This window comes from Tasmannia lanceolata, unplaced genomic scaffold, assembly GCF_043159265.1.
Source record: "Tasmannia lanceolata isolate RefF3 unplaced genomic scaffold, GAP_Taslan_0.1 ptg000013l, whole genome shotgun sequence".
Classification (NCBI taxonomy): Eukaryota; Viridiplantae; Streptophyta; class Magnoliopsida; order Canellales; family Winteraceae; genus Tasmannia; species Tasmannia lanceolata.
In genome coordinates, this window is record NW_027518690.1 from 34,254,829 (window position 1) to 34,399,007 (window position 144,179).

Below are 144,179 nucleotides of genomic sequence, written 5' to 3' on the forward strand. Positions count from 1 at the left end.
AATTAATTCAAAACTGAGAGTTCTGTTTGCTGGCGAACTTTATCAGTCAATACGCCGGCATTTTTAATTTGTAACGTTGGCATCTCATTAGAAACGACATCGTTATTTAAAAACGCCGGCGTTTGCAACCCGATAATTTTTTTTATAATTCTGTAAACACTCATTTCTGATGTAATTTACCCACACATTCTCTATAATACTAACCCTTATGGAATTTACCCAGACAATACTAAGACCCAAGGAATAATTTACCCAGACAAACATTTTCTACCATCATACTAACACTCATTTCTAATGTAACAAAAAGTTCATATATTATATTAAAAGTTAAAACAAAACAAAAAGTTATATATACAATCTAAAGTTCCTCTCCCTTGGGACAAGCCTCGGAGCCATCCTCGAGGGTGGTGACCCTGGTTATGGGAGGAGTGGGAGGAGGGGGATTAGAACTCTCCGCCAGGCGTGTCCTCTTGGCTACCGGCTCTCCATAGAACATCCGGAGGTATTTACTGTTCAGCAAAGCTTCCACATCCACGAAAGGGAATCCTGGCGGGAAGGAGAGGTCATATTTAGTTTCGCGCCGTTCCTCAGCCATTGTTGAGAGAAGAGAGTTGTAGATTTACCCAGTAGTTGAGGATGGTTCGAATGGGATGGAAGAGAAGAACCCAAGGCACAAATAAATAGATGTAATTTGGTGACGGTTCGGGTCTACCGCCTCCTAGAATGACGCCTCATAATGATGGTGCCCTTTCCTATCAGGTCATTAATTCTCGATAGGTACGCCACCGGTACAAGGGATATACGCCACCAGTACTCTACGTGGGAGCCATAAATACCACACCACATCCGTTGGCGCACTCCAAAAGGCTTCTTTTTGTTCGTCTGAATGTGTATTTGAATCGACAGAAGCATAGGTTTTTTTGGATCCTGCTCGTCGGAAATAATTCCAGACGGAAGGATGCTTGACACGTCGTAAAAAAACTTTTTCTAACGGTGGCTACTTTCTTGACAGCTGTTTTGGTTTGGCTTTGAAATTTCCCTTTCAACCCAGAGTAACTTCGGTTCGTTTAAATCTTGGCCGTCGCCAATACGCATAGAAGGTCGGATACACGACACGTGGACATCGAACTGGAATGGTGGCATCTTTTACTGATACCGCCATCTCTCAGTATTCACCATTTTCTTCATTCGAACTCTTTCATATCATCTCTACTGTCTGTTCAACCCTGCTTTCAATTTCTGATGCCGTTATGTCCCTAAATACAGAGACATTGTCCCAACTCTTGATGAACAAATCATTTTAGTGAGGTTCTAAGTTCGTACGATATATTCCGATGGCGTACGATATATTCCGGTGACGTACTGTATATTCCGGTGGCGTACCATTTATTAAATTTACCAAGTTAATCAATTTCTTCTAATTTCTATCTACCTGTATCCATGTATTGAATCTGGTTTGGTTTTTTACCCAAAAATTATTCAGTGGAAAATCGTGGACATTTTGCATCAGATACTTCATTTGTGATGTAACCACAAGTTCATATCAAATGGATTGGGCCTTGACGACATGAACAGAACAAAGAAGAATGGTATTGATTAATCAATCATCTATACACGGGTTTGAACAAATAGTCATCTACTACTACACATCTTCTAACAGTCAACTTTCCAAACATTTGTATTGAACAGAAAATAAAAGTAAACAGCGACTGAAACTCTTATACAACTGGCAAAAAGGTGTTTCGGATCCTTAGGGAAGAGTTCCAGAGAAGAACTTCTCGCCTCCTCGATAACGAGATCCAGGTCCAACGAATCCAAGTGAAGAAAATCACTCAGCAAGGTCTGCCTTGGGAGGAACCTCCGCCTGTGAAGGACCAGCACCCACCGACAAGCCTTCCAGCTGGGCCTTCAGAACCGCGTTCTCTTCCTCCAGGAGTGCGACCTTCATCTGGAGGTCACACACCTCATCCCCCAGTTGGAGGAACTCGGTGGCGAACTCCTGACCCCAAGTCTTGGTGCGTCTCACCGATCGTTTGAAGTTTCCAACAAAGGCTCGGAGGCGCTCCTTGCAGTACATCTCGCATGTGTCTGGGGATGGAGCGCGAGATTTCGAGGAACCTTTCTCCGGCTTCTTTCCGGTCACCGGAGGAGGAAGGGCTGGGAGTTCAGGGGTTCCTTCTTTAATCTCTTCTTCCGTAACGGCAGGATCAGCCTCCGGCGAGGAGCCCACGTCCACTACTAAAGCTTCAAAGAGCCCTGGTGTAGAAAGATCGAGATCTTGCGCCATTGTTAAGAGAAGAGAGTTGCAGACTTGCAGTAGTTGGGGACGGTTCGAATGGGATGGGGGAGAAGAACCCAAGGCGCAAATAAATAGACATAATTTGGTGACGGTTCGGGTTTACCGTCTCCTGGAACGGTGCCTCATAATAATGGTGCCATTTCCAACCAGGTCATTATTTCTCGATATGTACGCCACCAGTATGCTATGTGGGTGGTACAATACAGCTAGTTACAACATACGTACGCCAACGGTACAAAAACTGTGTGCCACCGAAAAGGAAAACGGATATGCCACCGGCACAATACTGATACAAGAAGAAGGAATCTGCAAATGAAATGATGCAAGTACCATGGACCAACATACGAGGATGATTGATATCATGTCAGAAGGACCGACATACGAGGACTCCACCTTGATCCTGATGGGGTCATTTTCCCACCCGATTTTGAAGATTAGCCCATGTTTCGTTCTTATTTTAAAAGGTGCCGGCAATCCGTAATTTCTCCAAACATGAGCCCCCATTCCGTACTTTTCTCTGTAGCCACACCAATCTCTTTTTAATTAACCCTGAATTTATCTCGGTATCTGCACTGGGACTAAATTTTACAATATGATCAGAGTACGATGAGGGGGGCATACCAACTTCCCTTCAGAACACAAAACTAAATAAAAAAACATCAACCTTCTACAAATACTTAAAATGTCCGGGATGGGGAGATACCACCTTAACTCAGGATTTGAAAAACCAACAAATACACAAAAGTCATCTACTAACGTCATGATATAATCTAAATTTGTTCAAGCTGGTTTCTCAAGATACACTGCCAATTTCAGGTGAAATTTTGTTTAGTAATAAACTTAATTTTCTTTTTCCTATTTACTGCTGATATATTACCTAAAAATATTTTATTTATAACTGATAAATCAATTTAAACAGTATAAAATGTTGCCAATAAACCTTCTCGTGACTGGTTTTTAGTCGTAATCTAACTTTTTCTTTTTATTATGAGAGCTGCTAGAAAAAACAGAAATCCTTTTTACTTAAAAAAATGGGTTCATAGAGTGGTGACACTTAGCAAGAAGTTGAATATTGTTTCCAATAACATGACCAAATAAACTTTGATTTATGAATAAATTTTCAAAACAAATGGGCGGAAAGTTTATGAATAAATTTTCCAAAATTAACCTCAAAAGTGTTATTTTGGTTAGTTTGACTGTCATCTTTATTTTCAAAACGGTGGTCAATCTTGAAAGCCATTCTTCTTTATAATAGTTATCATTAGAGAATCCCTTAATCGTCTCCTAATCTACATAATGCAAATTAATCTTCTTGTGACAAGTTCATCTCTATCTAGTGGTTACATACGTATAGATGTCCTATACCAGGCACTGTAACGACCCGATTCGAAAGATCGCTACAAGCAAGAACAAACCTGTCCAAACTTATCGTGAATTTTGTTTTTTTTTTTTACATAATCATTCTAACTACATCCATGACCATCTACGAATCTTATTCCATGACTTAAAAGGAAATTCCATTACAATTATTCAAATTCAACATCTAAAATAAAAATATAACTAGAAGTTCATAAACATTTCTCCAAATAAAAGTTTTAAACTGTAGAGATTGACGTTGCTCATCATCTCCAATCTCTATTCAACTCCATTTTCCTGCCCAACGAACTAAATGTCCTCATCCGCAAACGCTCCTCTTACATTCTCTGACCCTGAGATGAAAACTGAGTGAGGACAACATGATCATATAGCTATGCTCAACAAGTATTAGGTAGTAATTAAATGAGACAGGTTCATGAGAAGTATCTATTGAAAAACAAGTACTGGAAAGAAAACTTCATTATCACTTCATTTAAGTATCAATGTTACCCCAAGGTACTCCAGCCCCCATTCGCCTGTTACCTTGGCCTACACGGTCGGTTCCGTACGGACTTATTACGCTAGATCCTACCGCCTAGAGACTCGTGGTCTTCAGAGGATTCCATTATCAATATGAGTTGCACTTGACTCCCATGTTGTCTAGTCGTTTATCAGGGATAGCTCCTGGCTTCCCATCACCCTTATTCATTTACGATTTTCATTTCTTTCCTTTCTTACGTCTGTTCTTAATTACATGTATTCTCATGGTTGAAACCTTTCGTCTCATATCGTAATATCATAAAAGCATTTATTTAATTAAAACATCATGATGGCATAAAGCAATAACTCTTATAGTTTTAGAACAAAATGAACTTAAACTTGCAGTAAAGTAAAACAACAGATACTTATCACATTCCAAATCACATTAATTGATAACTATACAAGCTAAGTCCAGCTATCAACTGCCTTATCAAACCTGGTTGGTGCGAAGCTTGAGACGAGTCTTACGAATGGAGCGGGATTAACCTGAAAACGACTATTCTATCTTAGGAATTGCACTGCGAAATTCAAATTTGATAGTCATATGACTGTCAGGAGTCGAGGCCATCCATAAACTTTTGTTTAACTATACTAACCATGTTACCATTTAAAGCTCTCACTTAATTATTCCTGGTATCAGTCCAAACCATGAAAAGCATTCATATTCTACTAGGATCCAACATGAGCCTTCACTTATGCATGTATGGATCCATATATTATTTGATTTGTATTTGAAGTCTGGCGATATTTTTCTATACAAAATATTCTTTTCAGTGGATGGAATCAAATAAGTCAAAACTACATTTTCTAATTGAAATATTTTCATTTTATAAAAAAAAAATCAGATAGGTCAAAACTCATTTGAATTCTTGTTCTGATCATTCCGGAGATACAACTCCTGGAACAAATTTCCCATCTCCTATCCCCTTAACCTATGTGACTTTTGGATCTAAGGTTTAAAAAATAAAATTCTCATTTTCTAATCATGTCTATACAACTGTTGAATGTATATATTATACAAAAATATTCATTTTCCAACTATGGGGTCATATAACCGTTAGGTCTAAGTACCATTTTCTAACTCATATGAACATACAACTGTTGGGAATAAATTATACAAATTTTTCTTTATAAATACTATACTTATGAACCGATTAGATGAAATATTTATTCAAGTATCTCTATAGAGAATAACTACCTAGTAGTGTAAATTTATTTAATTTAAAAAGGGTGTCTATAAACAAATTTTCGCATATAGGGTTATTGGATCTTAATGTTCTGACGAAAAGATATATCTGTGGGGTACATAGAACAAATAAAATCATTTGATCCAATAGGAGTGCCAAAAATCATAACCGAATGTTAAACCATATGATACTATTGATCTGACCCAATTTTGTATCTAAGGTACATAAAACAATAAATACATAATAAAGTCATTTGATCGAATAGGATTGTCGAAAATCTATGGTCGCAAATAAATTTGTTTGTCCCAAAAGAACAGTCAAAAGTCAAGGATTACACGTACATCAATACATAGGACTGATGAATTTTTGCATAAAATCATGGGATTAAAAGAATTGACAAGAACAAAAATCGTATTAGGAAATCATTTGATTCCAACAACTTAAAATATAAGTGTTGGAGGAATGATCAGAGACTTAGGGTTATATACACTCGAAATTTCATAATAGATATATTAAAAAATTATTCGAAACCTTATGCGTATGTACAGTTATATTAAGAGATCATTCGGCACCTTACTTACTTATATTATTATAACCAAAAATCATTCGAAACTATATGCTCACTGTTTGTGAAAGAAACATACCCCAAAATACATTTATCTCATATGTGCATACCCTGTTTGTGAAAGAAACATTTACTAATGGAAATTATGTGAGACTTAAACATGTACTTAATGCACTGATGAAACCCATAAAAAATGACATTCAACTGATGAAATAAGGACCATTCAAAAATCCATTCGGTTAACATAAAGGCATTTAATTGTTGACATAAAACCCTAAAAAAATTGAATATGATGGTATTCAACAGTTGAAAACAAAAAAACTTATTTGAAACACATTTGATCAATATGACTAAGAACAAAACCACTAAAATCTCAATCAAAGCTAACGATCATAAGATAAGAATGAAAACAAGAAACATAAAAGTACTTACTTGTTTCGATGGAATAGCAAAGATGAAAATTGGATCTACCCTAACCTTCCTTCACATTCTATTAGTTTTCTGTCAAATCTCCAATAAAAACCAGTTTTAACCACACCCAAAGTGGGCGTGAGATAGAGGGAGAGAGAATTGGGCGAGATAGAGAGAGAGGTAGGGAATCTAATATATATTATTTTCCCTTTTTTTTTTAAAAGATCTCGATCTTGCTAACATTCTACTCCTATTAATTCTCCTTCCAAGCATATCTTAGTGATTAGTTAAGTTTCCATAATACCTTTAGAATTTATTTCCTTTAAAATCTTTTATCTAAGAAAGCTTTGTGAGCAAGGCAACTATAATCCTATAAAATCTCCTTCCAAGTATGTCATGTTGACTTTAGTTCTTTCCTTCCATATTTATTAGTATTTTCCCTTAATATATTTTCTACTAATCTTCTAAGATTTTGAAATCCTTTTTTAAGTCATTTAAGCCACACAAGTGGGGCCCACACGATTTTGGGAAACTATGCACACGTTTTCCCATTAAAGGAAAAATGTGGGTCACGCCCAATTAACTATTCACATTATAGATTTTTCTTAATCTTGTTCTTTCCATGAAAATTGGTTTTCAAGGAAAATAAATAGCCATTTACAAGTTTGAATATAAATAAACAAAGGCCCTTGATTCCTAGATCACTTGATCCAAGATAATCAAGGAAGAAATAAAGGAACCAATTCAAGATCGAGAATCGATCTTAGGTGGATCGATGATTTTGATCATTGAATTACGATCGAGCGGTCAAAATTTCAGATTTTAAAGATCAAAGAGGGAAAATAAAAGGGCGGTCTTTACAGGCACGGTTGCCTTTTCTGTAATTTAGCATTTTGGTGTCATTAAAATGAAGAATTAAATATAAAAAAAAAAGTGGAAGGTAATCACTTTTTGATGACATATTTCTCCTCCTTGAAATATAACAAGATCGTGTGCCTTCCTCTGAACCTTTTACATCAAACCCCTCACATGGATTAACTTCTACAACCTTTTCTTGTCTATACAAAATACAATTCCTCTCTGTAATTTCTTATTAACTTGTATCACTAAAGATCTTCCCTGTCACAAAAATGCCAAAGCATGCATACATGAGGCATTTCAAAACACCTCCATTGGGAGGAAATTTAAAGGGACATGTTTTATTGACGGCATTGTTAACGATCATCAAATTCAGTGCTATAAAACAAAGGGCGATGATATTGTCACCCCCCCTGCGTACGCATTCGCCCCCCTTATTAATGCTTTTTGACGTCAAATCAAGCCAAAAGGGGAGCGAATGCGTAATTTAGGGGGGGTGACAATATCATCGCCCTAAAACAAAATGTTTTAATAATGGCAATCTTGTTTTCAATTTACCAGCTGTAAAAGGCTACTACAATTCATTAAAAAAAAGGCTATTACAATTCCAGAAATGGGTTCTTTTTATTGTTGCACCTTTGTAAATCCCCAAATCTTTCCTGCAGTTGGTCATCTAGTTTAAGGAAAACACTTCTATACCTCTCTCTCACTAGGAAAACCCTAGATTAAACTACCTGTTCATCCCCCCCCCCCCCTCTCGCTCTCTCTCTCTCTCTCTCTCTCTCTCTCATATCCTACAAATATAGAAAATACTAGCGGGGAAAATCTTCAACTTTGTAAGTCAATTTCAAACTATTCACTTGAGCTTAGCGAAGAGATATGGGTTCAGAAAGAGTGTGGGTCCCAGCGACCATTGCCAGAAGTCCTGTAGTTTTTGCGGTAATATCGAGGGAACAGCATTTGCCTTATCCTTTTCTCTGCAGCACTTCCGGACATTGCCTGCACATCAATTTCCAGTATCTCAGATGAGAAGGGAAAAGTTGAATATTACAATATTGGATTTAGCGAGAGTTAAAACAAATGACTGTTGGTTCTCTTTCTCCTACAATGAAAGCCAGAGCCATTTTAAAACTACTTTATTCTAGGAATCTGATTTAGAGATTTATCAATCAAAATGACAACCAAATTTGACATCTAAATCCTTTCACAGTACAAGCATGTAGACATTCAATTACAAAAATCTGCTGCCTTGATCGCCCAATAATAGGAGGTGATCAAGAAAGGAGAGAGAAGAGGCGTGGTGGTTCACAGCCATGAATTGAGAGATTCAGGTGGGTAGAGGGAAGAAAGAAACGGGAAAGCATCGCGCTCACTCAACCATGAGCATTAGAGACATCCCGGGGGGGGGGGGGGTGTCGAGAGCTTGGAGGGGAGAGAAGGGGGGAGACAGGGAATAAGAGAAGAGAAAAGGGCAACTCCCAAAACGAGGAGAGTGGGTTGAAATACCCCAAATCGTAAAGTATGAATTTCCTTGAGGCTATTTTTGTCAAAAACCTTAAAATCTAGATTAGGGCTTCCTAACCCTATTATAAATATTAGTTTTCAGCAAATTTTCTCCGCAAGAAATCCTAAACAAATAGAGATGGGCATCCAGGAGAGGGGAGAGAAGGAAGAAGAGAAAGAAGAGAAGGAAGTGAAGAATGGAACTGGAGAGATTCGAGAGTCGCCGAAGCCTTGAAGATTTAATCGAGGTAAGAGAGGTTTTGGATTTAGATTTTTCTATACGATCATCCGTATGTTGTGATTTCGAAGGTTAGGGTTTGAGAAAGTGTGATTTCCCCTTATTTCCTCTATATGGTAAAGTTCTGGCAGGATTCCGGTGACTTGGTCGGCCTCCCTTAGATGTTGTCTGGTCGGAAAAGTTAAAGAGTGGGGATCCTTAGCCACTTCGGCTATTGATAATCTTTATGATCTTTGGCGATGGGCAAAAGAAGTCTGGAACCTCCCCTCCCTCTCATGCCCATGCCTATTATCAATGGATGAAGTTTTATTTATTTTTGAGTCGGAACAAGAAGCCATAGCGATCATGGACAAAGGCAATAAATTGTGGGTAGACAAATTTCATTCCCTTCTCTCTTGGACTACAGATTTCTCCCCAACATTGGAGGAAATCTGGGTTAGATTTTATGGCATCCCCCTTCATGTATGGGCCGTCTCAACTGCTCAAGCCTTAGGTAATCTTTTTGGTCAGGTCTTAGAAGTTAAAATGGAAGGGAGTCATAACCAGTGTATGACATTTGTGTCTACCAAGATCCTGGCTCCGTAGTGGAATTTTTTACCACCCTCCATTCAAATTCAAGTTTCTGGACAAATCTATACGATTGGGGTTGAATCCTTGAGCAGTAGGGGCTCATTATCACTGTCTTTGAATTCAGAACCTGGAAAATATGTGTCGACTACAGAATGTCCATCGACTCTACCACCGGAAAATACTGGCCGGGAAACTTCTGGACCACTGGATTGCCACCTTTTGAATTTGAATTTCAAATCCTTTGCTACGTCAGCATGGATTCCTTCCGATGGTATACATTATCGACCCAGTATGGGAAATGGGTTAAAACTTGTGAAACATCTGGTTAAGAACCATTCCAGGAATGCAAGCCCCTTTCGTAATTGGTCAAAAAAAGGGCGTTTTGCAGGTTTCAGGAAATATTTAGGATTTGACAGACAACGTGCGAAGATCTCCCAGACAAATCAGCCTGGTGCAGTCTGTGGGGGAATGTTGCCCAAGAGAAAAGAAAAAGTTGGTGGGCCCCCATGGATTCAATTGGGAAGCCAGCTGTACTTCGACGTACCCTTGTCTGTTGTGGATGAGGATCCTTTCCTTGGTAGACAGGTCTGATTATTGATAGAAAGGGTTTTTTAGTCATAATTTTAACCTTTTAGGCTTGCGGCTTTATACTGACAAATGGAAAGGTTTGGGTCCTGTGGTTTTTGGTTTAAATGGTAAGGTTATTTTGGCGGTGGCAGCTTTTTGATATTGAAAGGATTTGCCTTGCTCGGGAAGGAACATAACTTATAATATCTAATCCTATCGAGAGGAAGACGTGGGCCCTTGGATGCGCAAATACGGGGTTTAGTATAGTTAGAGTGGAAGAATAGGTCACTTTCTGTTTGTTCTTCCGCAAGAGTAAGGTCTTCCCAACTTGCATGGCTGACCCCTCCTCTTCTTCCTCTGGCCCCCGTACCTATAAGAGAATTCAGAGGGAGTCTTCAGGGTATACGGAATGGTTCCAACATCACCATTGGGTTCGTAGCCTGCGATATAACTCTGCAATAGCTTCGGAGAAAGCTCCGACTATACCGGAGCAAGTCAAAGGGATTATTTAGCGTTAGTGGAAGAACTTTTAGGAGGATTTTAAGCTGGTTGCGGAAGAATTCTTTCCCCTAACAGGTACTCTCAACATCAAGGAGATTTGTACACCGTTGTACAAACTTCTCTTCTTTCGTCAATGGTTGGAGTATACTGATAACCTAGCAGAGCTTATAGCTATCACGAAGAACCCGGTGCAAGAGGTTCCTTCTCCACAGTTTGCCTTGAAGTTCTGGCCAGAAGACATGGAATTGGAATTGGATATTAGGATTTTAATGGTGGACCTAACTGACTGCGCACAATAGCCTCGAGTTAAGGACCAGTTGGCCAATTTTGGTATCTTGATAGAGGTTCTCTGTGCTTCGGAACCGAATATAAGAATGGACGAGGAAAAAGTAATAGGTAAAAAATATAATTTTCTTAAGTAACCTTCTGAGTGAGACATTTTAGGGAGAAAGGTAGACAGGCTGGAATGCCCTGGAGGATGCTCAAGGAGTAGAGGAGATACATGATTGTTTTTTGGATTGTCTCGAATGTGTAGTATCGCTGGCCCCTATGTTTCTTAGTAATTCAGGGTCTATCCTGAATTACCTATACAGATACTATGTAATGTCTCTAGGGACTTCTTATCCCCACTGTACTCTTCATAGTATGAATATATATGTCGCTTTTAAAAAAAAATAAAAAATAGATGTAATAGAAAAAGAATATATAATTCTATTACTTAGAAATTATTTCCTTTTTGAAAGAGTGCAGCAACTCATGTAAGTAGAAAGTAGGAAAAAAAGGCAAGGTTGGAGGGTAGCAAGTGGTGTAAAATAAGTAGTAAGTGCAACACGTGTAAAGGGGGAGAGCTTTTGGTTGTCTTCATTGGAGTGTTTTTCTTTAATGGAAGAATAGGGAATGTCCACCCCTTTTGCGCAAATATCTCTATCTCTACTTCTCTTTATCTTTTCCATGTTTCTCTATGGCTTTATTTTGTTCAAAGCATTCAAAGGATATTCATGTCATACGTGGAAATGAGCAACAAGTTGCTCCATTATTTCTCTATGTACCGGTCAATCGTGTGTCGGCTTTTCTCTCCTAAGATCAGGTTGTGCATTCACGAGTAACAAGAACCGTTTGTTTGCAATTGGATCGGCATCCGGTGTAGGTTCGTTTGGAGGGAAAAATCTTCTCCACTCGATACCGGATCACGAAAAATAAAAATCCATCATGAACGAGATAAGATATGACAATTCAATACCTGCCAACTAATAAAGACTCAGATAGGACCAAAATATGAATTTGTACGCACTGGCCCTTAAGTTAGTCAAAAGAAATGACCATTGCTCTTAGGGTCACAAGCAAGTAGGACCACCTCAAAGCATTTTCCACGCAATTTAGAACCCCAAATTTGTTTCAATGTGCATTCTTGTAAAATTGTGACCCACTTCCCATGACACTTATTCAAGGTGCGCTGGAAATTAATGTAGTGCAATGCTTCATGGTAAGGGTCCAGTACGAACTCTCGCTCAATTAAGTAGTGCATCCAAATTTTTAGAGCTTTAATGGCGACTTCAAATTTGACGTCGCTTAGCTTCTCATATAACTAAAATTTTGAATAAATCGTTGAAATTCTGTGAAACCAACATATATCACTAATGGATTCAGGCCAATGCCAGCTTCTTACGGCCTCAACTCTCCCTGTGTCGACTTTAATTCCATCAGCCGACACAATGTATCCCCCCAAGAAGGTTAAGCAATTTGTCATAAACACACACTGCTTCATATTAGCAGATAATTTGTTTTCCCTCAATACTTAGAATACTTTCCTCACGTTGGAGACATGTCCATCGGGGTTCAAGCTATTGATGAGGGTATCATCAAAGTGTACAACCACAAACTTCCTAATAAGCGGTCGTAGGACTTGGTTGATCACATGCATGAATGTTCTGGGCGGGTTACATACACCAAAAGGCATGACTAGCTATTCATATAGACCCTCTCAAGTCTTGAAGATAGTCTTCCATTCATCTCATGGTCATATTCTAATCTAGTGATATCCACTTCTAAGATGGATCTTGGAGAAAAGATAAGCATCATTCAACATATCCAACGTTTCAAGCCTGGTATTGGAAATCTACACATGACAGTAATCTTGTAAATGGAACATTCTCCACATCCCATATTTCTTTGGAGTCAAAAGGACAGGCACAACACATGGGCTCTTGGTTTCTTGAATAAGCCCATTTTCCAACAAGTCTAGGACTTGCCGATGTAACTCCTCATGCTCGACAGGGCTCATATGATAATGAGCGAGCTGGGTTAAATTAGAGCCTAAGACTAGATCAATACAATGTTGTATATCACGAAAAGGAGGCAGCGCATCATGAAACGTCTTTGGGATCAGATCAATAATTCGGGAGCTGTCAGACTCTTCTTTTCCAATGGGACTAATATATTTGTTTCTTTGCATGCATCCTCAAATTTAGGCAAACTCAAAAATAATGCCAACTCCTTTCCTTTAGGTTTGGCACCCTCATTCGTCGTCACTTGAGGTGTTGGCATATCCTTCGACATCCTAAGGGTATCTCTTACTGGGTTCAACTTTATCTTCCTGCTATCTCTGACGAAGGAGTATGTGCTTCTCTTTGTCATGGGTGATCTTGCGATCATATTGTCATGGAAGGCCTTATAAAATATGGCATGCCTCTAAGGGAGTGACGGCATACCAAACAGTGTCTTTGTAAACATTTTCAATGGAAAAGTTCACAAGACAACGGGTATAAATTGGGACCTCAACTCCACCTTTGAACCATGCAATGTTTTATAGTTGATTCAATTTTTCAGTCTTCAACTCCAACCTATCGACCATTAACTTTGAGACCAGGTTTTCAGTACTTCAACTGTCATGCTAATGATGCAAAGCTTTCTACCTACTGGTCAAGTGGTGTGGAAGATATTGCTTCTCTCAACCATCTGTGTGTCTTTGAAACCTCAAGGGACGCATAACGTGATGGAAAATCACTTCAAAAAAAAAACAATAACGTGATGGAAAACACAAACTGGTCTATCACGATCCCCATCAAGGGTGGTCTGCCACAAGAGTTGCCTCATCTGTCTCCTCCATGGTTTCAAATTTCGGTTTCGGAATGCGTTTCAGTCCTCACTGAAACCGATATTTCTGCCGAGATTTCGAAATTTCGGCCGAAATCAAATTAATGGCTATTTTTTCTCGTATAGAATTTACCAAAATTTCGTATAGAAATTACCAAAATTTCGGCTGAAATTACAGAAATTTAGATAATTCCGGCTGAAATTTCGGAACAACATTAAATAATTATAAAAAATCGAGATTTTTGGGTGAAATCGCTAAAATTTCGGACGAAATTTGGGATAAATGAATTTTCAACCGAAATTTCAAAATTTCGGCTGAAATAAATGGCCCTTTCGGGTATTACCGATTTCAGTTTCGGTCTCGATCAAAACCCAAAATTTTGGATTTCGGTCGAAATTTAAAACCATGGTCTCCTCATGAGGAGCACTCCCATTGAAGGTGTTGTTGTCCACTTCGAGGACATTTTCATACATATCGTCTACAAGTTATGCAAAGTTGGTCTAAGGATTAAATTTCCTATGTGGACAATCACACGATCTGTGACTCAGTTCACAACACTTGAAATATTTGAATGTGGTTCTCTGTGGTTTGGGTTGCTCCGACTTCTTCTCACCTACATGTAGTCTTGTGGCAGTGCTCTTAGGAGTGGAGTTTGGGCGACTAGCCACGAGGCCTCTGTTGGTTGAGTTGGAGGAGCCTCTGTTCGTATCCCTTCGCAAAGAACGTTGGACCATCTTCTCGTGTTTCGGTGTCAATCTAACAAAATCAAATGTCAAGAGACTGATTCTTGGGGCTGGAAGCATAAGCTGTTAATGTATCGAGCAGTAGTTTGCTCCTCATCTTCAACTGCAGCATTACAGTCGATTAGGAGATGAAATTCTTCCGCATATTCTTTAACAGATTTAACTCCTTGTTTAAGGAACAATAGTCTCTGACAGAGAGTTTCCCTAAAGTTAGATGGCAAGTGCCTACTTTTCATTTCTTTCCTTCATGTTAGCCCAGTCATCAATGTTGGCCATGCTTCTTTGAGCTCTCCTACTTTGGGTTTATTTCCACCAAACAAGGACACCACCTTTTACTTTTGTTAACGACTTTAATTTTATTGCCCTCATGGAGCACTTTCCACTCAAAAAAGTGATCTACGATAACCACTTACTCAAGGAATTCATCAGGGTCGAGATGGTATTTAACATCCCTAACATCTAGTCTAACTCCGTAGTCTCTGGACCTCTCTAAAGCTCGTACTAGTGTATCCTCAAATGATGTATGTGCCCATCATCTAAATACCTTGGCCCCTCTCTTAAGGCTCAAATTTCTCATTGTGTATTGACCCACCTTAAGAGGATTCGTGTAGGCCTAAACCTCAACTACTCGCCTCGCCTTACACTGTTAGACAGGTTGGGTGTGTGTTCATTAAGGGATGGTGTTTCCAAGGGCCAAAAGCCCAATATGCTCACTGGTGCTGTTTAGGGAGAAATCTCAGCCAACATGTATGATTATTTGTAGCTTGAATGCTTTGCTGCCAGCACGGATGAAAATTTCGGTTTCAGTTTCGAACATAGCCGAACCCTAACTTTCAGCCAAAATTCGGTAAAAAGAAGAAAAAAAACAAATTTCAAACTTGTGTCAATTTCGACTGAAATTTGGGACTCTTGGCCAAAATTTCGGGTTCAGTCTTGACCGAAAACCGAAATTTCGGATTTCACTCAAAATTTAAAACCATGGCTGCCAGACGGTTAGCCTTGACCTTGCCCTTGATGTTGAACATTGACCATATTAGCCATGGGTTATAAGTGAGTAATCAATAAGCAGGATAACCGTACAGACTTTGGGAACTTAAACAAAAATGGAAGGACTCTACGCAAGGCAACTGATACCTAGCCACTCCAAGGTAGACTCTAAGACTTAGCAAAATGCTAAGAAACACAAATCCTATCCAAAGATCCCCTAACAGACAAGAAACGACTAACCGAGACACTTTTGGAAATTTTATCGAACATCTCGAGGGCACTAAATAGATTCTGTAAGGAATGCAACTAAGGGAGACTATTGGGACTCTTACTGAACACCTAGGGGACTTAAATTGAAAGTATTCTATAAGAAATCCGAGTTCTAATACCAATTTGATGCAAGCCTAGGGTTCGCAAGTCAGATATGGGCATGGTTTGAAATTTCAACCGAAATTTCGGATTTCGGTCAACACCGACACCGAAATCCGAAATTTACGAAATGTACAAAATTTCGGTCGAAATTTCGGAAATTTCTGTAATTTCGGCGAAATATCACATAAAATATTAATTTTTTATTCCTTTACAAAATTTCAGCTTCAATTTCGGCCCAAAAAAACAACATTTCGAGCATCTTTACTCAATTTCGACCGAAATTTCGGTTTCGGCTAGGTCCGAAATATATGCTGAAACCAAAATTTCAAACCATGGATATGGGAACTTTGAAGCGATAATAAGGTTTCAAATTCAATTAGGGAAGCAACATATATTCCCAAACAAATTAAATGTAACATAGTAATTATTTGCAATGAGAGTTTTCATAAAAGTTCAAAGCTATTGAGTTCATTCATCACTAAAGAACATAATCAATCCTAGTACTGTCCGTAAATCAGATATATGAAAGAAAATAAAACTAACTAAGAAAGAAACTAAATCCAATGGTATGTATCATAAGTAACAGATCCAATAAAAAATAAGTCTAAAAGGCTCAGATAAATATTTTTTTGGGTAGGTAAGCTGGGATTAAACCTCAGACCTCCTGGTTGAAGAACAAAGCCTCAACCATTGAGCTATAGGTTCAATCCCGCTCAGATCAATACTTAAATGGAGGTAAAAGGGGGATGATGATAAGGTAACTAGAGCGGGTATGTTGGTGATGTTAGCAACATGGGATATGGTAATTGTCGTGAGAAAGGGCATAAAGGAGATGGGAAAAAAAATAGAGAAATAAGGGTAGAGAAGAAAGGAAAAAGGGATTGCGCGAGTGAAGACAATAGAAAAGGGAAAGAGAAGGGGAAAAGATAATGAAAACATACTTGAGAGGGCCTTGTGCCTTGGTCATCCAACAATAGGTGGTGATCAAGAGAGGAGAGAGAGAGATATAGCCATAGAGAGAATAGGAGTGGAAGCTCACAGCGGTGAGTAGAAAGAGACGAAAGAGAGAGGGAAGAGGGGATATAGAAGGGGAAAAGCGGTGACTCACTCAGCTGTGCCATGAGCATGTAAGGGAGGAAGAGAGAAGGAAGTAAAGGGGGAGAGAGGGGTAACAAAATACCAAAAATAGTGTCTAAATTAAATAAGCAAACATGTCCTAAACTGCTAACCAAAAAAACTAATCACAGGCTAAATCACATCACCAGAGATGGTGGACCAGTGAGTCAGCTGAGTTCGTCTTTTCGAGATTTTAAAAGAAATGCACCCTGTAATAAGAATAAGATCCTAAAGAAAGTGATGCTATTTGAGAGATATCATTTATTATAAACGATGGCCATGGGTAGAGCCAATAGGGCTTTAATACATAAGGGCTTTTAGCTGGGTTTTGGGCTTGAGCTATGGGCTACGTGGGCCATAGGGCTGTAAGAGGGTTTAAGGATGGGTTTAGGGTAGTAGAGGGAGGGACCATTCGTAGAGGGGTATGGTTATTGGGCCACAGGTAGTGATATGAACATCTCCCACATGTAGGTCCAGTCAAATAAAACAAAAAACAAAAAATAGTGTCTAAATTAAATAAGCCAGCATGTCCTAACTAAAAAAAACAAATCCCAGGCTCACATCACCAGAGATGGTGGACCAGTGAGTCAGCTGAGTTCGTCCTTTTGATATTTTAAAAGAAATGCACCCTGTAATAAGAATAAGATCCTAAAGAAAGTGAAGATATTTGAGAGATATCATTTATTATAAACGAGGATGAGAACAAGGAATCGATGAAGAAAATCTCTACAAAGAGTACAATCTTTAAGCCTAGTGAACTTTCATGACTAAAGAATTGTAAAAGAGAATGTGAGCACTTACAGATTACACATGTCACAACAGACATAAATGCTTAACAATATGAAATTCTACAAAACCAACATAACAGTAGTAGTCTAAATCAGATTAAAAACCAAAGTCGAGGATTTAAACTGCTTTGAAGATTCTTACCCGGTCTTTGAAAGAAAAGCGTATAGTTTGGGCTTCTACACCAGAGAAAACTCTTACATCCATGCCAAGACTGTCAACGCCAATCAGATTTGCACCCTAAATAGAAGAGAAAGGCCAGTATTTAGCAAATCATTTAGTGGTCTTAACAAGTAGTTACCTCTACTACTGCAGAAGTCTTAAAACATAAGCATTAAGTATAAATTTTATGTTCTGTTAACAACTTAATATAGTCCTGAAAAAAATGTGTTAATGTGGCACCAAAACAAAGAGCAATTGTCAGAAAAACAAAGTGCAATTATCAGAAATAAAAAAAATACTTTTTCTTTCTTTTAATGATAGAAAGGGTAGTACTTTTGATATCTAAATGAAATTAAAGATAATAATACTAATGGTCATGGAACCATTAAAAATAAATAAATACTAATGGTCATGGATTTGAACAAAGTCAGTAGATGCACATTGTGATTTCAGTGGCTGGGGTATGTGCCTGCTTGTTTGAAAGCTTAAGGGTTTGATTTGTTATGTAGCCTGGTTAGGGGTTCAAGGAGACATGCTTAATACCATTCTCCGGCACCTAACCTCAATACCAACAACCTCAATACCCAAAAAATGCCAATAAGTAATGAATAAAGTACCAAAGTTAAAAAATAATTATACCAGCTCCTATCACGCCGATGTACATATCTAGCCCTAAGCTTCAATTAACAATATAAATCTAAATATAATTTGTCATTTAATGATAATATTTATAAGAAAACACAAAAGAAAATATATCTAGTACAGTCTTGCATAGATCTAGCTTAATAGCAGACCATGAACATAGATCTACAGTTGTTTAAGCATCAGAAAGAAACTAGGTTAAAGAAACAACGGATAAATATCCGGTGTCAGCACTTTTTGGCGGTCTAGTGACTCCTAATTAGGTGCACATGACATATGTAAATGTGATCCAACCATTCATTCGGTGAGCTGCAACATGGATTGGTCGTAACCCTAAAACCACTCCAATCAGGTGATCTTAAGAATCCGTTAAGAGGGCATTTATCCATTGGAAGTGAATCATTGGTTAGATATATTTTCTTTGTTTTTCCAAATTGTCTGTTTTGATTCTTCAATAGTCTTACGATCAGATGGTTAGGATCACCCGACTGGTGTGGTTTTGGGCTATGCCCATCCATGATGGAAGTAAGTGTAAGAATACTGTGGATTACACATGTAACACATGTTCCAGATGAGCTTGCTAGAGGGAATCCTGAGTCCATCTTTGGTCAATTTGGATGGTCAGTTGTTGAATTTAGCAGCACCTCATCAGCCCACACTCTATGTGCCCCCTCTCTTAAAATATATCTATTTCCAATATTAAAAAAATGATTAGAGACATTAACACCGAAAACAAAAACAAAAAAGGTTACAAAAAAAGGTAAAGAATTGCACCCTCTTTCATCATATTCCCAGGAGCGCAAATGACATACCAGATATAAGGGTAAGAGCAGATATAAGGGTAAGAGAAGGATATCAAATAAAATACTATTTATTATTGAATATAGTGTTTACCATCTCTTCTATCATTGACTCTTATTTTATCATTAACTCTTTTTTAACAATTATTTGTTGTTATCCCTCCTCCCTAAACCTAAAACACTAAACTTCTTCCAATTTTATATTCATTGTACCCTATTGGCCTCTCTTTCTCGATGCGTAGTGAAGACTAAATATAACTAGATTAGATTGAAGAATGCACTGTTAATTATCTCATATTTCTTTGAGACTTACAATTGCTTAATCATAAGATTTATTAGTTTGTTAAATGAATACCATATTTATTTTGTCACGAAATATGATTAGCAATCAGTAATTTTATATGTAAGCATGTGTATGGGTGTGTTCGCTTCAAGATTTTTAGGGGCTGCAGGGTCGAACACCCTGTATCTTTTTCAACACTCGGAATTGTCCATAGATCACAAAAAAACTCAAGTCCTTTAAAATTGAATTGAATGTTATCCAAATCCGATTATCCCCTGTTCTGATTTGCGCCTTCAAGTTTATTGTCAATTTGGAGTTGCATCTTGCAAGACCTCATCAGCCCATGCTCTATGTGCCCCTTTTTTTAATATATCTATTTCCGTTAATAAAAATGATTGGAGACACTAACACTTGTTACAAATGGAGATAGGGTAAGAGAGAGGAAAGAAAAGAAGAAGGGAGGGATGCAGAGTTCTCCACTCAGGAGACCTCCCATGTAAATGATGTATATATAGGCCCAAAATAGGGCAACATAGTACAAAGACTACAATACCCTCAAGTCTTCAACATATATGTAATGCCTAAACTACCCTCTAACACACTCTTCAACACTCCCCCTCAAGATGGAGTGTATATACTATGGAACTCTAGCTTGGTACAAAGAAAACTAAAATACCTATACAAGCAACTATAAAAGCCATACAAAAGAAAAGATAATCATCCCATACACACAGCCAGCTTGGTACAACACCCCCCCTCAAGCTGGTGTGGTGAATACATAATAAAAAGCAAGGTTGCCAGAGCGGGAATCGATAGCGGGAATCGAAGGCTCCCAGGGAAGAATCCTTGCCAGAGCGGGAATCGAAAGCTGGAATCGAAACGGGAATTGAAGCGGGAATCGAAGGCTCCCGGGGAAGAATCCTGCTTCCTTGATAAAAAGCATAACAAAAAATAGCAATGGCCACAAGAGTACAACAGCGAGATAAACAGCCACCAAAACAACGAGCTCCCCATGAATCAACACTACGGTCAAAGCGATCACTACAGAGCCTCCCCCTGAATCAGAGCACGGCTATCAAATCTGCATACCAATAACGATCGAATGGATGCGCCTCTATAGGGAAATAACAACGAAGCACGAACAAAATACGCACACCAAAGGCGTGCACAACGAACAACGGCGAAGCACCACGAGTAGACATCAGCGGAACATCACATCGCCAATACAAGAACTCCAACCACCAAAAAGGTGAGAAGAGCCAACAACTAACCAACAAACAGGGCGATAGAAAATCAGCCCATCACAACAACGATCAACAACTAGCGCTCAACAAAGGGGGCGCACGACAACCAACCAACGACGGCCAAACAACACGTCGCCTTGACAACAATAAGTCCGAAAGCAGCACCAACGACCAGGCATATAGCCACCAACAACGACAAGGTCGAAAGCAACGGTCACGACCAGTCATATAGCCACCAACAATGGCAAGGCCAAATGCAACGCAAACGACCGGACATATAGCCACCAACAACAACAACAAGGACAAAAGCAACACTAACGACCGGGCATATAGCCACACCATCACCAACAAAGGCGTAAAATTATGCCAAGGAAACTACACATATGTGTAGAAGCACCAACAAGGTGGATTGCAAAACAAACCACTACAACAACAACAACAAAAGCATAAAACCACGCCAAGCAACTACACTCACTATGTAGAAGCATTTAACAACACAACTCGCAAAGAGAGTCCACCAACAACAACGATCAACAGATCAAAAGGGCGATATAAAATCAGTCCATCTCCACAACGATCAACAACCAACCAAGCCAACGGGGTGAGATAAAACTAGCCCACCAAGCTTCCGCTGTGCGGACAACCAATCAACAACTAACCAACCGAAAAACCAACTGCCAACCAACAAACCCAACAAACCAACAACCAACCAACAACCAATAGATCACCAACATAGAAGGGTGAACAACATAAAAAAGGAATAAAACCAACAACACACCACTAAATAGCAAGAGGAAGGAAACAACCAATAACACGAAGAACTAATCAACCAACCAACCAACAAAAGACTACCAAAAAGGAACTCCATGTGGAACAACCGGCAACAACAAGACCAACGAAGAGGAATAAGACAACAAGATAACCACCAACAATAGGGGTGCAACTCGGGTCGAGCTGAGGCAAACCCGACCCGACCCAAGGAACCCTTTTCTCCAACCCGACGAGGTTCAACCCGACCAGACCGGATGAACCCTTTTTTCCAATGCGAACATGACCCGACCCGAGTTCAACCCGACCCAACATGAGTTTTTAAGCTTACAAAAAAAATCATAAAAAATGTAAGGTTTCACTCAGGTCGGGTTGCCCAAACCCTCAACCCGAACCCGACCCGAACTTGACTCAGGTTGAGAAAACTCAACCCAAACCAGAACTCAACCCAACCTGGTGATCACGCAACAGAAGAGCATAGCGACACTCCTGAAGGTCAAAGCAAAGATTGCAAGATGTCACCGTGACTCTATATCTGCAGCAATCAGAATCAGCAAGCCTAAGAGGTGGTCTAAAACATAGGACCTAACATCCCCTTCTAGGCTCATTCCTTATCCTTCAATATCGTGCTTTTCTCCTGTCTATGGAAGCAAATACACTAGGGCATTTGCATGTCTAGCAACTAGAAACAGTGACTAGAAATGCAAATGCGCAAACAAACATAAATAAAAGCAAACAAGAGCATGCAAGGAAGGAAACGACAATCATCCGAATCCTTTCATCTTTCGCCGTTGAGGCACTTCATTTCCACCTCAGTGGCAGTTTCTGTCATCCCAAGCTGAAGCACTCTTTCCTACTTCCGAGCGCCACCCCCCCCTTCCAAGCTCGTTCCTTATCCCTCAATATCGTGCTTTTCTCCTGTCTATGGAAGCAAATACACTAGGGGCATTTGCATGACTAGCAACTAGAAACAGTGACTAGAAATGAAAATGCGCAAACAAACATAAATAAAAGCAAACAAGAGCATGCAAGGAAGGAAACGACAATCATCCGAATCCTTTCATCTTTTGCCGCTGAGGCACTTCATTTCCGCCTCTGTGGCAGTTTCTATCTTCCCAAGCTGAAGCACTCTTTCCTACTTCCAAGCGCCCCCCCCCCCCCCCCCCCCCCCCCCCCATATCGCTCCTGAGGAATTCCATCGCCGCCTAGAGGACGTTGTAAGGACCTCCTTCCTGTTACATCTCACCGTAAGGTCTCTATGGACACATTGCCATGGTCCCTCGATCTCCTTGGAAATTCTCAAACGACCTCTTGGCCCCAATCAATTACCCTCTGGCACATTGGCCAACCTTGGACGAACCACTCGAATCAATTTCTCTCTACTTCGGTCCGTCCCGGCCAATCTTTCGCAATCAATTCAAACCTCGGCCAAACTAGGCCAAGCCATCACAAAATCTGAACCAATTAGCCAATCCCAGCCAAAACTCAATCAAATCAAACATTTCAATACATCGGTCACCGAGACCAATCTCCCAGTAAATCATTCAACTCGGTCTCTCGGCATAACCCTAAGCCCATTAGGACACAACGCCCTCCTTTTTGCAACTCCATTCAAATTTTGGATCGAATCCCAACGACCGAATCCCCTCAAATTCAAATTCTAGATCGGATCCCAATGAATGGATCCCCTCCATTCAAGTTTATGGATCGGATCCCAATGGACGGATCCACTTCACTTCAAAAAATCTGGATCGGATACCAACGAATGGATACACTCCCATTCAAGCTTGATTCCAGATTGAATCCCAACGAACAGATCCCTTCCTTTCATATTCTGGATCATATCCTAACGAACGGACCCCCACCCATTCAAACTTAATTCCATATCAGATCCCAACGAACGGATCCTTCCAATTCAAAATTTGGATCATATTCGAACGAACGGATCCCCTTCATTCAAGCTTCTGGATCGGATCCCAACGAATGGATCCCCTCCACTTCAAAAATCTGGATCGAATCCCAACGAACGGACCCCCTCCCATTCAAGCTCTTAGATCAAATCCCAATGAACGGATCCCTTCATTCAGATCTTAGATCAGATTACCAAATCAATCCCTTAAAAGCAGATTTCGCAACCCCTCATTTTGTCCCTCCTCAAGCAATTAGTCTGTGGATCAAGTGCTCACATAAGCAGCACTACCATGGCTCGAACCAACTTCAGGCAACAGCCTGGCCCCCATTGGTCCCTCCCAGCTGTTAACGCGACGTCCGCCCAAGACTCGCTTAACAGTCGTACGTTTTCAAAAACTTAAAAACCGTCAGTGAGAGATTTTTCCGCTCAAGAACCAGACAGTAAGACCTCTCGGTGAAGGCCATTGCGCCTAAGGACCCGATGAAGGCTTGCACCCTTACCATTAGTTCTTATTGATAAAATGATGTTGTGTCTCTCGCTTTGGTATTCACATGCTAAAGCACTCTCTACCAAAGAGGGGCATCAGTAGACACCCCATTTTGTCAAGACAAGACTAATGATAGGTTGTTGCGATGATGGATCCTATGATGAGTCCCGAAGCTTCTCTTGTCCTTCTCTCGATATCTCTCTCAGTATTTCCCTAGGTTTTCGACGACACAAAATTACAAACCACCAAGACAACCTAACAACCAAGCCTACATTCAGAACCATCCAAGTTCACCAAAACCTTCCAAAAGAGCCCTGAATTGGTCAAGGAAAGGGCCCAAGGATAGCCCGATAGCTCAGCACATGCTTTTTACAGCAAACACGACATCCTAAAGATCCAATCACCAAAACTAAGCAAAAGCTCTAACATAAGCCATTTCTAGGAACCGAAAACCACTTTGGCTACCAGAAACAACCTTCCTAAAGCTAGAAACCACTTGTCAAGCAACCCACAACTAAAACCAAAAACCGGGGGAACCTGGGACCAACTTCCAGGGATCCGAAACCCATTTCTAGGACCCGGAAACCACTTTAGGTCTCGGAAATCACTTTCGGGAAACTAGAAACCACCCTCGGTTACCAAGAAATACTACTCAGGAACTAAGATCACATTTGGCTACCAAAGATATTTCATTAGAAACCAGAATTCACTTACCAGCAACCCACAGCAATGGACCGTGTTTCGGTCACCAAAAAACCATAAACTAACTACCAAAAGTTACTTTTTCACTACTGAGGACCATTTTCCGAAACTTGCAGATCAGTTTGGAACATCGACACATTTTTTTCGCCAACAAGCATTTCCATAGCCAGAAAACCACTCCTGAAAACCCAAAATTCATTCTGGGTGCCCCGAAACCCAAACCGGAGCCCTGAAACCACTTTTCGGTGGTGGGACCCACCTCCCCTGCGACTTTCCATACAAAGTATATAAAAGGTGAACCCCCCCCCCCCCCCTCCCCCCCCCAACCTCATTTCTCATCCCTTTCCCCTCTCTCTTCGGCTCTTCGCCCATTTTCCACTTTTGCTCTAGGTTTTGCCCCTCCTTTTGATAACCACACGCCTTTAGCATATTAGAACCCACCTTTGATAACCACATCCCTTTAGCCTTTAGCACCCCTCCCTCTTTGGTATTCACACCCCTTTCCCCTTTGGTTTTAGAAAACGAAAGAGAGAGAAAGTTAGAGAAGCTTTGGGAGATTTCTAGAAACTAATCCTAACCAGTTTCTGCCGAATTCTCTTCTGAAATATCACCGGACGTCGAAGGTCTGCTGAAATCTCCTATGATATACCATCGGACGTCGGAGTTCTGTCGAATTTCTGAGGATTTGGAGCCATGGTTTGAAATTTCGACCGAAATCCGAAATTTCGGACCAGGTCAGATTTCGGTCAACACCGACACCTAAACGACTGAAATCCGAAATATCCGAAACGTACAAAATTTCGGTCGAAATTTAAATTTCGGCGAAATTTGTTAAAAAGTATTAATTTTTTATTCTTTTACAAAGTTTCGATCGAAATCACCAAAATTTTGGCCGAAATTTCAGTAATTTCGATCGAAATTTTGACCCAAAAAAAATGGTGTTTCGAGCGCGTGTACCAAATTTCGACCGAAATTTCGGCTGAAATTTCAGTTTCGGATAAGTCCGAAATTTTAGCCGAAATCGAAATTTAAAACCATGTTCTTTGTATTCAACAATCAATCAGATTAGAGATTGACCATGCTTCTAGGTGCCTAGAGCAAAGTGTTGTATGGTCTATCTCAATCTTTTGAGTATTGTTGTTTATGAATAACTAGATTAAAGATATTCCTTTATTGTCTATAAAGTCTAATCAAAGGTTTTTTCCTTAATTTTGGTTCTTTGTATTCAACAATCAATCTGATTAAAGGTTGACCATGCTTCTTGGTGCCTAGAGCGAAGTGTTGTATGGTCTATCTCAATCTTTTGAGTATTGTTTGCTAAGTTGGATGTCTTGAATTTAAATCCGATTGGGGTACAATATATCGTGTGACCCGGATAAGGCCCGTTTTATGTGTTTTTTGGCCAGATAAGACTAACTTATGGCCCACTTTATATAAAGGGGCTTTTCGGGCTTATTTTGCATGCTAGTCTTAAAAAGAGGGTTGAGAGCTCAAAAAAAGGGGAAAAGGGTGTGCTAGGGTTTGTAGTGGGTTTGGTGAGAGAGACATTGATCTTCTCTTATAATCTCTTGATCTTAGAGTGGATTTTTCTCACTGCCTCTGTGGTGGAGTAGGCTTTACCGAACCACGTAAATCTGTGTCTTTAGTGCGTTTGCTTGTGTTGTGTTGTTTCATTTTACTTTGTCATTGAAATAGCAGATTGTGTAAGAAGAGGGGGTTTTTCTCAACAAACTGGTATGAGAGCCTTGGGTGTTTCGTTCTTTGCCTTAGCTGTATCGATTAACCTCTAGTTTGCAATTTGGGTTTCTGCCGTGGCGGGTAGTGCGAAGCTTGACGTCAAGAAGTTTGATGGAAAGGGCAGCTTTCGTATCTGGAGGATGAAGATTCGTGCCTTATTGTAACACAAGGGCTGTTAAAGGCACTAAAGGGTAAAGGGGCGTTGTCGGAGAAATTATCTGATGAGGAGAAATATGATTTGATGGAGCAGGCTTTTGGGTATGTCCATCTGTGCTTATCAAATGAGGTCTTGAGAGAAGCTGTAGAAGAGACTGAGGCTGTTGGATTGTGGAAAAAATTGGAGAAACTCTATAAGCGTAAGTCTCTCACCAATCGGCTATATCTGAAGCAGAAACTCTACACATTGCGTATGAGGGAAGGTACGCCTATGGTCGAACCCCTTGATGAGTTAAATAAAATCATCATAGACCTGAAAAATATAGATGTTAAAATTGAAAATGAGGATCAAGCTCTTATTCTACTAGGTTCTTTACCTCCCTCGTATGAGCATCTTGTTGATACCTTGTTGTATGGAAATGATACGATCTCCATGGACGATATTAAGGCAGCCTTGAACTCTAAGGATTTGCAGAGAAATGTGTCTAGTAATGGAGAGGAGAGTTAGTAATGGAGAGGAGAGCTAAGGTGAGGGGCTGGTTGTGAGAGGTAGAAGTGAGAAAAAGGGTTCTAGTAAAAGAGACAAGTCTAGATTGAAATCTAAGGGTAGAAAATTGAAGTGTTTCCAGTGTCATACGGAGGGGCACTTTAGAAAGGATTGTCCAGAGAGAAAAGTTAAAGGGAAAAAGAAGGAAGAAGGAGAATAGCTCTTCTGGTGCTGTAGATGCAGTTGTTGCAGAGGAGAGTTCTGATGATGGTGAAAATGTTCTTTCAGTCACAGTTGGCCCTTCGGGGAATGAATGGCTTCTTGACTTGGCTTGCTCCTTCCACATATGTCCAAGGAGGGATTGGTATTCTACTTACCGATCAGTGGATGGTGGTAATGTGTTCATGGGGAACAACATTTCTTCTAAAATTGTGGGGATTGGAACAATTCGAATTAAGATGCATGATGGTGTGGAGAGGAATTTGACTGATGTTAGGCATGCTCCTGACTTGAAGAAGAACCTTATCTCTTGGGTACCTTAAACTCCAATGGGTACAAGTTCTTAGCTAAAGGTGGTTTTGAAAGTTTTTAATGGTGTCTTGATTTTGATGTGATTTTGATGAAGGGAAAGCTGCTACATGGTCTCTATCATCTTCACGGAAGCATAGTTACAGGTGCAGCTTCAGTAACATCAGGAGGGGATACAGACAGAGATACTACTCAGTTGTGGCACAAGCGTTTAGGCCATATGAGTGAGAGGGATATGACAGTTTTGAGCAAACAGGAGTTGCTACGTGGGCAGAATGCTGGGAAGCTAGACTTTTATGAGCACTGTGTGTTTGGAAAAAGAGCGTAGGGTGAAGTTCAGTAAAGCTATTCATAGAACCAACGGTACAGTGGATTACATTCATTCAGATCTTTGGAGTCATTCTCCTGTGCAGTCAAAGGGTGGTTATCGATATCTTCTCAGGTTTATTTATAACTATTCTAGGAAGGTCTGGGTATATTTTATGAAGCACAAGAATGATGTATTTGTCATTTTCAAACAGTGGAAAGCTTTGATTGAAAACAGGCAAGAAGATAAAGAGGTTCAGAACTGATAATGGCCTGGAGTGTTGTGAGTTTTGCCAGAATGAGGGCATAGGAGGCACCACACAGTTGTAAAAACACGTCAGCAAAATGGGGTTGCAGAACGGAAGAATAGAATTCTCTTGGAAAGGGCTTGTTGCATGTTGTCTTATGCTGAGATGTCTAAAGACTTTTGGGCACAGCCTGCTACTTGGTGAATAGATCTCCTTCCACTGCGATTGACTGCAAAACTCCACAAGATGTATGGTCCGGTACTCCTGCATATTATTCAGATTTAAAAATATTTGGTTGTCCTGCATATGCTCATGTTAATGATGGTAAGCTTGAACTTAGGGCAAAGAAATATTTATTTCTTGGTTATAGATCTGGGGTAAGGGGATACAGATTATGGTGTATTGATTCGTCTAAGTTCATGCATAGTAGATATGTTAAATTTGATGAGTCTGCTATGTTGAAGGCAAGAAAGGAGGTTGCTAGTGCAAGAAGAGATCAGGAAGGAAGTCAGGAAGCAGATGGAGCAAATGGAGTTTGAGGTTGAACCTTCACGGTTAGTACTAAAAGAAACCTCAATCCCACCTATTCATGATGAGATGGAGGATCCTACAGAGGATGAGGGTGCAGTAAGGATGTTGCAGATGAGCAATAATATAGCATTGCTACTGGGAGGGCGAGGAGGCGGATTAGGCTGCCTCAGAAATTTGGCTATGCAGAGTTAGTGTCCTTTGCATTGACTATGGCAGAGACTATAGAAGTTCAAGAACCTGTTACTTACCATGAGGCTGTCACAGGGAGCCATTCAGCTCAATGGAGTATTGCTATGAGTGAGGAGATTGAATCTCATCATAAAAACCAGACTTGGAAGCTTGTGAAATTACCAAAAGGTAAAAGGGTTGTTGGTTGCAAGTGGGTCTTCAAGAAAAAGGAAAGAAACCCAGGGATTGATGATGAGAAGTTTCAAGCTCGTTTAGTGGCAAAGGGCTATCGTCAGAAAGAAGTATAGACTTCAATGAAGTGTTCTCACCTGTTGTGAAACGTAGCTCTATCCGTGTGTTGCTTGCTATGGTTGCTCTGTTTGACTTGGAGTTAGAGTAACTTGATGTCAAGATAGCCTTCCTGCATGGTGAGCTTGAGGAGCAGATTTACATGCATCAACCAAAGGGGTTTGTTATCTAGAGAAAGGAGGACCATGTTTGCAGCTTGAAGAAATCCTTGTATGGCCTGAAGCAGTCGCCTACATAGTGATACAAGCAATTTGACACTTTCATGCTTAGTAACGGTGAGCATGACAGTTGTGTATATTTGAGGAGGCTCTCAAATGAGACATTTATATACTCATTGTTGTAAGTTGATGACATGCTCATTGCTGCTAGAGAATATCAGAAATCAACAAGTTGAAAGACAAACTTAGTGATGAGTTTGAGATGAAAGACTTGGGTGCAACAAAGAAGATTTTGGGGATGGAAATCTTGAGAGAAAGGAAAGCAGGCAAGTGGTATTTGTCATAGAAGAAATACATAGAAAAAGTCCTAGAGCGTTTTGCTATGCAAAAGTGTAAGCCTGTGAGTACGCCACTTGCTGCCCATTTTAGACTTCATTGGCTTTGTCACCGCAGACCGCGGAGGAGGTGGAGCACATGTCACGTGTTTCATATGCAAGTGCAGTTGGTAGTATCACGTATGCTATGGTTTGCACTCGCTTGGACATTTCGCATGCAGTTAGTGTTGTTAGCAGGTTCATGGGGAACCCGGGAAAAGAGCATAGGCAGTGAAGTGGACTTCCGTACTTATGTGGAACTTCAGATATTGGTTTGGTGTTTGAGTAGTAGTATTGGGAGAAATGTTTGTGGATATTCGGATTCAGATTATGCTGGTGATCTTGATCAGAGGTCTTTGACGAGGTATGTGTTTACTCTTTGTGGTAGTGTTGTTAGTTGGAAGGCAATATTGCAGTCTACAGTTGTGTTGTCTACCGCAGAGGCTGAGTACATTGCACTGACTTAGGCAGTGAAGGAAGCCATTTGGATGAGAGGGCTACTTGGTGACCTGGGATTGCCATTGGAGTCTACAGTTGTGTATTGTGACGACCAAAGTGCTTTCCATCTATCTAGAGATCAGATGTATCACGAGACGACGAAGCATATAGATGTCAAGTACCACTTTGTTCGAAGAATTGTGTCTAAGGAAGATATTGCTGTGAAGAAGATTGGTACCGCAAAGAATCCAGCAGACATGATGACCAAGCCTATTCCTGTGGCCAAGTTCAAGCATTGCTTAGGGTTGGTGTTAACAGCTTGTGAGTGCCCAGAGGGGGCTGTTGCAAGAGGTGATTGGAGAGAATTCAAGCTAAGGTGGAGATTTGTTGAGTTGGATGTCTTGCATTCAAGCCCGATTGGGGTCCGAAATATTGTGTGACCTGGATAAGGCCCGTTTATTCAGCAATGTGTTGGCTTTGCCCACCATTGCCTGGGGTCTAGAGGCGTAGCTCCGGCGCTTGGCCTGGCCCGTTTTATGTGTTTTTCGGCCCGATAAGACTAACTTATGGACCACTTTATATAAAGGGCTTTTAGGGCTTATTTTGCATGCTAGTCTTAAAAAGAAGGTTGAGAGCTCAAAAGAAAGGGGGAAAGGGTGTGCTAGGGTTTCTAGTAGGTTTGGTGAGAGAGACACTGATCTTCTCTTGTAATCTCTTGATCTAATAGTGGATTTTTCTCATTGCCTCTGCCGTGGAGTAGGCTTTGCAGAACCACATAAATCTTCGTCTTTTGTGCGTTTGCTTGTGTTGTGTTGTTTCGTTTTGCTTTGCCATTGAAATCGCAGATCGCGTAAGAAGAGGGGTTTTTCTCAACATTGTTGTCTGTGAACAACTAGATTAAAGAGATTCCTTTAGTGTCTATAAGTCTTAATCAAATGATGTTTTCTCAATTATGGTCCTTTGTACTTAACAATCAATCAGATTAGAGATTCACCATGCTTCTAAATGCTTCGAGCGAGGTGTTGAATGGTCTATCTCAATCTTTTGAGTATTGTTGTCTATGAACAACTAGATTAAAGAGATTCCTTTACTGTCTAAAAGTCTAATCAAAGAAAGTTTACTTAATTTCTGTTCTTTGTATTCAACAATCAATCATATTGAGATTGACCCTGCTTCTAGGTGCCTAGAGCGAAGTTTTGCATGGCCTATCTCAATCTTTTGGGTATTGTTGTCTATGGATACCTGAATTAAAGAAATTCAAAGAACCTACTTTCCATACCTTATTCTCTTTCCTTCTGTTTAAAATCCAACTCAGGAATAAGCTTTAACCATAAAAAGAGTCTAAAATCAATTTTGTTAAAGTTTTCCCACATCCACCAATTCCAGTCAAGAGACCGGGTTTTCCCGGGCATGAGGGGTTCCTAACACCTTCCCCTCATGTAACCATATCCCTTACCCAGATTTATAATAAGGCCATGCTGAAAACAGAGTTAATTAGGGGCCTAGGCCCCAAACTACACAACAACTTTGATTATCGTCGTCCCTCTCGTGAAATTCGGATTCTTATCCCAAATTCACTAGAAACACAGTTCATGAGTCCTAGGCCCTAACCTAGGTGGCGACTCTGAGAACCTCTCATTTCCCGTGAAATTCGGATCTTTATCCCAAGTTCACAAGAAACGCAGACACAAACACACCCCCAACCAAAAGGAAACAAGAGAACAATTAACGAAGCACACACCCCAAGTGTGGGGAGATAGGGAGAGTCGAGCCCCCCAAATAAGGGTGGCGCGCTCCCTCCGCTATCCGGGATCCACAGTTTGGTTGCACAAAAGCATGGTAGCCATCAGAATTTGGTCCAATACTCCCCGATCATCACCTAGCCTCGGAGAACAAGGTTGCGAGGGAGCCATTTGTTCGAAACTGTGTAGAAGGTCTTAGAAGAAGTTTTGGATTACAGGGGGAGTGGCGCCCTAGGTCGGGTACCTCTCACCAGTCGGATTGGAAATGCCCTGGCTGCGAGTATAGAAACTTTGGAAATCGCAGCCTTTGTCGGAGGTGTCTGAGAAGGCAGAAGGAAGTAGCTCGAGGAAGGGGTCCCTTTGGAGATCCGTGTGATTTTACCCATTCGATCGAATTCTACAAAGGTCCACCAGAAATCAGAATCCCGATGAAGCAGATTGAAGATCGAACCTCGGCTCTAAGATGCTTGGTGGGATCATTGACTAATAGCAATTGGAACCTGGAAGAGGTATGGCTGAGTGCCAAAAGACTTTGGAATATGCCCCAACTATTAAAACCTTTCCACATTGGTCCATTTCTAGTCCTCTTCAGCTTTAAGTTGGAACTCCAAGCAAATTGGATTCTTGATAGAGGAAGCAGTGCCCTATGTGATTTCTTCTCCTCGTTGAAATCCTGGAACCCAATGCTCACCTCGACTACGAAAGCCAGATGGATTAGATTCTATGATATCCCGCTACATGCTTGGACCCCTCAACAATTGAGGCTCTAGGGAAGCAATTTGGGCAGGTAATCGAAGTTCAATTGACGGGTAACCATGATCATTGCATGAATTATGCCTCTGCAAAAGTATTATCATCGGAATGGAAATATCAGATTCCTTTCATCCGCCTTAAGATAGACTCAAGAAGCTTTTTAATAAGTACTGAGGAGGTAGAAGAAGGAATAACAACTAATGATAACCAGTGCCCAGTTATCAAGGAAGACATTTCTAGTTTTTCTAAAGTGGAGGAGGATAAGCTCAATTCCCGCAGGCAATTGCCACAGGAAAAATCATTCCGTGGGAGTAAAGGAAAAGCTTTTCCAGAAAATGGAGGAAGGAAGGAAAAAGAATCGTTGGTGCAATCTTTTAAATTTGAACCAAGTAGGATGTCAAGGATCGAACCGCAGAAATTAGGGTCTAGTATCTCGAGCCAAAAAAGAAAATCAAGTAAATCTAAACAAATGGACTTTCAGAGCGTACTAATACCTGGAATAAATGTTTTGCAATCGAAGGCTATCAGAATCGTACAGGGGAAAGAAAAGAAAATGAAATCAGGACCTTTGATGGGCTCAAGGAAATCCAACGTAAGCCCTAAAAAGATAATAAATAAAATTAAAAGGGCCAAGGAGGGTACGAGTCAATATCGAAGGAAACGTGTCTCTTTGCTGTAGCTGTCGTAATAGAGAATTTTATGTATTGAGAGGTGGCATTCAATCCCAAAAATATAATCATTGCCACAAGCCTCCGTCGCTTCGGGCCACTAAAGGAGGTCTTTCACTCTTTAAAAGGAAGCTCCTGGGTCGCCAAAAATCAAGAAAGAAGAAGAAAACAAAATTTCTTTTAGTAGCTTTAAGTCCAATGGAAAACCCAATCTCATCAGGAAAAGGCAATGAAGATGACAGAAAGAGAAAAGGAAGATAGAGTGGGACGAACCAGCAGAAGAGAGTAAAAAATCACCCAACGTTAAAGAGAGAAGACCTTATGAAGGGCCCCCAACTCCTAGGGAGTTAGAGATGGAAATCCTAAAGAAGAACTGGAAGCAGTTCAAGGCAGACACCATAAATAATATAGGAGAATTCTTTCTTTTAACTGGAACGCTGTGTCCCAAAATACAAGCTACCGTTTTTTCAGAAAGCCCTAGCAGAAGAGAGAGAGGAAAGGAGGCTGCGATGGGAAGCCCAACAAAGGGCGAGAGAGAGGGTCGACGTAGTTTCTTCTCAGAATTTTGCGACCTGTTGAACTAAGGAGGAGGTCAGTTCATGGGATGAGGCGGCTGACTTCCTGGCTTTAGGGGACGTTTTTGGGACAAGGTTGGAAAACCAACTAGCAAAGGAAAAGGACAAGGAAAAGAAGGACGTCAAAAGTCAGGGTCAGGTAAAGGATGGGTCTCCTGACCCCAGTTCTTAGAAAATTTCCCCCTCCCTTTTACTTGTAGATATCTTTTGGGTTTGGTCTTTTGTGTTTTCTTTTTTCTACTTTATGGCTTTTCGATTTTTTGGTGTGAAATCCTTCGTAGATTCTTTTCTAAGTTTTTGATGGTTTTTGGATCTGGAAGGTTCAGATTTATGGCCTTATAAGGTGAAGGAGTTTCAGGGGATTAGAGAGGGTTTTTTAAAGGGGATTGCTGTCTTTAGTGAAGTTCAATCTGATAGATTTTAGCATTTCTTTATGTGGTTAGGGGGATAGATGAAGTCGAATTTAGAAGGTTTGATGTTCTTGGTAAGATTCCTCATCACATGCTTGAAAGATGTTTTAAAGTTCCCCAAGTGATACCGAACGTTTTAATCCTTAGTAGGCTTGAGAGACGTCGGTATTTCGCTCGCAGAGGTGCTTTAGCCTGGTGGTGTGTTTTTTCCTGATGGGCTGTGATGGAATTATGTTTCTATGTTCTACTGTTTCACTGATTTAGAAGATGGACCTTTGTGGCCTCCAGATGGGATGAATTGTAGAGTTCTCTATAGGCTTGAGAGACCTTGATCTTTCGCCTACTGGGGTTTTTTGCCAGAAAGCCATTAAGTGGCTGTCTAAGCGGGAGCCATAGATCTTTTATGAATGGATGCTCAGGATGTTGTTAGAATCATGGCAGTGACTATAGTGAAGAAAGGGAAGTTGAAGCGGGTCAGAAGCAGTCTGACATTATCTAGACCTTTTAGTTTTTCATCTCTTCATGATTTAGAAACACTTCTAACCATGCTTTATTGATGCTTTGTAATACTAGCTGGACTTCTGGTCCCCAATGTATCTCTCATAGTATCAATGAAAATTTATGTCGCTTTTCAAAACAAAAAAAAAGGTTTTATAAGACAGTTGTGAGGCCAACCATGCTATACGGCTCAGAATGTTGGGCCACCAAGAAGCAGCATGTGCACAGGATGAGTGCAGCGGAGATGTGAATGCTTAGATGGATGTGCGGCAACACAAGGTTAGAAATAATTAAAAATGAAGACATCGGTAAAAAGGTGGGGGTGGAACCAGTTGAGGAGAAGATGAGAGAACATCGCTTAAGATCGTTTGGGCATATCCAACGAAGGACATTGGATGCTCCAGTGAGAAGAAGTGACTCATGCCAAGTTGATGGAGTAAAAAGTGGTAGGGGCAGACTGAAAACAACTTGCGTAGAAACAGTGAGGAAAGACTTGATGGCTAGGAACATAACAGAGAACATGACCTTGGATAGGAGAGAATGGAAGAAAATGATCCATGTAGACAAACCCAACTAGTGTTAGGATTAGACTTAGTCAATTTGAGCAGGGTAGATTCTTTCACCTTCTACATGAAAATTTTCTAAAGGATTCATTTGCTGACCCCAACTAGTTTGGGATAAAGGCTTAGTTGAGTTGAGTTGAGACAATATCAAAACAATATTAAAAGAAGAGGTAAAGGGAGATTAAATTGAGTAATTATGATATTAAGAAAATATGCAATGGTTGTAAGCTTCGTGTGATGCTCTTTACGAGAAGATGATTCAATATCGGCTTAAATTTCAGACTTAAAGGAAATGTGCAACCAGATTAAAATAGATGAAATCTCAAACATAGAACAACAAGAAAATCAAATGGCACTTTAAAATTAGTAAAACTCCAGGCCTTACCTCAACATTAAGACCCTTCTTCTTTCTACAGAGAGCTTTAAGAGCAATATTAGACTTCATCCCATATTCAGTAAAGTGTTTTATGATTGTTGAAGCGGAATGTACAAGAATATCAGGCTCGGCATCTTGAAAAGCTTGCAAACTTATCATGGGCTGCAGAAGTTTAGAAAATGAGCGATGATACACTCAATGCCTAAAGTTGAGATGAAACTAGCAAAAAAAAAATTTTCTGGTAAAGCAGTCGTGATAGTTAAATCGATGGTAGTAAGAGCAGTGTGCACAGACTCTGTCACAAATATCTCCGATATTTTCAAAATATCATGTTTTTATCGCGACATTTTGATAAAACGACAAAATCCAGAACTAATCCCGAGATTTTAAAAATATAGCGATATGTTCATTTTTATCATAAAATATCGGGATAACTTTACAATATTTTATTTCATATTTTTTCTTAAATTTAATACCTTTATGTAATTTTTAAATAATTTTAATTTTACCTTTCGTCCCGATATAAACCCGAAAAAAAGAAAAAAAAAATTAATATATCCTTAGATTTAGGTATGCATGCCTATGACATAACCACAGCCTGTTAAGATATATCTATCAGTAATGGATAAAGAGAACAGAAAGAAAAAACAAAACGGGCCAAAATTTGCATTTCAATATCTAACAACAGCGAATGCAAGGTACTTGCCTGATCACCATATACAGAGAACAACTCAACCCTCATAATCTCCAACTTGTATAGTGTTGAGCTTATGTTGCCCCCGTAATCTTTGGAACTAAAGCTCAAAATTTCCCCATCTTCAAAAAATAAAAATTAAGAGCTAAATATACAGGATCATGTCATTAATTTTAATATACCATCTAGCTTAACGGTAGCAATTTGTAAATTATCCATGAAAAAGGAAGACTTAATACTGTAGATCTATTCAAATCACCAATTAAATTGTAAGTTGCAGCCATTTGTTCCTCTTCTTTTTCTGAATCATCTGCAAGTTATAAATACAACATAAGACTTTGACTTAATATTAGTAGAACTACACTGTTTATTATTCTTTTAGTTCACACCGAGTGACATGTGACATAAAGTACCTCTCCAATCTGAGACATATCCATCACCATCTTCGCCGTGAAAGAGTTTTCGTAAGTAAGATTCTTCATCGATGAAAGCAGGTCTAAGACACCCCACAATCGAAAGCCCATTTGATGGATGCTCCATCTTTCTGTAATACTTGGCATCAACTGCCTACAAAAGAAAAGGTGCCCTCAATATTTAATGCAATCAGAAAGAACAAATCATTAAAAATCCATTGTTCAGGTTGTCTGTATGTAGAATTGTGAGAAGTTTTATATTTTGTCACTAAAGATTTATAATGTGACTAGAGCGTCCAACACTATTTTTCAACGTTAGTATTTCAAAGATTTTCATCTTTAGGCCCTCAAAGATTAGGCATATAGAAGTACAATTTCTTTCTGGTAGGTATTCAATACACCATCTTTAAATAGAGATCTTATTGGTATTTAATATACAATCTTTAAATAACGACTTTATTTTCCCTAATGTAACTTTCTTTTAGATCAAGTCAGCCATGATAAAACCCCTAACCTCAAGGTCACACGATGGAGTACCATTCAAACACATTGTGGGCTTGAAGCCTTGAACCAACTGAATACAACTGGTTTGGAACAAAACCCAGATAAAAAATATAAATAATATGAATCACATTTTATAAGAGGAGAGGAGAGAATAAGACCTGATAATGCTTGCCGCAAAGAACTGTATGATCTATGTTAATTTTGGTTCCCATTCCAAAAATTAACCTAGATACATTGAAGGTTGGATGAGTTCATCAAGAAAAAGCATGATATTTTCTATACATCATACAGGCTAAACGATTCTTGCAGTCACTGATCACAGACATTTGCCATATGAACAGACATTTGCCATATGAACAAACATAACAATGGAGTAAGGACAAGCCCATACTTTCTCTGATTTAAATGTATGGAGAGCTATGATTTGTGCACACGGACACGAGTGTAGCGTGTCGACACGGACACGGAGTAACGGACACGGCAAACCCCCAAAATTTAGAAATGGAGACACAGCTAAAATAAAAAAGTATATATAATCATAATTTGTGGATACATATTCGTTTGTCGAGTTTCGACGCGAATACGAGTTGTCTGACTAGACAACATCTAAAAAACTAGAAATGGTGACACGCACACACACACATATAATTACTGTTACTATCATAATTTGTAAGAATATAAATATGCTATTCATTTAACAAACTAACAAATCTTAGAATTAATCAACTATAATCTAAAACAAACATGAGATAAAAATCTTGGAATTAATCAACTATAATCTAAAACAAACATGAGATAATCAAATAAAAATCCATTCATCAATATGATAAAATGAATATAGTATTGCAATAAGAGTTTGTTAATTTGTTTAGGGTTTCAGGTTTATGGGAAGGGATATAACAGTAAATACTAGTTAAAGAAGAGCTAAAAGAAGAGTTAGTGATAAAAGAGGTAAACACAATATTCTATAATAAAATAGAATGTCACACTTGGCACGGTACTAACACTTCTAGCAGTACATTTAAAAATGTCCAAAGGAGAGTCGACATGTGCACACGTGTGTCGTGAGTGTGACACAGTACTAACACTTTTAGCAGTACATTTAAAAATGTCCAAAGGAGTGTCGACACACGTGGAAATGCGTGTCGTGTCGGACACGGCACGACACACGTGTCAACAATAAATTCTAAGTATCGGTTAAATCATAAATGGAGAGTAACAACCATGTCTATAAGTAATCACCTTCGACAAGCGCTTTGCAAAGAACACGGGATGAACCCTTCGCAAGGTATCAGGCATCCCCCAACTGATCAGGGTACTGGCCACTTCGGTATCCCCAGTCTGTTATAATTGGAAAAAGAATGCATATGACCCGCTTAGCGTAGGATTAGTAGGATGACAATTGTTCAAGGAAAAAAGAACTCCAAGAAATAAGCGGTAGCGTACCTCTTTATTATCACTGTCAAAAGAAAAATCATTAACACTACTACTGTCTGAATGCTCAATATAGTTACCACTTGTCCTTTTGTTGCCTCCATAAACTGCAAGGTCCATCCCAATCAAAACATTCTGAAAGAAATGTAACAAACAGCAAATATAACATTTTCTTTAATGTTAAACCATTGCAATTTAAAACAGATTATTCTCATGAAACATAAGCATGGGCATTTCTCACCACAGGGCTGCTTGCTCCAGGGTCTTGCAAAATGTTTTCATCATCAAAAATTTCAAAAAATACATCTGAGGAATCAAGTAAAAAACATCAGGTCTATGCGACTCTCTTTTTTTTTGAATGCTACAAAAAATGATAATGTTATGATACTACAAAAATGGTTTTAAATTTCGGCCAAAATCCGAAATTTCAGCCGAAATGTGTCAGTTTCAGTGTGGACCGACACCAAAAGTACATAAATTCGGTGTCCGCCCAAATTTCAGAAATTTCAACCAAATTAATTTCTTTTACAAAAACTCCATTGTTCGAAATTTCGGCCGAAAATTCCTAAATTCGTTTTTTTACCAAATTTCGGAAGAAAGAGAAAAAATTGAGTTTCAGTTGTGGCCGAAACTGACACTGAAACCGAAATTTCAATCCTTGACTAGAAAGCCGAACTATGCATGTTACAAATGAAATAAATGCACACCTCCATAATCATCAATAACATATTGAAATTCAGTCCATGAAATATGTTGATGTGGTTCACAGTGTACCATCCCCGGAAAGACCAGCATTGCACTGCTGTTTGCCTAAGACAAAAAACAGAAAGTGACCATATTTGTTGTCAAAAATAGATTTTTTTTGTGAATGGTTGTTGTCGAATATAGATAAAATATTAATGATTGATTCCTCAATACACATGGTATATCAATGTTTCTATTTCTACATACAGATCACCTCAAGAGTCGTCCTGGCTATTTCAGCATCTGTGAGCACCTTGTCCCTATTTCTTTCATTCTCTTTCAGTTCTTCGAGAGGATGATAGCCCCGGGATTTTATATAATTAGATGATTCAGGTACTGAATCTGGGTAATCTGCAGCAACCGAAACTTTTGATAGAGAAACCTCATGTCCTGTCGGCAACCATTGAGAATGTACTGTTCCTAAAAATGGGTTCCTGCATCTAAATCTAAGAAAACAAAGTTTAGTTTTTCAGTTGTAGGAAAGGATGATGGTGACATCTAAGTGACGAGTGAAAGATATGCATAATGCAAATGCAAGACAAAATTTTAAAAATAATAAAAACTGCTTTTCAAAATTTCAGCTTACAGGGTATTCAGCAATGTTTCGTAATGAGAATACAAATCAGAAAATCATTTCACTTAAATAATTCCAACATAAGATCAATGACATAAAATTCATTGTATATAACTAAAGTATTAACACTTTGAGGCATTTCATGGAATCCACTTTTACTAATTAATCATTCAACAAGAGTCGACAACAATGTAGTAGGAATATCCTGCAGTAAAAAAACGGAGGCTTCTGAACGGGTGTTATTGTTTTATAAACTATGAGGCCAGCCGCTGATGGAACAAGACTCGAACAATATCCATAATCCCATTAATTGAATGTCCATGGGTGAAAATCTCCCAAACAAATGTATAAATTCCATTGATGTAATCTTAGGTGTGTCATTAGACAATAAAACTGGTAAGACAAATCCAAATTAACCCAGCTTAATCCTCAAATAAGATTTGATATTGAGGACAGTTATAAGAACCATATCATAGTTCAGAAATCAAATTAAATCCAATGCATACAACAAATGAATGAACAGAGCGCTGTCTATTAGGAGTCATCATTCTTTCATGCAATGGAAAAGCTAGAGCTTAATTTTCCTCAAATTAAGGACCGTTAATTTAACACCATGGAAATAATCCGATTAAATCTTATAAATGCATTAACAAGTTTTCTTCCATGCACACTGATGAGAGAGATTTTGGAGAAGAGAAAAGTGAGTTAGGGAAAAACCCCCCTAACTAATGTGTTTATATAAAGAGAAAGATAAGTACAATGGCAACTATGCCCTCAAGCTTATTACATATATCCAACACTCCGCCTCAAGCTGGAATGTAGATATTATACATTCCCAGCTTGCTACAAATATCATTTAACTTCGACTTAGGCAAGGGTTTGGTGAAAATATCTGCTAACTGGTCCACAGATTGAGTAAAGGAAACATGGATCTCGCCCCTATGGATTCTCTGGTAAATAAAATGGCAATCAACCTCGATATGCTTGGTTCTCTCATGGAAGAAGGGATTGGTGACTATGTGAATCACAGCTTTATAATCACAGTAAAGCTGAGCTGGAGAAGAAGAAGGAAAGCCAATCACTGTCATGAGGGAACGTAACCAAAGAAGCTCCTCACTCGTATGGGACATAGCTCGGTATTCTGCCTCGGCGCTAGCCTTCGAAACAACCTCTTGTTTCTTACTTTTCCACGACACTAGATTGCCACCAACAAAGGTGCAGTAACCCGTGGTTCTCCTATCTGCTAGAGATCTTGCCCAATCTGCATCACAATATCCTTCCACCCTGACATGTCCATTTTTCTTGCATAGCAATCTTTTCCCTAGTGCCCCTTTCAAATAGCAGAGAATCTGAACTACTACTGCCCAGTGAGAGGTACGAGGAACACTCATAAACTGGCTAACTACTCCAACTGCATAAGAGATATCTGGGCGAGTAACAGTGAGATATATGAGCTTACCAACCAGTCTTCTATACCTGCCAGGGTCTTTCAACAGATCTCCTTCCTCTGGAATAAGCTTTACATTAGGATCCATAGGCGCAGATATAGGTTTTACTCCAAGATTCCCAGTTTCTTCCAGTAAGTCCAACACATACTTTCTCTGTGATAGAGATATCCCATGAGAGGAATATGCCACCTCTATCCCAACAAAGTATCTGAGTCGGCCCAAATCCTTTGTAGCAAACTCTTTTTGTAAGAAACTCCCCAATCTCTAAATTCCCCCTGGGTTACTACCTGTAATGATGATGTCATCAACATACACAATCAAAAAAATGCTCCCTGCAGAAGATTGATGATTGAACACTGAATGGTCTATTGCACACTGTCTAAGTCCAAAGCGTATGATAATCTCACTGAATCTACCAAACCGTGCTCGTGGAGATTGTTTCAAGCCATACAGTGGTTTCTTAAGGCGAAAAACAGAGGAGGACATCTCCCCCTGAGCAGCATATCCTAGAGGCTGCTCCATATAAACTTCCTCTTGGAGGTCGCCATGTAAAAAAGCATTCTTGACGTCTAACTGATGTAGGGCCCAACCATTATTAACTGCCATGGAGAGTATCACTCGAACTAAAGGAATCTTCACAAGTGGTGAGAATGTCTCATGGTAGTCAACCCCAAAGGTTTGAGTATAACCCTTGGCAACCAGACGGGCCTTCAACCTTTTAACTGTCCCATCAGGTAGATACTTGATTGAGAATACCCAACAACAACCTACTGGTCGAGCCCCATCAGGAAGAGGAAAAAGATCCAATGTCTGGTTTGATCGGAGTGCACCCATTTCTAGATCCATAGTAGCGCGCCAGCCTGGATGTTGAAAAGCCTCCTGTAATGACTGTGGTAACACAACAAAAGACAAGGACGAAACAAAGGCTTGGAAAGAAGAAGTCAGAGACGATCATAAGAAACAAAATGAGATATTGGATATGCAGTAGAATGAGATCAAGTGCGAGATGCGATAGGAGAGTCAGAAGCAATGACAGAGGAGGGTAAAGAAGATACCTAAGTAGGCAAGGCAGGGACCTCGACAGATGAAGGCGATGGTTCGAGTGAAGGAGGTGGAGGTCCATCTTTCTGCAGACGTCGCCGATATTGTTTGGTAACTGGTGTGTTGCCACTGGTATCGATAAAGATGGCGACGGATCTGGTATCGTAGGAGGCTGTGAGGGTACCTGAACCAAGTCAGGAATCCAAGAAAGAGATAATGGAACCTCATTCTCCAAGTGACTTGTAATAGGAGCAGATGAAGGGCTAAAGAATGCTTCAGATTCAAAAAAGGTAACATCAGCTGAGCCAAACCATCGGCGTAGTCGAGGACTATAACAACGGTAGCCTTGTTGAGTTCTAGAGTAATCTAGAAAGACACACTGTTCCGACCGAGGATCGAGTTTTTCCGACCAGGACCAAGAAGGCGGACGAAGCAGACACGCCCAAATACCCGAGCGGTGAGAGGGAACGGATTCTGCTGAGAGTATAAAACCTGAAAGGGAGAAGAGCCACGAAGGACAAAAGAGGGAAGGCGATTCATAAGAAAACAGGATGTTAACGCGGCCTCCCCTCATAAATACTTAGGGACTCGCATTTGAAACATGATGGTTCGAGTAACTTCAAGTAAATACCTTAATTTCCTTTCAGCGACACCCTTCTGCTATGACGTGTAGGCACAAGAGGATTGGTGAAGAATTCCATGAGATGAAAGACAATCCTGAAACCCATGTGTGGAAGAGAAAAATCCGCGAGCATTATCAGTGCGAAGACATTTAATATTGCAATAAACTGATTCTGTATTTCAACATGGAAATTCTGAAAAGCAATGAAGACCTGAGAGCGGTCTTTCAACAAATATACCCATGTCATACGCGCATATTCATCAATAAAAACTACAAAATACCTAAATCCATTATTTGACGCGACCCTAGAGGGCCCCCATATATTAGAATGAACTAAAAGAAAAGGACTGTCAACTCGACTAATGACTAGGGAAGAAAAGGACACCCGGTGGTGCTTCCCGAGTTCACAAGACTCGCACTAGAACGAAGAGACAAAAGAAGGAACAAAGGACGTCTGCTGAAGGCGCTGAAGAGAAGGGTGACCAAGACGGCAGTGCCACTGATAAGCGTCAACAGAGCTATGCAAAGCGGTAGGAGAACGGCTGCAGTCAAGGCGATAAAGTCCATCCACCTCACGACCCAATCCAATCGTCTTCCCAAACGAAAGATCTTGAAAGAAAGAATAAGAGGGATAAAATGATATGGAACACTGAAGATTTTTCGTTAATTGACAGACAGAAAGTAAACTAAATGGAGATTTAAGAACACATAGTACAGATGATAATGAAATAGTAGGCGAGGGACATATTGTACCAATACCAATGATGGGGGAAGTGGACCCATCAGCAAGGGTAATGGTCTGAGAGCCACAGGAAAAAGAGCAAAAAGAGGATAGCTGAGATGAGTTACCAGTCATGTGATTGGAGGCTCCCGAGTCAATAATCCAGGACCCGGAGCTAGAGAGTAAGGTCGTGGGTGAACTACCTGGCCGAGCAAACCCGGCAATGAACTGGAAAGCACTCTGTCGAAAACGCTGCAGCTCCTCATAATCTGCCCTCGTAAAGGTAAATGACCCATCAACAGAAGTAGAACCAGGCGTAGAAGTCACGCTGTCAGATGGGCCAGGAGCAGTGAGATGAGCTGATCGGAGATGGGCGAAGCTCAGGATGAAGCGTATAGCATGTCTCGATCTGGTGGCCATCACGATGGCAATTCGTACAGTAAGGACGGCCACGTCCACCACCAACACAACCACCTCCACGGCAACGACCACGAGCTCGGGGAAAAGAGCCACCTTCTCTGGGTGACCTGGAACCACCAATACCATCAGAAGCCACGAGAGCCAAGCTATCAGATGGGAGGCCGCTGGATGGTGACTCATCAAGGCACTGCTGCGCACAAGAATAGGCCTCTCGTAATGATGGAATAGTGCCGTAGCCAAGAATCTGATGACGAAGGTGCGTAAACTCAGGACCCAGGCTCTCAAGATAGTGCACAACCCGAATTTGTTTTCGCTGGCGACGAAGGACATTGATATCAGAAGTGAGAGGTAAGAAAATGTCAAGATGCTAACATTTTTTTTTAAAAATGGCAGTATATTGAATAAGAGAACCGAGATGGTCCACGAAAAATAAAAAGAGGAAAAACATAAAATTACAATGAAAACAATAGAAAAAACTTCTCACGGAGGAAGAAAGTCGAACCACTCCAACCCCACTTTATGAACTCCGGATCTAGCAAGGGAATCAGCTTCACCGTTAGCTGATCTTCTAACATGTTTAAACACCATATACGAATCTGAAATGAGCTCAGAGATTTCCTCGAAGTAACTAAGGAATCTCCAAGGTGGAACCACTCTCCCTGATAGCCAACTAATTACATTGGAAGAATCACCTTCCACAATCACCCTATCATAAATCTCTCTACTTAGATGCTTTATCCCATGATAAGCAGCTCTAACTTCCGCTTCGGATGAATCACTCCTTCCGATTGGACCTGCAAAATCCCAAGACACCAGCCCTAGAGAGTCCCTACAAAGACCTCCAACCCCTGCTGGACCCGGGTTACCCAAACTGGAGCCATCAAAATTGATCTTAAGAAAACCTTCAGGAGGTGCTTCCCATTTCTGAACTATCTTTTCTCTCCTAACACCTTCATAGCACACAATGCGCCACCCCTCCCAAAGATCAAAAGGCTGAGACAAATTTGAACTGAGGGAGACTCTTCGCCCAAAAAATAACCAAAGCGATATTTTTCATGAATAACCAGTGTGAGGACTTTGCCACTCCTTCAAAAACTCTCGAGTTTCTTTCTCTCCATATAACCCACCACAAAGCTAACAAACACAATCTCCAAAGCAAGGAAGGAGGATTCGTTCCCTGGACTGGAGAATCCCGATTCCCCAGAACGCGGATCGGATTGGGGAATCGAATCGAATCCCTGAAAATTGGGAATCGTGGTTCGGATTCGTCGGAACCCCGATTCCCAATTTTGGGAACCCCGATTCCCAATTTTGTGAACCGTGATTCGCAGGCGAATCCCCGACGAATCCCTGGCGATTCCCAACTCCCCAGCGACTCCCGACGAATCCACGGAGACTCTCGCGAACCCACGATTCCCGCTCCCAACCATCACCGGAGCCTTCGATTCCCGCTTTCGAATCCCGAATCGAATCCCACTTTCGATTCCCGCCCTGGCAACCTTGCTCCAAAGCACCTTCCCTTTCTTTTTCCAAGGCACAAAATCCCAACTCTTCAATAGCTCATCAATAGAATTTGGGAAAACCCAACAAATATCAAACATTTTCAGGATGAACCCCCATATCTCCCTTGCTACCTTACAATGGATAAAAAGATGGTCGATAGATTCCCCATCTTCCAAACAAAGCGAGCAATGATCCACCAGCCACATACCCCTTCTTCTTAGAAATTCAATGGTCTGAATCCTCCCACTGCACACTGCCCAACTGAAAAAAGAAACCGATGGAGGACCATGAAACTTCCAAACGTCAGCTGAGAGAGGGGATCAGGAAGCAGGCACCAACCGAAAATAGAAAGATTCCACTGAGAAAAATCCGGACGGATCCCATAACCAAATTCTTTTGTCAACCTCATTTCTTTTTACATAGCAGCCCTCAATCAATTGAAACAAATGAGGAATACAAAGTAACTCTCTGTCAAAGAAATTCCTTCTGAAACCAGGCTTCCATACCACCTTGCTATCAACCCTCTCGAAACAATCACTCACCAACACTTCTTTGTTCAACGCCACTAGGAACAAATCAGGGAAAAGCAACGCCATAGGATCAGCAGAACACCAAGCATCCAACCAAAATTTTATTCGATCCCCTTTGTAAACTTTAAACCGAACTTCCGCCTCAAAAATTTGCCTAAACCTCAAAATATTGCACCAAATAGTCCCTCCTTTCTTACTATAAATATCATCTGAACACCAATTCCCATGCAAGAACCCGTACTTGCTCCCAATCACTTTTACCCACAAAGATGATTGTTTCACACCAAAACGCCAAAGCCACTTGCCCAAAAGAGCGTGATTAAACTCTTTCAATCTTTGAATCCCCAAACCATTCTTTATCGGAACACAAACCTTATCCCACTTCACTAAGGGGATACCACTTTTATTAGTTAAACCTCCCCACAGAAACCTTCTTTGGATCTGTTTCATTCTCAACACCACGCTAACCGGGCAATTAAACAAAGACAGATAATACACAGGGATGTTAGCCAACACTGCCTTGACCAAAATTAGTCTCCGTCCCTTAGACACAAGGTTTCTTTTCCAAGTTTCCAATCTTCTTTCTATTCTTTCTACAATAGGAGTCCATACATCTTTTCTCGGTCTTCCCACCCCCAAAGGAAGCCCTAGATATGAGGAAGAAAGAGAGTCTAACCTACAACCCATTGCTTTTGCAAAATCAGAAGCTTTTGAAAGGGGTAAATTGATAGTAAACAAACTGGATTTCAGAAAGTTTGATCGTTGACCAATGATCAATTCATAGCATCTTAAGATAGCCTTCAAATTTAAAATCTTATTCATATCAGGAGCACAGAAAAGGATGGTGTCGTCAGCGAATTGCAAAAGCAAAACTTCCACTCTATCTCTACCAATGATAAAACCCTCAAACAGCCCCTTACTACTTCCCTTTAACACCAATCTACTGAGAGTTTCTGCAATAATAACAAAGAGAAATGGAGAGAGAGGATCCCCTTACCTTAAGCCCCTGGAAGACTTGAAAAAGCCTTTTGGAGACCCATTAACCAAAATGGAGAACCACGCCGAGGAAATGCATTTTCTCATCCATCCTCTCCATCGATTTCCAAAACCCATCCTCCCAAGGAGAAAATTTAGACAATCCCAATCCACTCTATCATAGGCTTTCTCCATATCTAGCTTACACAACACACCTCCAACTCCACTTCTCGAATAAGCTTCAATAACTTCATTCGCTATAAGAGAACAGTCCAATATTTGCCTCTTACTAACGAAAGCACTCTGACTGTCAGAAATAATAAAAGGGAGCACCACTTTAATTCGATCAGCTAGTACCTTGGCCAATAACTTGTACAGGCACCCGACCAAACTGATAGGACGGAAATCAGACACCTTAGATGCACCTTTAATTTTAGGAATTAGAGTTATGAATGTAGCCCCTGTGCCCCTATCAAGAGACATACCATCATAGAACTCCTTAAAGAATCTTAGAATATCACTTTTCACCGCCGGCCAACAAGCTTGGAAAAAATCTAAGCAGAAACCATCAGGACCAGGAGCTTTGTCTTTAGGCAACGAGAACAAACCTTTCTCAATTTCCTCTTCCTCAAAAGGAAGTTCCAGAGTCGAACTTGCCTCCACATTCAAACTATTAAACTCCACACCTTCAGGGATAGGATGCAAAATACCTTCTGAAGCATACAGCGAAGCAAAGAAATCAACAATAGCCGAGGAAACATCTTCCTTGGAATTCAACAAGATGCCATTCACTGAGATCGATTCGATTTTATTCGTCCTTCTTCTAGCACTAGCCATCGCATGAAAATCAGCTGTATTCTTATCTCCTTCCTCCAGCCATTTCACCCTTGATTTTTGTCGCCAAGGTATTTCTTCATGCAACAGCAATCCTTTATGTTCTTGTTTTACTTTACCCAACTCCTCCCAATCTTCCTCAGAGCTTAATCCGCACTCCTCCAAAGCTAACAATTCCTTTAACCGATTTTCCAACCAAAACTTCCTGGCATGAGATTGTTGTTTTTGTTCTTTGGACCATTCTCTTAATTTATTCTTAACATTTTCCCAATCACCACATCCGCAGGACCCTCCACACTACACGAAGACCACTAATTGCCCAATCTGTCCTCCATATGGGGATAGCTAAGCCATGCAATTTCGAGAATAAAGGGCGCAGGGCCCCATGACTCTAGACGCGGGTCAAGAAGGGGACAACGATCCGAAACCGAGTGCACCAAAGCTTTCTGGGAACTTTCAGGAACCAAATCCAACCACCCAAAACAAACAAGAAACCTATCAAGCCGACTCAGACTAGGACCTCTAGACCAAGTAAAAGAAGCACCCGCTAAAGGAAGATCAATTAACTCAAACTTGGCAATGAAATCAGAAAATGCCTTGATATTAGAATTAGTTCGCACACAACCCAGTCCCTCCCCCACTTCTTTAACCTCAATGAAGTCACCCCCAATACACCAAGGAAAAGAGCAAGAAACCCTTACCTGCTCCAATTCCTCCCAAACAACCATTTCTCAACCCTAAGGACCAGCCCATAAACCCTAGAAAACAGCCACATCGAATTGTCCTCCTCCTTTTTCAAAGACACCGACAAAGAGAACCTACGTCTCTATTCATTATGCTTTCTCCACACATTTTCATTCCAAATTACTAGAAACCCCCCAGAAGCTCCAGAGGACCCCACAAAAGAAAAGTCCCAATCCGCATGCACCCCCAACCCTCTAATATCAACTCCATTAACAGACTCCATTTTTGTTTCTTGCAAACAAATAAGATCAAGTTTCAACTTTTTTACGAACTCTTTGATTTGATTCTCTTATCCTGATGATTCAGGCCATTGACATTCCAAGAAACAATCTTCATCACAAACCTGATTTTGCAGACGACCTCCCCTTCCTACCACTAGGTTTCCTTCCCTTCTTAACAAGAGAGTCACCTTCCTCTACCACTTCCCCTCCATAATTGAATCCATCCTCAATTTCTGAAGTTCCCTGAATTTCTTCCTTGAAGACTCCACGGATCCCTTGCTCAGAATCTCCTTATCCATCGAGTCCCTTAACTCAGCTGACTTAATTTCAAATATAAAGTCCTCAGGCCCAGCATAAACCAATCCCAGCTCCTTACTAACCCCAGAGTATGATTCGCAAAGGCCTCAATCTCAACTTTGTTAGGAACCTCCCCAGCACTTTCACCAATCGAGACATCAGAAACCTCCAATATAGACTTCAGGGAGTCTATCGAAGAATCAGGAAGATCAAGATCTGTTTCCATCGACAAATCTTCAAATAATTGAGCGTCTTCCAGTTGACAGATTTTCTGCTTCCTGGAATAACTCCGATAAAATTTCTTCGGGGAAAACCCCCCATCCATCCTCATCTTCGCACCTCCAGAGAATAATTTTGACCGGATCTTAGCTTTTGCAAACTCATTAAGGATTTTAAAAGAGCTATCTTCTCCAAATCAATTTTAACTAAATTATCGATTCTGAAATCCAAGTTTGGCTTCCCTACCACCAAATTTACCCAGAAAACATCACACACCATTACCACAACCTTCCTAGCGCCAGAGAAAACACAAAAACGAAAAAAGTCTTGCTTACCCAAAGCACAAACCTCACTAACTACCCCCATAGACATGACAGCTCCCCTTTGAGATCTATTCTCGACATCACTCGGCTCCACCTCCAGAGAATTCTCCGCTTCCTCTTCCGAATCGAAATCTAGATGTGAAACCACATCTAACAACGCTAATCTAGAAGCTCAAGCCTCCGTGCTACAACCTTTGGATAAAGGCTCTAAACGAAGAGACCTATTCTCATGTGAGAAAGAAGGGCAAGAAAAAGAGAATCCCCAATTCCACCCTTTAAACAAAGTCGACTAGAAACGAATGAGATGGAGTTGCACTCCCTCGAAAAGCATTCAGGGGAATCCACATCACGCCAACCACTACTGCTGCCCTCAGGCCCACCACTATTGTGAAGGGGCCCAATACTACCATCCTCTGAGAAATGGGCTAGGGCCCAAAGCTTAGAAACAGCTACAGGCGATAGAAAGCCCATATCCCAGTCCCCACCACCACTAATCTCCTGACCCGAACCCCGATGAAAAATAATTGGAAAAGATGCTTCTTTTTTAAAAGACCTTGGAGCAATAGCGTCGATAATATCATAGAAGCTATTTATCCGACAGATGGGGTCCACCGGTTCTGAGTTATCAGCCCTACCTCCACAAACACTAAGCCATCTGTACTCTATAGGTGACAGGCCATTTTGAATTTCAAACACACCGCCAAGTGTATCTGTTCTATCTTGCGCCCCATGCAGCGCAAGATAGCTGGCGGCACTAACGTGGGCCTCCTCTTCCAACGGGATTGCCTTTGCAACAAGAAGATCCTCACCGATCGAAAAAAAAAACCCCTCCTCCCCTAAATCCGGACCATTAAAAATAGAAACATCCTCCGAACAACTCCCCTCATAATCATCTTCACTAACCGATTCCTCACTATCCAAGAAATCCCCTTCTATAGCCATCTTCCCGTTCTCCTCCTCCTTCCTCACTCTCACCCATCTAACTGCCCCATCTAAGGATACTTGGATGGGCAACTCCTTTCCTAAAACCCCACAGCAGATATTAGCACTTTTGCAAGAGAATACCCCATTCCAACTTGACACAGCTGTCCCACTTCCACCACTTTTCCAATTTTTTCCCCAATTCTTCGAAAATTCTCCTCACACCATGCCTAAGGGGGCACACCTTCGATGCTCCACCAATGAGCGCTGCCGTCCAAACTGAATTTCTTGTCCCATAATAAAAGCTCAATAAAAGGAGAATTTATTGCAGATTTCCAAACATTTATAATATGGTTCCTATCAACCCCCATCTGGGAAGTAATCAAAATCTCCAAGTCTGCAATCCTATACACAATAACTTCACAATTAATACCATTCCTACTTCTCAACCAATTTTCCATAGCCTTTAAATCACCTGACCAGCCTGGTTTAATTCTTCCCCAAATACCCAAATCAGCATTAGATTTCAAAGGGACAACTTCAGGGTTGAAAGCCACTCCTTCCGACGTCTGCGGCTCCACTCTCCCTGATCTCAAACATGGTATAACCTTTTCCTGGATTTCACCCACCTGATTAACCTCTTCCTGGATTTCACCCACCAGATTGACCCTATTCTGAAAAGGGGGAAAGTTATAATCCAAACCTGACTAGATTTTTTTACACTCCCAGCAAACCTTCCTTTTTTGGAAATTTCTGAATCCACATCTGCAACACCTCTAGTCACCATAACCTCCGTCCAGTCGACGTTTCGAAATCCTTTATGTTCTTTTAGATCTCTTATCCTTTACCAAAGACTAGATGTCCTCAGGCAAAAGGTCTTTGAACATGATTTCCTCCTAAAGGAATCAAATTAGCACCAGTAGCCACCCCAAAGGTCTTTGAACATGATTTCCTCCTAAAGGAATCAAATTAGCACCAGTAGCCACCCCAGAGGGATCCCAACCTTCCACTCTGAAACCTCCAGGCAAAAAGCCGGAAACCCTTCCAGCTTCCAGTCTCCTCATTTCAAAACAACCACACAGGCAACCCACACAGCAAGAAACAGAAAAATGTGCAGGCCACTACTTTGGGAAGATCCATCAGGGTCCGATTCCGAAACCAACGAAGACTCGGAGACAGAAAATGACTTAGAAGAAGAAACAGAAGAAGAAACCGAAGAAGAGTACGACAAACCTTATGTGTACGAGGTAAAAGACTCTGCAACAGAAACTTCAGAAACAGATTCGGAATGGGAAGACTATTTCCAAAATGAAAATATGGAGAATGCAAGGCCTGAAGAGATAGGTGAGGAGGCACCAAGGGAAGAAATACGTACAACAACAACCACGACTAGGAATCGCCGGAGGCGAACCCCCTCTCCTCTACCACCCGACTCAGAATCTCTCCGAGCAGCTTACCAACCACCAGCAAGTCGCCAGTGAACAAGTCCACACCGCCAAGAAGGAAGTCCAAGTCCCATGAATCGCCGAAGGCCTCAAGATGCTGACATAATGAGATAAACTACCCATAATGAGTCTAAAGGGGCATGTCACCACATCGCAGACGCATCCACTCAGAGTAAGTGGCAAAGATACGCCTAAGGTTCTCAACCCCAGAGTAGGTGACAGCTGTGTGATCCCAGATATCCTTGGCAGTAGGGAAGAGAATCATGGTGGATTGAATGGCAGGGGTCATGCTCTGCCAGAGGAGACTACGAATCAAGGCATCTTCCTGGTCACACCGAGTATAGGAAGGGTCCTTGAGAGATGGGGGGGTCCTCCTGAAGAAAGCTGACTTTGCCTTGACCTAGGAGGTATGTCTCGACAACAACTTTCCATGGTAAGTAGTTGGTTCCATCAAACTTTGTAATATTCAACTGTGGATAAGATCCATCCACAGGTGCATAGCTAGGAGAAGGTGAGGAAGATGGAGCCGAAGGAGGTGGGGTGGCACGAACTTTAGTAGTCATGCTGAGAGAGGGATCCACAATGACAGGAGGATCCATAAGAAAGAGAAGGAGAATAGAACCTACAAGCAACGGCAAAATAAGAGATGAAAAGAGAAGAACCAACTACTCAAAGGAAGAACAAATAGCGCGGCCTCACGAGAGAACGACACAGGATAGTGAGAGCCATATGAAAGACGGAAAGAGACAGCGAAGAAACAAGATGAAGAGGAGCCCAACTAAATCAGCACATAATGGTGGAGAAGTGGGAAAAAAGGAATAAAAGGAGGAAGAAGAATACGGTTTGGATGAAGAAATCCGAGTGGGAGGACACAGAAAGATGAGACGGCGGAGAGGGGTTAAAGAAGGGTGAGAGAAGGGGGGGTGGAGGGGCTGGAATGGGAGGTGGAGGGGTTGGAAAGGAGCGGGGGCCTGCTGGAGGGAGGGGCGGGGCCTGCAGGAGGGGAGGGGCGGGGCCTGCAGGAGGGGAGGACGGGGGGCTAGTGGGGCGGGGGGTTTGGAGGAGGGGGGTGGGGGGTAGTGGTGCGGGGGGTCTGGAGGAGGGGGGTGGGGGGTCTGGAGAGGGGAGGCCTCTGCTGGAGGGGGGCGGGGCCTGAAGGAGAGTGGACGGGGGGGCTGGTGGGAGGCGGGGGGTATGGAGGAGGAGGGCGAGGGCCTGGAGAGGGGGGAGGGGGCGAGGGTTTTGGAGAGGGGCGAGGGGTATGGAAGAGCGGGGCGAGGGAGGTGGGGCGTGGGTTAGGGTGTGGGATGTGAGGGAGAGAGAGATGAGAGAGATGAGGTGAGGGAGAGACGAGGGTTAGGTTTAGGGTTGTGGGACGGAGAAGATGAAGGCCAAAAGTAATCCCTAGGGATCAGAAACCCCAGGGCTTTGATACCATGTTGAGAGAGATTTTGGAGAACAGAAAAGTGGGTTAGGGAAAACTCCCCCTCACTAATGTATTTATATAAAGAGAAAGATAAGTACAATGACAACTATGCCCTCAGGCTTATTACATATATCCAACACACACTAATTTTTGCATCAAATAGGCGGAAAAGCAAGCTAGAACCTAGATTAAAAATTCAATTTTTGACCATTTTACCATATTCAAAATTCAAGTTAAAAGTACAAATTAATTTTACCTCACGCTAGAAAGATCAGAAGTTCGTCGATTATCGAATGGAGATCTGATCCATACAGTGGCTGTCCCTGTTGACATTGAACAACAGACTCCTTCTGTATTGCAAAATTGGCAGTGTGAAGATCCTGAAAACACCATTATTAGAGCATATAAGTATAACAGATTCTCAACAAATCCATTAAAAAAAAAAACATATCCCAGACAAAAAGAAGAAGAAAAAAAAAAACCAAAACAAAAGGCATCATGCAAGATTTGTTTTTGTAGAACAGGGGTAATTAGATATAGGAATTTCCATATTACATTTTTCTAAAACTGAAATTTGAGTTTTGTAGAACATAAAAGGGTGACCTTATTAAGGAGAGAAAAATAAAGGTGGGATTTCTGTAAAGAGAAATTGGGTATCTCTTTTTACAAAATTTAAACTAAGTCTCTAAGAAGAACATACAAAAAGGGTTTCCTTTGTAAAAAAATGGATTGAGAAAGGGGGATTAGCTTCCCCAGAAAAGCTTTAGAAATGGGTATTTGGCTACATTACAAAAGGAGAAATTGGGTATCTCTTTTTACAAAATTTAAACAAGGTCTCATAGAAGAACATCCAAAAAGTGTTTTCTTTGTAAGAAAAAATGGATTGAGCAAAAGGGGTATTAGCTTTCCTAGAAATGTTTTTGAAATCGGTATTTGGGTACCTAGCAAAAGGGTTTGTTTCTCCTTCCTCTTGTGGTTTTCTTTTACTGTGGTACAAATATGGATTTGGGGTCTAAATAGTGAGAATAATGAGATGGGTATTGCGGGTATTTACCGAAAAAGATAGAAGGAGGAGAAGAAAGGGTCGTTCCGAGGCCGATCGCCATGCGAGAGTACTATTGCAGAATTGTCAGTGGGAACTGGGAAGGACTAAGAAGGATGCGTTTTGGTTTAATACTATTTTCCTTTTTCCTCTAGTGGCATATTTCATTGTCAGAGGACTTGTCTGTCTTTTTGTACAAGTTTAAGGTTTATGAAAGAGAAAGCCGCATCGATTCAGAGGATAATTTCGTCTTTTTCCCAGCAGCCACATTGTGCACAAAAGACGTGATTTGCACGTGTGATGGGTACTTTCAGGCCCAATTATTTTGGGCCTACATATGTTATAAGCCCGTATAGTCCTGTATTTTTCTCAAAAAGTACTGTACGGACCACTCCATAGGATGATCCAAACCGTCCAATTGATGGGCCACAATGTATAAAGGCTGTGCCCCGAAATTATGTCCATAAGATGATTTCAACCCTCCGATCTATAGAAGTTTCCATAATATACTTTTCCTCTGTAGATCGGAGGGCTTGGATTGTCCTATGGAAATGATTTTTGGGGCACAACTTTTCTATCGTTGTGACCTGGTGGCGCAACGGTACGGTTGCTCCATTGCGACCTGGTGGTCATGGGTTCAAGTCACAGAAACAGCCTCTTTGGAAAGTAGGGATAAGGCTGCATACATCTAGCCCCTGCCAGACCCGCAATAGCGGGAGTCTCATGCACTGGGCCACCCTTTTAACTTTTCTATCGTTGTGGCCCATCAAATGAACAGTTTGGATCATCCTATGGGAGTGGTCCGTACTAGTTTACACCATATAAAAACTATAATTTGACATGTGTCTTCTTGGAGCTTAGTCTTAGGCTTGGGCTTCCAAAGCGACCTTAGACTCTCCCATTGCATATAAGTTTAAATTAAATTATCTTATTTACAAATATAAATAAATTTCGGTGAGATCAAACTAAACAGCGATGGGCCTTCCAAAGGCAACCCTAGTGAGTCTAGTGGTGGGCGAGTTGTTAGAAACTATTGTGGTAAAGCAATCTTTGCTATTTCTCATTATTACAATACTAAAACTAAAATGCAGACAAAAGTGATAAGTATGTTGGACGGCCTAAGATATTGCAGATCATTGGGATTTGAAAAGATTTGGATCAAGTCAAATAGCGATGTGTTAGTCGATTTACTTAAAGGACAAAAATGACCCTCTCTGGGGCATACAATATTACCGACATGACCTTATAATGCTTATATCTAAGCAGTAACTGCGGATGTCTGACGCCTGTAGAGAGGTAAATCAATTTGCCGATTCTTTAGCCAATCATGCTTGCGATAATAAATGTAATAATGTCTTTAGATTTTGTAGAGATCTTTCTGATAGGGCAAGATGCGAAGCTGTTAGGGATAAAATTCGTCCAACTAATAAGCGCACGACGCGTAGCATCAAGCCAAACTCGCCACTAATAGAATGAGGGCAAGAAAGTCATTCTGCACACTCTCCAAATCCCCGACCGGCAACCTTCTTGAAAGCTCGATCATATAAATAGAAACTGATTTCCATTAGGAAACTTGAAATCTCCTGTAAACACCCCATTTTAACGAACCCTAAACCATTTTGTTTTAATAAAAATCCCACAAATAAGTGAATTAGAGTACTAAAATTAACCCTATGGTATTTTAGGATCCCAGGAAGATCCCTGCAAAATTTCATGGAAATCCGACAAAATTTACCTAATATGACGACCCGAGTTTGTATTGTAAGGCAGAAGGGGGTGAACTTTCCAGTCAGGGGAGTGCTGATATCAGTTCCCTAGCACAAGCAACTATAAAGAAGATAAAATACAAGCTTTGAGGGTGTGTTTATCAAATATTATTGTGCTATCATCATTTTTCTAAGAAAAAGTAAAACGGGGTGGATCATCGAGCCGAAGGGGTATCAATACCAACCTTGTATACAATTTGCTAAAAAGGGAACAAACTAAGTGGTGTGTAACTACTAAAGCAAGGGTGTGTTGATTTTGTGTGCGGAAATGTGCGGAAATCAGCACACCCCTTATCAATATAATTCATTCGAGTAAGGCATTAGAATGGGTTGTCCAAGGAAAGAAAGAGGGCCTAAATATATCATTTCCAATGGAGGGTGGCTTATCAAAGCAAGAGGGTGCCCTTACCAAAATAAGGGTATGCTGATTTTGGTAAGGGCACACCCCTTCTCTATAAAAATTACAATCGACTATAAAAGGGGGGGTCTTGGCGTGCGTTAGAAAAGGAGGAGAAAACCCAAAGAGAGAGAGAGAGAGAGAGAGAGAGAGAGAGAGAGAGAGAGAGAGAGAGGAAAAAAGAGTTAGGATTTTTTCCAATTCCGATCATCTTCTTCGAGACCTCGCCGGAGCTCTGACCATCACAAGCCGGCATCACGTCCACCTCCATCTCTAATCTGTCATTCCACCATCACAATCACCACAATTTCTTTGAAACATCCTTCAAATCTGAGCAGATCTGACCTAGAACTTTAAGTTTTTGTGATTTCTAAGAAGCTAAAATAGAGAGATCAAGGTAGAAAATAAGAGGAGGAGAGCTCTTCATTTTTTATGGAGAAAATCATAGAGAGCTTGAGAATTTTGGAGAAGTATAGATCTGAAATGGAGAGAAAGATAGAGAGAGAGAGAGAGAGAGAGAGAGTATAGATCTGAAATCAAAGAGAAGAGAGCTCATCTTCTTCAGTTAGTAGATTGGAGCTCCGGCATGGCGATCTTCATTAACATCATCATCTTCTTCTTTACACAAGATCCGGTCTTTCATTTTCAATCTCGATAAGTCTCCATCTAAGATCTGGATGTTCATTTAATCTGAGTACAATTAGAGTTAGGATTTCCTCTATTCAAAGATCTCAGGCTTAGTGAAGGAATTTGAGATCTAAAGTTGTAAGCCCAAGGGTGCACATGGGTTCAATCATTCACCTTAACTTCTTGTTTTGATGCTAGCAAACACAAATTGATTAGCATTGACAGACTAATGTGTTGCTTTGAGATGTTGTGTTGTATACAGAACTTTCATGTCATAATCACCATTACACAACTCTTCACAACACATAACTTGTGGATCAAGGATCAAAGGAACCAAGAGCTTGCACCTACAGTGAAGACATCGTCATTTGAAGATGTTCAAGTGTAGACACCCCCATTTTGCTAGGCTTTAAAAAGCAAAAGATTCGGTAGTATCATCAATTTTTATATCCGTATTCAGCATTAGATTAGGCATCCATGCATTTTAGGGTAGATTTCATTTCATTATGAGAGTTTTGAAGTTGATTCGCAATCCTGAAGGTCTCTAAGGGGTTCCTTTGGCCTCTGAAAGATGAAAGTTCAAGTTTCCAAGCAAATGAAAAAACCTGCTATTTTTAGAATTTTCAGGGTTTCCCTCATTTTTGCCTATTTTGCACTGCAGGGGTATTTTGGTCATTCCCGATGTGTCTCGTTTGACCCCCGAGTTATATTTGAAAAATCTTGAGTGATTTTACAAATTTTGAAAAAGTTGCTATTTTTAGAAACTCATGGGGCTTCCACATTTTCATCATCTTATGGATATTTCAATCATTTCTCATATGTCCAAAACCATCTCGAGGGTACGGCTGATGGATTATGAGTAATTTCGTAAGCTTTGGGAAACCTGCTAAATTTAGATCTCTCAAGATTTTCTCTTAGTTTTGCACTTCGGGGGTATTTTAGACATTTCCAAACATATCATATTTGATTCCTAAGTTGTGTCTAAGAAATCTTGAGTCCGTTCATAAATTTTCAAAAATCTGCTATTTTTAGAATTTCTCAGGGTTTTCCCTAGTCTCGCTAAAATTCTAGCACCTTGGGGTAATTTGGTCTTTTCCTGTGTAATTCTTTTGATCCCCGAAATATGTCTGAGAGATTATGAATGATTTCCTGAATTTTGAAAAACTTGCTAAATTTAGAATTTCTCAGGAATTTCGCTTAATTTGGAAATTTTAAGTGTTGAGGGCATTTTGGGTATTTTCAGGGGATACCAAATGATTCTGTTTTGCTCACCGAAAGGACCAAATTTTAAAAGTTTCTATTTTTGAAGTTTGACCACAAAGACTTTCCATTTTTAATTTTTTCCTTTAGGGGTGAACCAATCTAAGGGTATTTTGGTCGCATTTGGATGTCTAACAGTCAAGTAGGGGCATTTTGGTCCGAAAAGTTATTTCCCAAAAAAGATGGTCCGATCATGTGTGAGGGATGCACCATAAATGTCAAATGGGTTGGGTCCATATATAGAATGTTGAATTTAGAAAAAATTTATTGATTTTTTAAAAACCCGAAACCCGTGTGAAATGGCCCATTAGGCTAAAGCCCGCAAAGATGGAGCTCATGTGGGTTCACCCTTATGGGTCAACCACCATGGTGGGCGGCCCACATGACTTGAGCACCCACCTTGATGATGTCACAATGGTGACATCATATTTGTTAAAAGAAAAATAAAAAGAATAAAAAATGAAAAGAAGGAAAAGAGGAATGATTGCTTAAAAAGGTTTTCTTCCAAAGAAGCAATGTGGAATGAGAATAACATGTCTTGATTGACAAGAAATTAAGATTGGAATCAAATCCAATTTGGAAACGAGAAAGAAAGAAAGCAAGAGGGGAAAATTGGAAACAAGCCAAAAAGGGAGCTCTCACATTGGAAATTGCTATTTCTCTCTTAACCCTAACTTTTTTTTATATAAAAATCAAAGCAAACAATCTAGAAAAGGGGAAAAAATCCAAATTCGTCCATTTTCTCTCTCCTCCCAAGAAAAAAAAAGAAATTCTTGAATTCCTTCTTCTTCTCCAAGGCATCATACAATCAAGAATTATTGGAGTGTTCTTTGGGTCTTCTTCATCATAAAAAAGGGTGCGACAAAGCGTATACCTCGGATCTACGCACCCTAAAGACAAGGAGCGCGATCAAACTGGTGGAAATAAAAAAAAAGCAAAGAAAGAAAGGGAAGAAAGGACGCAGGATCGAGCGTCGGCGAGATTTTTCGGAATTTTCGGCTTTTGGATTCGGCGAGGATCTCCATCACAGGTAGGTGCACTATTCTCAGATTTTTCCAGGATTATTTGGTATTCTTTATATATTTTTGCATGGTTTTTAGCATTTAATTGAATTTAATTCGATATTGTATGTGTGTGCTCAAAATCATGATCTACATGAGTGTTTCAATTCCGATTCGTCCCGAAATTTAATACACTGATCTATTTAAATAGACTAAAATAACCATCGGATCGGATCGGACATTGAATCAAAGGATTTTGAAAATTTGAGTGAAGAGTGGAATTTCATTTAAAATAATGTCTGAGAAATTACAAAAGTTGAAAAAATAGCTATCTCAGGATGATTTGTTTTGTGGAATTTCAAATTTTTCTTTTGTTCATCACATCATAACAAGGTTAAAGGACATTTTTCGGAGTCGTAATTTTCTCGAAAATCGTGTTTTAAAAATAGAAAACTCTTCAAAAACATCTTTTTGACGAAGAAAAATAAAATATATTCTAAATTGATTCCAAAATTAATGAAATTTCGTGAAAAAATAATATGATACTGATACATTCTACCATGAAGTTTTGAGAAATTTTGGATTTTGTTTGATATATTATTTAATGTTTTCTTTGAAAATTATCAGATTTTATGAGAATTGTTACTGACATCAGATCACAATTAAAATTCTCAACATTTTAACAGTAGTCTTATATTTCATATTTCTTGCTGCTGTAAAATTTTCAAGTGATTTGAATTTTTCCTAAGGGTTGTAGTGTAAATCCATAATCTGGTCTTAAAATTGACAAATCCGAAATTGGTAGTAAATGGTTTTTAAAATTCATGAAAATCTCACAGGATGCTATGTTTACCCATATCTTATTTCTATAGAAATTTCAATGAATTTAGACTTCTATTTCTAGTAGTTTATGTGTTATTTTAACAATCTGGTCATATTATTGTTAAATCAAAATTAAATAGGAGCTTAATGTAAAAATCTGCAAAACTTTTCCAGTAAGTTACATACATTCCCATTTTGCTGCTGTAGAAATTTCAATCCATTTAGAATTCTTTTGCAATAAATTCACTTGTAAAATCACTCATGCGGTTTAAAATTGATAAAATCCACTCAAAATTGAAATTAATTAAAAATCATTATCAAAATTTCTAAAGAACCTTAAATTTTTGTTACATATTAATTCTTTAATCCATTTAAACAGAAATCTTAGGATCTTTAGATTTTCCTGGTAAAATGGCCAGTGCATCCATAATCGTATCCCAATTGCAACCGATCTTTGACAATTTGAATATTTAAGCTATAGCATGTTATTGGCTCCGAGGTTACTGTCCACGGAAATCCTGAGATATTCCAGGCAATAAGGTGCTATAACCTAAGTATTAAATTACACAAGGAAAGAGTGCACGATTCCCTTCCTTGAATGCCATTCGAGGCCGAAATTGGAGAACCCTAGAACCTTTGGTATTCCTTAAATGTCTAGAAACCGAAAATCCTTGAAATCTGAAATTAATTAACTTCAAGAACTTGAATCAATTTATCTCATGTCTTTCGGAACCATTGGATTATGGTTTCCGATATAAGAACCATTAGAGCCCAACTTAGGAACACTTATGTCAGGTCGTGTCCTAGGTCTTAGGGAGTCTTAGGTTTTAGGGAGTCATAGAGTTAGGAGTCCAGCCTCATCACGGACGTTTGCTATGGATAGCAACTGTGCCATAGGTCTAGTTACACTAGTCACCCAAATTTTTCCTAGGACAAGCCTAGTTACCTAGGATGTAGGTTAACCTGCATTAGTCTAAGGGACAACTTGCACTTAGATAGGATCATATAGCATCTTAGATGAAATCCTAGGATAATAAAATCTTCAACTTGAATTAAATAACTTCTCTTAAAACTGTTGAAACAGTCAATCCAGTCTAGATCGGTGTCTTAGTTGAGTTAGGCATAAGTAGCTTAGCTTAGGTGCACCGAACTACGTCGACTCTGATCCCAGTGAGGCTTGGGTACGTAGGCAGCTTGGATGTCCGATGGCATACCAACCGCGAGTCGGCTCCACAACAAATTGTGGGGTTTTGTATATTAATTTTCTTGTAAATCTTAATTAAATTACTTAGGATTTTTCCATGAAATTAGAATTTTAGGAGAACTTTCACTTAGATTGAATTCAAACAAATTAAGAAATCAAGATACACATTTAGGATCTACATTGAAATTAGATTTTAGGATGCATGTCACTTAGTTCGCACATTAACAGAGAGTTGAGCGAGCCATTTAAAATAAATTTAAAAGAGTTAACTTTTGAAATTGAAGACCGATTATCGGGCAGGAATGGTGCATGTGGTGGATAACTCCCCATACCTTCCATTCTTGTAACCAGGTAACGAGTCTAGATTTTTGGTTAATTATGGGTCCTAGATTCCACATCTAGGTGGCGACTCTGTCACTCTCTTTTGTGTGGAATTCGGATGGCCTTCGTGATTCCAAGTTCACATAAAAGATGAATTAAAATCAATAATAAAAATGCACACGCCAATCGCGTGGGTACGAGAGACCAAGAGAGAGCGTGGCGGCTCGCGTCCCACCCCTCTCGCGGGATCGGGTCCCACATCAAGTAAAGAAGCTCATCATGAAGAAGATTCCATAAGTTCCCTAAGCAAGTGTCAAGAAGAAGCTTGGTGTTGAACAAGTCATTGGTGACACCTCATGCACCTCACAACATGCAATGAAGATTGGAGGGTGTCACAAGAGCCAAGACAAAGTCAAGATGTTCACCCAAGCTGAAGAAGTCTAAGAAAGTGCAAAGGAGCCAAGACATTCCAAGAAGACTCAAGGTTCTTATTTTTATAATGTATTTGGAGTCATCTTGATTTTATATAAAATGCACATTCAAAAGGTTTTCGAAATGGTATTTATACTTAACATTGTACATGTTTGAAAACCATCAACACACCCAAAAATGTGTTTGAAAATCTTGGACTAAAGCCCAAAGACCATAGCCCAAAAGCTCCTGGATTTTAAAGTTAAAATAGAATTTTACTCAGGGCCGGTCGACCGGGGCAAGCCGGGCGACCATGGATATGTTTCTGTTTCAAACAGAAACAATCCAGTATGGTGTGGGCGGTCGACCTCCATGGGTCCGGTCAACCGCGATAGTGTTTTCAGCAAAAAATTAATTCAAACAGTAAGCTTTCGCCGGGCGACCTCAATTTCATCGGTCGACTGCTCCGGTATGAATTTTGAATTTCAAAAGAAGAGCCCGATAAGGGAGGGCGACCGCCGTGCCTCGGTCGACTGCCGCGACTGGGAAATAGATCCGTTGGGGCTTTCACAGGTTGACTTTTTCAACCCTGTAAATTACAGTTTTACCCCCAAACGGTCATATTTTCTTGTGGGCTATATATACACTATCAAAAACCTTTCTACAAAACCTTTTGCAAGATCAAATCCCATCTTCTTGAACCTAAGCTTTTACATGAAAGGTTAACCCTCTTTGAACTTGTAATTTTACATTCTATCAAGAGGATCTCCATAGGCTTTACATTTGTATATATTCCTTTGAGAGTTTGTGAGCTTTAAATATTGTAATCAGCCTATCAAGAGGCATTGACAGTTTCTTTCTTTTTATTTCTTCATTCTATGTTTGAGGGTCTCCGATTTGGCCCGGAAAGAAAGGTAAATCAATTGTACGAGGAAGGTGTCCTCGGAAAGGCTTCGTGTAGAAAAGGGTGTGATCCCTTTAAAGAAGGATGTTATCCCAAGGGTTCCCCATGGGTTCACTCAATCACCTTGTTTTGATGACTAACAAACGCAAATTGATTAGTCATTTATGGACTAATTATTTACCTTGAGTGTTGTGCTATAGACAGGTAATTCACAGGTCAATCCATGTTAGCACACACACAGATGGCCTAAGCTTGAAGATGAACCAAATAAAGGACAAAGGAGCTAGAGCATACTTGGACAAACCATACCTTGGAGGATCAACCAAGGAGAAGTTCCACACAACCATCTCAAAGCATTGAACAAACAAAGGAAGATCAATGAAGGCCAAAGCTTGTGGATCAACAACTTGCAAAGGAGCTGAAACCAAATAGTGGCATCATCCTTGGAAGGTGTCAACAAAAGAAACTCAACCTTGAAGATCCCAAAGCAAGCCATGCACTCAAAGAGAATATCAAGCAATGGCTACCTCAAGAGTTCATTTAAGAGAGTGGTAAAAATGGTAGATTGTATCACATATCTCTCTTGTGTTTTCTCTAATCAAGGCACATCTTAAAACCCCTAAAAACATATTTTTCCAAAGAGACTACAACACACCCTTAGAGCCTAATTGGATTAGTGAATGACCATGTGGTGTTCCATCATTGTGGAACTCTCATGACATTCCATTTAACATGATAAAATTGAGTTCCAAAAGCCTAAAATAAAACAGCTCTAAAAATATGAATATCTTGTTGTTCATAGGCTTATCGGAACTCCGAGCTCGGAATTCCGAGAAATGATCCAGGGAATGAAATTTTACTTTCTAGCCATTTTCTCGGAACTCCGAGAATTTCTTAGAACTCCGAGAATTTCTCGGAACTCCGAGAGCACTACGAACTCAAAAAATTATAGCCGTTGGAGGACCAACGGCTAGTTGACTGTTTGACCTGAAAATTACTGTTTTGCCCCTAAAACGGTAATATTGAGTTGGGAACTTACATATACCCATTGTATGGGTTCAAAAGACTTGATGAATATGTTCCAACCTTAACAAACCCTAGAAACTTATTTGAAACCATTTTTTGGGTTAATTTTTTCTCACCAATCCATTGTGCTTTGATTTTGGGAAAATCATTTGAGATTGGTTTAGGCTTTCATTTGCAAATTATTCTTAAGAGAAAGTGTGTGAGCTACAGCTTGTAATCAAGCCTAGTAAGAGGCCAATACTTCTTCTTCTTCTTCATTTGATCGGTGGTAAGGGCATCTATTTTTAATTCCCTTGGGAGAAAGCGCTTAGAACTCGGCGGAGAAGGAGAGTCATTGTAAAGGTGGAAGGGCATCCTTATTTAATTCCCTTGGAGTGTAAAAGCCTCGGAACCGGGCGTCGTGGAGGTCTCAATAGTGAAAATCCTCAAGTGCGACCTTGAGTAGAGTGGAGTAGGCCTTTGGCCGAACCATTATAAATCCTTGTGTCGCTTGCGTTGGTATTTCTCGATTTCTCACTCCCTCTCTCACTCTCTTATTTGTGCTTGTCTTATTATTTAGAATTGAGTGAGTTAGAATTGCCATCCAACGTGAATATATTTACATTGCTAATTAGCCCACTAAATCTCCTAATTAAGTTGGTTGTTTAAACAAGGGTTTTTAAGCTTATATACATTTGTGAAAATTGGTTAAGCTTAACTAATTCAACTTAATTAACCAAGGGATAAAACTAGGGTGAAATTAGTAAAAGTTTTCAAAAGGCAAAAGTTTTATAAACATCCTATTCACCCCTCCTCTAGGTTTCCAAATCAAGTCTCTACTTGGATTTCAATTGGTATCAAAGCTTGGGCTCTTGATTAAGACCTTAACCAGTTAAGAGTTAAGCGATCTAATTTTTGACAACTATAAAAGATGGGATCTAGACTACCTATTTTGGATGGTTCAAATTACGGATCATGGTTGATCCATATGAAGACATATTTAAAAGGTCTAGATAAAGATATGGTAAAGATAATTGAAAATGGTTTTGTTTTAAATGTTAAATCTAAAAGATTAAATAATTATGATAAAAAATTATCTTTACTAAATACAAAAGCCCTAATTGCAATATGTTGTTCATTACCACCTAACATTTATGAAAAAGTATCTTCTTGTAAAAATGCTAAAAATATTTTGGAATCTATTGAAAATCTTCAAAATTAAAACATGTACTTAATGGGATTATCTAATAAAGACCCCTTGGATAATGCCGAATTCACATTTGAAGAACTTGTTGAAAATGTCCAAGAATTACATAAGAAACTTGAGGATCAACTAGCTAAGAATTCAAACTTGAAAAATAATTTAGCTAGTATTCACAAGGAGTTTAGGTCACTAGAAATAGATCATGTACATCTTAATGAAGAAAATGAAATTTTTTAAAAAGATTTTATTGAACTAAGTGATACCATCGCTTCACTAAGAGAGGAAAATCAACTCCTTAAAAAAGAAGAAGAGAAAATCAAAATGCTTTCATCTCTTGAATTAATAAATTTTAAAACGGAAATCAATGACTTAAACATCAAGAATGAAACATTAATGTTGAAAAATCATTATTTACAAGAAAGTGCAAAACATAGTTTTCATCATAGTCATTCTTGTAAATCATCTTGTTCATCCTGTCCATCTACCTACTCATATATGTCTTGTGATTTTTGTAGTAGATTTGGACATTACAAATCTAAATGTATGTTAAGATTTGTAAAAAGTAGTAAGTTTGTTTGGGTTAGAAAAGATACATCAACTAGAACAAACTTGCTTGGAACCAACATGGTTTGGGTTCCAAAATCCCCTACTTGAATCACATCATATGATTAGTAAATTTAGGGGTAATGAGCTTAAAATGAAATATCAGTTGAAAATAAATTTTTGATACAATATGCTTATAGTTGGTTAACATTTTTGTATCAATATCCAATGTGCTTAATTTGAAAATCTTTTCAAAATAAAAATAAAAATGAGTGTATGAGACTTTGATGCCTATCTCTGTTTGAATAACATGTATCTATATATCTTCTTGTAATTCAAAGTCTAGATGCTTAAATGTAGTTAATACGAGACTTTGATATATTGAGCTTAATTGAATATCATAATTAGAAACATCTCTCTAAGTGCATACATTATGATTTAGATCTTCTTGTACTTAATGATCATCCACAAAAGAAAGCCACTCTAGAGAACATTAATGTGAAAACCATAAATTGTGCTTACAGGATATTCAACCACACCTTTGTGCCCTTGTGTTCAAATTGTACTCACAAGTATATCATCATATTTGAACATTATTTTGGTAGTTGCTAGAAGCTAGGTTGTACGATCTATCACATCTCTTTAGCAAAACCAAAAAGAGAAGAAACCCATAAGTTTAAGGACTTGAACTTAAATGAAAATTTTTGGCAATCAAATAATACTTACAAAAATTTGAGAAAATGCCAAAGTATCATTCTTTAAACTCTATTTTGGACAAATACGGCACTTGCTAGATAATTATGTACTTGAATTGTTCTAATATATCATTTCTAGCAAAACTAAGGTATTAAATGTCATGTCTAAGAAAACAACTCAAATCCTTTCTTAGACATCTTTTTGTGCCTTAGGTGAACAAACATGTTTATTACTTTGGATCTAGTTGTCCTATCAAAACCCATTATATTACATGCTTAATGATTTTCATCAAATCTAATAAGAATCATAGATGGGTTAAAAATTAGTGTATTTCCAAAGAGCATTAATTGGATAATCTCATGACTAAGATGAACCTTAATATGTATAGATATGTTATATGTATTTTGTTCAAGTAGTCATGAAAGTTCATAAATGGAATACATGTGTCCAAGGTAGTTTGCATAATTTGATACATATATATTATAAAATCCTTGAATCTTTCCCTAAGTTCATAAAAGGATATATATTATATAGGAAAGTTAAATCATGAATCTAGATTCAATGTATGACTTGAAAATAAAAATATCATAGAAATCTAGAATCATATTTGGGCATTTACTCACTTGAGTAAAATTAAAATTCACTAAGGTGGTTGTATACATTAGATTGTGATGGGAACATGTGCCTCCCACACATTTTTGGTTTTCAATGGGCTTATGCACTTTGTGCCTAATGCCTTGTCATTTTACATGTGGTTGTTGATGTAGATGTAATGTTTGGACCATGCACATTTTGTGTCATGTCCTTTGTGTCCAAACATAGTAGATTATCCATGGAAACCTTAATGATCATATCTTTCTCATAAGATATACTCTCACCTTCATGAATCATAGATGTCTCTCTAAGACATGGTATTTTATTGACCATTCTCATTATGTCTTAATCCTATAGAATTGAACTCAAATTGGTATATACATATTCTATAGTTATCACCCCTCGTTTGATTATATTTACACATATGAGATGTTAAACCTTAATCTTAAAAGTCACTCAATTGGTGCCCTTAGCCTTCTTAAATTCTAAGAGGGAGATGGTACATTCACCTTAATTAAAATATCTAACAAATTGGCCTTGTGCAACATCTCAAACATGAATAGGTATACATTTATATGTGATCTCCCTAGCAGTTATGTATGTAACATACTTAGGGAAGTAAAGCTTGAATTTAAAAAATTATTATATCACATTTAGGGGGAGCATCAGCCAAAGATTGAAAATCTTTTGTGCTATGCTTGTTTATCATGATGAGCTAGACTATAGTTATCTTTTATCATGATAAACCAACACTTGGAGAGTAAGTGTCATTGTAGCCCAAGGGTTAAGTTTAACTTGGTATCTTTTGAAAAATATATCCAAAAAAATCTTTGGAGTCTATGCAAGGACATCCCTTTGGATTCATGTATTGCATGATTCATTTTCAAAGGAGGAGCTTAAAGGTAAATTTGTCCTTAGTTACTTATCATATAATTTCTAATGTGGTTATCACCTCACATATGATAAGTACACTCATTTGGAGTATGATTGCTCCACATGGGTTTTCGGGCTTGTCTTGTGCTTTTATGTGTGTTTTAGAGTTTAAGACAAGAAGCCCATAGCCTAGGTCTTAGTGACATATTCTTCTAGGCTTTTTGACTTATCTTGGATGATCTAATATGATGTCATCTATTCCGAGAATAAGTTTTGGTGGCCAAGTATTCCATTGTCATATCTTTGGCCTATTATGTCATGTCATGCCTTAAATCTTAAGTTTATCTAAGGCCAATGACAAATACTAAGGGGGAGAGCTAATCTTTGCTATTTTTATGTTCACATGGATCATTGTGAGATGCTCACATTGTCCATTCAAATATATCCCAACTAATGTGCTAAAAATTACATATCCTTCTAGATATACATTCATAGGAGTAAACTAAAATTGCTAATCTTAGTTTCTATGAATTTGAGTGCTTATCATGTGTATTTCTACTTGGCTATCCTTGTGTCCATGATAGAGCTAGCCGTCATGCCATATATCTTAATAGTTAACCATATTAGGATCAAATGTCCATTTATATGCATGACAATTTAAGAAAATATTTTTAACTTGAAAATATATATTCTTGCTTATCATGATGAGTCTATAACTCCACATCACCTCATGATAAGATTCTAATAGGAATTTTAAAAACAAAAGGGGGCTTATCATGCTAAACTATACACTTGCTTATTTTCTTTCATGATAAGTAAAATATAAGCTTTAACTTGCTAATCTATTATTATATTACGGGTCATATGGTAGATTTATATTGGATTTATATATATATATATATATATATATATATATATATATATATATATATATATACTAAGATACACCCTAAAAATTTGTGCTAAAATTGAAATGTCTCTTTGTTTTGTCAACACAGGCTTGATTTGTTTTGTGATTATTCATTTCCTATGTTGATTGTCTCTTATCATGCCATATATACTTTGGCTTATACTTTGATTTTAATTGGTAACTCATGGTAAGAAGTTAGGGGGATCATCATATTCTCATTGAATATCTTTGATACTTTATGTAATTGTGCTTAAATGCTTAATCCTTCATTTTTGCTAATGCCAAAAGGGGGAGAATTTGTGTAATTGATTAGATCCATCATATGCACTCTTGTATAATAATTTGTTAAATATAACTTATGCATATATTGAGGGGGAGTAGTCGCACTCATCTTACTTATCTAATCCTCATAAGAGGATCCTCCCACCTCTCTAATCAATTTGGTTTGTCATCATAAAAAAGGGCGAGATTGTTAGCCCAAGGGTTCCCCATGGGTTCACTCAATCACCTTGTTTTGATGATTAACAAACGCAAATTGATTAGTCATTTATGGACTAATTATTTACCTTGAGTGTTGTACTATAGACAGGTAATTCACAGGTCAATCCATGCTAGCACACACACAGATGGCCTAAGCTTGAAGATAAACCAAATAAAGGACAAAGGAGCTAGAGCATACTTGGACAAACCATACCTTGGAGGATCAACCAAGGAGAAGTTCCACACAACCATCTCAAAGCATTGAACAAACAAAGGAAGATCAATGAAGGCCAAAGCTTGTGGATCAACAACTTGCAAAGGAGCTGAACCAAATAGTGGCATCATCCTTGGAAGGTGTCAAGCAAAGAAGCTCAACCTTGAAGATCACAAAGCAAGCCATGCACTCAAAGAGAATATCAAGCAATGGCTACCTCAAGAGTTCATTCAAGAGAGTGGTAAAAATGGTAGATTGTATCACCTATCTCTTTTGTGTTTTCTCTTATCAAGGCACATCTTAAAACCCCTAAAAACATGTTTTTCCAAAGAGACTACAACACACCCTTAGAGCCTAATTGGATTAGTGAATGACCATGTGGTGTTCCATCATTTTGGAACCCTCATGACATTCCATTTAACATGATAAAATTGAGTTCCAAAAGCCTAACACAAAACAGCTCTAAAAATAGGAATATCTTACTGTTCATAGGCTTCTTGGAACTCCGAGAGTTTTCTCGAAACTCCGAGAAATGGTCCAGGGAATGAAACTTTACTTTCTGGCCGTTTTCTCGGAACTCCAAGAAATGTTCTCGGAACTCCGAGAACACTACGAACTCAAAAAATTATAGCCGTTGGAGGACCAACGGCTAGTTGACTGTTTGACCTGAAAAATTACTGTTTTGCCCCTAAAACGGTAATATTGAGTTGGGAACTTACATATACCCATTGTATGGGTTCAAAAGACTTGATGAATATGTTCCAACCTTAACAAACCCTAGAAACTTATTTGCAACCATTTTTTGGGTTAATTTTTTCTCACCAATCCATTGTGCTTTGATTTTGGGAAAATCATTTGAGATTGATTTAGGCTTTCATTTGCAAATTATTCTTGAGAGAAACTGTGTGAGCTACAGCTTGTAATCAAGCCTAGTAAGAGGCTAATACTTCTTCTTCTTCTTCATTTGATCGGTGGCAAGGGCATCCGTTTTTAATTCCCTTGGGAGAAAGCGTTTAGAACTCGGCGGAGAAGGAAAGTCATTGTAAAGGTGGAAGGGCATCCTTATTTAATTCTCTTGGAGTGTAAAAGCCTCGGAACCGGGAGTCGTGGAGGTCTAAATAGTGGAAATCCTCAAGTGCGACCTTGAGTAGAGTGGAGTAGGCCTTTGGCCGAACCACTAGAAATCCTTGTGTCGCTTGCGTTGGTATTTCTTGATTTCTCACTCCCTCTCTCACTCTCTTATTTGTGCTTGTCTTATTATTTAGAATTGAGTGAGTTAGCATTGCCATCCAACATGAATATATTTACATTGCTAATTAGCCCACTAAATCTCCTAATTAAGTTGGTTGTTTAAACAAGGGTTTTTAAGCTTATATACATTTGTGAAAATTGGTTAAGCTTAACTAATTCAACTTAATTAACCAAGGGATAAAACTAGGGTGAAATTAGTAAAAGTTTTCAAAAGGCAAAAGTTTTATAAACATCCTATTCACCCCTCCCTCCTCTAGGTTTCCAAACCAAGTTTCTACTTGGATTTCAAAAGAGTTGGTGTAAGGCTTTGAGATTCGCCCTTTGAAGAATCTTATTGGTTAGTGAAGAATCCCAAGGAGAAAAACTTGAAAGAGTGGAGTAGGTCAAGTTGTGACCGAACTACTATAAATCTTATGCTTTGTGGATGCTTTCTCCTTCTCCTTCTCATTTGCACATTGTGGTGATTGGTAATCTCTAACCCAACTTATGTCTATGTTTTAATTGAACAAGGGTTAGTGAATGCATATTTAAAGTAACATCCAAACCCTAGCCCTTAATATCCTTATTGATTGATCAAGGGTTAAATTTATTAAGGCTTAATGTGTAAATTGATTTTAGTAACTCAATTAATTAAGCCCCAAACTTTTAAGTAGCCAATTCACCCCCCCCTCTTGGGTTGTCACCTTGTATTTCACTTGGTATCAAAGCTAAGGCTCTTAAAGAGATTTTTAAATTTAAAATCTACAAGAGATAAAGATTCTTGACAATCAAATGAATTTTGAGCTAGGCCAATCCGCAAAAATTCCTCCAGTTTTTTATGGAACAAATTTTAGAGGTTGGAAAATTAGAATGCTTGCCTTTCTCAAATCCATAGACTTTGACATCTTAGATGTCATTGAAAAGAGATTTTCTATTCCAAGGAAATGCACTAAAAATGATGCAAAATTATATTCGTTAAATTCAAAAGCTATTGTTATAATATCTTGTGGACTATGTACCAATGCTTTTGAGAATATTTCATCATGTTCCAATGAAAAAGATATTTGGACTAATCTTGAAAATTTTTATAAGAAAAATGATACTCTCTTTTTAAATGATAAAAATACTGTTGTTGAACAAAAAGAGAATCAACAAAAATCTTTTGCAAAGGAGAATTCTTTCAAACATTCAATTTCCGATATAGAAAAATAAATTAAAAATTTGAAATCGGAAGTTAATGATTGTTTGAAAAGATATGAAAAATTAAGTCATTTGAGCAAAATTTTGATAAACAAGAATGATGACTTAATTAAACAGTGTAATATCCTTGGAAAAGAAAAGGAAAGCCTTGAAACAACAAACAAGAATTTAAATGAAGAATATAAACTTGTTTGTGAGAATGAAAAAAAATTAAAAAACTAATTTATCTCAACAAACAGATTGCTTTGAAATCAATTGAATGAGATCAAATTAGTTAATAAAGAACTCTCTATGAAGAACCAAAGAATACAAGAAAAAAAGGACAAACATGTTTATCATCATATGTATTCTTGTGGTTCTAGTTGCTCTTCATTTGCCCACACTTATTCATGTTCATATTGTGGTAGATTAGGGCATCACAAATCTAGGTGTAAGCTTAGATTTGTGAAATCAAGCAAGTTTGTGTGGATAAGAAAAGATACACTCCCACACATAAACTAGATTGGAACCAAATAGATTTGGGATCCAAAATCCCCCACTCAACTTATTATTTAAAATTAGGGAAAATTACATTTACACTCCCTCTAGTTTCTACACATCCACTTCCACCCCTATAGTTTAAAACGTGACAAATACACCCCTGGAGTTTCAATTTGTTTAAGGTAGGCCCCCTCAGCTGAAGCTTCGTCCATAGATTGAAGGGTTAGGATGATCCGATGGAGCTGATTTTTTGGGCACACCCTATCTATGTCATGACCCATCAAATGAACGCTTTGGATCATCCAAACAATGTGGGCCCACATTATTTGGATGATTTTTTGGTAGTGTTTGGATTCGGGTATGGGCCCACATTATTTGGATGATCCAAAGTGTTCATTTGATGTGTCCTGACATAGATAGGGTGTGCCCAAAAAATCAGCTCCATCGGATCATCCTAACCCTTCAATCTATGGACGAACCTTCAGCTGAGGGGGCAAACCTTAAACAAATTGAAACTACAGGGGTGTATTTGTCACGTTTTAAACTATAGGGGTGGAAGTGGATATGTCAGAAACTAGAGGGGGTGTAAATGTAATTATCCCTTAAAATTATTAATATATGGGGTTATGCTTCAATTGCTATATCATATGAATTCTATCTAGATACTATTTCAATAGTGCATTCATTGTATTTAGATCATTCGTGCTTTAATGACATATCATTTTATAATCAAGCATTGATACATATCATTAGTTATATATTTAATAGAATGTATCCTTGCTTATTGAGCTTCATGATTATATCATATTTATCTCATAGTCTATGTAGAAAACAAGAAATTTCCTCGGTAGACTATATGTTGTGCTTTATTGAAAATCATTTAGTGAAATCCATCTACGTGCAAAGACACACACATATGCACTTAGCATCCACATTTAGATGAACTAACATGTCAAATATTGCCAGATATTGATCAAATATAATATTTTGATATCTAGTAAAATTCACCTAGATCATCCATAAAGAACTTCATTGAAAATATATGTCCATTCATCCATTTGAACTAAAATGATAGGAAAATAGAAATGAATTTTTTAGGAGGCCTCACATTGTCTTGGGATCGAGTTTACACATTCATTATAATCCCATAAATGCAAGAAAAATAGAAGAAAATCGATTTGTCTACAAAATTCCTTAAAAAATATCAAGAAATTGAAATCAGGGGTGTGGTGGTCGACCGAGCCTCGGAGGGCCACCGCGGAAGGCAATCTGGACAAAAATAAAAAGGAAAACAGATTTGTCTCGGCGGATGACCGCGGTAACCCGGACGACCACGGATGGTCCCGAATGAAAAATAAAAATGGACAGTAGCATCACGGCGGGCGACTGCGATAGCCCGGTTAACCGCGACGATCAAAAACTGCTTTTAAAAGGGCTTCCTTCTTTTCATTTTTCACTCCCGCCATTTGTTTTTCTCTTAGATTTATTGCTCCTTTTCATCTCTAAATCAATTCTCAGTGCCAAAGCTTCAAGATTAAAGGGTTCCAGTGAGTTATCTTCCATTTTCTCCTCTTATTCTCTCACTTTCTCTTTTTCATTTCTCATTCTCTTTCCTTCTTCATTTCTCTCCCTTGAATCTCTACATTGTTCTTGTTCTTTATTTCCCTTACCATATCTCTATTAATCTCTCATCTTCTTTTCATTTTCATCTCTTCATTTCATTCTTTGTCTCTCATCTTTCTCTTACAAAATCCTAACCCTAGAATGGAATCCTCAAGAACTAAGATGCTTGCGCATAAAGATAAGAGGCCAAGATGCAAATCAAAAGAAGATGAATTTCTTAATGAACATTTCTTCAACCAACAAGTACAAGAAAAGTACAAGCTTCTCAAGGATAGACCAATCATCTCAGGAAGGAATGTCGAGATTAATGACCTTATAGAATTCGATCTCTTCAATCTCTTTGCAGCACAAGGACGGGGTAACATTTCTAGAATCTAACTACTTAATCTTCCCCGAGCTTGTAAAGTTCTTTTATGCAAATCTCTCAATATCACATGGAGGTGCAGTAATGAATAGCTACTGCAAACCACAGCTTGTGTTGAACGTGGCAGAAATTTGTAATATTCTGGATGTCCCTAACAGTGGGAAGAGAATCTTCTTTTGGGGAAAAGATGACATTGAGAATCATCTCTTCCCATGGAAGGATGTTTACGAAACTCTAGGAACCTTCCCCCCCACAGGTGAAAATTTTAATGTCATGTCTAATCAAATGAATCATCAGGCCAGAATAATCCATAAAGTTGTGATTCACAATCTCACTCCAAGAGTCGAAAATCTTGATACAGTCAAGCCATTTGAAGCCTTTTTAACTTACTGTATTATTAAGAAGATTCGACTGAACCTTGGTACCATTATCTTAGGATTCATGGATAAGGCAGTCAAGAAAAGAAAAGGAGGTTTACCCTATGGAATGTCCATCACTAAGCTACTAAAGTATAATGGAGTAGATTTGATGAAGGCACACTTCACACTTTCGGATCCTATAATCGATTTCTCTATCCTAATTCAAATAGGAATAAGAAATATCACAGGAGGAGATAGAAGTAGAGTTAGTTCTAGTGAAGTACCAAGGGGTCAGACTGAAGATGAGCAAGGTCAAACTACTCAGCCTCAGAGATCATATGAGCATCTTGTCAGACAAATTGACCAGATGAGCACAGAGATAGGGCGACTTGCTAGGGCTAAGACTGAGGGGGCTACTGAGTATTCTCAACTTATGGATACCGTAGCAACTGACAGGAAAGCAAGAGCTCGAGAGCATGATGAGCTATTAAAGGCTATATCAGGATCCCATCCGCTTCGATATTACTTCTCGACTCCTCCCAGTGATCAACCTCCTTCAAAGACATGATGGACTCTCCAGTGCATTTTGTGTTAGCAGATGAACTGTACTTAGTACACCAGAAATGATATACTATAGTGCTGCTAGGATATCATTCTCCAGTTCCTTCTTCCTGCCCAGTTTAGGCTTTTGGATTATGTTTTATTTTTTTCATAGATGATGGTTATACCCGATGTGGGCTTTTATTTTGGTTCATGATGTGAATGGGGTGTGTCTCTTCCATCATTTTTTTCATGTATAAGGGATCTATTCATGTCTCATCTTTATATATACATAAGTTCTTTTGGTTGCCATGAATATGTTCTCCTGTGATTGTTTATTATTTTGGTATCCATGTGTTTATTAGACTATAGTTGTTTCAACTTTATAATCCTATGTCTAATAATCATCAATTCTAATTCAAAGTGTACTTCTCATTTGAATGGAGCAAAAATTGAAATGGGTAAGGTGATTAAAAATCATGGGCTTATGTGCTAGAGTCAAATACATTTAGATTAATTGCACATAATTAGGGGGAGCTTGTCACTTATAAATGTATAATCATTTAGCGTCAAACAAACTTAAACTCATAAGTTATGTTATAGTTCTGAGCATGTTCATGCTCAGGAAGAGACTTCTCTGCCCTATAACAAGAAATCCCCATCAAAATGCAACTTGTAAACTTAAATGATTAAGTCATAGATCTGAGCATATATTTATTCAGGTAGATACTTATCTGCCTTCAAAAGTTGTAAATAAAGCCCAAGTGTTCAAATCATTCACCTTGCATCATTGTACCTTGTCATGCCCTCCAACACAGGTTTCACCTAGGGCCTATGACAAATTCATAGGGGGAGATCTCAATGGTTATATATTCATGATTATATAGATTAATGTGATGTGCTCACATAGTTTGTTGCCTCTATTATTGTGCTTAACTTCCAAATCATTTGATAAAAAAAAAATAATTTTGGCTTATCATGCATTTCACTTATATTTTTCATTGATAAGCATCCTTTTAGAGCTTAAATGTATTATCCTGTACAAGACACATAGCTTAGCAAAGCTATTATTCATCTTGACACCCCACTTGCACTTTCACTTGCTGATTCCTACCCTTTTGCTGTTGCCAAAAGGGGGAGAATTTTAGGAATTGATTAGGTAGTCCAATTTATATGCACCATATGTTTTACAGTTATTAATTATACTTGTGCATATAGTGAGGGGGAGCTATACTCCATTGTGTATATCATATCATGCTTATTCATCTATTGGTTGATATCTCCTTCCTCCCTAATCAATTTGTTTGCCATCATAAAAAAGGGGGAGAATGTAAGTCCAAGGGTGTACATGAGTTCAATCATTCACCTTACCTTCTTGTTTTGATGCTAGCAAACACAAATTGATTAGTATTGACAGACTAATGTGTTGCTTTGAGATGTTGTGTTGTATACAGAACTTTCATGTCATAATCGTCATTACACAACTCTTCACAACACATGACTTGTGGATCAAGGATCAAAGGAACCAAGAGCTTGCACCTACAGTGAAGACATCCTCATTTGAAGATGTTCAAGTAAAGAAGCTCATCACGAAGAAGATCCCACAAGTTCCCTAAGCAAGTGTCAAGAAGAAGCTTGGTGTTGAACAAGTCATTGGTGACACCTCATGCACCTCACAACATGCAGTGAAGATTGGAGGATGTCACAAGAGCCAAGACAAAGTCAAGATGTTCACCTAAGCCGAAGAAGCCCAAGAAAGTGCAAAGGAGCCAAGATATTCCAAGAAGAGTCAAGGTTCTTATTTTTATAATGTATTTGGAGTCCTCTTGATTTTATATAAAATGCACCTTCAAAAGGTTTTCAAAATGGTTTTTATACTTAACATTTTACATTTTTGAAAACCATCAACACACCCAAAAATGTGTTTGAAAATCTTGGACTAAAGCCCAAAGACCATAGCCCAAAAGCCCCTGGATTTTAAAGTTAAAATGAAATTTTACTCAGGGCCGGTCGACCAGGCTAGGTCGGGCGACCGCGGGATGGAACCTGGAAATCCAGGCCATCTTGAATTCTATCGCGGGGGCAAGCCCGACGACCGCAGATACGTTTATGTTTCAAACAGAAACAATCCAGTATGGTGTGGGCGGTTGACCTCCATGGGTCCGGTCGACTGCGATAGTGTTTTGAGCAAAAATTTAATTCAAACAGTAAGCCCTCTCCAGGCGACCGCAATTTCTTCGGTCGACCGCGCCGGTATGAATTTTGAATTTCAAAAGACGAGCCCGATAAGGGAGGGCGACCGTCGTGCGTTGGTCAACCGCCACGATTGGAAAATAGATCCGTTGGGGCTTTTACAAGTTGACTTTTTCAACCTTGTAAATTACAGTTTTACCCCCAAACGGTCATATTTCCTTGTGGGCTATATATACACTATCAAAAACCTTTCTACAAAACCTTTTACAAGATCAAATTCCATCTTCTTGAACCTAAACTTTTATATGAAAGGTTAAACCTCTTTGAACTTGTAATTTTACATTCTATCAAGAGGATCTCCATAGGCTTTACATTTGTATATATTTCTTGGAGAGTTTGTGAGCTTTAAATGTTGTAATCAACCAATCAAGAGGCACTGAGAGTTTCTTTCTTTTTATTTCTTCATTCTATGTTTGAGGGTCTCCGATTTGGCCCGGAAAGAAAGGTAAATCAATTGTACGAGGAAGGTGTCCTCGGAAAGGCTTCGTGCAGAAAAGGGTGTGATCCCTTTGAAGAAGGAGTTGGCGTAAGGCTTTGAGATTCGTCATTTGAAGAATCTTATTGGTTAGTGAAGAATCCCAAGGAGGAAAACTTAGAAGAGTGGAGTAGGTCAAGTTGTGACCGAACCACTATAAATCTTGTGCCTTGTGGATGCTTTCTTCTTCTCCTTCTCATTTGCACATTATGGTGATTGATAATCTTTAACCCAACTTATGTCTATGTTTTAATTGAACAAGGGTTAGTGAAAGTAACATCCAAACCCTAGCTCTTAATATCCTTATTGATTGATCAAGGGTTAAACTTATTAAGGCTTAATGTGTAAATTGATTTTAGTAACTCAATTAATTAAGCCCCAAATTTTTAAGTAGCCAATTCTCCCCCCCTCTTGGGTTGTCACCTTGTATTTAAAAAGTTTAGTCATCTCTTTTAAAAGGTTCAGGTAATTTTTCTTATCTCATTAAATTTTGTTAGCCCAAGGGTTCCCATGGGTTCAACCATTCACCTTTTCCTTATTGTTTTGATGCTAGCAAACCCAAATTGACTAGTCTTTATGGACTAATGTGTTGGTTTGTAGTGTTATTCCTTAGATAGGAACCTGATGTCATATCGCCATTACATAACTCAATACAACACATGGCTTGAGGATCAACATGCACAATGGACCAAAGAGCTTGTACACACATGGGAGACATCATCCTTGGAAGATGTTCAAGTCAAAGAGCTCAAGTTGAAAATCCCACAAGCATGCCTAGCAAGTGCAAGTAGAAGCTTGGAGTTGAACAAACATTGGTGACACCTCATGTACCACTCAACATGATTTGAAGAATGGAGGATGTCACAAGAGCCAAATCAAGTCGAAGAGTTCACTCGCAAGTTCAAGATGTCCAAGAAAGTGTGGAGGAGCCAAGCAATCCAAGAAGACTCAAGGTTTTATCTTTTTTAGATTGTATTTGGAGTCTTATTTTAAATGTATTTGCACTTTCAAAGGTTTTCAAAATAGTTTCATAAAACAAATTTGATATCCTTAGAAACCATCCACACTTTCCAAAAGGTGTTTGAAAACCATAAACAAAAGCCCAAAGACCATGGCCCAAGTCCCTGAAATTTCTATATGTAAAACTAGATTTCAAAGCAAAGCCGGTCGACCGGGGTTCCCCGGGCGACCGCGGTAAGGTGGCTGGAAGTCCAACACCTATCGAAACATAGCGGGCCAGTTGACCGGGCCATCCCGGGTGACTGCGGATGTGCTTCTGGAAATTCGGAGGCAATCCAGCATGGTCGGGCCGGTCGACCGCCATAGGGCCGAGCGACCGCGGATAGGGATCTGGACAAAAATAAAAATGTCTAGGTCCAAGTTGCTTTCGGCGAGCGACCGCGATATACCCGGTCGACCGCGGCGATAAGAATTTGAAAATAAAAAAGAGAGCGTCCGATAGGGCGGACGATCGCAACACCTCGGTCGACCGCAACGGTCTCGACAAGTAGCCGTTGGGGCTTGCGGGGCTTGACTTTTTCAACCCAGTTTTTTACAGTTTTACGCCCAAACGGCCATATTTTCAAATGGGCTATTTATACCCTATCCAAGACTATATAAACAACCTTTTGCAAGATTATTTCACATCTTTTAGAGCTTAAACTTGAAAATCCAAGGTTGTTTCAAAAATCCTCTTCTATGCTTTGATTTGTGTTTTTAAATTCAACAAGAGGCACTCCTTAGGGCTTTTATTTGTTATCATTTGGAGTGATTGGTGAGCTATTCATTGTGTTATTTGCCTATTTAGAGGCTTGAGAGAGCTTAAACCTCTTCCATTTTTTATTGTACTTACGAAGAGGAGCTTTTCCCTTTGAGGCGGTTTGCGAAGAGGGATCACTACCTTGAAGGTGTTTTACGAAGAGGGATCACTACCTTGGAAGTGGTTTGCGAAGAGGAGTGATTTCTTTTGAGGCGGTTTGCTAAGAAGAGTGATTTCCTTGGAGGCGATTTTGCGAAGAAGGATTGTTCCTTGGAGGCGGTTTGTAAAAAAGAGGGTTTATCTCTTGAAGGACTTGATTGTAAAGCCCGGAGATTCGGCGTACGGAATCTCAAATAGTGAAAGAAAATCCCAAGGAAAGACCAAGTACTTGGGTAGTGGAGTAGGTCCGTTTGTGACCGAACCACTATACATGATCGCATCGTCTCCTATCTTTCTATTGGTGATTGGTAACTACTAACCTTTCTTTATGTTTATAATTATTTGAACAAGGGTTAGATTTAGACTCGTGTTGATATTAAAATCATAATTGAACTTATAATTGCTAATTGTTTAAATTGGTTTTAACATTACACTTAATTAGGGCAAAAATTTTAATAACCCAATTCACCCCCCCTCTTTTGTTGCCTATTGGGATTTCAAATTTTCAGCTAGTATATAAATAATTTTAGATAGAATAAGAGTCTCAGTTATCTGCTTATTGCTTACTAAGATTTGTTTAGATGTTGACTGCTGAGATTATTTTATTTAATTAGGATGTTCGAATGGTGATTTGAAGAACTCGATCCTATAAGAAAACTAAATTCCTAAGCTAAGATTATGATTATTCATTTGATCTAATTTTTCTTGCTGATATTATTAATTTAACCATGTCTGATGGCTGTGTAAATTGCATCTGTTTACTTCAATCGGTTTCTAAAGTTCTTTTTTTCAAAGTATTATAAACCTTGTAACAAGCCTTAGTGATTGATTTTGTACAACCATCAGTAAGGTTTTAGGGAATGGATACTTCGTTGCTCTATTTTGATAATGGCATACAATTCTTGAAATGCAGTATGCATTGTGTAATCCCTGTTCAAATAAAAATACATGATGAGATCATATAATAATCAGAGCATGGTAATGCTACTTGTGCCTTGCAAGATCATGTGAATTTAATGTTCCTTTTCTCTTGTGAATGATTCTGTTACTTTAAGAATTCTTACGGTGCATTTTAATAGATATGCTAGGAACAGTAAGGACAAAAGTAATTTTATATAATCCTTTAATAGAGTAATGTTTACATTAGTATTTATAGTGTTAATATTGCCTAGTTATGGTGTATTCATAGGTCCAATTCGGTTTTAATTACTTTCCAGTTCTTTGAAATCTGTTTTGAAACCAAATTTTGCCTAATTCCTGGTATGGAGAATGTTGGAGATTTTCATTTGAAATCATGTAGTAGCAACGTTGAACAATAGTCTGTGTGAATGTTTTCATTTTTCCTTTCATTGCTCTCATTTGACTATAAATATAGACTAGGTTGATATGATATTCATGTGTTACAGTTTGGATTTCTCCAAGTCATTAGAAATTTCATAAGGCTATGTAAGTACTGTGGGATATGATAACATTTTGTTTTGGTCAAGATTCTTTGTGATAAGTATTTTCATCTTGAAAAGTGTAGAGAAGGTTGTTAAAAGTCTATAAATATGTACTTAATAACCATTTGGGATCATTGTAATTGAATTGAAGATTAGTTGCTTCCGGATGCCCCTTGTTAAAGTTTAAAAAAATCTCAACCCAAATCTTGATGTTTCTAGTTACAAGGTTCAGCTTTCTATTCTGTGTTTTGTCATAAGCCCAGTCTTACAACAAGTACCATGTATAGCTTTGAATGCCAGTCCAAAAGCCAGCCATAAACTTCCTCAAAATCAGTCACTAACCCTATGCTTGGCTTTCAGCCTAATAACAATAAAAATTAGCACTTTTAACCTCCAAACAGCCACCCAAAACAGAGCATAGTCTCTGATTTTATTATTAGTTAGTGGTGTAAATTCTCATGTTTAAATAGTTGCATGAAATCCATCTCATTTGGACAAAGATTTCGATCTTGAAAGTCAAAATGATTTTGATACATGGATTAGAGCCCATAGCAATAAACATTTACTGATATTCATAATGTTACTTTTATTCACTAGTATTCACAATGGTTTCTTCATTTTTTTTAATTTTGAAATGTGAAATTTTTAGTTGAGATGTTTTGTTTGTTGTAAAAAGGGTATAAGTTGAATTATTCTTCTTCCTAGTGTTCTGTAAGAGTTTTCTTGAATTGATGATATCATTATCTTTTGACAAAGCTTCTACCAATTCAAAAATAGGATAAATTGTTATAATTGCAAAGATAAATGTAGAAGAATTTGTTTACATACACGGATTTATATGTGAGTCATTTAAATGGAATTTTAGATTTTCAAATGGTATACTTAAAAAATGATTGGGTAAATGTTGTAGAGATGAGTAAATGAAAGTTGAACATAATTGATTTGATTCGTCATATGTGTTTTATATAGTGTTATCAACTCATAGCAAAGCAATATAATTCTGTGTATTTGTTAAACATCCGTTTATGAATTTGTTCTCTGCCAGTACTCAAATAACAATTGTATGTTTGAATGATACAAAGTCATTGTTTAGTTGATGGTTTTAATTTCATGTAGTTTGTTAATTGGTTATTCATTTTGCATTTACTTAGAGTTATTGGTAACAAGGGATTTAGTTAAGAATTTTTAGCATAAGTTCATAGCTCAATGTTTCGATTTTAGACCCATGCAAGAGGTATTTGTTGTGTTTATGGTTTCTATAAATCCTTGTTTTGCTTTTGCATTAAGTTTGGGGTTTATGATTATGCAAATAAGATGAAATTGTTACCAGTTGTTCTTGAGGCATTTCCTCGGTTTGAGTTGTTTTATTCCTCAATGCTTGAGTTGTGGTTCACTCATGTATCTGGTTAGATGTTCGTTTTGAGTTGATCTTACTAGGGTTGCAACAGGGTCAGGTTGGGTCGGGTTTTTCAAAACCCTGGATCCCATTATCTCGGCCCTGACCCGCCCTGACCCTGAGTCAGGGCCAGAAAACGTCAACCCATTGCCCGCCCTACAAGGCTCAGTGCGACCCTGGCCCGCCCTGATTGGCCCTGATTGGGCCGGGCTGGCCCTGATTGACCCTAGTGCAAATACCAGTTAAGAGTGCCAAAAATAAAGCAACCACATATCATATGGAACAAAATGATCAATAAACAGAGAAAGGGAACAAAATAAGACTATGAATTCAACAACATGATGGGCAGCATAGACAAATAATAATAATAATCCAAAGAAACACCAATCCAAGATAATAGAAAACATTAGCAAAAGAAACATGCACAAATGGTTCAATTCTATAATGGAAAACTTAGGGTCGGGTTGACCCGAGGTATTAACCCTGAACCCGACCTGACCCTGAGTCAGGGCCTAAAAAAGGAACCCTGACCCGCCCTCAGGGTTGGAAAATCCAGCCCAGACCCTGTTCGGGCTTAGGGCGGGTCAGGGCTGACAGGGCCAAACTTGCACCCCTAGATCGTACTCATATATTCTGAGTAGTTATATGATCTAATTGCAAAGAATATTGTTCATTATTCTCTTCTTCATTTTTTGGAATAATGTCAAAACAATGGCATTTCATAGGAACATGAGTTCCGTTTGTTTTTTATAGTCTTGTTAATAGGACTGAAGAAGATGGTATGATAGTTTGTGATTAGCTAAATTGTATGATCATTATGAACTGATTTATGGTTCTACAGGTTATTAATAGTTAGGTCATGATAGAGTGATGATATATAGTACTGAATGCATTAATCCAGTTAGCCATTTGTTGATCTTGATAGAGTAGTCACCCAACAATTCATCATTCGTCTCATCTTGCACGCCGTCAGAAAGATCCTCATCCTGCACGCCATCAGGAAGATCCTCATCCGTTACCATTCGTGCATCAAAATCTCAATTGTTCCAAACAAGCACGACAATGGAGCTTAGATGAAAAACATAATCAGATCGATTTGAAAATTGAGCTTTCTTAGCACTTGATGACTAATCGCAAGACGAAGAGAAGAAAGAGAGCTAGAAGGAAAAGAAAAAGAAGATGGAAGAATTTTGAACGGTTCTGCGCAAATCTTTCACCAACGAGCCAACACTTAATTTTCAACCTTGAGGACAAGGTTGATTCCAAGAGGGGTGGAATGATACGTGACTAGATAGATGGGTCCCACTTAGAGTTGAATAAATTAGGATTTAGCAATATCTAAATTGGCTTTTAATATTAATGTGGCTGCTAGCAATATTTTTAGTACTTATTTATATTTAGTAGGATATGGAGATTTGATATAACTCTTAGTATATTGGCTACTCTTAGAATATAAAGCTATTATCTAATTAGGAAGTAGATTTGGGTAGGATTCTTATTAAGTAGGAAAGTTGAATAGGATCTATGGGTTATAAATAAGTTGTAATCTTCTATTTCATCAATGAAGAAATTATTCTAGAAATTGTGTTTCTGCACAAAGGAGGACCGATCCTTCCCTCGAAGTGGATCAAGAGGCTGATCTTTCCTCTAAGAAGATCGAATCACATTACGAACCGATCCGAGTTCGTAACATTGAGGGTTGTGGGGATAAATGTTATACATATTTTGGCTTTGTCATCTTTAGGGGACTTGCTTAGTCTCAATAGCATCCCCTCCTTCCTTTTCCCCTTGTAGGAGATTTACTTAGTCTTTTTAGATATCTCCCCTGGTCATTTATTCTTTCATCATAGCAGGGGCGATGATATGGACACATGGAGCCCACCCATTTAGGAGACTATCTTAGTCTCATTAGTAAGTCACCCCTAGGAAACTGTCATAGTCTAATAAATAGAACATTCCCCCTTAATAATTAGAAACTGACTAAGTCACTTAGCTATTCTATTTATCATTGCAGGCAATGAGAGGGATACCTGGCGCCCATCCTTCGGAGATTTGCCCAGTCTCTATGTTTCATTAGAACACCCCTATAGATTATACTCCCCTAATTAGAGGCTAGCTTAGCCTTTCTAGATAATTATCCTTATTTATCATTGCATGGGCAATGATAAGGTTACTTGGATTCCTCCTTTATGAGACTTACATAGTCTCATTAACACTTTATCTACCCCCTCTTAGTGTCATTAGCTTAATTCAAGAGCATGTTATACAGTTTATGAGTCTGTCCTATAGTTAGAAGTATGCTATCTAGTTTAGGAGTTTGTCCTCTAGTTTAGGAGTCTGCCTTATAGATTAGGAGTTTGTCCTATAGTTTTAGAGTTTGCCTTAATGACTAAGAGTCTGTCCTTTAGCATAGGCCTTCCAGTGTCTCCCATTTCTTTAGAAACTAGCTCAGTCTATCATATCATTTATTTGGACTCTAATTCACTTGTTTAGGGATTCCCCTTAGGCTTTAGGGATTCTGTCCTTAGTGTTGACACTCCGCCAGGCTGTGGATCACGTGGTGTGGTCTTATAGGTTTCCTTAGGGGTGCAAGTTTGGCCCTGTCAGCCCTGACCCGCCCTAAGCCCGAACAGGGTCAGGGTTGAATTTTCTAACCCTGAGGGCGGGTCAGGGTTCATTTTTTTAGACCCTGACTCAGGTCGGGCGGGTTTTGGGTTAATGCCTCGGGTACCCTGACCTGGCCCGGCCCTGAGTTTTCTATTATAGAATTGAACCATCTGTGCATATTTCTTTTGCTATTGTTTTTTATTATCTTGGATTGATGTTTCTTTAGATTATTATTATTAATTGTCTCTGTTGCCCAGCATGTTGTTGAATTCATATTGCCTTATTTTGTTCCCTTCCTCTGTTTATTGATCATTTTGTTCCATATGATAAGTTGTTGCTTTATTTTTGGCACTCTTAACAGGTATTTGCACTAGGGTCAATTAGGGCCGGCCCGTCCCGGCCCTGCCCAATCAGGGCCAATCAGGGCGGGCCAGGGCCAGCACAATACCCTGTAGGGCGGGTAATGGGTTGAGGTTTTCCGGCCCTGACTCAGGGTCAGGGCCGAGATAATGGGATCCAGGGTTGGGCTAGGGTTTTGAAAAACCCGACCCAACCCTATTGCAGCCCTAGGTTTCCTTTAGCTAAAAGGGTGAAAATACCTTTAAAATACAAAAAAAATCAAAATCTACCACAAAAAAAGTAAAAAACACTAAAAACATATTTTGAAAAGTGGTTTCCCAAGTACGTTGGCTTGATCCCTTTTCACAGGGTACGTAGGTAGCTTGGGTTCTCCCAAGTCTAGTCAAACCATTTTGATGAACTTCACAAACCTTTTACAAAAACATTTTCAAACCCTTTCAATTAACATTTCTCAAAAATCTTTCAAATCCTTTTAAGAATCTCTTAAATAAAACCTTTTCAGAGCCTTGTTTTCAAAGTTAATAAAACGGGTTTTGAAAACCTAAGAAAAAAAAACAGTTTTCAACCAATAATAAGGAAGAAAATGTTGTTGTCGACGGCACTATGAAGTCAACACTCTTATGAGAGTTGATTTCATCGGACACAGGCTGTAGGTAAGGATGATTGCCCTCTCGAGCCTATAAGCCCCTTTTCTCCCGCAAATCCCTTTACATATTCTTTGATTTTCTTGACTTACTTGTTGACATGATTAGCATAGTTTTACTTTGATTATATGCTCACTCATGCTTAGCTATAGCTTACTTGTTTGTTCTTGCTTTGATTATATGCGTTGATCATATGTTTAGTTGTAGCATTATTAGTTTCTTGCTTTGATCACATGCTTAATAATAGCATTACTTGTATATATTGCTCTGATCACATGCTTAGGTATAATGTTGTTTATCTCTTCCTTGCTTTCATCACATGCTTATTTGCATACTTAGCTATAGTATTACTTGCTTAGCAGTAATTCTGTGTCATTACCTAATTATTTTATCCTCTGAAATTCAAGGGTGGTCCCGAGTACGGCAACTTATGAGGAGTGCGAAATTAGGTTGATAACAAATTTTAATTTTTTGAAAACTCAAACCTAAATTGGAAATTAAGAGATCAAAATGAAATTCAATTACACAAGTTAAATCTAGAGGTGCAATGCAAAATAAAGAGCTAGAGTTCAAGAGAGAGTGCACCCGAGATTTAAAGTGGTTCGGTCCTCAAAACGCGAGGCCTACTCCACTCCACCAACAAAGACCCGTTGATGGCTTCACTATGTGATCTTCTTAACTTCGGCAAAGATCGGTGCCGATTACAAATTCCGATCACCTTTAACCTTGGTGGCAATCTTCACCACGGAGAGTGGGCTACGCTTCTCCGAACACTCGCCCGAATACAATTTCTTGAATAAGAAAGAAAGAACAAAAATCCCTCACAAGGGTTTACAACTTTGTAGAAGATGTACAAATATAGCCTAAAGATCCAAATCCTAATCTTAGATGATGAGAGGCATAAACAAGTTTGATTCACTCTAAGGATGTTCAAGTAGGTTTTTAGAGTGTTAGGATTGATAGTCTTGAAGTTTAGAATGCATATATATATAGGAAAACCAAAATATGACGGTTCAATGGCATTGTGGTAATTCCAGCAAAATTCCCAACGGCTCAAAATATGACCGTTACAGTGTTCTCGGAGTTCCGAGAAAAAATCTCGGAGTTCCGGGAATACAAACAGAAGATGAAAAAAAGTCTACTGGACCATTTCTCGGAGTTCCGAGAATTTCTCTCGGAGTTCCGAGAAGCCTATGAAGAGCAGATTTTCACTTCATGTTTTTTGGCTTCCAACTTAACACCAGGTTGGGATTGCTATGAGGGTTCCAAGGTGTTGGAACACCACAAAGACAATCATATATAAATTTTGGGTGTGTGTTTATTTCCTTAGTTATGCCTCTTAAAATCTAAAACTAAGATTGGATTTTATACAATCTAAATTGACTTTGATCTTCAATGCGATTCATCAAGTCTTCATTTGTCTTGGATCTCCGATGTCTTTGGCCTTCATAAGTGGTCCAATGCGAGCTTCTTTGGCCTTAATCCAAGCAATGATGTCTTTAAGCAATTATGATCTACAACTTAGACAATCAAACACATTAGTGATCATAAATCACTTGTGTATTGGAATCATCAAAATAAGATGGGAATTACCAAGGTGGGAACCATTGGGCTTACAATGTCCCCATTTTTGATGATGACAAGCACAAGAGATTTTCCAATAAAAGCATACATAATTTCCTTACACTAGAATTCTCTCCCCCTTTGGCATAAATCAATAAGATTGGGGTAAAAGAGAAACAAAGGGATGAGATATTCAATTTAAAGCTCCCCCTTTTTCAAGGAAAAAGACAAACCTAGAGCTCCCCCTATTGAAAAAACAATTTCAATACAAGAGGGGATAACTATAAAAAGATATTCAATTTTAAGCAAAAACCCCTAATTTAAGCACATATGAAGATGATCATATGGGGGCTTTGGGAACCCAAGATTTCTTAGTTCCACCATAATCCCTAATCTTAGATGCACATTGGAATTGGTAATGACCATTTATTCCACAAAAATGGCATCTAACATGAGGGTTAGATAAGCTAGTCCTATCATAAAATGCATGATTAGGTCTTTGACTAGCTTTCTTTAAGATTATGTCAATAATTTTATTACCATTTAAGAATCCATGGAGACATAATCTTAACCTTTCATTTTCATTATGAAGATGGGTTATTTGATTTAGAAAATCATTAAATTCATCTTCATAAGATTTGGAAGAGCCTGCCACATCTTGGAGTTTTGCAATTTGGCAAGTTTTCTCATCCAAACAACCCTTAAGGGTTTTAATCTCAAGTTTAAAATTTTCAAGTTGTGCTTGAGATTTGGAAGAAAATTCATTTTTCAAAAAATTAAGTTCATTTTCTAATTTTGAAATGGATTTCTTTTGAACTTTATTTTTAGAAATTTGAGAGTGCAAGGTTGAGCACAATTCATCATATGATATTTTTTCACTATCACTACTAGATGAATAACATGAGGGGTTAGAGTCTACCTCATCTTCATGGGTGAGTGCCATGAAGCAAAGATCATCTTTCTTTTCTTCCCCTTCGCTTGAACTCTTTCCCGAGGTGCTAGTAGCATCCCATCCGGCGGCAAGAGCTTTATGTTTCTTCCATTCCTTCTTTCCCTTGTATTTAGAGGAAGATGTCTTGAGAAGAAGACAATCCGGTCTTTTGTGTCCGGTCTTCTTGCAATTGTAGCACCTTATTCCTCCTTCTACTTCATTTTCTTCTTTCTTCTTCGTTTTCTCCTTTTTATGCTTCTTTCTCCATAAGCTTTTAAATTTTCTCAAAGCTTCTTCTTCATCGCTATCCGCCTCGCTAGAGGATGATGAGTTTGCTTTGAAGGCTTTTAGAGCTAGAGATCGACTCTCTTTCTCTTTCGGCTTCTTCTCCTCTTGTCGGCTAGTGAAGAGCATCTCATGGGTGATGAGAGATCCTACAAGCTCCTCCATGGTTAGCGTCTTGAGATTCTTTGATTCTTGTATGGCGGTTACCTTTGGATCCCAATGTGGAGGAAGAGACCTAAGCAACTTACTCACAAGCTCATCAGTAGGATAAGATTTACCAAGATTTGCTAATTCATTAGAAATTTTAGAAAAACGGGTATACATTTCGGAAATGCTTTCGTTTTGATCCATTCTAAACATTTCATATTTGCTCTTTAACAAGTTTATTTTGGAATCTTTGACTTGTGATGTTCCCTCATGGGTAACGGCAAGTGTATCCCAAATAATCTTGGCGGAATAAAAAAGAGCAACTCTATTAAACTCCTCCGTAGATAAGGCGCAAAACAAAGAATTTATAGCTTTGTAATTTAAATTTGCATGCCTTTTTTCTACCGTATTCCATTCTTCAAATGGTGTGGAAGGCAAAATGTATCCATTTTCAACAATATGCCAAAGTTCCACATCTATCGAAAGAAGATAGATGAGCATCCTTGTCTTCCAATGTCCATAGTTGGACCCATTAAAGAAGGGAGGTCTAGTTGTGGAATGGCCCTCCGGAAGTCCGGTTCCATTTCTATCCGCCATTTCACAATTTAGAAAGTTGCCAAAGATCTTATGATCTTTCCCTTGTTGAAATTTTATAAAGAAAATTTTTCCAAAGATTTATAGAAAAGAAAATCTTTTAAGAGCCTTTGCTCTGATACCAAGTGAAATTCAAGGGTGGTCCCGAGTACGGCAACTTATGAGGAGTGCGAAATTAGGTTGATAACAAGTTTTAATTTTTTGAAAACTCAAACCTAAATTGGAAATTAAGAGATCAAAATGAAATTCAATTACACAAGTTAAATCTAGAGGTGCAATGCAAAATAAAGAGCTAGAGTTCAAGAGAGAGTGCACCCGAGATTTAAAGTGGTTCGGTCCTCAAAACGCGAGGCCTACTCCACTCCACCAACAAAGACCCTTGATGGCTTCACTATGTGATCTTCTTAACTTCGGCGAAGATCGGTGCCGATTACAAATTCCGATCACCTTTAACCTTGGTGGCAATCTTCACCACGGAGAGTGGGCTACGCTTCTCCGAACACTCGCCCGAATACAATTTCTTGAATAAGAAAGAAAGAACAAAAATCCCTCACAAGGGTTTACAACTTTGTAGAAGATGTACAAATATAGCCTAAAGATCCAAATCCTAATCTTAGATGATGAGAGGCATAAACAAGTTTGATTCACTCTAAGGATGTTCAAGTAGGTTTTTAGAGTGTTAGGATTGATAGTCTTGAAGTTTAGAATGCCCATATATATAGGAAAACCAAAATATGACGGTTCAATGGCATTGTGGTAATTCCAGCAAAATTCCCAACGGCTCAAAATATGACCGTTACAGTGTTCTCGGAGTTCCGAGAATATTTCTTTGAGTTCCGAGAAGCCTATGAAGAGCTGATTTTCACTTCATGTTTTTGGGCTTCCAACTTAACACCAAGTTGGGATTGCTATGAGGGTTCCAAGGTGTTGGAACACCACAAAGACAATCATATATAAATTTTGGGTGTGTGTTTATTTCCTTAGTTATGCCTCTTAAAATCTAAAACTAAGATTGGATTTTATACAATCTAAATTGACTTCGATCTTCAATACGATTCATCAAGTCTTCATTTGTCTTGGATCTCCGATGTCTTTGGCCTTCATAAGTGGTCCAATGCGAGCTTCTTTGGCCTTAATCCAAGCAATGATGTCTTTAAGCAATTATGATCTACAACTTAGACAATCAAACACATTAGTGATCATAAATCACTTGCGTATTGAAATCATCAAAATAAGATGGGAATTGCCAAGGTGGGAACCATTGGGCTTACATCCTCTGATTACCTACTTATTACTTTTTGTCATTATATCTATTCATTACTTGCTCATCTGCTTAGCTGTAGCATTTATGGGTCATCTAATATTGGATTGGTACTAGTCTTCTCCACCTCCTCATGAGCGATGTGAGGATATTTGATTCATATTCAGTATGTATATGGCCTGTATATTGAGAGGGGAAGACGGTGGACTCTAGTGTTCATTCCAATGTCAACTGATACTGATATCAACTCTCCTCAGGTCATGGATGTTTTTCCCTTTCTCTTGTGGATGCGATTGCCCATCCCCGGGCCATGCATGCTTTAGATAGGTCGTTCTTCTCAGGGATGTCTATTCCCATTATATGTTTTTGCCCAAATTCTTTAAAAATAATAAAAATGGCATTAGAGACAGGGTTTTCTCGGGCGAGTGGGGTGCCTAACAACTTCCCCACTTGTAACCAGGCACGAACCTTTTCCTTTTCTGGTTGTCCATTACACAAAGTACATTTATGGGTTCCAGACCTAATCCTGGATGGCGACTCTTCCTTTTTAGCTTCCCATCAGATCCTTGGATCTGTGTGAGGATGTTATAGTCAGGTACGACTTGGTTTCAAGTTTTCTCCGAATCAAGTGGTATCGAACGCCATAGACTCATGCTGTGAGGGCACTATTTGAGAGAGCCACTGGGGAGCTCTCCAACTCATGCGGAGATCGAGAGGCCACGGGGTCTCATCCCGCCATCCGCCTTAGTATCGCACGCGCCATAAACTCATGCTGTGAGGGCACTATTTTGAGAGAGCCACTGCGGAGCTCTCCAACTCATGTGGAGATCGAGAGGTTGCGGGGTCTCATCCCCCTGTCTCCTTCTAGATCGGGTCCCACATCTCCTAGATGAATATAAAACTGACTCCTTAGGGAAGTCGGCCAATAAGGAAAGCCTCAAAGATAGGCAAGTCTTCTAGACTGCCTAGGATTCTGGCTCCATAACAAGATGCCCAAGCTCAAGGTAATTAGACACACTCTCTGGCATATTGCTACTCTACTCCTTTGCTATTTGAATTCTCCTGTTTATGCCGATTTTGACTTGAGCGTCAGAGGGTCTTCCCGGAGTCCAAACTCTGGGACCTCTACCGTGTGTTCTTTGAGTGCAGGACATGCATGAATCAAAGTACTACCCTCTTTTGCTGAAGCAGATTTTGGCACTAAAAGATTGGCACCGTCCATGGGACACGTCTACTTTTCAGTGAAAGAACCCTCTTTTCCGAATAGCATAATGACTAGGACAACCAAACCCGCAGAGGATCCTCCTCCACGAGGGCCCTCCTTGCAAACTAAAATCAAAATTCTCTAACCGTAGACACTCCACCTTAGGTTCCTCCACCTTCCATTGTACCGACACTCGACCAGCTCTTTGATTTGTCTCAACAAGTAGCAGAATTGTCCACGATGCTACGAACCTCCATTTCTGCCGTGACCCAAGCCACCATATCAACAAAAGTGGCCCGCAATGTGAGTAAACGATGGGCAGGTTATACCATTTGTACCAGAGCAAATTGGTTAGGCCCCTCGTGGAAGAAATCCAAGGATCTTGAGTAAACCGAGGATCCATGCTTCCTCAGCCTCCATATCAAGTCCTGACCCGCCCACTGTGTCAAACCACACCGCGACTGCAAACCCTACCATTGTCGACCTTCAACACCAGATCCAAGAGGTGCGACAAAATATCAATGAAAAGAAAGAAAAACGCCTGTTGGACTAGTGGGAAGCCAAGGGTGATCCACCGTTCACCCAGGAGATAATGGTTGAACCCACTCCATCGACCTTTAAGATGTTACAGCTCGACTCCTATGAACGTACCTCCAATCCATTGGAGCATCTCCGGACCTTCAAGAGGTCCATGGTCTTCCTCGGCATCTCTGATGTCGTGATATGCAAGTCCATCTCGACACTGAAAAAGTTTGTCAGTAACTAGTACTCACCACTCCAGCCGGTCTCTATTTCTTCCTTTAAGGAGCTCGACCGAGAGTTTGTCACGCACTTCGTCAACAACAGCCCCCATCACAAGAACTTTGACGTCCTGAAGACCATCAACCATGGAAAAGGTGAGTCCCTGAGAGAATGCACAATTCGTTTTAATGCCGAGACATCCCAAATTCTAGAGGTCGACCACTCTGTAGCTCTGACGGCTATGATGAGGATGGGCATTTGGAACCGCAACCTTACACTCTCCTTAGCCTTGGATCCCGTCATAACTCTAAGAGACCTAATGGATTAGGCCAAAAAATACATGCAATATGAAGAAGCCCTGACCATGGAGAAAGAAATCGAGCTTGGCCGATCCGAAGCAAAACAGAAGGGTCAAGAGGACTCCAAATCAGGTGCCAGATCGAGCAAGCAAGCTCTTCAAAATAATAAGGGTCCAACAAACAATCGAAGCCCTCCTTGAAGGTTCGAAAGGTACAACCCACTAAACACCTCCATGGCAAATGTTGTGATGGAGGTTGCCGACCAGGGTATCATGAAGTCTCCAAAAAAGATGAAAGTTAGCGGTAAAAGCCGTGATATGAGCAGATACTACAAATTTCATCAAGACCATGACCATAACACCGATGGATGCTAGAACCTCAAGCAAGAGATCGAAATACTAATTGAAAGAGGGTACATCGGAACATTTATTCAAGATCAGAATCAACCTTGGAATTATAAGCGGTTGTAGACACCCCATTTTGACCGAGCCCTATATCTCCCTGTTTGTGCGAGACCCCACCAAATCAATGAATTAAGATCCCAAATTTAATCCTAAGCTAGGTCAAGTTCCCACCGGAGTCCCTGCAAAATTTTGTCGAGATCTGAGCGCGTTTGCCCAGTGAACGAACTGGGGCAAGCGTCGCGTGCAAGTTCAAAAGGGGGTAAATTATCCTGACAAGGTCAAATATGGGGTCGAATAGGACACGATTGTGTCATGCGCCTATTGTTTTTTCGCGGTTCGCGCTCATCTTTCTGGTGGTGCGCCCATCAACATGAGTAGTGCTGATATCAGTGGCCTAAAAAATGGGTATATAAAAAAAATAACGAAAAATCAAGGAGGGGATTCATTTTTCATTTTCTCAGAGAGTGTAGACATCCCCATTTTGCTCCGCTCTAATCAATGAAGATGTTAGTGTTTTTCTATCGGTTTTTTAGTATTTTTCTTTTTCGTGTCCTTCTCTTATGTTTCTTCAATGTTTTCGGTCGTTTCTGTCATGATATGCATTTTCTTCGCTAAGTGTTGAGAAGGATTATTCACAAGAATCTAAACAAGAGAGAATTTGAACTTATTTGGTGGGCCCGCATCGAACGTTTTGATTAGATTTGGATTAAGTCGGTATGCCCCACATTGTTTTAAAATGAAAAAAATGAGTTTTTGAACTTATTCTGATCCAATAAAAGTGATTCAAGGGGTGCGGTCAACTAGTTCACATTGCAACCCGTTATTTGAACGGTCAAGATCATCAAGTTGTCACCCATCAAATGAACGGTTTGGATCATCCAATGAAAATGGTTCTAGGGTGCCATCTACTTGCTCTTTGGATTATCAAATTGATGGTAAAGATCACCTAGTGGGGATTAATTTTTGAGATTCAACTCAATTACACTATGGCCCAACAATCGGATAGCTAGGATCATTCTACAGAAGGGGTTAGGGATGACCAATTCAAATCGCAATGCAACCCATCGTTCGGAAGGTTTGGATCAGCCCATAGAATTGATTAAGGGGGTGCAACCAATTTATGTTGGGGGTTTTCACATGAACGGTTTAGATCATCCTATGGAGTGGGGGCTGCTAGGGCATTTTCAATTTTAGTCCCAAAAGTGATTCGTCCATATAAATGGCACCCATTATATTTTTTTGGAAAGTTTGATTAAATGGGTAGGAATATTTGGCCACATTCAACTGGGTCCACTAAATGTTTGGAATTTGAGGGGAACATAAATTCATTCGATTTCAAGTGGGACCCACTTGGTGTTTATCATGATATAAGAGCAATCGAATCTAATTGGGATTTGTTTTCTAAATCAAGGTCCAACTTCTTAAGGGGTGTTTGGCAAGGACAATGATACGTGCTTGAAGTTTATAATAAAAAAAATAAAAATAAAATAACCGACTTGACCTTGGAAATGGACCTAGCTCTCGTTCTTAAAATTGGATTATTTTATGTGGGTCCTATTACAAGAATGGAGAAAATTATTGGTTTCCTTCTTCAAGTTGAAATAAATACTGTCATGGTGAATTGGATTATAAATAGCATGTTGGCCCAAATTCCATAAAAAAGACAATCGGTCACTTTGGAAAAAGGAGGAGCTTATCTCATGATTTTAAAAGGGCAAGCAGCCAACGTATGGAAATAGGGCTGGCAATTTCACCCGAAAAAGCGGGGATCCGCCCCGCCCCGCCCCGTTTGGGGAGGGGATTCCCCGATTTGAAAGGGGAAGGGGATTATAAAAATTCCCCGGTGCGGGGAGGGGAAGGGGAAGGGGATGGAGTTGTCCCCGCCCCGCCCCGCCCCGCCCCGCTACGCCCCGCTAATCAATGCCATTTTTTTGTAAATTTTTAAGTGTTTTTTTTAAGGAAAACTACTAGAAACTCTGTGGATCGGCTACAAGATTCCCCCAAACATAAACTTAGCTTGTCTTTTCCTTTTAATTAGCTTCTGAGAGCATTTTGGGAACTATAATAACCTTTTCACAAATGTTGAAATAATAAAGACAAGCTGAGAGCCTGAGACGCTGAGTGTATGCAATTATCAAAAAATCGTAGTGCCAACAAAATTTTAGGGTTGGATTGCAGGTTTTAATTTTCAACAAGAAAAATTTAGCTACTAGAAATTTGTTTCATGTCAGCATTAGACTGAATTGCAGTTAAAGAAATAAGTCATTTGTTGATTTTGTTCTCTTCTCCATTCTCATTTCTCATGCTCATCTGGGGGTTAACATGCTATACAGAATGAACTAATGAACATTATTTTGCGTGTGTGAGCGCCCACTTATGGACTTTTAAAGTTCATTGTGACTACTGAAATAGTTACTTTTTGCACATTGGCTGTCTGTTAATGAAGGTAATCCTGGTGCTCATTTCCTATTTATCATTCCATAATTTATGCAGAAAATTGCTGAAAGATGAGGTCCTGTTGTTATTTATGTTTGTTGTCTCATCCATGCATTTCTGATTTTGTCCATCTGTTTGTTGATCACATGAATAGAATCATAGCATTCATCACAATATTGTCTGTAATGGACGTAGAAGAAAGAAGCTCTGTTTGCTGGTTTGATTAGGTTCCAAAGAGGGGGCGGGGCGGGGATTTTGTCCCCGAAGGATGCGGGGAGGGGAAGGGGAAGGGGAAGGGGATTAGATATTCCCCGCGGGGAGGGTAGGGGGATTCCCCACCATCCCCGCAGAGGGGAAGGGGAAGGGGAGGGGGAAAATTCCCCTCAGAGGGGAAGGGGAAGGGGACCCCAACATCCGGCCCCGACCCGCCCCGTTGCCACCCCTATATGGAAAAATTTCCAACCCTCTATTTATTGTCAATAAAGTAAGTACTTTCTCTTTGTCTATCTCTCCTCGATATATTTAGAAAAGAGTCACGTATTGAACTTTCTCTTCTAATATGGGCAGCCCTCTCTCTTGCTAAATGAGCATTCCCTTCCTCTTCTAATATTGGCAGCCCTCTCTCTTGCTAAATGAGCATTCCCTTCCTCTTCTAATATGGGCAGCCCTCTCTCATCCAGAGGGACCTACACGGCCCTTTCTCATAGGCAGGGTGAAGAGAGGGACGTCCAACTTTCTTCCATCACACAATTTTTTGGAGCTCTCTCTCTCTCTCTCTCTCTCTCTCTCATCAAAGGCATATAAAAAAGAGGACTCTCATTAAAAAAGAGGAGGACCTAAGGCATTCGGTTAAGGCGTTGAGGGTTGTTCTCTTTCTCCTATCCAAAATTGATATACTCACTGCCTCTCTTGTCCCATTCCAGAACCCAATAGCCCTCTCTCTTCCATATCCTTGGTTTATCATTCCTCTCTTTACCTAGCCTCTACCTTCATTACCAACAACATCCATATCTCTTCATCCCTTCATTACCAACAACATCCATATCCCTATTCTTCATCCCTTCATTACCACAAAGATTCATTCGGACATCACCCACGCATTGTGGCCGACCCACCATCTCCTAAAACCTTGTGGCCAAATCTTAATTTTGGTTTCTGAATTCCGAGGGGCAGAAATTCCAGTTGGCCGGACGACTGCCGGACGACTTCATTGAACGAACTCCATTGGCCGAGCCCCCCTTCTTGTATCCAATTTCGGCCGGCAGCTAGACACTTTACTGTAGGACTTTTTCCCAGCAGTATTTTATTTAATTAAGCAATTAGAGACAAATTCCTTTTGGATGCAAGCTTGATTGTGGCCGAATCCTATTGAGGAACTCTTTGCAACCTAGTTTCACGCGGAGAACATCTTTGTGGTTGATTCTTTAAAAAAAGGTATGTTTATATTTTCAGGATTGCATGTTTAGGTTTTTTTTAATTTATTATCCATGCATTGTGTAGGTCTTTATAATATGTTCTTTGCATGCTTTAATATTCAAGTTTTGTTTTATATGTCTTAAATCTAATTAGAAACTCGTTAGGAAAACTTGATTAGGATCAATTTAGAATCCGAAGCTCTACAGATTTTCGAGCTCCTTTTGGGCAGAATCAATCTTCACAGATCAAAACCATCTCGTTTCCGCAAAGACGAGCCTATTTCAATATGACCCACTTTGATTCAACAAGCCCCATTGCCCAATTGATATCAACAGCTCCTTCCATTTTGGTAACGACAGCCCCATGTAAATTGATAAATAAAGCCCAATTCCATTTGATATCTGCAGCCCCCTTTTTTGAATTATTAACAAAAACCCACTTTTGAAGCCAACTTAATAATACCATGAAACCCATGTCAATTAACATCCACCGTAACACAACCCCACTTGATATTAAATGCACACAAGCCACTCGAATCACAAAATCTATTACCAAACAGCTCATTAGAATGTAATAATCACAGGCCATTAATTATTAAAAGACAAGAAAATAAAACGTGGGGGTGCCAATATTATTCCGTCATAGTGCTAACTGCTCATCTTTAAACTGATTTTTTCGACCTCTAAACAGCAGAATCGTGGAAAATGGTTAACTACAAAGTCGTAGATATTTTTGTGCCGTTTCCAAGGAGTATTCGTGCTTGATCAGAGGACGAGCGGTTAACAAGTTATGGCCAAAATGGCTGCAGCACACCTTTAGGCATTTCCAGTTTAATGTTGCTGTCATTTTGTTTACTACACAATTTCAAACCACTCAACCACCAATTCACAGAAAATGGTAAACTACAAAGTTGAAGCCCTTTGAAATATCTTTCCAACGCATATTTGTACGTTAAATTTGGCAAAGTGGTTAAAGCGTTATGTCAGTTTTAGTAGGCTGCATTTGCTAAATCTTTAAATGGTTAAGATTTTGTCGAATTTGTGCAATTGTCAAAACATGGTTGTGTTAATGTCATTCTCTAAACCAAAATATAAAAGTCACTGATCCAAAATTTACCCACTTAAAAACCATTGGTCTAAATCCATTAAAAGCCATTAACCAAAAGACCACTAAAAATCTCAAGTGAAACTAAAAACTTCTAACCAAGCAACTTAAAAGACACCGCACACATTAAAGGTCTCAAGATAATTAAAAGCTTTAAGAAAACTCTAAAAGATTCAACAAACCAAGAAAGAACTCAAAATTCCTGAGAGCTTTGGATTCAGAATCCCTTAGTAGCCCTTAGAAACCTTAGGAATCATTGATTTCCTTTGTAAATTAGCTATACTGCGATAGTTTAACGGCCAAGATCGCATTCATAATTGTATACTAATTGTGATCGTTCCTGCATAATTTGAGCATGTAAATTACAGTATGTTGTTGGCTCCGAGGTCCACTGTCCACGGAAATCCTGAGAATCATGCCAGGCAATAATAGACTATAATTTATGTGTTAAATTATACAAGGATTGAGAGCATGATGCCCTTCCATGGATGCAACTTAAGGCTGAAATTTGCCAACCATAGAGCCTTTGGTATTCCTTAGATGTTAGGAATCGAAAATCTTTAAAAAATTGAAAATTATTTACTTAATAAATTAAGATCATTTGATCAGTGCTTTTGGAACCATTGAATAACGGTATCTCTTCGTAAGGACCTTTAGAGTCCCTTAGGAACACTTACGTCACGTCGTGTCCTATGTTTTAGGATGTCCTAGAGTTAGGAGTCCAGCCTCATCACGGCCGTTTGCTATGAATAGCAACCGTGCCATAGATCTAGTTACACTAGTCACCTCACTTTTCTCACAGGACAGGCCTAGTTACCTAGGATGTAGGTTCACCTGCATTAGTCTAAGGGGTGTCTTGCACTTAGATAGGACCATATAGCATCTTAGATGAAGTCCTAGGATAATAAAATCTTCAACTTGAACTAAATAATTTCTCTTAAACTGTTAAAATAATAAATCCAGTAAATCCAGTCTAGATCGGTGTCCTAGATGAGTTAGGCATAAGTAGCTTAGTTCAGGTGCACCGAATTACGATCGACTCTGATTCTAGTGAGGCTGGGATACGTAGGCAACTTGGATACTTGAGTGGCATACCAAGCCCGAGTCGGCTCCACACATAAGTGGTGGGGTTTTGTATATTAATCCTTAAATTAAAACTAATTAAATCACGTAGGACTTTTTATGAAATTAGAATTTTAGGAGAACTTTCACTTAGATTGAATTCAAACAAATTAAGAAAATCAAGATACACATTTAGGAATTACATTCAAATTAGATCTTAGGATGCATGTCACGTAGTTCGCACATTAATATAGAGTTAAATGAGCCATTTAAAAGAAATTCAAAAGAGTTAACTTTTGGAATTGAAGACCGATTATCGGGCAGGAATGGTGCATGTGGTGGTAACTCCCCATACCTTCCATTCTCGTAACCAGGTAACGAGTCTAGATTTCTTATCAATTATGGGTCCTAGATCCCTCATCTAGGTGGCGACTCTGTCATTCTCTTTTGCGTGGAATTCAGATTGCCTTAGTGATCCCAAGTTCATGAAAAAGATGAATTAAATCACACCTTGCTAGGCTCGGTGGCTTACCCCTGCCCTTATGGGTACTGGGTTGCACGTTTGTTTGCACCCTATGGCTTGGTTGGGTAATTAAAATCAATAATAAAAAGCACACGCCATTCGCGTGGGTACGAGAGACCAAGAGAGAGTGTCACGCCTCGCGCGCTCGAGACCCTCTCGCGGGATCGGGTCCCACACACAGAGAGAGAGAGAGAGAGAGAGAGAGAGAGGAGAGAAAAAAAAACCAGAGCTCAAAACCTTACCCTCATTCCTCATTTTCCGATCGTCTTCCCCAAAGCTCCGGTCATATTCCGACCGAAATCCGGTCGTGATATCTTCTTTGTTTCTTCCCTAGATCCAAACCCATTTCATCACCTCCACCATCACTTCTCAGCCACCACAACCTCTCCTTCCTCCGTCCAACCTCCTTCTCCACCACCAATTTCACCACCATTTCTCAGATCCGAACACCCCAACACCGGCAATATCCATCATTTCTGGTCAGATTCCGATCTACTTCCGGTGATATTTCTGTTCTCATGTTCATTGGTAGAAACCCTAAGTCTACTTCTAGATCGTAGATCTAACCTTGCAAATTTAGGATTCAAGCTTTTACTTGCAGTAAACCCTAGATCTAGCCTTGTTTTTATCTTTTCTAGCAAGCTTCTTCATAGATCTAGCCCAAACCCTTATTTCTTTTTACTTTTCACCTTAAATACGGCCAAGCTACTCATCTCCAGCATCAACTCCGGCTAATCATCATTATCTTGCTATATACTGTCTTCTTTACCTAGAAACCCTAGTTCTAAATCTTCGAACCTCAGATTTGAACTTTCTTCATCATTTACATCTCATTCCTCAATCGAAATCCTAGATCCAAGAACTTAATCTCTGAATTTGAAGGTCTTCAGCTTGATTGCTGCAATTTATACTTAGATCAAGGTGTTTTCTCTTGGATCTGGTTGTTGAGAAGTAAAGTGAATCATCTTTGAAAAAATTTTCAATTATCTTTGCCAAAATTCAGGTAAGTCTCATCTCATTAGTGAGTAGTTGTTTTAATTGTCAATTGATTGGGTGCTGATGATGTGATCTTTTAAATGAGAATTCTCTGTGTTATTTTGTTAGGATTGATGAAGATCAATCATTTTGAAGTGTGTGAATGACAGGTTTATGCGTTAATTTTACTTTGATCTGCAAAGACCTGCTGTTTTGAGTATGTGTACAGGGTTTTCATGCATTCTTTTGTTTTGATTGATGAGGATATATCATTATGAGCATGTAAGATGTGCTTTTTTGTTTGCCTTGGTTGATGAAAATTAGTTATTTATAAGTGTGCAAATGAAAGATCCACGAGTAATTTTGCTTTGGATAAATGAGGCTTTATCGATCTGATTCTATTGATGATTTTTCAAATTATTTTCTCTCTTATTTCACTGTTTAAAATGAGATAGTTAATGTTATGTTTTTCATTATTTTATTAAGTATTTGGCTTTAGTCAAGAAAAAAAAATTAATTTGCTTGTATTGCACATTAAACTGAAGCCATTCTATAAGGCCAAAACCAGGATTTGAATCAAATGGATAATTTGTACTTTGTGTCATTTTCTTGGATCTTGCTAGCTTCACAATGCATATAAATTAGTTCATATGGCTTGGGTGCTATGGAGACTCATTATGTGGATTTTAGTTACTTATTAATGGAACAAAAGGTTCCCATCCATAGGGCAGCACATGTGTTGTTCTTTGCTTGTTGGAATTGGATGTGTACTGATACTTTGGGGCTCAGCCGCTATTTGTTGAATAATCTAAGACACTCCACAAATGTATTTGATCTAGTTGGCTTTAGTTGTGATTATTGCATGTAATATGTCTAAGACACTCCACAAACGTATTTGATCTAGTTGGCTTTAGTTGGAACATGGAATGCTAATGTGCATGTTGGCTTTAGTTCCTTACATCAATTGATGCATGTAATATGTCTTTGAAAAGAACAGCTTGTGCATTTTTCAATGAATCCTTGTGTCTTCGAGCATGGGTAAGCTATTGTTTTGTAGGTGTATATGTGCATAAGTGGCTGTGCATGTATGCATGTACGTATATATGTGTAGAGTTGTGATTATTGCATGTGCATGTATGCATGTACGTATATATATGTGTAGAGTTGTGATTACTGCATGTGCATGTCTCTGCTTATATAAGTATGTCTATGTATACAGATGTGCGTTTAAAGTTTATGGTTCAGATCCCCGCTATCATAGCACAACCCATGTTTTAATCTCAATTTTTGGCGCAATTTAGCCTAGGTTACAAATTCCTGTTGGCACAGTACAGGTCCATGATTTAGTCCTAATTTTATACAAGATTTAGCCCATGTTTCAACCCTGGTTTGGCATCATTTGGTTCAGTTGGATACTCATGGTTAGGGAGGGTCGATATATTTGAAGGTTATTTCCATGGAATAAATGAAGGTGAGTTGATTGGAAAGTACCTGATTTGTGAAACATGGTTTTAAATGTTTTCTTCACATCAAGTGATTTTAAATAGAAATAGTGATAATGTTCATATGATGTTATAAATGCATGTTACATTGGTGAAGGTTTAAAATTCAGTCAATACGTTTGTGGCCTGGTAACCATGCTAATATAATATTTTATTTTTATTCTAGTTCTAATCCTGCTTAAGAGATTGCATAGTGTTATTCTACTTGTTTAGCTCTAGTTGTCCCAGTGTAAAATTCATTTGGATTCTTTGTTATTGCAAAGACTTTGTTCTAGCTGAAGAATTTAAAATAGAATTTTGGTATGCACTTCACCCATTGTTCAAGGGGTAATTTCAGTAGAAACAAGGTCACGATAGTGTATATGTCTGTGAATTTGTTAATGTATATATGTGTGTGTATGGGTTTGTAAACATGTATGGCTGTATGTGTTTATGTGATGATGTTTATGTATATACGTTCATATGTGAGCACATATATGTACACATGTCTATATATGTGACTAGATGTGGGTATGGCTGTGCATGTGTATGTGGTTGTGTGTGTGTTATTTATACATAGGTGTATGTGTCAGTCAATGTGTATTTGTGCAACTATGTGTGAATATGAGTAAATATATGAGAGAGTGCTTATAAATACGTGAATGCTAGTATGTGGTGGTACAAGCACAATTCAGCCCATGATTTTTGCTCCATACTTAGCACACTTTAGCCAATGATTTGGCTCATGTTTTGGCATAATTTCAACAAGTAATTCCTGCTCCTTTCAACCCATAATTCTGCCCTGTTTTGACACAGGTTTCACTACGAGCTCAGTTTTTCCTGCACTATTCACTGTGTAAGTGGTCAGATGGGTATGGGTTATGGATGGGTAATCTGAACATGGGATGTATGGTGATTAGATAGATATATGGGTGTTGAGATCTAATATGGGTTCGGGTATGCTGTTGCAATAAGACAGTGTATAGGGGTTGTGATATGGGGTATGGATATGGGCTATGGTGATGGGCATCAAGAGGGTATAACTATGAGGTCTGATGGGGTATGAATGAATTAGGAGGAGGAGAGGTATTGTGGCCGAATGGGTTACACGCTTGGGATGGGAAGCATGGAGAGGTGCAACTAGCTTGGGTTGGGCTTGGGTGCGGCTAGGGATGCGGCTTACATTGGGCTTGGGCGCAGCTTGGGTTGGGCTCAGGGTATTGGGCAAGGCCGAATAGGATGGGGTTAAGGCCAAGGGAGCCATCGGGTTTGGGTCAAAACCAGAAGGGCTTGGGTTTGGGTCAAGGCCAAGTTGGCCATGGGTTCAGGTCTAATCGGATTGAGCCTAATGGGATGGGGGTTTGGATTAAGGTTATGTAGGCTGCGAGTTTGGGTTACAGCCAAGTAGGCCGAGAGGTTTGGGTCAACTTGGGTTCGGGTTAGGTCCGGGGTGGACCGATCGGATTGAGCTGGACCGGGTTGGTCCGGGTTGAACCTGGGTCGACTTGGGTTGGCTTGGGCTGATTCGGGTCGACTCGGATTGAGCTCGGGTTAGCTTGGGCTGGACCCGGGTTGACACGGGTTGGGTCAAGTTGACTCGGCTTTTGGACTGGGCTGACTCGGTTTGACTCGGATCGACTCGGGTTGAACTTGGGTAAGGCGGGTTGGATTTGGGTTAGGGGTCGGTTGGGTTGGGTTTGGTTAGGTTGGGTGGGGTTTGGAATCGGATATGGCTTGGGGTCAGATTAGACTGGAGGTGAGGGTAAGTTTTGGTTGGATTTTATATTCTAGTAGTTGTTTGGGGATGGATCTTAAAATCCAATAGGCTGTTTGGGAGATGGATTCCAAAATCCAGTGGGCTGTTTGGGAGATGGATTCTAAAATCCAGTGGGCTGTTTGGGGATGGATTCCAAAATCCAGAGGGCTGTTTGGGAGATGGATTCTAAAACCCAGTGGGCTGTTTGGGGATGGAATCCAAAATCCAGTGAGCTGTTTGGGCTGATAAAACAAGGGACAAGAGAGGCTGTTTTGGTCGGTAAAACAAGGGAGGGGCTGTTTTGGGTTGGTTTATGGCTGAGTGGTATGGGGTGTGGTCATGATTCGGGTTCGGGTTTAGTTAGGTTGGATCCGGTTTGACTCGGGTTGGACATGGGTTAGGTCCGGGTTGGATCCGGTTTGACTCGGGTTGGACATGGGTAGGCTTGAGTTAGGTTGCCGAATGAGCCGGGGTTTTGGGTCAAGGCCAAGCAGGCCGCAGGTTTTGGGTACGGCTTAGGACATGGGTTGGGGTGCAGCTTAAGGGTGTGGCTTAGGTTAGGTTAGGGGTGCGGCTTAGGGGTGTGACTTAGGGCATGGATTGGAGTGCGGCTTTATGGTGCAGCTTAGGGATATCCGAATGCGGATTTAGAGTAGAGAGGGATCGGGAACAACAAGAGAAAAGAAAAGATATGCAAAGAAAAAGAAAAAATGTAAATTTCAGTATGATAACTTGAAAAATACATGTAAATTGGCCTACCTCTTTCCGGAGGTTGATGTCGAACCTTTGTTGCCTTGGATCCCTTTAATGATATCCCACCAATAATGAGTAGATTCCTTTGTTGATATTGATTTCCAATTTGAGATAATAATCGAAATGGCCAAAACGAAGTATCGAGCAATTGAAGAATGGAGAAGGCTGATGGGTTTCGGCAATGGAGAGGGTGAACGAATGTTTTTCTTTTTTTTTCTCTCCTTTTCTCCTTTTAGATGGAGCAATAAAGGGGGTATTTATAGGTGAAGGTTACCTTGAGTTGCTATGTTGGAGCAATGGTTGAGATTAAAAAGATGGCAATTTAGAAAGGATTAAAGGGATGAGATCAAAGTATCTAGAGAATTCCTTTCCCAAACTTGTGAAACGTATGGGTTAGATGCCCAAAATACATCCCCTTCTATAATAGAAGGAGCTTGTGTGGTGGAGATTGTTTGCATAAATTAGGAAGCAAAGGGAAGTAAATAAGATGAGGCCAAGTGTCCCAACAAAATTTTGCAAATAAAGAATTAAATCAAGAACAATTAGAAACGTCCAAAAGAGGAGTGCATGCTGGAACTTTGTCATGATTCCCTACTCAATTAGAATATGAGACTTGCCTCTTTTAGTTTTAGGCAATCCTTTTGACCAATAAGCTTGAAACACATGCCTCTTTTCCAAAGTTTGTAAAATTAGCCCAAAATCATTTCAAATCTCTAAGCAATAGGGGAGGAGGAAACAAGCCACGTTTTCCCAAGCTTGGGAAAACGTGTGGTGAGAGCAGAGAGAGGGTGAGGAAAGAGAACTCTCTCGAAAACGGAAAAATATCGTTTTCCGGAGATTTTGGCATCCGACTCCGATAATTCTTTCGCCTTTGGAATCCCTGATTTTTTCTCGTTCATTTAAGCCCAATATTGCCATAGAAAACTGTTTTCAGAATTTTCGACCAATGCGAGCCTTCGATCTCCGTCGGTAGATCATTTTTTCAAAGATCGAGCAAATTGGTGGTCCGAACGAACTAACTGATTCGATCAAATTTGGGCCAACGGTTAAAACTATTAAACCATGATATTGACAATAGTTGAGACATTAGAAAGTTTTGATATTGATGATTTAACGGGACAATTTCGACGGATCTCTCTTGTCCCGCCTTGATCCGTGACTTTTCACTGGGTTTTTGCTTAATTAAGTGACACAATGTTTAATCTGAATTTGAGATTAACCTTGATCGATCCTATTTTGACTAAATGATCACAAATTCTTAGTAAGGAAAGACACCCAGGTTAAGATCTGCCCTTGATCTAACGATTTACGGAAATCGGGTCTCGGAATGGAATCAGGTCCCGGGCTGTGAAGTGACCCTAGCTTATTTTGTCCCGATTGATGATCCGTAAAGTCAGATCGAGATATTAATGACCTAAAACAAATAAATTCATGATAGAGGGGCTCTCACATGGATTTAACACAGTAAATTCACCAATCAGGATATTTTTCAATTTTTCGGATCTAATCATCTCACCAGGTACATCTCTTTATCATTTCGGTTTTTAGAAAATTTGAGGATGCATACTTTACCAATGAAATTCCACAGATCAATATATTATGCTATTGTTGGTTAAAGTGTAGCAAAATGAGGGTGTCTACAGGACTCGGGCTAAATCGTTTAGAGTTTAGGATTTGTTGTGTTATCATATTGTACGTTTTGTTTTATTTTCTTACTTTCTTGTACAGACTTTATACCTTTAGCTGTAGCATGCATGTGTTTGTCCACCAGAACTTAGACACCAATTAGGCATGTCACTCATAACCTAGTTGTGACTAGGCGACACTTCTTCCATTTATTTGGTGTGTGCTCATTATTTCATCCCCTGGTCATGCATGATTATGTAGACGTCTTTCGGGGGATATTTTGTTCCCATTTAATATGATTTTGCCCAAAATTCTTTGGAGTTAATGAAAATGGCATAAGAGACCAAGTGCTTGCACTCGGACGAATTGGGGGTGCTCTTCAGACCTTCTCCATTCGTAATCAGGCATGAGCCCATATATATTTCTGATTATCCATTGCACAGAGGATTTGATTTTGGGGTTCCATGGCCTATCCATGGATGGCGACTCTGAGTTATTTTAGGTACGTCCTGGTTTGGGGATTTATCCTTAGATCAAGAGGTATCTAGTTTATATCGCCACTCATACTTTGATATGAGGGTGGCATCTGTTTCGAGAGTTCCTTGGTAGAGCTCTCATTCATGTGGAGATCTAGAGGATGTAGGGAGTCGTTTCCTCATCATCCTCGGATCAGGGTCCACAGCGGCCACTAAGGGATAGAATTGGTTATCCAAAGGAAAATGAAATGGATAATACAAAGAAAGATTTGGGGTCTAGATAGTGTGGAAGGTTCCATGTAGAACAATGAGATGGGTTATGTGGGTATTTAGTGAGGAAGATTGAAGAATGAGAAGAAATGATCATTCCAAGGTTGGTCACCATGCCAGTACTATTACAGAGTGGTTAGCGAGAAGGATGAATTTTGGTTTATTACTACTTTCGTTCTTGTGGCATATTCATTGTTAGAGGACTTGCCTTTCTTTTTCTACAATTTTAAGATTAACAGAAAAGAAAGCCCATCAATTAAAGGAGAAATTCATCTTTTTCCCTATAGCCACAATGTAAGGAATGGGGAAATTGAAAAAGACCGAACTAGGGTCATGCCCGCTTGATGGGTGTTATTAGGCCCAGCTATATTGGGCTGAGAAATCATATGATGGGTTGTCGTATATACCCATATTTTTCAAAATGTACGGTACGGCACCTACAACGGTAGAGTAAGAAAATTAAAGCTCTTCGCTCCGACAATGGTGGAGAGAGTACCTATCAAATGAGTTAGGGAATAAACTAAAGTTCAGTGGAATTGTCTCTCAGTGGACTCCACATGCAACGCCATATTTGAATGGTGTAGCAGAGAGGAGGAATCAGACTTTGTTTGCATTGGTCTGATCTATAATTAGTTTCGCCAATGGACCATTGTTTCTTTAGGGTTTCATTTTAGAAACCAGGCTCTATGTCCTCAACCGAGTCCTGACTAAGTCAGTACCACGGAATCAGTATGAGATATGGATGGGTAGGAAACCCTTATTGAATCATATGAGGGTGTGGGGTTTTCCCGCCCATGTGAAAAGGCTAGGTGCTGATAAGTTAGAGACAAGGACCTCAAGATGTTTCTTCATTGGATATCTCAAGGAAAAAAAGGGCTATTGGTTTTATTACCTTGGAGAGAAAAAAAATTTGTGAGCCAAAATGCCATATTTTAGAGGAACAATTCATCCAAAATGCAGGCAAGAGAGATATACCTGAGACTCTAGTTGAGTGATATTAAGCATTGCGTAGATACCCACTACACATATTCTGAAACTCCGACATAGTACTAGGTAGGATAAGGCTGCATGATAGTCTTGTCTATTTGGGAGAGGCATACAGTATGGTCTCGAACAGGGTTGAGACCAATCCCCTTAACTACAAGGAGGCAAAAAAGTTAGATATCAATGTGGGTAAATGGATGGTTGCGATGAAATCTGAAATGCACTCTATGTATTCTAATGGGCTATGGACTCTAGTCGATCCACTAGAGGGCATTAAGCCCATGGGATGCAAATGGATCTTCAAGACAAAGAAGGGCCCTGACGGAAAGGTGGAGACCTATAAGGTACGACTAGTGGCGAAGGGCTATAGTCTAAAGGCTGGTATTGACTATGAGGAAACCTTCTCACAACTAGCTATGCTGAAGTCCATTAGGATTTTATAGGCCATCTCTGCGCACTACGATTATGAGATCTGACAGATGGACGTCAACACTGAAAACTCACTGATACTTTGCAAGAAGAAAACTCCTTGATGCTAAAGTTGAGCATGGGAGATATATATTTATTAGTGTTTGTGTACAAAGCTAGGCAATATGCCAAGAAAAGGAAGAATGCTAACTGGTAATATTACAAGGTTGGCAACTATCCTAGTTGATAATATTACAATCCTAATTGATATACACAAGATTAGTGATATGCCTAAGGGAGAGATTTTCCATATTGGATTGCCGTATGGGAGTCTCATGTGATGCTGTCTTTCCTTTGTTGGGTATTGCCATCCGTAACATGCTATCTTTAACATCCCCCCGCAAACCGAATGGCATAAAGTGGAGCGTCAGTTTGGTCCGTAAAAAGAGAAATGGCTTAGAACCAAGAGGCTTGGTGAGTATGTCAGTAATCTGCTCAGAGCTTGGCAAAAATGCATATGCAGAAGGCTTTTAGCCACTCGTTCACGAACAAAATGAAAATCAATTTCAATATGTTTGGTTTGTGCATGAAAGATGGGGTTGGCAGTGAGATAAATAGAGCCAATATTGTCACACCAAAGAAAAGGTTCTCGAGGTAATGAAATCCCCAATTCAGACAAAAGAGACTGAAGCCAAGCAAGTTCTGCAGCGATGTTGGCAAGGCCTTTATATTCTGATTCAGTACTGGATCATGCAATCGTAGCTTGCTTTTTAGAACTCCAAGAAATAAGGTTTGGACTGAGAAATACACGGAACCCGCCAGTGGATCTCCTATCATCAGGACAGCCTGCCCAATCGGCATCCGAGTAGGCACTCAGGGTCAGCGAGGAAGGTGCCGAAGGTGAAGACCAAGGTGAGTAGTTCCCTTGAGATACCGTAAGATCCGTTTAACAGCTGCCCAATGATCAGATGTTGACCAATGTAGAAATTGGCAAACTTTGTTGATGGTGAAAGAAATGTCTGGTCTTGTAAGCGATAAGTACTGCAAGGCTCCAACGGTGCTACGGTATTCTCGAGCATCTGAGAGGGCAGTGCCGGTGAAGCGAGAGAGGCTGAGAGATGAGGCCATAGGAGTGGAGCAAGGCTTGGCCCCATCCATCTTTGTGCGAATAAGAAGGTTGATAATATACTTACGCTGGGAAAGTAATAAACCATCGACAGATGGTGTGACCTCAATACCAAGGAAAAATTGGGGCGGTCCAAGGTCCTTGATAGAAAATTCATAGTGAAGCTTTGCGACCAAGTGAGAGATGGCAGTCCCCTTGTTGCCAGTGAGAATAATGTCATTCACGTAGACTAAAAGAAGCATAATTACACCCGGACGACGATAAATAAAGAGTGAGGTGTCGGAACGAGAACCGACAAAGCCATGCTGGTAGAGAAAGTGGCTGAGACGTGTGAACCAGGCACGAGGGCCTGCTTGAGGCCATAGATCACCTTTCGAAGTCGACAAACATGCAGAGGATGATGAGCATCTTGAAACCAGGAGGTTGGGCCATGTACACTTCCTCAGAGAGAAGACCATTGAGTAATGCATTGTGAACATCCAATTGACGAAGGGGCCATCCATAGGTAAGCACAAGTGAAAAGATAATGCGTATAGTTGTTGGTTTGACCACTGGGTTAAACGTCTCATCATAGTCAATCCCTGCTTGTTGATGAAAGCCCTTTGCTACAAGTCGAGCCTTATAGCGTTCAATAGACGAATCAGCCTTCCGTTTGATCCGATACACCCATTTGCACCCAACGATATTTTTCAAAGGATTTCGTGTAACAAGTTCCCAAGTACCATTGTGGAGCAAAGCATTAAACTCATTGGCCATGGCAGCACACCATGATGGGGATTTGGAAGCTTGTGTGAAGCAAGTGGGTTCTGTTTCGAGATCTGAGGTGGCCACGAGTGCAAGAGGGTGCCGAGTAGCACAAAGAACCTTAGGTCGACGAGTGCCATCCATTGATTGAGTGATCATATGGTGAGTGTGTAGCAGTCGGTTGGGAAGGTGGGACACAAGGAAGAGCACCGAGGTCAACAACTGGGTCAAAAGGATTAATTGAAGTCGAAGGTGGAGGATTGACTGCAGGGGCAATAGCGGATGGAGAAGAGGGTGACATATTTGGGACTACAGAAGAGGTTGAGGACAAAGGGAGGGATGACTTAGAAGGAACCTAGGGAACCGAAAGAGGTAAGGAGGTGACCGAAGGTGGGGTGTTAGGTGGCGTATGATTGTTGGCAAAAGGATAGTCATTTTCATCAAAAACAACATGCCATGCAATATAAATGCAACCCGTAGGAAGATGAAGACATCGATACCCATGATGTTTAGTAGTATAGCTGTAGACACTCCCATTTTGCTACGCTTTAAAAAGTGAAAGATTCGGTAGTATCATCGAGTCTTGAGTCCGTATTCAACATTAGATTAGGCATCTATGCATTTTAGGGTAGATTTCACCTCATTATGGGAGTTTTGAAGTTGATTCGCGATCCTGAAGGTCTCTAGGGGGTTCCTTTGGCCTCTGGAAGATGAAAGTTTAAGTTTCCAAGCAAATGAAAAAAACCTGCTATTTTTAGAATTTTCAGGGTTTCCCTCATTTTTGCCTATTTTGAACTGCAGGGGTATGTTGGTCATTCCCGATGTGTCTCATTTGACCCCCGAGTTATATTTGAGAAATCTTGAGTGATTTTACAAATTTTGAAAAAGCTGCTATTTTTAGAAACTTATGGGGCTTCCACATTTTCATCATCTTATGGATATTTCAATCATTTCTCATATGTCTAAAACCATCTCGAGGGTACGGCTGATGGATTAAGAGTAATTTCGTAAGATTTGAGAAACCTGCTAAATTTAGATCTCTCAAGATTTTCTCTTAGTCTTGCACTTCGGGGGTATTTTAGACATTTCCAAACATATCATATTTAGTCCCTAAGTTGTGAGTCCGCTCATAAAATTTTGAAAATCTGCTATTCTTAGAATTTCTCAAGGTTTTCCCTAGTCTCGCCAAATTCTAGCACCTCGGGGTAATTTGGTCTTTTCCTGTGTAATTCTTTTGATCCCCGAAATATGTCTGAGAGATTATGAATGATTTCCTGAATTTTAGAAAACCTGCTAAATTTAGAATTTCTCAGGAGTTTCGCTTAATTTGGAAATTCTAAGTGTTGAGGGCATTTTGGGTATTTTCAGGGGGTACCAAATGATCCTGTTTGATATTGCTCATCAAAAGGACCCAACTTTAAAAGTTTCTATTCTTGAAGTTTGATCACAAAGACTTTCCATTTTTAACATTTTCCTTTAGGGGTGAACCAATTTAAGGTTATTTTGGTCACATTTGGATGTGTAATTGTCAAATAGGGGTATTTTGGTCAGAAAAATTATTTCCCCAAAAAAGATGGTTCGATCATGTATGAGGGATGCACCAAAAATGTCAAATGGGTTGGGTCCATATATAGAATGTTGAATTTAGAAAGACTTTATTGAATTTTTACGGAAAAACCCGAAACCCGTGTGAAATGGCCCATTGGGCTAAAGCCCGTAAAGATGGAGCTCATGTGGGTTCACCCATATGGGTCGACCACCATGGTGGGCGCCCCACATGGCTGACCCACATGAATTGAGCATCTAACCTTGGTGACATGTGACATCATATTTGTTAAAAGAAAAATAAAAAAATAAAAAAAAGAAAAGAAGGAAAGAAGGAAAAGAGGAATGATTGCTTAAAAAAAGTTTTCTTCCAAAGAAGCAATGTGGAATAAAGAATAGCATGTCTTGATTGACAATAAATTAAGATTGGAATCAAATCTAATTTGGAAACAAGAAAGAAAGCAAGCAAGAGGGGAAAATTGGAAACAAGCCAAAAATGAAAGCTCTAACATTGGGAACTACTATTTCTCTCTTAACCATAGCTTTTTTGTATAAAAATCAAAGCAAACAATCCGAAAAAAAGATTGGAAAAAGATCAAAATTCATTTTTTTCTCTCTCCTCCCAAGAAAAAAAAATCTCTTTTCTCTTGAAGTGTGATCTCTCTCTCAAGTGTTCTTGACAAAAAGGAATTCTTGAATTCCTTCTTCTTCTCCAAGGCATCACACAAAGCGTATACCTCTGATCTACGCACCCTAGAGACAAGGAGCGCGATCACGGTAGGATCTTTATCTTTGTAATATCAAAAGTAGAAAAGCATGCTAGGATTTTACTTTTGATAGTCAAATCAATGAATTTTTTCCTGAAATTCCAGTATGTTATAATATAGATTATGAGTTTTTAAAATCCAAAATTTGATCCAAAAATTAAATTTCCTCCATTTAATAATGATTTTCTTTCATTTTTTATTCAATATGGATTTAAATCGGATTATCAAAGCAAGTGTTAGAAAACGTGGGTTTCTTTAAAAACTGATATTTTTTAGGATTTCTGTAAAATAAAATACTACTGGAAACTTAATTTTCAATCACGGTTTGGCCGTTTTAATTTTCATTCTAATTTTCAAACAATAACCCCCGAAAGGGGTTATTTCTTGATGAACGAATCCAAAAGTATATCAAACCATGTCCAAAATTTATAAAATCTTATTTCCAAACTAATGTTTTGATTTCCAGAATACCCAAAAAATTTCGGATTTTTTTGAATTTTTTTAATCCGGTTTTAAATTATTTTAAATCTCGGTCATTTTTAATAAATATCAAAATATTTTAAAAATTAATGAAACTCTCCAGATTTAATTTCCAATAATAAATTGAATTTTTCATGAGATTTTGTTTTTGAAAAAAGGTTTTTTTATTTGTTTTCTAATCATTTTTTCGTTTTACGTGCTGTAATTCTTTTTCGTATTAAATTAGTAATTTTTTGAAATTTTTCTTTACAAACCAGTAACTTAGGTTACTGGAATGTTAGATAAAAATTTTAAATTTGTTTTGCAAAGTTTTAATATGGTTTTGTAATTTATTTTAATAAATGGGTTTCAATTTCTAGGAAACAAATTCCCCTTTTCTATTTAAAAATGGATTTTATGGAGGAGATTTAATTTTTAAGTTTTTGAATTTTGATAGAAAATTTTATAATCTATTATATATCTACTGGAATTTTTTATTTAATTTTAGGATACTATTAGGTTTGCTTTTTAAGTAATTCTTTGGTTTCATTCGATTTGTGTGTGAATTTTAATTGGCATCAAATCGTAATAAAAATTTATGAAAGTCATACAGTAGTCTAATCTCATGATTATCTTTATTCTGTGTAAGTTTAGATTAATTTGAAATTGATATGCTACAAGTTGATGTGTTAATCTATAATCTGATTTAAATTTTAGAAAATCAGAAATTGATATCAAATCTTAATGATAATTCATGAAATTTTTTCAGTAAGCTACAAGTATCTATATCTTATTATTTAATTTTTTTTAACTGATTTGGAGTTCGATTACTTAGGGTTATTGTGTATTCCTAACAATCTGGTCTTAATGATATTAAATCACAATTTAATAGCAAATCAATACAAAAGTCAGTAAAAATCTCCAAAAAACCTTAAATTTTCATCATAAATTCAATCCCTAACTTTTTGAAACAGAAACCTTAGGGTTCATAGATTGCCTTTGTAAATTGTCTATGCTGTGACAATTTAACTGCCGAGATCATAACCATAATCATATACTAATTGCGATCGATCCAGCATAATTGGAGTGCGTAAATTATAGTATGATATTGGCTCCGAGGTCCACTGTCCACGAAAATCCTGAGAAATATGCCAGGCAATAAGATACTATAATTTATGTGCTAAATTATACAAGGGTTGAGAGCACGATTCCCTTCCATGGTTGTGATTCGAGGTCGAAACTTGCGAACCATAGAGCCTTTGGTATTCCTTAGATGTTTAGGAACCGAAAATCCTTGAAATCTGAAAATCATTAACTTCAGCAAATTAAATCAATTTACATCATGTCTTTCAGAACCGTTGGATTGCGGTTTCCATCGTAAGAACCATTAGAGCCCTATTTAGGAACATTTACGTCATGTCGTGTCCTAGGTTTTAGGGAGTCATAGAGTTAGGAGTTCAGCCTCATCACGGGCGTTTGCTATGGATAGCAACCGTGCCATAGATCTAGTTACACTAGTCACCTCACTTTTCTCATAGGACAAGCCTAGTTACCTAGGATGTAGGTTCACCTGCATTAGTCAAAGGGATGTCTTGCACTTAGATATGATCATATAGCATCTTAGATGAAGTCCTAGGATAATAAAATCTTCAACTTGAATTAAATAATTTCTCTTAAAACTGTTGAAACAGTCAATCCAGTCTAGATCGGTGTCCTAGATGAGTTAGGCATAAGTAGCTTAGTTCAGGTGCACCGAACTACGTCGACTCTGATCCCAGTGAGGCTTGGGTACGTAGGCAGCTTGGATGTCTGATGGCATACCAATCGCGAGTCAGCTCCACAACAAATTGTGGGGTTTTGTATATTAATTTTCTTGTAAAATTTAATCACTTAGAACTTTCCATGAAATTAGAATTTTAGGAAAACTTTCACTTAGATGGAATCCAGACAAATTAAGAAATCAAGATACACATTTATGATTCATATTGAAATTAGATTTTAGGATGCATGTCACTTAGTTCGCACATTAACAGAGAGTTGAATGAGCCATTTAAAATAAATTTAAAAGAGTTAACTTTTGAAATTGAAGACCGATTATCGGGCAGGAATGGTGCATGTGGTGGGTAATTCCCCATACCTTCCATTCTTGTAATCAGGTAACGAGTCTAGATTTCTGGTTAATTATGGGTCCTAGATCCCACATCTAGGTGGCGACTCTGTCACTCTCTTTTGTGTAGAATTCGGATTGCCTTAGTGATCCCAAGTTCACATAAAAGATGAATTAAAATCAATAATAAAAGAGCACACGCCAATCGCGTGGGTACGAGAGACCAAGAGAGAGCGTGGCGGCTTGCGCCCCACCCCTCTCGTGGGATTGGGTCCCACAATAGCCAATAAAGACACATTTGGATGTGCGAAATTGAAGCTTGTGTTTATTGTATGGACGAAGGCAAGGGTAACAAGCACACCCAAAAACCTTAAGAAACTTGTAATTAGGTTTACGACCAAATAAGCATTCTAAGGGGCTTTTATTATTAGTAACCGCTGATGGTATGTGATTAATGAGATAGGTGGCTGTTTCAAAGGCATCCGCCCAATAGGAAAGGGGAACATAGGAATGCGCAAGGAACACTAAACCAGTGTCAACGATATGGCGATGCTTGCGTTCAGCCGAGCTATTTTGTTGGTGAGTGTAAGGACAAGAGACTCGATGACCAATTCCCGATGAACGAAGAAGAGGTTCGAGTTTTTGGTACTCACCCCCACCCTCGGTCTGAAGGGACTTAATTTTACAACACAAGAGATTTTCAACATGGGTTTTAAAGTGTGTAAAAGCATGAATAACATCAGATTTACTAACTAAAGGGTAGATCCATGTAAATTTACTAAAGTCATCAACAAAGTGAACATACTAATGAAAACCAGAGTGAGAACTAAGAGGAGCCGGGCCCCAAACATCAGAAAAGACAAGATCCAAAGGTTTAGATGACCGTGTTGGTGAAGACGCAAGAGGTAGCCGATGACTCTTTCCAAGCTGACATGATGGGCAAAAACTAACGGTGCCATGTTGCTGAATTGGAAGCTGAGACCGATGAATGATATTGTGGCCAAGGTGCCTATGCCAGAGAGCCATGGAGACACGTTCGCCAAGTACAGAGTAGCCACTGGCTTTATTCAAAGACTGGAATGGTGGAAGGCAATAGAGACCTCCCTTAGTCATGCCTTGGAGGAGGACAGTTCCCGTTGATCGATCCTTGATAATACACATGTCATGATGGAATTCAAAAAATACATCATTATCACAACATAACTTACGAACAGAAAGAAGATTTTTGGAGATACAAGGAACATGTAAGATATTTGATAACTGAATATTTTTGGTCAGAGTATGTAAGAAAGAAGAACCGACATGAGAGATAGATAAACCTTGGCCATTTCCAACACGGATCTGATCGGAGCCATGATACTCAGGCGAAGAACGAAGGTTGGAAAGTTCAGAGGTTAGGTGATTGGTGGATCCACTGTCAACATACCAAGTGGGGTTGAAGGTAGATGATTGATATGCATACATTGCTACAAATGGGTGTTACGGTTCAGGCGGAGCGCGAGGAGCAACATTTGTGTAGCGATAGCAGGTTGGGGCTTCATGACCAGGACGACCACATAACTGGCATATAACACGATCTGTTGTAGGTGATCTGTTGCAGGTCGTGGAGGGGATCCAACACGATTGTATGATGGACAGCCACGACCCCTACCACGAAATTTGTGTTGTTTATTATTGCGCTTGTATTGTGAGGTAGATGGTGATGAGCCCTTATAGGCAGCGTTAGCTTCGGGTGGAGTAGTGTCGGCAAGAGAGAGGGATTGCATTTCCATCCGGACATCATGACTATACAGGAAGCCTTGAAGATCATCAATAGGGATAGGATCTGAACGACTGAGAACATTGGTGACAAGGTTTTCGTAATCTGGTCCTAGACCGGGGAGAATGCTAATAGCCAAATCAGACTCAAGAATCGGATGGCCAGATGAGGCAAGTTGATCAGCTAGCATCTTAGCATGTTGAAGGTAGTCCGTCATGGACTTTGTTCCTTTCCGCAGCTTCGTCAGTTGATGACGAAGGTTCATCACTCGAGCTTTATACGGAGAAGCAAACATCTTCTCAAGGGCATTCCATACTGCACGAGAAGTGTGAAGACCAACGACATGTGTAAGAGGCCCAGTGGAGAGCGAGGAGATGAGCCAGCTCAGAATGAGCTGATCTTGTCACTGCCATACCTGGAAGGAGGGATTCACGATCAACAGATCCTCAGGCTTCTTACGTAGCAAATACATAGGAGGTGGTACTGCCTCACCCGAGACGAAGCCAAAGAGATCGTGGGCACGGAGTAATGGAAGGAACTGTGATTGCCATAATAAATAATTTGGTCCATCAAGTTTGATGGAAAGAACATGGTGGACATTGCCAAATGATTGAAGAAAAGTGGAAGACGCGAAGTTGTTCACTGCGTCAGGTGTGGGTGAAGTTACCGTGGTAGACGAATAAGCCATTGAGAGCAGTAGCAGCTTGTAGGAGGAGGTCTGCTCCTAGGAGATGAAGTCGACAAGGCAATGCAACGAGGATCGATGGAGGTGCAAAGTTTCAGTAAGAAAAAAAAAAAACTCACACCGTAAGCTCTGATCCCATGAAAAATCACTGATACATTGCAAGAAGAAAACTCCTCGATGCCAAACTTGAGCATGGGAGATATATATTTATAGGTGTCTGTGTACAAAGCTTTTAGGCAATATGCCAAGAAAAGGAAGAATGCTAACTAGTAATATTACAAGGTTGGCAACTATCCTAGTTGATAATATTACAATCCTAATTGATATACACAAGATTAGTGATATGCGTAAGGGAGAGATTTTCCATATTGGATTGCCATATGGGGAGTCTCACGTGATGCTGTCTTTCCTTTGTTGGGTATTTCCATCTGTAACATGCTATCTTTAACAAACACCACCTTCTTGAATGAAAACATTCAGAAAGATATTTACATGATCCAGCATGAAAGTTTTGAGGCTGTTGGAGATGGTAGTCAGAAAGTGTGCAAGTTACAGAGATCCATTTATGGGTTAAAATAGACATCCCGTAGTTGGAATCTCCGTTTTAATGAGACAATCAAAGAGTTTGGGCTTCTCACAAAACGTGGACGAGGCTTGTATTTACAAGAAGATTAGTGAGAGTGTTGTGACATTTCTAGTGTAGTATGTGGACAATCTCCTGCTCATTGGAAATGGAGTAGGGATATTGTCCAATTCAAAGGTATGGATTTCTAATACATTTGCGATGGACTTGTGTGAAGCTTTCTACATTATAGGCCTTAAAGTGTTTAGGGACAGTAAGAATAGTACGCCTGGGCTGTCACATGAGAGTTACATAGATAAGATATTAGTTAAGTATTGAATGGTAGATTCCAAGAAGGGATTAATCCCTTTCGAGTATAGAATCAAGCTCTCCAAGAAGATGTCTCCCAAGACACCTGAGGAGAAGTAATATATGGGTCAAATTCCCTATGCCTAGGTAGTGGGAAGTTTGATGAATGCCATGGTATGTACCAGGCCAGATATTTGCTAATCCATGAGTGTGGTGAGCAGATATCTATCAGATCCAGGTCCTAAGCGGACGGTAGTAAACCATATCTTCAAGTATATCAGGAGGACTAAGCATTATTTCTTGGTCTATGGTGGGGATGAGTTATTCATTTCAGTTTTTATCGAGTGGACTTTCAGTATGACGTTGATGACATGAAGTCCTATTCAAGGTTTGTGTTTATTTTAGGTAATGGGGTTGCATCTTGGAGGAGTTGAAAGTAAGATATCACTGCGAACTCCACAACTAAGGATTAATATATAGCTTCAAGCGATGCGGTGAAGGAGGCCCCATGGCTGTGGAAGTTCTTGGACAGACGTGGAGTTGTGCCCTCTGTTGAGAGGCCTATTACGCTGTATTGTGAGAGTTTGTTAGAATATCTGCCCTAAAAGCAAGTGCATCTTTGTATTTATGTGTTTTCTTATCATTAATAAAAGTTATATTTCATGACATGTAATGGGTACATTTATTGGAATGTGTGTGATGTGCTTATTTTTTGACACATCCATAGGTGGCAAAGTAGGAATACCATGCTCAGGGATTCCAACATCCTAAGGAGCAGTGACATATGGTATTCCAGTTCTTTGTGGTCCTTAAATGTTCTTAGTTAAGGTTGAGATTGGATATCTCTTCCTGTACACAACCAGCACCAGTCTTGCCTCCATGCACGTGTTGTGGGGTGGGTTATCCCAATCACCGGGGTAGTTGACCCTAAGCAACAAGAGTAGGTGTGATGATCAAATCGCGCACTCAATGGGATCATATCATAATAGCCTGTGGACAAGAGATTATAAGGCTATTTTGCCCAAACTAGACCCTTCACATGTCCTTCGACCTATGGGGTCATATTGGTCAGTGGGCCCTCTCTAGGGCTTTGGTCTACCTTATAGTGGTTCTAGTATAGGGTCACATTCGGGTAGTACTGAGGCACAGGGAAAACCCACGAGGTCAATGGGATGCCTGACTGTGGTGCCAGGTTGTGGGCGCCACGCGGGGGTGTGGGGGTGTGTCGTGCTTCTCGTGAGAGTATGTTGTCTGCATTTTTCGTGAACTTGGGACTGAGGTCCGAATTCCATGCAAAGGGCGTAGGACCCGTGTCTGCTCTTCTGATGAGTTAGGGATAAAGATTCAAATCTCATAAGAAGCGTAGTCAGCGTCTAGGTCAGGGCCTAGAACCTGTAATTTTACTCTGTTGTTTACGGCATGGTCATTACAAAAATCTGAGTAAGGGATATGGTTACATTCAGGGAAGGTGTTAGGAACCCCTCATGAGCGGGTACTTGACTTGACTTAGTAGTTTTAAAGAATTTTATCAAAAAACCTTGGTTTTTTATCCTTTATTGCGATTAAGCTTAGTTCGTGTTTCGAAAAGATGTGGACTTAGAAGAAAAATCGATTGATATTATTCGAAATAGGGGTATTTACTGCGTGTTTGGGTCCTGAGGGATTACTCCCGAATCACGTAGCGTATGCCCTAATTGAGATAATTAAAACGAGGAAGGAAAGAAAGAAAAAGGGGGCTATCGGTTCCTTCCATTTTCCCAACACCGTCGGAGTGTTAGGCTCTCGCTTCTATCTCCTTTGTCTATGGTGGCGGGATAAGGAGAGGGAACATAACCTTATTTACAAAGAGAGGTATGAGATTTACATTATAGGATTCGGGGCAAGAGGAACCCCGGACCCAATCACTACCTGTGGTGCAGGGATCGCAGGCGCCACGTTCGTGCACAGGGGTCTGTTGTTCTAGTGTGAAAATGTTGTGTGTGCATTTTCCTTGAACTTGGGACCAAGGTTTGAATTTCATGCAAAAGAGAGTCTCTCGGAGTCACCACCTAGGTTAGAGCCTATGACACGTGTCTGCTTTTCTGATGAATTAGGGATAAAGATCCGAATTTCATAAGAAGAGTAGTCAGTATCTAGGTCAGGGCCTAGAACCCATAATTTTGCTCTGTTGTTTAAGGCATGGTCTTTACAGAAATCTGAGTAAGGGATATGGTTACATTCGTGGAAGGTGTTAGGAACCCCTCATGACCAGGTAAACCTGATCTCTTGACTTGACTTGGCAGTTCTAAAGAATTTTATCAAAAACCTAGACTTTTTATCCTTTATTGCGATTAAACGTGGTCCCTATTTAGAAAAAAGAGGTGGATTTACAAATAGAAAGATCAGTTATTGCTAGAAATAGGGGTGTTTGCTGGGTGATGGGGCCCTAGAGGGATTTCTCCCGAATCACGTAGAGACCCCCTTGATTTTGATAATTAAAATGACAAAAGAAGAAAAAGGGTGGTTTTGGTTCCCTCCATTTGTCTAACACCGTCGGAGCGCTAGGCTCTCGTCTCTATCTCTTTTGTCTATGGTGGGACTGGAGATAGAGTGTGGGTTAGGAGAGGGAACGTAATCTTATTTACAAAGAGAGGTACGGGATTTACGTTATAGGATCCAGGTCAAGAGGAACCCTGGACCCTAGAACTACCATATACCGGGTTTTATAACAGAAATGAGAAAAGCTGGGAAACAAATGTAATTTTACCAATGAAGCGGGAAGCCTTCCGAAAAGTCGGCAGTGTAACCGTGCTAATCGGATGGTTTAGCACCCATTTTCTCTGAAAATTCGGCAAAACAACAACGCTAGTTGAGCAGTGTAGCCTCGAGTTCTTCAAAATTCGGCACAACAACGATGTTAATTGAGTGGTGTAGCCTTGAGTTCTCCGAAATTCGGAAGAACAAAGGTTCTAGTTGAGTGGTGTCGCTTCGAGTCCTCGAAAATTAGGAAGAATGCCGACGCTCAGTGTAAGCTCCCTCAGTATTTCTCTACTTTCTCACTCTCTGGAAAGCCAACTAGGGTTTGCGGACGGTATTTTCTCGAAAATAACAGAAAAATGGAAGAACATAGGTTTTTTTTACTGTAAATCAACTTCTGTAGTAGTTAAAATCTAATTTTTACTCTCACCCCCTATTCATAGGGTTCGGATTCCAAATCGCAAATTACAATTTGTTGATCAACCTTAGGTCGGTCGGGGTGCTTTGGGCATTTTTCAGGAGTTTCAGTGGGCTATAACTCCTTCGTTTGGACTCCGAATTGCGCACGGTCAAATCTGCTGGACTCCTTGCGGCAAGGAGAATCCAATGAACTAAATTTTATGCTTTGAATTGGTGTGGGAAATTTTGATGCGTCCGAAATCGGGTTTCCGTGATTTTTTGGGAGTTTTCAGGAACTTTGAAAGGCCATAACTCCTTCATTCGGCCTTCAAACCACCCACGGTCAGATCCATTGGACTCCTTGTGGAAAGGAGAATCCAATGGACATAATTCCATTCTTTGAAAAGGTGTACGCAATTTTGGTACACTTTTGACTCAAAGTTAAATTTGGGCGAGTGCCGTGTGAAAACGAGCTTTTTGGTTGTGCCGTAAAAGGTGGGTGCTATGTGAAAACGGCCTTTTTGGTTTTTAACTTTGGGACAAATTCACTTTAGGAGTGTTTCCTGTTTTGTGAACCAGAGAGATCGAGAGAATGACAACGTAGGACTTTGGGCTCTTCATGGGACTCATCCTCGCGACAACCTATCATGAGTATCGCCTTGAAAAATTGGGTGCCTACAGATGCCCCTCTTTGATAGAGGGTGCAAGGCCACGAATGCCAAAGTAAGGAGACAACAAAATTTTGTCCGTGGGGACTAACGATAGGGTTTCAAGACTCGCATCGGATCCTTAGGCGTACAGCCTTTACCAGGGAGTCCTGCTATCAAGTCCTTGAGTGGAAACCTCTCACTGATGGTTTTGAATTTAAAAAATGAGACTGCTTAAACGAGCCTTGGGAGGACATCACTTATAACAACCGGGAGGGTCATCTGAAGTCAGGTCTGGTGCCTGACTTGGGCAGGGACCTCGAGGAATGTCGTTCTGACATCCAGTGCTAATGTTGATGAAAGAGATGCCTGTGCAGCATCCAATGTTTGATAAGGAGGATCATGTATGATTTCGATAGAAAAGAGCAGATGCATTGTCATCATCTGATATAGGATTTGAACGGATTTGATTACAAGGGATACTGTATTCTAACGGGCCTTTGATATGAGAAGATGCCTTAAGGGTTGGCCAAAAGACTAGTGTTGTATGGATACAAACACCTACAAGGTGGGATGCTTTTCTAGCATCCAGTGCATGGTATCTTAAGGGTTGGCCAAAAGATTGGTTGTCATATGGATACGAGCAACCTACAAGGTGGGATGCTTTTGTAGCATCGAGTACTATTTTTTAGGGCTATCGTATGGTAACAGACTTACCCTGGTATTTGAGAGCTACCGTGTCACGGCCCACGCCCCGGGACTCGAAAATCCCATGGCGTGGTGCCGTTCAAAATTCTTTTCATGCAATGGTTCAGAGTGCTATATATATATATATATTTCCATGAATTCCAATGAACATTCGATCAAAGATTACTAGGATTACTTTCATTAATCTATTAAGTAGTTACATATATCTCAAAAAGGAACATTATATATTTTTATCTTTCTCCCAAACCAAAACATGACCACATATTCACATTATTCATCTGTTCCTTCCAAACTAAAACTTTGATCACATATTTACATTATACACACATTACCTGCAAACACAGGTCCAACCAAAACAGCTCTTCTACAAAGCTACTTCAAGATCCTCACTGCTCCTTATTCGATCCTAGAGTCTCGACCTCCAAAAATAGTTAAATAACTGGAATGAGCAAAACGGCCCAGCAAGCAACTAAGTTATGCCCTATGAGAACATAAATGTCCTACTCATGATGCAGTGGAACTGATAACATGTTAACACTCAACTGTACATATATCAAGTTAACAATATTTGACAAAGTAAAATGCATTTCATTTTTAAACAATTCATATTCCACATCATATAGATTCATGGTTGAGAAATTCTTAGTAGAATTGATTATCATAAAAATAGTAATTCACAAGTGTATTTCCTCTCAGGGCAAATATATATGAAATAAAGCTTCAAGAGTTATCAAATAATTTGTAGCACATGAAAAATCAAAGACATACATACAAAAAATCTCATCAAATTCATTCACATAAAGAATCAATCATTAATATTCAAAGATCATATCATACATATCACCACATAACCACATCCAGATGGGTCCAAAACAATAATTACGGAGGACTGGTGAAAGCCACGATCCTCAATGCCCTTATGGCGAGGATAAACAGATGACACCTTACTAGAGGACCCAGCCAAGGCGGCTAATAATTAAATGACACCTTACTGGAGGACCCCGCCAAGGCGACCAATAATCAAATCATTGACAATATTTCACATTGCATTATATTTATTGGAATCTCAATATAATCAATAATAGAATTTCTAATTGTCAATGAATTATATAATGTCAAAGTACTTGTAACATGCTATTTGCAATATGCATCATAGAAGAAAGCATACGTTTCTAATCCATAGAAGTCTATTTGGATTTACCAATGTAAATAGACATGCTTCACAATTTTAATTTCAGCTCTCAACTTACTGCAAATTTCTGAGTATAGTTAGTTTCATTCAATAGTAGACTTCAAGAGTTTCGAATAGGCGCAAATTTCACTAAATTCGAACTTAAATTGACAAAGTTATGGTCATTTGAAGTTAGACCAAATTTTAAGTAGACATACTTCATTGTTTTTGCTATAACTCTCAAAATACTAGGAATTTTCAATTCCGTTTCTTCTGTTGGGAAGTAGACTTCAAATCCTTTTATTTGAGTATATATTTCACTAATTTTGGTTTCAGAATAGCTGGTAAAATTAGGTTCAAAGTCAAGTCAGAAATCTGCTTGGATTTCCCGTCGTAAACAGACATGTCTCACCTTTTTCGTCATAACTTTCAAAATACTTGGAATTTTTCAATTCCGTTTCTTTCGTTGAAAAGTAGACTTCAAATCCTTCGATTTGAGTATAATTTTCATTAATTTTGGTTTTAGAATGGGTGATAAAATCGGGTTCAAAATTAGGTAAGAAATCTGCCCAGATTTCAATAATTATAGTTTTACAAAAAGAAGTATAATTTTCTCAACTCATATAATTATTAGGCAAGAATTGTTTCATAAGAAAGAGTGCATATAATCCAAAGCAATAATTGAAAGATATAATCTAAGTTACTTACCTATAATATTTATGAACTGATGAAACATAATCTAGTACTTACCTTCTTAATTTTTCTTCAATCCAAGACACAATCTTCGTGGATTTTCTTCTCTTAGTTTTCTCCTTTCTTTTCTTTAATTCTCCTTATCTCTACACAAGCAGCTTTCTATCTTTCTAAAGTGTTCAAGAAGATTCTTGTATTTGATAGATGAGATTCATTAGGCTAATTCTTTTAATTAGTAACACTAATAAAGTTGTAACTTTATCTTAATCAAGTTTCTACATAGTTCTAAGAATCTCTACAATCTTATGGTCAACACAAGTAACATCAAGTGTACTTTAGACCTTTCCACACATATGGACCTTTCTACATGGGCCACCTTACATGGGCTTTTCTACATGGATTCACTACATGGGCTTAAGGTCCATGGGCTAATTTACTAATGAGCAGGTGCATTCCCGCTATCAGGCTTCTGTGGGACCCGATCCCGCGAAAGGGGTGGGGCGCGAGCCGCCACGCCTTCTCTTGGTCTCTCGTACCCACGCGATTGGCGTGTGCATTTTTATTATTGATTTTAATTCATCTTTTATGTGAACTTGGGATCACTAAGGCAATCCGAATTCCACACAAAAGAGACTGACAGAGTCGCCACCTAGATGTGGGATCTAGGACCCGAAATCAACCAGAAATCTAGACTCGCTACCTGGTTACGAGAATGGAAGGTATGGGGAGTTATCCACCACATGCACCATTCCTGCCCGATAATCGGTCTTCGATTCTAAAAGCTAACTCTTTTAAATTTATTTTAAATGGCTCATTCAACTCTAAGTTAATGTGCGAACTATGTGACATGCATCCTATGATCTAATTTCAATGTGAATCCTAAATGTGTATCTTGATTACTTTATTTGTCTGGATTCAATCTAAGTGACAGTTCTCCTAAAATTCTAATTTCATGGAAAATCCTAAGTGATTTAATTAAGCATTTACAAGAAAATTAATATACAAAACACCACAATTCGTTGTGGTGCCGACTCGTGGTTGGTATGCCATCAGACATCCAAGCTGCCTACGTACCCAAGCCTCACTGGGATCAGAGTCGACGTAGTTCGGTGCACCTAAGCTAAGCTACTTATGCCTAACTCAACTAAGACACCGACCTAGACGGGATTGACTGTTTCAACAGTTTTAAGAGAAGTTATTTAATTCAAGTTGAGGATTTTATTATCCTAGGATTTCATCTAAGATGCTATATGATTCTTATCTAAATGCAAGTTGTTCCTTAGACTAATGCAGGTTAGCCTACATCCTAGTTTACTGGGCTTGTCCTAGGGAAAGATTGGGTGACTAGTGTAACTAGACCTATGGCACGGTTGCTATCCATAGCAAGCGTCCGTGATGAGGCTGGACTCCTAACTCTAGGACTCCCTAAAACCTAAGACTCCCTAAAACTTAGGACACGACACGACACGACACCAGTGTTCCTAAATTGGGCTCTAATGGTTCTTACGACGGAAACCATAATCCAATGGTTCCGAGAGACACGAGATGAATCAATTTCAGCTTTTGAAGTTAGTTGATTTCAGATTTCAAGGCTTTTCAGTTTCTAGACATTCAAGGATTACCAATGGTTCTAGGGTTCACCAATTTCGACCCAGAATAGCATCCAAGGAAGGGAATCGTGCGCTCTTTCCTTGTGCAATTTAATACTTAGGTTATAGCACCTTATTGCCTGGCATATCTCAGGATTTCCGTGGACAGTAACCTCGGAGCCAACAACGTGCTATAGCTTAAATATTCAAATTGTCCAAGATCGAGTGCAATAAGGATACGATTATGGATGCACTGGCCATTTTTCCAGGGAAATCTAAAGATCCTAAGATTGCTGTTTCAATGGATTAAGGAGTTAATATGTGACAGAGATTTAAGGTTCTTTAGAGATTTTCAGATGATTTTTAATTAATTTCGGATTTTCAATGAATTTTATCAATTTTAAACCATATGAGTGATTTTACAAGGGAAACCGTTGCAAATGAATTCGAAATGAGTTGAAACTTCTACAGAAGCAAGATATGATGAGATGTAGCTTATTGAGAGATGTTTACATATTTTTACATTAAGCTCATATTTAATTTTGATTTAACAATTAATTGACCAGATTGCAAAAATAACACAGAAACTACTAGAAATAGAAATCTAAATTCAGTGAAATTTCTACATAAATAAGATATGAGTAAATATAGCATGCTGTGAGATTTTCATGAATTTTGGAAACTATTTACGATCAGTTTCGGATTTTTCAATTTTCATCCCAGATTATGAATTAACACTACATCCCATATGAAATAAGATCTAAATCACTTGAAAATTTTACAGCAACTAGAAATATGGAATATAAGAATACTGTAAAAATTTTGAGAATTTTTTCTGTGATCTGATGTCAGTAACAATTCTCCCAAAATCTGATAAGTTTCAAAGAAAGTATAAAATGATATACCAAACCAATTCCAAAAATTCCCAAAAATTCATGGTAGAATGTATCAGCATTATATTATTTTCCTACGAAATTTCATTAATTTTGGAATTCGTTTAGTATATATTTTATTTTTCTTCATCGAAAAGATATTTTTGAAGAGTTTTCTATTTTTAAAACACGATTTTCGAGAAAATTACGATTCCGGAAAACGTCCTCCAACCTTGTTCTGATGTGATGAACACAAGAAAAATTTAAAATTCCAAAAAATAGATCATCCTGAGATGGCTATTTTTTCGAATTTCCTAATTACTCGACCCACATTTTAAATAAAATTCTACTCTTCACTCAAATTCTAAAAAACCGTCGATTCAATGTCCGATCCGATCCGACAGTTATTTTACTCTATTCAAGTAGAACATCGTATTAAATTTTGGGGCGAAACGGATTTGAAACCCTCATGCAGATCATGATTTAAGCACACACATTTAATATTCGATTAAATTCATTTAAATGCTTAAAAATCATGCAAAAATCCGAAAATATACCAAATAATTCTGAAAAATTCCGAGAACAGTGTACCTACCTACGGTGAAGATCCTCGCCGAATCCGAGAGCCGCAGAGTCCGAAAATCCCGCCGAAGCTCGATCCGACCTCCCGCTTTCTTTCTTTCTTTCTTTGTTTTTTTATTTTTATTTTGCTTGTTGCCGAGAGAGAGATTGATGGAGAATGAGATTGAGACAGAGAAGGAGATGCCAAGAGAGGGATAGAGAGTGACAGAGAGAGGCTTAGGGAGAGATAGAGAGTGACAGAGAGTGAGAGAGTTTGAGACAGAGAGGGAGTTAGAGAGTGAGAGAGACAGAGACAGAGAGGGAGTTAGAGAGTGAGAGAGAGATACAGACACAGAGAGAATGAGAATAAGAGAGACAACAGAGGGAATGGGATTGGGAGAGATAGAGAGAGAATGGGATTGAGAGAGATAGAGAGAGAACGAGATTGAGACAGAGAAAGAGTGGGAGGGTGGCTGACAGAGAGGGAGTGGGAGCGTGAGGGAGTGAGACAGAGAGGTATATAAAGAGAGAGAGAGATAGAGAGAGAGGTATATATATATATATATATATATATATATATATATATATATATAGAGAGAGAGAGAGAGACGGCAGAGAGATAGAGAGAGAAACAGAGTGTAATATGGAGAAACAAAGAGGGAACGAGAGATGGCTTTATGAGAAAAGCTGATACTCTGTTTTCTTGCTTCTATTTTTTTTTTTTTTTTGAAATGCCGCTGTTGAAGGGATGGGAGGTGAGGAAGATAAGAGGAATAGAAAACAGAATATGAAAGATGGGATGTTGAGAGTGGGAGAGGGAAAAACGAGATGGGAGTGAGGGATATGTAAAAACAAAAAAAAACAAAAATGGGAGAGAGATGGCTGCTGTTCTCCTTCTCTTTTGAAGGTAGTAGCTGTTTGCTGTGTGAGGGGAGGAGAGAAAGCAGAGAGTAGTTAGAGAGATAGAATGATAAACCGATAGATAGAGATGGAGTGAGGGATGGAGAGGTAGGGGGAATCGGGATGGAGTGTGAGATGAGAGGAAAATAGAAAACGAAGAGTCGTGGAATTGACAGAGGATAATGGGTGTGGGGAATGAAAAACCGAGTGAGAAGATGAGAACAACACAGAGTGCGAGACTGAGAGAAAGAGAGGTTAGAATTCCATCGCTCTTCTTCTTTTTATTCTTCTCTTAACAGAGCCTCTGTTGAGCCACCGAAAAAAACCCAGCCCCGACACCCATAATTTCTTCTCTTTTTATTCTTCTTTTCTTTCTTTTCTCATGGGTTGCTGTTTTTTCCCCCGGAGAATCCCTCTACACGATTTTTCCTTTCTTTTTATATCCAGCAAATCCCTTTCCATCAGTCTCTGCCTCCTCAAAATACCACATATCCGCAACTGCTTATATGGCAACCTTGCTCTATACCATTTCGGTGATGTCATTTATAAAGGAAATTTCCTTCCTTGCTGCTACTCATTCTTAGCAATATTTTATTGCTTGTGGGTAATCCTTACCAGCCAAGGGATTCTTCTTTCTAAAAATCCAAATTGCCCAAAATGGCGATCCCCTAGATGATCCAAACCGTACATCTTAGTGGGCTTTCAGGTGAATGGGTTATGCTTTTCAAATTATTCCGAAACTAATCCAAGCCATCCAATTGATTAAATTGCATTATGAATAGGTTGTGCTCTTTAAATTATCTTCATCAGGTAATCTAAACCAGCCGATTGGTGGGCCACTATAATATAGATGGACATGCCTGCGTACCATTCTATAAGATGATCCAAACTGGGCTGCCATGTCTATTGGCCGAAATACACTGTGCCCGTTATGAAAACAATGCAGTTCACACTTGCTTGATACAAATCTAATCGAAATGTTCAATGCGAGGCCACCCAGTGGGTCCAAATTCTCTCTTGTTTTGATTCTTGTGAATAACCCTTCTCAACACTTAGCAAGACAACACGAAGCATGACGGAAATGACTGAAAAGATTTAAAAATGTAAGAGATGGACGCGGAAATGGGAAACACTGAAAAAGACCGATAACACGAACACTAACTTCTTTGTTGATTAAGGCGGAGCAAAATGGGGGTGTCTACAGCTTCTGACCGATTTTCAATCACATTTTTGGACAACTAAATGACAGAATCATGAAAAATAGTAAACTAGAAAGTTGTAGCCCTCTTTGAGAAGTTTCAAATGGATATTTAAGATCTTAATTTGGTCTAGTGGTTCAAGAGTTACGGTCATTTTAGTGGACTGTGTTTGTAGGCTTTTGACTAGTGAATATTTTTTAGTTCCCAAGCTACTTAAACACATAATCAAACTATTAAACGTGTGTAATAATAAGCCTAATTATTTAAGATAGGTTCTAGTCATTACATACTGTATGGTAACGGGCTTACCCTGGCGGGCTACCATGTGGTAACAGACTTACTCTGATTTTTTAGGGCTATCATGTAGTAACGGACATACCCAGAAGCGTTAACATGTGGTAACAGACTTACCCTGGTATGCTACCGTGTGGTAATGAACTTACCCTAGTGTTTGAGAACTACCATGTGGTAACGGACTCACCCATGAGGGCTACCATGTGGTAACAGACTTACCCTAGTGTAAGAGCGGGATCCGTGGTGACGGGTCCTATTGATTGATGAAAGGATCCAAGGTGAAGGGATCCGATTGATTGATGAAAGGATCTGTGTTGACGGGATTCCGATTGATTGGTGAAAGGATCCGTGATGACGGGATCCGATTGTTGGTAAAAGGATCCGTGGTGATGGGATCCGATTGATTGAAAAGGGGAAAAAATCTAAGGTGACGGGATTCAATTGATTGAGAGGCAAAAGAATCCGTGGTGATGGGATTTAATTGATTGGTGAAAGGATCTGTGGTAATATGATCTGATTGATTGGTGAAAGGACCCGTGGTGACGGGATCCAATTGATTGAAAAGGGAAAAGAATCTGCGGTGATGGAATTCGATTATGTGGGACCTGGTTTTTTCCCGCTCGGCCCCTTTTGATAGTGCGGGATCACCACATCGGGTTGGAAGGGAGTGTTTGTTTGTCTGCGTTTCCTGTGACCTTGGGATCGTAATCCGAATTCCACAGGAAAGTGAATTTAAGAGTCGCCACCTAGGCTGGGGCCTAGGACCTGTCTCTGCTTTTTCGATGTACGGGGATAGAGATCCGAGTTTCATTGGAGGAGCAATAAGCAGAGTTCCAGAGCACCTTATGACGAGTCCCAGAGCACCAGTTCGGTTTCTCTCAATCTCTCTTTAGGGTATTTTTGAAAAGAAACGATTTCTGAAAGCTATTTTAAACAACCGGAAAGCTTGTTTTAACACAGCACCTGCCTTTTCTGGCAACCCAAAAGCCTGTTTTACACAGCACCCGCCTTTTACGGAAAACACCTGTAAACCCATTTTCACACGGCATTTCAATCAGTAAGTTAACTTTGGGTCGAAAACTTCCGTTTTCACCCAAAGGACACTTCGTTTCCCGAAGGCAAGCGATATTAGGTTCATTGGAAACTCCCCAGAATGAGGAATCCAATGGATCTGACCGTACGCAATTTGGAGTTCAATCAGAGAAGTTACGAACATTCGAAACTAATTGATAAAAGACAAAAAATTACATTTTTCAAGACAGAAAAGATAAAACTTCGCGCCTTTCAAAAATGATGTCACTTCGGTGACACCAAGTTTCACCAGGGGTGAAATTGAATTTCGCCCTAGCGAATTTTGGTTGAAATGACCAATTTTTACCCCTCGGAACCTATAAATAGGGGGGTAAGAGTAGGGGGCGGATTGTTTTTGGTTATCTCTCTCTCTCCCCCCTGTTTGTGATATTTTCGCCCCCCTTCTTCGTGAATACCCCAAACCCCTGCAAAAATCCAAAAAACCCTAGTTTCTTTGCTTTTTAGAAGAGAGAAAGTAGAGAAACTCTAGGTGGCTCACACCATTCTGCCGAAATTCCTAAGGTTCGGAGCAACATCCCCAAAGAGCGCCGTTGTTCTGCAGAAATAAACCCGAAGCCCCTTCGTCAACACAGCACCGTTGCGCCGTCGAATTTCAGAGAACTCCAGGCCCTATTACCAAAATAGCGTCGTTGTTCTGCCGAAATCTCAGCAAAAACCGAAGTCCCTTCATCAACACAGCGCGGTTACGCTGCCCAATTCTCTACTGGTAAAATTAGATTTATTTAAACAGCTTTATGTATTTTCCTTTACAAAGTAAGGTATGAGGTGGTGACATCATAAGATCTTCGGCTCACATTGCCCTCAGAACTTATGATATAAATCCCTCCACCTTTCTTTTACTTTCTGTAATTTCCTTTACAAAGGTACGAGGTGGTGACATCATAAGATCTCCGGCTCACATTGCCCTCAGAACTCATGATATAAATCCGTCTACCTTTCTTTTACTTTCTGCACTGTCCTTTTCCTTTTGTTTTAAATTAATCTGATCGTGAGTAGTTGCGAGATCTTTCGAGATCCGTACACAACTTACAACATCGATCAGGATAACAATCGCTTATTTCGGTCATTTTTGTAAATTCATCTTTATTTACATGCTAGAATTAAGCATAACCTAAATAAAGGATAAAAAGATAAGTTATCCTGGTTTAAACTCTTCGAAAAATGCCAATTTAAGTTAAGAGACCGGATTCGTCTGGGCAAGAGGGGTGCCTAACACTTTCCCTGATTGTAACCATAACCCTTACCTAGATATCTATAAGGACCATGCCTTAAGCAAACAGAGCGAAATATAAGGTTCCAGGCCCAGAGCAAAAGAACCCCTTTGGTTATTGTTCTTTCAACAAAATTCGAGTTTCATTACTCATTTCCTTGGAAGAACAGGCACGGGTCCTAGGCCCTAACCTTGGTGGCGACTCTGAGTTTCTCTTTATTGCGAAGTTAAGATTTCGGTCCCAAGTCCGCAAGAAATGCATATCAAATAAATATTCCCTGAAAACCCGATGTGGTGATCCCCTGCCGTCCTGCGCACGAGGAAAAAATCGGCTCCCTTAGACTGGCGACTCTGCTGGGGAAAACATGATAATCTCTCTCAGCAGATTTGTCTACTGAAAATAAAAAAAGGTTATAACTCTGAAATTGACTTGATTTGGCATTCTCGAAGAATTCAACCAAATAATTTGGCATTTTCTCTTTTATTAGGGTTATCCTTAACCCGATGTAGCCTTTAGGGGTATCCGCAAGTTGCGAACACTTCACAAGTTGCGAATGCCCCTAACGTGCGAAATAAAACAAGTGTTAGATTTATTCTCCAGTACCATAAGCTTGTTCTGCAGGGATTGCAAGAGTCAATGCTCAAAAGTTGCAGCCAATTGAGCGAAAATGCCCAGGAGGCAACTTTGTATGGTTCTTCCTCCTTGGTGAAAAAAGCTCTGAAACTAGTGTATGAATATTCCTGTCTGCAGGTAGGAAGTTCTTACACTCGAAACCATTGCAATCAAGAAATCAAAAGCCTGATCCCGTACCAGCTCGTCAAGAAAGAACCTTGGATTTACCTAGTTCTTCAATTCCTACTCCTCCAGTAGAAATTTTAGAACCATCTAGTCCTGCAACTCCTCTCGCCATCATGGCAGAACCCACGGATCAGTCCCAGGATATTCAGGATCTACAACAGCCGGTAGCACCAATGTCTGATCTATTTCTGCAAGAAAGAATTCGCATAAGGCAACAGAACCCTGCTCCCCTCCCCCTACGTCACATGGCCGTTCATTGTTTCGCAAGTCTAAAGTACTTCATTGACACTGAAAGCAAAATAGAGGCCCACATGGTTCGTAGATGGATTACTGAGGCTCAACTTTTTACTGAGGCTGTTGTTCAGAAACCCACTGCACCCAAAGAAGTTAACACGGTGAAGGAAGTTGCAGAAGCTTATGAACCACCTTTTGTCTGGCACCAAAGTGATGCACCCCAAGAGCCTGCCATTGCAAATAAGCCGCCAAGGAAATTGACTCCCTTACCAGCCAGTCCTTTTACCATCATGAAAATACTCCTCCGAGAAAATAAGATATTCTTGCTTGCAACCCGTCCGCCTCCTAACCCTTTGCCAAGAAGTTGGAGCAACGAAGAGTACTGTGAGTACCATCAAGGTAGAGGATACCAAACCGATAAATGTCTCGCTTTGAAACATGCTATCCAAGTTCTTCTTGAGAAGAAACAGTTCGTCCTCCCATCTGAGCCAAACTCCGAGTCAAAATAAAATTCAAATCTGATCTCTCTTTTGAAAGAGTGTCAAATGTAACCGAGCCTGAAGAAGGCACGTCAGACAGTTCTTTCTCTGATGTATCTTGCAAATCAAATCAAAGAACTTTCTCTGTTGTAGACACCCTCATTTTGCTACCCTTTAACAAACAATAGCGCAATACTGATCCATGGAGTTTTACCTCTAAATTACTCAATCTCACACTCCCCAAGGTTTAGAATGTTCGATAGGATTTGCCCAGTAAGATGGTATGAGCCGAAAAATTGGTAAAATGCCTTGTTTGATGGCTTGAGTGTACTAAAGCATGTGAGAGGCTGTCTACCATGAACTTATATACTTCAAGTCGTAAAAAACTTAATCCGGCTGAACGGATCATCAATTGGGGTAAAAATTAGGTAGGGTTACTTCACAGCCCGAGCCCTAATTCTGTTCCGAGATCCAATTCTTATCAAATCATCAAATCAAGGGCAGAGATTAATTTGGGTTTTCCAATAAATTAAGGTCATTTGGTCATAGTTAAATCGATCAGGTTTGGCCCAAATCCCGATCAAGCATTGGATCACTTGACTGGAGAAAATTCCTACGAAAACCCACGGATCAGTACAAATAAATGAGAGCCGTTGAAATTATTCAATCCTATAGTCAACAACAGATTTTAAACTCATCAATTGATGGTTTGAAGGGTCGGATCATCGTTCCAAACTTGATCAAGTTGGTTGGTCTAATCGGATCGCCAATTTGATCAACGGTTGGAAAAATGATCCGCAGTTAAAAACCGACGGCTCTCATTGGATGAAATTTTTTTTTGGAATTTATATGGCAAATTGGGCTTAAAAGAATCAGAAAAAATCAGGGAGCAAGAATTGAAAAAGATCAACGGAAACTAGCAACAATATCTCGATGAAATTTCAAAATTCCAATTCTCTCTTTCTCTCTCTATCCCCTTTGAATGCCACACGTTTTCTCGTCTTGGGAAAATTTGTGGCTGCATTTTTCCAGCCCCCATTGTTCCCCATGTTACCCCTTCGATGTACTCTCTGTAAACCGAAGGGTACATCCCACTCTTGTTTTGATGATCAACAAACCCAAATTGATGGTAGTTTGCTAATGGCTTATCTAATATTGTGTTTTAGACAGGTTTCACTCAAGTCAACACTTGAAGCTAGAAGAACAAGGGCTAGTCTTGGAGAAAGTCAAGTATTGATGGTTAACCTTCAAGCCATATGGTGTATTGAAGAAACAAGGGAACCACAAGCACAAGAACATGTTCAAAGACTATCTCAAGAGAAAGGAAGACTCATGCAAGCACCCAAGAAGATTGAAGATCAAGAAGACTCAGTGTTCATATGTTTAGAATGCATAGGAGTCCTCTTGGCATTTAATGCTTGTATGATTTTATATTTTCAAATCATATTTAAAACTATTTTTCTATGTGTATTAATGTATTTGAAAACACATATTTAAAGACCAAGGCCCTAATTCCCTCTCACAAATATTAAAAAAAAAGAGTTTTTAAAGCAGGGCCAGTCGACAGCGCTAGGCTGGACGACCGCGGGATACTACATGGAATTCCAGGGCATCTCGAAATTTATTGGGCCGGTCGACAGAGCCAACTCGGTCGACCGCGGGATCCAGGTTGGTCACTACGGACAACTGCTAACCCAACGGTTGACTGTGATATTATTTTCGAGCCAAAATATTTTTAAACAGGTAGCCCTCGGCGGGCGACTGCCACATCCAGGTTGGTCTCTGTGGACGACTGCGACCCCCTCGGTCGACCGCGATATTATTTTCAAGCCAAAATATTTTTCGAACAGGTAACCCTCGGCGGGTGACCGCGGTGATAAAAATTTTGAAAATAAGAATGAGGCGCCCAATAAGGGCTGGGCGACCTCGCCGTTTCAGTGAAAGAGCCGTTTGAGCTTGCCAGTGGTAGGTGCAACTACCCCACCTACCCAGTTTTATTATGCTTTTGCCATTGAGGTTTTCTAAATCAACTATGGGTATTTAAACAAGAAGAAAAACCTCATTTCATACCTTTTGAGCATTTATCAAACCCTAGAGCTTTACTCTTTGAAATCAAAAGGATTATTCTTCAAATCTCTTGATGAAAATCCGATATAGGGGGTCCCAAGTTATAATAGAAATGGCAACTATGAGGAGGGAGAATACGGTTGTTTAAGAAAACTAGAATTTACCAATTTGAAAAACTTAAACCTATTAAGAGATCAAAAAACAATATTTTAATCATACAAGTTAAATCTAATGGTGCAATGCAAATGAAAGAGCAAAGAGATAGAAAGAGTGCACCCGAGATTTAAAGTGGTTCGGTCCTCAAACCCGAGGCCTACTCCACTCCACCAACCAAACCCGTTGATGGCTTCACTAGTTGATCTTCTTAACCTTGGCGAAGATCGGTGCCAATTACAATTGCTTTAACCTTGGTGGCAATCCTCACCACGGAGAAAAAAAGGGCTCCGCTTCTCCGAATACTCGCCCGAATACAAATCTTGAAAGATGAAAGAAAGAACTAAAAAATCCCTTCACAAGGGTTACAAAAGATGTACAATTGAGAGCCTATGATCCAAATCCTAGAGTTGGTGATGAGAGGCACAATTGAAGCTTGATTCACTCTTGGGTATTCAAATGAAGTTTAAAAAAAAAAAAAAAAAAAAAATAAATTCTCGGAACTCCGAGATTTTGTCTCGGAACTCCGAGGAAATGAACAGAGGGCTCTGGAACGTTTCTCGGAACTCCGAGATTTCTTCCAGGCTTCTCGGAACTCTGAGAAAATTTCTCGGAACTCCGAGAATCGGACAGTAGAAAAATAAAAAAATTGCGTGTGTTCTCGGAACTCCGAGAATCGGACAGTAGCAAAACAAAAAAAACGCGTGTGTTCTCGGAACTCCAAGACTATTTCTCGGAGCTCCGAGAATCGGTCCAGGAGCGTTAAAACCCCTGGATCCGGTTCATTTTTTCATTTTCTCCTCTCCCCTTTCCCTCTTCCTTCCCTTTCTTCTCAAATACTACCTCCATTTTCGTTCTTTTTCTTCCTTTTTCAACTTCCACAACCCCTTTTCCTCCTTCAAACCATTTCCTTTACCTCTCTTCTTCCTACCAACCCATTTTTCTTCTTCAAACCCTAAAATTTCTCCTTTTTTTCGTTTTTCTTCTTCTTCCTTTCTCCCCTTCTTCTATTTTCTTCCATTCTAGGGCTATTTCCTTGTTTTTAAACCCTTATCCGTCTCTATTTCTCTATTTTTCTCTATTTCTCTCTATTTCTCTCTATTTCTCTTATTCTCCTTCATTTTAGGGCTATCTCTCTACTCACATTTCTTCTCACAATGCCCCCCAAAACCAAAAATCTCAACATTGGAGGCTCCTCCCAAGCTGCAGACCCTGAATACTTTCCTGAAGAAGTTCCCGAGGAAGAAGGGCCTTCTCGGAAGAAGGCAAAGGCAAAGGCTGTAGCGGCTGAGGTTGTGCCTAACTCATTTTTTACTGGGGATAAAGCCAAGAAACTCTGGGCCGACATCGGCACTAGGGGCATCCTCACCGGCAGGTACATTGATCCTCCTGTCCTTCAAAATTTCGACTTACAGGCCAAATTTGATGCCCTTCACTGGACATCCATCCTACACCTCAATGAACCAGTATACCCTCGATTGGTGCGTCTCTTCTACGCCAATCTCACAATTTCTCCTTCCTTCTTCAAAATTGAATCCAAAATCAAGAAAACAGTGATCAAACTCAACTATCACACCTTTGCCACTCTTCTTGGGATCAGCTTTGATGGCCTCACCCACTATTTCTGGCCGGAAGATGGGACCCATTCACTTGATGATATCGATCATGACACGGTCTATGGTAGGATTACGCGGAACTACCACTCTGGTATGCCCGTCCAATCCGCCGACCTCATTCCGGTAGCACGTATGCTTCACAACTTTATGTACCACATCTTCATCCCTCGTGGTGGGATGCGTGAAGGCCTCAGACCCTTAGAGGCCTATCTTATCTACAGCATTCTCGAGGGCCGCCAGCTTTGTCTGCCGTACATCATGTTTCGCTACATGTTTCAGACCCCTGGCCGCTACCGCTCTTCGTTGCCCTATGGCATGGTCCTCACCCGTGTCTTCCGTCACTTTGGCATCACCTTGGATGGTGAACTGACCATGACTCCGACTGCCCCGTTTGATGAGCAGACCTTTAACCGAATGGCTTTGAATCAAGTCGCGGTTGACGATGCTCCTGCCGCTGGAGGCGGCTACGAAGCCGATGCTCAGGCTGCACCGGCCCCGCAGCCATCACAGGATACATCTTCATACTGCACTCGCCAGGATTTGGCTCAGATGCAGGAGGCTATTGAACGATCCATGGCCTCACAATTTGCGCAGCTATCTACCCATGTTGACTCTGAGATCTCTGCTCGCTTCCAGACCATGACTACCCATGTTGATGAGCAGTGGGCCGCTTATTATCGCTACCTCTCCGGTGACCAGTGGGGCCAGGCGCCGGGCAGCTCTTCTCATCAGCCACCGCCTCCTCCGCCTCAGTAGATGGCTCGAGTTCTCTAATGCTCAGATTTCTATTTCTATTCGGTGTATCTATCTGTTTCTGTTGTGTATCGATAGTCTTTGGACTATCCGCTGGTTGTATGGATCTTTTTTTTTGGGATGTTTTAGGTTTATCTACATCTGTCGCCATTATGCTGTGTCATGAATGCTATGTATGCTGACCGATTGTATGCACTTTTCTGTATGCCATTTCACATCCTCTATATATATCTCTATGTTTCATTCTTTTTGCTTGCATACCATGTATTATGCCTACTCTCTTTATCGCATTTCATGTTACTTGTTCATTTGCTCTCACCTACCCTCACTCCTTTTGTTCCACCTTTTTGGTGATGACAAAAGGGGGAGAATATTTGAGCTCCCAATGCATATATTAAGGGGGAGCAAAGCTCTATGCTTAAAATGTTGCAATCAAATTTTCATCCTTAAAGTAATGCCTTAAATGTTCAATTAAATCAAACTCTTAGGGGGAGCCCAAAGTGTTTTATTCATCCCTAAAGGGGGAGCTCCTACCCTAAAACAAATTATGTTTGTCATCATCAAAAAGGGGGAGATTGTTAGCCCAAGGGTTCAACAAGTACTCCTATTGAATTGTTTTGATGATTAACAAACTAAATTTGTTTTAAAGGTTTTATACACTAATGATTTCCATTGGCAAAGTTATAATGTTCACAGTGTACCATCCTCAAGAGTGCATGACAAGGTTGAACTCAAGGTTGAACTCGAGGTTGAACTCAAGCACAAGAATGGCAAATCAACTCAAGCATCAATGGAGTTGAGTGAAGACATGTCAAAGCCTCTACAAGGTGCCAACAAGATTGAAGACCAAGTAAATTTAGAATGTAAATGGTCCTCAATGTTTAGTCTAGGTCTATGGCACAAAGGAGAGTTAAAATCAACCTAGATAGAATTTAATGGGTTTGTGAATGTTCATAGTGGTGTCTCAACATTGTTGGACCCTCATGACACTCCATTTATCTTGAAAAATCAAAGTTCCAAAAGCCCAATCAAAATCAGCAAAATATAAGGAAAATCTGCTGGCCGTAGGCTTCTCGGAACTCCGAGCTCGGAACTCCGAGAAAATTCTCGGAACTCCGAGAAAATTCTCGGAACTCCGAGAATTGTTCCAGGTTCAAAAAATTAGCCGCTCGGAGCTCCGAACCCGGAGTCCGAGACGACCGTTGGGGTGCGAATATTTTGTGATTTTTTGTCCCCTCTATTTATATGAACCTAGGGACTCTTGGGTTTTTCACCCAAGAACATTACAAAGATTTCAAGAGCACAAAAAGTCATTTGTTCTCCTTCTCTTGAAGATCTTCACTCTCCATCTCTCTCTTGTGCCATTTACCTTAGATTATTCTTGAGAGACCTTAGGACCTTCACTTGTTCAATCTTGTTCTTGTGAGAGTGAGTGAGCTTTACCTTAAATTAGCCTATCTAGAGGCAAGCAAGCTTTTTCATTTCATCTTCTTTGTATTTGGCACAAAGGGCGCCGTAGAAGACCCTTGGAGCGTAGAGCTCGATTTGTACAAGGCGGAAGGAACGCCGTATTTAAGTTCCTTGGAGAAGATAGTGGAATCCTCAAGGAGAGTAACTTGAGAAGAGTGGAGTAGGTCTTGAGATAAGACCGAACCACTATAAAAATCTTGGTGTCAAAGCTTCTTTGCCTCTTCACCTCTTCTTGTGTGGTAAGTTTTCACTATTGCTTTGAATACTATTTTTGATTTCCTATTCAATCTAAAACTAGTGCAATCTAAGTTTTTAAAATTCTTAAAATTTGAAAAGAAACCCAATTCACCCCCTCTTGGGTTGCTAAGTGGAATTTCAAAAGATCATCTTTTTTATTTTCTTCCCCTTCACTTGAGCTTTTGCCCGATGTGCTTAACGCATCCCAACCGGCGGCAAGAGCCTTATGCTTCTTCCAATCCTTCTTACCCTTGTACTTAGAGGAAGTTGATTTTAGAAGTGGACAATCCGGTCTTTTGTGTCCAATCTTCTTGCAATTGAAGCATCTTAAGGCTCTTTCAACATCACTTTCCTCTTTCTTCTTCTTATCTTTCTTATGCTTCTTTCTCCACAAGCTCTTGAATCTTCGTAAAGCTTCTTCTTCGTCACTATCCGCTTCACTTGATGAGTCTTCCTTAGAAGCCTTGAGTGCTAGGGATCTAAATTCCCTCTCCTTCTCCTTTGGCTTCTTTTCCTCTTGTCGGCTAGTAAGGAGCATCTCATGGGTGATGAGAGATCCTACAAGCTCCTCTATGGTTAGAGTCTTGAGATTTTTTGACTCTTGAATCGCGGTCACCTTTGGATCCCAATGGGGAGGAAGAGACCTAAGTAACTTACTCACAAGCTCATCGTTAGGATAAGATTTACCAAGATTAGCTAGTTCGTTAGAAATAATAGAAAAACGAGTATACATTTCCGAAATACTCTCGTTTGGACTCATTCTAAACATTTCATACTTGCTCTTTAACAAGTTTATTTTGGAATCCTTGACTTGTGATGTTCCCTCATGGGTAGTTGCAAGGGTATCCCAAATAGTCTTGGCGGAATAAAAAAGAGCAACTCTATTAAACTCCTCGGTAGCTAAGGCACAAAATAAGGAATTTATTGCTTTGTAGTTCAAATTAGCTTGCCTTTTCTCTACCACATTCCATTCTTCAAAAGGATTGGAAGGTACATTGTATCCATTTTCAACAATGTACCAAAGTTCCACATCTATCGAAAGAAGATAGATGCGCATCCTTGTTTTCCAATGTCCATAGTTTGACCCATTGAAGAAAGGAGGTCTAGTTGTGGAATGGCCTTCCGGAAGTCCGGTTCCAATTTGGTGTGCCATTTCACAATTAGAAGTTGCAAAATAAAATCTTTCCCTAGTTAGATTTTGAAAAAAAAAAACTTTCAAAAATTTTAAAATCTTTTAAGAGCCAAGGCTCTGATACCAAGTGAAAATCCGATATAGGGGGTCCCAAGTTATAATAGAAATGGCAACTATGAGGAGGGAGAATACGGTTGTTTAAGAAAACTAGAATTTACCAATTTGAAAAACTTAAACCGATTAAGAGATCAAAAACAATATTTTAAGCATACAAGTTAAATCTAATGGTGCAATGCAAATGAAAGAGCAAAGAGATAGAAAGAGTGCACCCGAGATTTAAAGTGGTTCGGTCCTCAAACCCGAGGCCTACTCCACTCCACCAACCAAACCCGTTGATGGCTTCACTATTTGATCTTCTTAACCTTGGCGAAGATCGGTGCCAATTACAATTGCTTTAACCTTGGTGGCAATCCTCACCACAGAGAAAAAGGGCTCCGCTTCTCCGAATACTCGCCCGAATACAAATCTTGAAAGATGAAAGAAAGAACTAAAAGATCCCTTCACAAGGGTTACAAAAGATGTACAATTGAGAGCCTATGATCCAAATCCTAGAGTTGGTGATGAGAGGCACAATTGAAGCTTGATTCACTCTTGGGTATTCAAATGAAGTTTTTTGAGTGTTAGGATTGATGGTTTGTATGTTTAGAACACTCATATTTATAGGAAAAGCAAAATATGACCGTTCAATGGCATTGAGGTAATTCCAGCAAAATTCCAAACGACTCTTTTTCAGACCGTTGGAGTGTTCTCGGAGTTCCGAGAATTCTCGGAGTTCCGAGAAAAAATCTCGGAGTTCCGAGAAGCCTCACAGAAATTGGAAAAAGTCTACTGGACCATTTCTCGGAGTTCCGAGAATTCTCGGAGTTCCGAGAAAACCTCTCGGAGTTCCGAGAAGCCTATGCAGAGCAGATTTTCAATTCTGTTTTTGGGCTTCCAGTTCTCAACCAAGATGGGATTGCTATGAGGGTTCCAAGGTGTTGGAACTCCACAAATACAATCACTTGTTTATTTAGGGTGTGTGAGATTACTTGAATTATGCCTCTAAAAACCTAATCTAGGTTTGGATCAATTACATTAAGAAATGGTCTTCAATATTAATTTCTTCATGTCTTGAAGTCTTCATGACTTCTTGCTTGATGACTTTGGCCTTCCAATTAGTGGTCCAATGTGGGCTTCTTGGCCTTCAATCCAAGCATCCTTGATCTTACTTTATCAAGATCTACAACTTAGACCATCAAACACATTAGTGATAAATGATCACTTGTGTATTGGAATCATCAAAACAAGATGGGAATGCCAAGGTAAAAACCATTGGGCTTACACTTGAGCATTCAAACTTGCATTCATTTCTTGCCAAGAGGTTCTCCCTAAGCTTTTAGTTTCAATCATTGGGAGTCTTGTGAGCTTTGA

The 144,179-nt window shown here is 39.5% G+C and overlaps 1 protein-coding gene across 8 annotated transcripts; it reads right to left on the reverse strand.

Annotated features, from left to right (window-relative positions):
- Positions 1–7,716: 7,716 nt before the first annotated feature.
- On the reverse strand, positions 7,717–106,241 carry LOC143890034 (Pentatricopeptide repeat (PPR) superfamily protein). 8 transcript variants are annotated; one of them, XM_077394546.1, is made up of 14 exons: positions 54,826–54,982; positions 54,028–54,151; positions 39,722–39,953; positions 39,471–39,573; positions 39,005–39,069; positions 38,776–38,898; positions 38,572–38,670; positions 36,826–36,979; positions 36,672–36,722; positions 36,425–36,534; positions 35,728–35,880; positions 17,838–17,933; positions 17,709–17,755; positions 7,717–8,215 (listed from the first exon to the last, which is right to left on the reverse strand). In XM_077394546.1, the coding sequence occupies exons 1-14, from the start codon at positions 54,875–54,877 to the stop codon at positions 8,182–8,184; spliced, it is 1,443 nt and encodes a 480-aa protein (XP_077250661.1). In that variant the 5' UTR covers positions 54,878–54,982; the 3' UTR covers positions 7,717–8,181. The 8 variants fall into 8 exon arrangements, with proteins under 8 accessions (XP_077250661.1, XP_077250663.1, XP_077250660.1 ...); XM_077394548.1 differs by lacking the exons at positions 17,709–17,755; positions 54,826–54,982 and adding an exon at positions 105,878–106,241; XM_077394545.1 differs by lacking the exon at positions 17,709–17,755 and having other exon boundaries at positions 39,722–39,947.
- Between the last annotated feature and the right edge of the window lie 37,938 nt (positions 106,242–144,179).

What these genes read in the sequence shown, in the direction of transcription:
- LOC143890034 (XM_077394544.1), bottom strand. Translation starts at nt 54,877, where the DNA reads ATGGCGATCGGCCTCGGAACGACCCTTTCTTCTCCTCCTTCTATCTTT. An exon ending in TCCTCCTTCTATCTTTTTCG is followed by an intron (nt 54,152 to 54,825) that starts GTAAATACCCGC and finishes TGGTGTTTTCAG; the next exon opens with GATCTTCACACTGCCAATTT. An exon ending in CTGGAGCAAGCAGCCCTGTG is followed by an intron (nt 38,899 to 39,004) that starts GTGAGAAATGCC and finishes CATTTCTTTCAG; the next exon opens with AATGTTTTGATTGGGATGGA.